This window comes from Chiroxiphia lanceolata, chromosome 33 (genome assembly GCF_009829145.1).
Source record: "Chiroxiphia lanceolata isolate bChiLan1 chromosome 33, bChiLan1.pri, whole genome shotgun sequence".
In the NCBI taxonomy this organism is placed as follows: Eukaryota; Metazoa; Chordata; class Aves; order Passeriformes; family Pipridae; genus Chiroxiphia; species Chiroxiphia lanceolata.
In genome coordinates, this window is record NC_045669.1 from 5,324 (window position 1) to 127,219 (window position 121,896).

A 121,896-nucleotide genomic window follows, 5' to 3' on the forward strand; every position below is an offset into this window, starting at 1 on the left:
AGAGGGGGGGTCCCCCGGAGTTGGTTCTGACCCCCAACGTGTCCCCCCTTTGTCCCCTCTGTGTCCCCTTTTTGTCCTCCCCGAGTGACCCTTTTTCATTCGGGGGGGGCCCTGGGGGGTGTCCCCTGATTTGTCCCCCCATTTACCCCCTCGGGGGTCCCCCCCATGTCCCCCTTTGTGTCCCCTCTGTGTCCCTCTTTTGTCCCCCCTTTGCCCCCAGAGGGGGGGGTCCCTTTTGTCCCCCCCAGCCTTGGTTCTGACTCCTGGGGTGCCCCCCCTTTGTCCCCCCCCACACCCCGTTTGTCCCCAGAGGGGGGGTCCCTGTTGTCCCCCCCCGCCGTGGTTCTGCCCCCCAACGTGTCCCCCATTTGTCCCCACATTGTCCCCTTTGTGTCCCCCCCATGTCCCTCCTTTGTCCCCCCCGACACCCCCCTTTGTCCCCAGAGGGGGGGGTCCCCCGGAGCCCCCCCCGGCCGTGGTTCTGACCCCCAACATGTCCCCACATTGTCCCCGTTTGGCCCCAGAGGGGGGGTCCCCTGTGTCCCCCCTTTGTCCCCAACGTGTCCCCCGTTTGTCCCCAGAGGGGGGGTCCCCTCTGTCCCCCCTGGCCATGGTTCTGACCCCCAACATGTCCCCCTTTATCCCCAGAGGGGGGGTCCCCTCTGTCCCCCCTGGCCATGGTTCTGACCCCCAACATGTCCCCCTTTATCCCCAGAGGGGGGGTCCCCTCTGTCCCCCCTGGCCATGGTTCTGATCCCCAACATGTCCCCCTTTATCCCCAGAGGGGGGGTCCCCTCTGTCCCCCCCGGCCGTGGTTCTGACCCCCAACATGTCCCCACGTTGTCCCCAACATGTCCCCCTTTATCCCCAGAGGGGGGTCCCCTGTCTCCCCCCCAGCCGTGGTTCTGGCCCCCAACGTGTCCCCCGTTTGGCCCCAGAGGGGGGGTCCCCCGTGTCCTCCCTTTGTCCCCACATTGTCCCCGTTTGGCCCCAGAGGGGGGTCTCCTCTGTCCCCCCCGGCCGTGGTTCTGACCCCCCTTTGTCCCCCGTTTGTCCCCAGAGGGGGGGTCCTCTCTGTCCCCCCTGGCCATGGTTCTGACCCCCAACATGTCCCCCCTTTGTCCCCAACATGTCCCCCTTTATCCCCAGAGGGGGGTTCCCCCGGGCCCCCCCCGGCCGTGGTTCTGGCCCCCAACGTGTCCCTCGTTTGTCCCCAGGGGGGATCCCCTCTGTCCCCCCCAGCCGTGGTTCTGACCCCCCCCGTGTCCCCTGTTTGTCCCCGAAGAGGGGGTCCCCCGTGTCCCCCCCGGCCGTGGTTCTGACCCCCCTTTGTCCCTGTTTGTCCCCAGAGGGGGGGTCCCCAGGAGCCCCCCCGGCCGTGGTTCTGACCCCCAACACCTCGGGCCGGTTCGAGTCTCGGTTCGTGACGGTTCGGGTGGAACCGGGACCCGCCCTGATGCTGCGGGGGATGGAGGGCAGCACCCTGGGGGTCTGGGTGGCACACGGGGAAGGTACTGGGGGGCACTGGGAGGGACTGGGAGGGGATTGGGAGCAGTGGGAGGGCACTGGGGGGACTGGGAGGGGATTGGGAGGGACTGGGAGGGGATTGGGAGGGACTGGGAGGGGACTGGGAGGGGATTGGGAGGGACTGGGAGGGACTGGGAGGGGACTGGGAGGGGATTGGGAGGGACTGGGAGGGGACTGGAAGGGGATTGGGAGGGACTGGAGGGGATTGGGAGGGACTGGGAGGGGATTGAGAGGAACTGGAGGGGATTGGGAGCAGTGGGAGGGGACTGGGAGGCACTGGGAGGGCACTGGGAGGGACTGGGAGGGGATTGGGAGGGACTGGGGGGGTCACTGGTGTAACTGGGAGGTCACTGGGCTGTCTATAACTGGTCTAACTGGTCTCTAACTGGTCTCTCACTGGTCCCAGGCCGGTTGCAGTTCCGTCCCCCCCCCACTCTTTGCACACTGAGAGAACTGGGGGGTCACTGGGCTGTAACTGGTGTAACTGGGGTATCTCTGGGCTGTCTATAACTGATATAATTGGTCTCTAACTGGTGTCACTGGTCCCTAACTGGTCCCAGGCCGGTTCCAGTTCCACCCCCCCCACTCTTTGCACACTGAGAGAACTGGGGGGTCACTGGGCTGTAACTGGGGTATCTCGGGGGTATCTCTGGGCTGTCTATAACTGGTATAATTGGTCTCTAACTGGTCTCTAACTGGTCCCTAACTGGTCTCTCACTGGTCTCTAACTGGTGTAACTGGTCCCTAACTGGTCTCTCACTGGTCCCAGGCCGGTTCCAGTTCCACCCCCCCACTCTTTGCACACTGAGAGAACTGGGGGGTCACTGGGCTGTAACTGGTATAACTGGGGTATCTCTGGGGTATCTCTGGGCTGTCTCTAACTGGTGTAACTGGTCTCTAACTGGTGTCACTGGTCCCTAACTGGTGTCACTGGTTCCAGGCAGGTTCCAGTTCCACCCCCCCATTCTTTGCACACTGAGAGAACTGGGGGGTCACTGGTGTAACTGGGCTGTAACTGGGGTATCTCTGGGCTGTCTCTAACTGATATAATTGGTTTATAACTGGTGTAACTGGTCTCTAACTGGTCTCTCACTGGTCCCAGGCCGATTCCAGTTCCGCCCCCCCCTCTTTGCACACTGAGAGAACTGGGGGGTCACTGGGCTGTAACTGGTATAACTGGGGTATCTCTGGGGTATGTCTGGGCTGTCTCTAACTGGTGTAACTGGTCTCTAACTGGTCTCTAACTGGTCTCTAACTGGTGTCACTGGTCTCTAACTGGTCTCTAACTGGTGTCACTGGTCCCTAACTGGTCTCTTAACTGGTCTCTCACTGGTCCCTAACTGGTCTCTAACTGGTGTCACTGGTCCCTAACTGGTGTCACTGGTCCCTAACTGGTCTCTCACTGGTCCCAGGCCGGTTCCAGTTCCACCCCCCCACTCTTTGCACACTGAGAGAACTGGGGGGTCACTGGGCTGTAACTGGTGTAACTGGGGTATCTCTGGGGTATCTCTGGGCTGTCTCTAACTGGTGTAACTGGTCTCTAACTGGTGTAACTGGTCCCTAACTGGTCTCTTAACTGGTCTCTCACTGGTCCCTAACTGGTCTCTAACTGGTGTCACTGGTCCCTAACTGGTCTCTTAACTGGTCTCTCACTGGTCCCTAACTGGTCTCTAACTGGTGTCACTGGTCCCTAACTGGTCTCTCACTGGTCCCAGGCCGGTTCCAGTTCCACCCCCCCACTCTTTGCACACTGAGAGAACTGGGGGGTCACTGGGCTGTAACTGGTGTAACTGGGGTATCTCTGGGGTATGTCTGGGCTGTCTCTAACTGGTGTCACTGGTCTCTATCTGGTCTCTCACTGATCTCTAACTGGTATAATTGGTCTCTAACTGGTGTAACTGGTCCCTAACTGGTCTCTCACTGGTCCCAGGCCGGTTCCAGTTCCGCCCCCCCCTCTTTGCACACTGAGAGAACTGGGGGGTCACTGGGCTGTAACTGGTGTAACTGGGGTATCTCTGGGGTATCTCTGGGCTGTCTCTAACTGGTGTAACTGGTCCCTAACTGGTGTCACTGGTCCCTAACTGGTCTCTCACTGGTCCCTAACTGGTCTCTAACTGGTGTCACTGGTCTCTAACTGGTGTAACTGGTCTCTAACTGGTCTCTAACTGGTCTCTAACTGGTATAATTGGTCTCTAACTGGTGTCACTGGTCCCTAACTGGTCTCTAACTGGTGTCACTGGTCCCTAACTGGTGTCACTGGTCCCTAACTGGTCTCTAACTGGTGTCACTGGTCCCTAACTGGTGTCACTGGTCCCTAACTGGTCTCTCACTGGTCCCAGGCCGGTTCCAGTTCCGCCCCCCCCACTCTTTGCACACGGCCCTCTCCTCGGCGCTGGTGCCGCTGCGCTACGCGGACGACAGGGGGCGCCCCACGCAGCGCTACCCGCTCAACCCCAACGGCTCCGCGGGGGGCGTGGCCGCGCTCGTCTCGCCGTGCGGGCGCCACCTGGCGGCCATGCCGCACCCCGAGCGGGCCGTGCGCAGCTGGCAGTGCCCCTGGCGCCCCCCGGCGGCCGCGCCCGGGCCCGACGGGCCGTGGCTGCGAATGTTCCGGAACGCGTGTGAGTGGTGCCTGAGGTGGCCCGATGGGGAGGAGTGACCCCCCCTGGATCATGGACACCCCCCGGGATCATGGACACCCCCCTGACATCCCCTGACATCCCCCCTGGATCATGGACACCCCCCCAACGCGTGTGAGTGGTGCCTGAGGTGGCCCGATGGGGAGGAGTGACCCCCCTCCGGGACATGGACACCCCCCCTGGATCATGGACACCCCCCTGACATCCCCCCTGAATGATGGACCATCCCCTGAATGATGGACACCCCCCCCAACGCGTGTGAGTGGTGCCTGAGGTGGCCCGATGGGGAGGAGTGACCCCCCTCCGAGACATGGACACCCCCCTGATATCCCCTGACATCCCCCCTGGATCATGGACACCCCCCCTGGATCATGAACACCCCCTCTGGATCATGGACACCCCCCTGACATCCCCTGACATCCCCCCTGAATGATGGACACCCCCCCAACGCGTGTGAGTGGTGCCTGAGGTGGCCCGATGGGGAGGAGTGACCCCCCCTCCGGGACATGGACACCCCCCCTGGGTCATGGACACCCCCCTGACATCCCCCCTGAATGATGGACCCCCCCAGTGACCCCCCCCGATCATGGACACCCCCCCTGGATCCCCCCTGAATGATGGACCCCCCCAGTGACCCCCCCCCGATCATGGACACCCCCCCTGGATCCCCCCTGAATGATGGACCCCCCCAGTGACCCCCCCCGATCATGGACACCCCCCCTGGATCCCCCCTGAATGATGGACCCCCCCCTTGGAATGATGGACCCCCCCAGTGACCGCCCTCCGGGACATGGACACCCCCCCTGGATCATGGACACCCCCCTTGGATCCCCCCTGAATGATGGACCCCCCCAGTGACCCCCCCCCCCCCCGATCATGGACACCCCCCTTGGATCCCCCCTGAATGATGGACCCCCCCAGTGACCCCCCCCCGATCATGGACACCCCCCTTGGATCCCCCCTGAATGATGGACCCCCCCAGTGACCCCCCCCGATCATGGACACCCCCCCTTGGATCCCCCCTCGGACCCCCCCCCACTGACACACGGCCCCCCCTCAGATCCAGAGACATCCCCCCCACTGACCCCCCCCCGCACACTGATCCCCCCCCCAGATCCACAGACCCCCCCCTGGGCCCCCCCCTCTGAATTCCTGACCCCCCTCCAGACCCCCTGATGCCCCCTGGACCCCCCACTGACCCTCCCTGGACCCCCTGACCCCCCCCAGACCCCCCAGCTGACCCCAAACTTGGGTCTACACTGACACCCCCCCCCCCCCCATGATGGACCCCCCCTGACCCCCCCTGGGCCCCCCAACTGACCCCAACCCTGGGTCCACACTGACCCCCCCCATGGACCCCTCACTGACCCCCCAACTGACCCCCTGACCCCCCCAGACCCCCCAACTGACCCCAAACCTGGGTCCACACTGACCACCCCCCCCATGATGGACCCCCCATGGACCCCCTGACCCCCCATGGACCCCTCACTGACCCCCCCGGACCCCCCAACTGACCCCAAACCTACCCCCAGACTGACCCCCCCCTGGACCCCCCGTGACCCCGTGACCCCCCCCTGGACCCCCCCAACTGACCCCAAACCTGCCCCCAGACTGACCCCCCCCCGGACCCCCCCTGACCCCTCACTGACCCTCTGACCCCCCCTGGACCCCCCACTGACCCCAACCCTGGGTCCACACTGACCACCCCCCCCCCGAAAGAGGGGGCGGGGCCTGTACTAAAGTGCTCTTAATTAATTAAATAAATCATTAATTCGTTAATTAACTTGGCCACGAATCTTTAAGGGGAGGGGGGGCACCCAGAGACCCCTTTTTTGGGGGTGGGGGCACCCAGAGACCATTTTTGGGGGGGTTTTGGGACCCCCGGGGTGGGTGGGGACCACCTAGAGACCCCTTTTTGGGGGTTGGGGGGGCACCCAGAGACCCCTTTTGGGGGGGGGAACCAAGGACCCCTTTTTGGGGGGGGGGGGCACCCAGAGACCCCTTTTGGGGGGGGGAACCAAGGACCCCTTTTTTGGGGGGGGGGCACCCAGAGACCCCTTTTGGGGGGTTTTGGGACCCCCAGGGTGGGTGGGGCCACCCAGAGACCATTTTTTTGGGGGGTGGGGCCACCCAGAGACCCCCTTTGGGGGGGGGACACCCAGAGACCCCTTTTTTGGGGGGGTGGGGGCACCCAGAGACCCTTTTTGGGGGTTTTTGGGGGGTGTTTGAGACGCCCATTTGTGACCATTTGGGCCCCTCCCCCCCCCAGGTGAGGAGGGGGTGGGGGGAGGGGTCGCGTTTCCTGCCTCCCGCCCCTCCCCCCTCCCCCAGCCCCAAATTCGCAGGAAATGGGCCCAAAAGTTGCCCCCTGGGGGGGGGGGAGGGGAGAAAGGGGGGGAGGGGCCGCCCCTCCCCCACCCCCCAGCGTGGGAAAACGGCCCCACGCGGGTTCCCACGGGGGGGGGAGGGGAAGGGAAGGGGGAGGGGAAGGGGGGGAGACCCCCCGCCCCTCCCCCCCCGGCGGGTGCGGGACACGCGCGGGATCAAAGGGGCCGCCGGGGGGGGAGGGGCGGCGGCTCGTGCCGGACCAGTGCTCCCAGTAACCCCCCAGTGACCACCCCAGTGACTCCCCCAGCGCTCCCAGTGACCCCCCCAGTGCTCCCAGTGCTCCCAGTAACCCCCCAGTAAACCCCCCAGTGACCACCCCAGTGACCCCCCAGTGCTCCCAGTGCTCCCAGTAACCCCCCAGTGACCACCCCACTGACCCCCCAGCGCTCCCAGTGACCCCCCCAGTGCTCCCAGTGCTCCCAGTGACCCCCCAGTGACCACCCCAGTGACCCCCCCAGTGCTCCCAGTAACCCCCCAGTGACCACCCCACTGACCACCCCAGTGACCCCCCAGTGTTCCCAGTGACCCCTCCCAGTGCTCCCAGTGACCCTCCCCAGTGACCACCCCAGTGACCCCCCAGTGCTCCCAGTGACCCCCCAGTGCTCCCAGTGACCCCCCCAGTGTTCCCAGTTTTCCCAGTGACCCCCCAGTGCTCCCAGTGACCCCCCCGTGCTCCCAGTGACCCCCCCAGTGCTCCCAGTTTTCCCAGTGACCCCCCAGTGCTCCCAGTGACCCCCCCAGTGACCCCCCAGTGCTCCCAGTGACCCCCCGTGTTCCCAGTAACCCCCCAGTAACCCCCCAGTGCTCCCAATAACCCCCCTCAGTGTTCTCAGTAACCCCCCCCAGTGCTCCCAGTGGCCCCCAGTTCCCCTCTCCCCAGTGCTCCCAGTGACCCCCCCACTGTTCCCAGTGCCCCCAGTGCCCCCCCAGTTTCCCCCATTCCACCCAGTCCGCCTTCCCCCAGTTCTTCCCAGTTCCCCCCATTCCCCCCAGTGCCCCCCAGTTCCCCTCCCCCCAGCGCTCCCAGTAACCCCCCCACTGTTCCCACTGTTCCCAGTTCCCCCAGTCCCCCTCCCCCAGCGCTCCCAGTGCTCCCAGTCCCCGCCCCCCAGTGCTCCCAGTTCCCCCCAGTTCCCCCCAGTTCCCCCAGTCCCCCTCCCCCAGCGCTCCCAGTGCTCCCAGTCCCCGCCCCCTCCCCTCCCATAAAGGCGCCGCCGGGACCCCCCGGGTCAGACCCGGCCCCGCCATGAGCGGAGACACCCGCACCCCCCCCCGGAAGGTACCGACACCCCCCGGGACCCCCCAAAACCCCCCGGGACCCCCAAAACCCCCCCCGGTCAGACCCGGCCCCGCCGTGAGCGGCGACACCCGCACCCCCCCCAGGAAGGTACCGACACCCCCCAAATCCCCCCCGGGACACCCCAACCCCCCCCGAGACCCCCAACCCCCCCCGAGACCCCCCAAATCCCCCGGGACCCCCCAAAACCCCCCCGGGACCCCCCGGGCCAGACCCGGCCCCGCCACGAGCAGCGACACCCGCACCCCCCCCCGGAAGGTACCGACACCCCCCGGGACCCCCAAAACACCCCCGGGACCCCCCAAATCCCCCAGGACCCCCCAAAAACCACCCGGGAACCCCCAAATCCTCCCGGGACCCCCAAAAACCATCCGGGACCCTCCAAATCCCCTCCGGGACCCCCAAAACCCCCCCGGGACCCCCCGGGCCAGACCCGGCCCCGCCATGAGCAGCGACACCCGCACCCCCCCAGGAAGGTACCGACACCCCCCAAATGCCCCCCGGGACCCCCCAAATCCCCCGGGACCCCCAAAAACCACCCGGGAACCTCCAAAACCCCCCCCGGAACCCCCCGGGACCCCCGAACTCCTCCCGGACCCCCTGGAATCCCCCCGGACCCTCCAAATCTCCCTGGACACCCCAAACCCTCCGGGACCCCCCAAAACCCCCCGGGACCCTCCTGAACCCTCCCAGTGCCCCCCAGTCCATCCCAGTGCCCCCCAGTCCATCCCAGTTTGTCCCAGTCTGTCCCAACCTCTTCCAGCCCCTCCCAGTCAGTCCCAGTTCCCCCCAGTCCCCCCCAGTCCATCTCGCTTTGCCCCAGTGGGTCCCAGTCCCCCCCAGTCTGTCCCAGTCCGTCCCAGTTCCCCCCAGTTCCCGCTGTCCCCCCAGTCCCTCCCAGTCCCTCCCAGTTCCCCCCAGTACCCCCCAGTCCCTCCCAGTCCCTCCCAGTTCCCTCCCAGTCCCTCCCAGTCCCTCCCAGTTCCCCCCAGTTCCCCCCAGTCCCTCCCAGTCCCTCCCAGTTCCCCCCAGTTCCCCCCAGTCCCTCCCAGTTCCCCCCAGTCCCTCCCAGTCCCTCCCAGTTCCCTCCCAGTTCCCTCCCAGTTCCCCCCAGTCCCTCCCAGTCCCTCCCAGTCCCCCCCAGTCCCTCCCAGTTCCCTCCCAGTTCCCCCCAATCCCCTCTCAGTCCCCCCCGTCCCTCCCAGTTCCCTCCCAGTCCCTCCCAGTTCCCCCCAGTTCCCCCCAGTTCCCCCCCAGTTCCCCCCCAGTTCCCCCCAGTCCCTCCCAGTCCCCCCCAGTCCCCCCCAGTTCCCCCCAGTCCCTCCCAGTCCCCCCCAATCCCCTCCCAGTCCCCCCCAATCCCCTCCCAATCCCCTCCCAGTCCCCCCCAATCCCCCCCCAGTCCCTCCCAGTCCCCCCCAAATCCCCTCCCAGTCCCCCCCAATCCCCTCCCAGTCCCCCCCAGTTCCCTCCCAATCCCCTCCCAGTCCCCCCCAATCCCCCCCCAGTCCCTCCCAGTCCCCCCAGTCCATCCCAGTGTCCCCCCAGTTGCTGAAGCCGCTGCAGGAGAAGCTCCGCCGGCAGCGCCTCAACCGGAGCCTGGAGAGACTGAGGCGGCTGCTGCTGGGGGGGACCCACGACAGCGTGAGTCACTGTCGCGACAGTGGGGCCATATCGCGATAGGGGGCGGGGCTGCGGCTGCTGGGGGGGACCCACGACAGCGTGAGTCACTGTCGCGACAGTGGGGCTCTATCGCGATAGGGGGCGGGGCTCTATCGCGATAGGGGGCGGGGCTGCAGCTGCTACTGCTGCAGGGAACTCACGACGCGGTGAGGGGCTGTCACGATATTGGGGCTCTATCACGATAGAGGGGTGTCTGTCGTGATAGGGGGCAGGGCTGCTGCTGCTGGGGGGGACAGACGACAGCGTGAGTCACTGTCACGATACTGGGGCTCTATCGTGATAAGGGGTGTCTGTCGTGACATTGGGGCTCTGTCAGGATGGGGGCGGGGCTCTGTCACAATAGGGGGCAGGGCACTGTCGCGATAGGGGGCGGGGCACTGTCACGATAGGGGACGGGGCACTGTCGCGATAGGGGGCGGGGCTCTGTCACGATAGGGGGCGGGGCACTGTCGCGATAGGGGGCCGCTGCCGCGACATGGGGGCTCTCTTGGGGCTCTCCCGTGACCCCCAGGACACAACGGGGGCTCTATCGCGACTGTCGTGACGACAGCGCAGCTCTGGCACAGTTCTCAGGGCTCTGTCGGGGCTCTGTCGCGACATTATTGCGACACTATCACAACTCTATCGTGGCACTATCGCGACACTATTGCAGCACTATCGCGACACTATCATGGCATTGTCATGACACTATCACAGCACTATCGTGACACTTCTGGGAGCTCTATCGCGACACTATTGCGACACTATTGCAGCACTATCATGCCACTATCATGGCACTATCACGACACTGCTGGGAGCTCTATCGCGACACTGTCGCAGCACTGTCACGACAGTATTGTGATGCTATCACAGCACTATCGTGACACTATCGCGACACTATCGCAGCACTATCGTGACACTATCGGGACACTCCTGGGAGCTCTATCGCGACACTATCATGACACTATCGTGGCACTATCGCGAAACTATTGTAACACTGTTACAGCACTATCACGACATTATCGTGACACTATCACGACACTATCACGACACTATCATGGCACTATCACGACACTATCGCAGCACTATTGTAACACTATCACGACACTATCGTGACACTATCATGGCACTATCGCGACACTGCTGGGAGCTGTATCGAGGCACTATCGCGACACTATCGCAGCACTATCGCAACATTATTGCTGAACTATTGCAGCTCTATCGCAGCACTATCGTGACACTATCATGGCACTATCACGACACTGCTGGGAGCTCTATCGAGGCACTATCACGACACTATCGCGGCACTATCGTGAAACTATTGCAACGCTGTTGCAGCACTATTGCGACACTGTGGCAGCACTATCACGACACTACTATGGCACTATTGGGACACTATAGCTCCACTATTGCAGCACTATCACGACACTATCACGACACTATCGTGGCACTATCGCGACACTATCCTGGCACTGTTGGGACACTGCTGGGAGCTCTATCGCAACACTATCGTGACACTATCACGACACTATCGTGGCACTATTGTGACACTATTGTGACACTCTCATGGCACTATCACGACACTGCTGGGAGCTCTATCGCGGCACTATCGCAGCACTATCAAGGCACTATCGTGACACTATCACGGCACTATCGCGACGCTATCGGGGCACTATCGGGACACTGCTGGGAGCTCTATCACGATGCTATCACGACACTATCGCGGCACTATCGCGACACTATCCTGGCACTATCGTGACACTGCTGGGAGCTCTATCGCGACACTATCGCGACACTATTGCAGCGCTATCGCAACACTAGTGCGGCACTATCGCGAAACTATTGCAACGCTATCACAGCACTATTGTGACACTATCACGACACCATCGTGACACTATCGCGGCACTGTCATGACACTGCTGGGAGCTCTATCATGACACTATCGCGACACTATCGCGGCACTATCGCGATGCCACGTGACCCCGTCCTGTCCCCCCCCCGTCGCAGCGGCTGCGGAACCCGAAGGTGGCGAAGGCCGAGATCCTGCGGCAGACGGTGCAGTTCCTGCGGGCCCAGCCCCCACCAGGTCCGGGACACCCCCTCCCCCCCTCCCATGGCACCCCCCAAAACTCCCCGGGACCCCCCCAGACCCTCCCAGTGCCTCTCCCAGTCCTCCCAGTGACCCCTTCCCCTGGACCTCCCTCGGGAACCCCCAAACTCCCCTGGGACCCCCCCAAACCCCCCAGGACCCGCTGGGACCCCCCAAACCACCCGGGACCCCCCCAAACCCACCCAACCCCCCCCGGGACCCCCCCAAACCACCCAGGACCCCGTAAACCCACCCAAACCCCCCTGGGATCCCCCAAAAGCCCCCTCTGGGACCTCCCGAACCCTCCCAGTGCCCCCCGGGACCCCCCAAACCCTCCAGGACTCCCCAGGACGCCCCAAAACAACTCGGGACCCCCCAAACCCACCAAAACGCCCCAGGGACCCCCCAAAACCCCCCCGGGACCCCCCCAAACTCTCCCAGGACTCCCCGGGACCCCCCAAACCCCCCAGGACCCGCTGAGACCCCCCAAACCACCTGGGACCCCCCCAAACCCACCAAAACGCCCCAGGGATCCCCCCAAAACCCCCCCTGGGACCCCCCCCAACCCACCCAGGAACCCCTAAACCCACCCAAACCCCCCAGGGACCCCCCAAAACCCCCCCGGGATCCCCTGAACCCTCCCAGTGCCCCCTGGGACCCCCCCAAACCCTCCAGGACTCCCCAGGACCCCCCAAAACAACCTGGGACCCCCCAAACCCCCCAAAACCCCCCTGGGACCCCCCAAACACCCTGGAAGCCTCCAAAACCACTCAGGACCCCCTAAAACTCCCCCTGGGACTCCCCAAAAACACCTGGGACCCCCCAAACCCACCAACCCCCCCCTCGGGACCCCCTAAAACCCCCCTGGAACCCCCCAAGCCCCCCAGGACCCCCCAAACCCTTTCAGTGTCCCCCAGGACCCCCCAAAATTCTCCCGGGACCCCCCACAAAACCCCCCCCGGGACCCCCCAAAACCCCATCAGGACCTCCCGGAACTCCCCAGGACCCCCCAAAACGCCCCAGGAACCCCCAAAACCCTCCATGACCCCTCCCAAAACCCCCCCCCGGACCCCCCAAAACCCCCTGAGACCCCCCAAAACAACCCGGGACCCCACAACACCCCCCCAGGACCCCTCAAACCCCGCCAGGACCCCCCAAAACCCCCTGAGACCACCCCAAAACCACCCGGGACCCCACAACACCCCCCCAGGACCCCTCAAACCCCGCCAGGACCCCCCAAAACCCCCTAAGACCCCCCCAAAACCACCCGGGACCCCCCCAAAACCACCCAGGACCCCCCCAAAACCCCCTGAGACCCCCCAAAACCCCCCCCGGACCCCCCAAAACCACCCGGGACCCCTAAAACCCCCCCAGGACCTTCCAACCCCCCCCCCCGGACTCCTTCAGGACCCCCCAAAACCCCTTGAAACCTCCCAAAACCCATCTGGGACCCCCCAAACCCCCCCGACCGTGGTTTCTCTCCGGCACAGCCGCGCCGGCGCCGGCGGAGGAGCTGCGGGAGCTGTTCCAGCGGCACTACCGCAGCGGGTACCAGGCGTGCCTGGCCCGCGCCGCCACCTTCCTCAGGGACGTCGCCAACGCCGCCAACGCCAACGTCACCAACGCGGCCCCCCAGCACGACCACGAGGGTCCCGGGCACCCCCAGCACGGCCACGAGGGTCCCGGGCACCCCCGGCATCAGTCCAGGGTGTTGGGTGACAATGGGAGTGCTCCAGGCGCCCGGTGTGACCCCAGCAGGGGCACCGGTTGTGTCACCGGTCATGGCCTTGGGCGTGGCCTCAGCGGTGACACCATTTGTGTCCTGGGTTGTGTCCTGGGTCATGGCCTTGGGCGTGGCCCCACTGGTGACCTCGGTCTTGGTGTTGGTCGTGGCCTCAATGGTGACCTCAGTCATGGCCTTGGTCATGTCCCCAGTGGTGACCCTGGTTGTGTCATGGGTCGTGTCCTGGGTCATGGCCTTGGGCGTGTCCCCAGTGGTGACTCTGGTCTTGACCTTGGTCATGGTCTCAGCAGTGACTCTGGTCATGTCCTTGGTCATGTCCCCAGTGGTGACCTCGGTTGTGTCCTGGGTCGTGTCCCCAATGGTGACCTCAGTCATGTCCTGGGTCGTGTCCCCAGTGGTGACCTCAGTCATGTCCTGGGTCGTGTCCCCAGTGGTGACCTCGGTTGTGTCCTTGGTCATGTCCCCAATGGTGACCCCAGTCACGTCCTCAGTCACGTCCCTGGTCATGGCCTTGGCCGTGTCCCCAATGGTGACCCCAATCATGGCCTTGGCTGTGTCTCCATCAATGACCCCAATCATGGCCTTGGCCGTGTCCCCATCAATGACCCCAATCATGGCCTTGGCCGTGTCCCCAATGGTGACCCCAATCATGGCCTTGGCCGCGTCCCCATCAATGACCCCAATCATGGCCTTGGCTGTGTCTCCATCAATGACCCCAATCATGGCCTTGGCCGTGTCCCCATCAATGACCCCAATCATGGCCTTGGCTGTGTCTCCATCAATGACCCCAATCATGGCCTTGGCCGTGTCCCCATCAATGACCCCAATCATGGCCTTGGCCGTGTCCCCATCAATGACCCCAGTCATGGCCTTGGCCGCGTCCCCATTGATGACCCCAATCATGGCCTTGGCCGTGTCTCCATCGATGACCCCAATCATGGCCTTGGCCGCGTCCCCATTGATGACCCCAATCATGGCCTTGGCCGCGTCCCCATTGATGACCCCAATCATGGCCTTGGCCGTGTCCCCATCAATGACCCCAATCATGGCCTTGGCCGTGTCTCCATCGATGACCCCAATCATGGCCTTGGCCGTGTCCCCATCAATGACCCCAATCATGGCCTTGGCCGTGTCTCCATCGATGACCCCAATCATGACCTTGGCCGTGTCCCCATCAATGACCCCAATCATGGCCTTGGCTGCGTCCCCATTGATGACCCCAATCATGGCCTTGGCCGTGTCCCCATTGATGACCTCAATCATGGCCTTGGCCGCGTCCCCATCAATGACCCCGGTCATGGCCTTGGCCATGGCCTTGATCATGTCACTGGTGGCCACCCCAGTTGTGTCCCAGGTCACGGCCTTGGCCATGCCCTCACTGGTGACCTGAGGGATGTCCCAGCTCATGGTCTTGGCTGTGTCCTCGACCCTGTCCCCACTGGTGACCCCAATGATGTCCCCAGTGATGTCCTTGGCTGTGTCCTGGGCCATGTCCCCGCTGGTGACCCCAATGATGTCCCCAGTGATGCCCTTGGCCGTGTCCTTGACCATGACCCCAGTGATGTCCTTGGCCGTGTCCTTGGCTGTGTCCCCACTGGTGACCCCAATGACATCCCCGCCAATGCCCCTGGCCACGCCCTTGGCCCCACCCCCCGTTGTGTCCCCGTTGTCCCCCCCGTTGTCCCCGAGGCCTCGCACCAGCCCCGCCCCAAGGGGGAGGAGCTCCGGGGGCCGCCCGAGCCCCCCCAGAGCATCTGGAGACCCTGGCCCTGAGTCACTGGGGAGCACTGGGAGGCACTGGGGGGCACTGGGAGGAGGATTGGGGATGGACTGGGAGCACTGGGAGGCACTGGGAGCACTGGGAGGGCACTGGGGAGCACTGGGAGGAGGGTTGGGGATGGACTGGGGAGCACTGGGAGGGCAGTGGGGGGCACTGGGAGGGCACTGGGGGGCACGGGGAGGAGGGTTGGGGGTAGACTGGGAGGATGGGAGTGAACTGGTTTGCTGGGGGTGAGGCTGGGTTTTAACTGGTGGACTGGGAGGAAGGTGGGGTTTAACTGGTAAGGTTGGGTTTAACTGGTAAGGTCGGGTTTAACTGGTAAGGTCGGGTTTAACTGGTAAGGTCGGGTTTAACTGGTAAGGTCAGGTTTAACTGGTAAGGTCGGGTTTAACTGGTGAGGTCAGGTTTAACTGGGGTCGGGTTTAACTGGTAAGGTTGGGTTTAACTGGTAAGGTTGGGTTTAACTGGTAAGGTCGAGTTTAACTGGTAAGGTTGGGTTTAACTGGTAAGGTCGAGTTTAACTGGTAAGGTCGGGTTTAACTGGTGAGGTCGGGTTTAACTGGTGAGGTCAGGTTTAACTGGGGTCGGGTTTAACTGGTAAGGTTGGGTTTAACTGGTAAGGTTGGGTTTAACTGGTAAGGTCGAGTTTAACTGGTAAGGTTGGGTTTAACTGGTAAGGTCGAGTTTAACTGGTAAGGTCGGGTTTAACTGGTGAGGTCGGGTTTAACTGGTAAGGTCGGGTTTAACTGGTAAGGTCGGGTTTAACTGGTAAGGTCGAGTTTAACTGGTAAGGTCGGGTTTAACTGGTGAGGTCGGGTTTAACTGGTAAGGTCGGGTTTAACTGGTGAGGTCGGGTTTAACTGGTAAGGTTGGGTTTAACTGGTAAGGTCGAGTTTAACTGGTAAGGTCGGGTTTAACTGGTGAGGTCGGGTTTAACTGGTAAGGTCGGGTTTAACTGGTGAGGTCGGGTTTAACTGGTAAGGTCGGGTTTAACTGGTAAGGTTGGGTTTAACTGGTGAGGTCGGGTTTAACTGGTAAGGTCGGGTTTAACTGGTAAGGTTGGGTTTAACTGGTGAGGTCAGGTTTAACTGGTGAGGTCGGGTTTAACTGGTAAGGTTGGGTTTAACTGGTAAGGTCGAGTTTAACTGGTAAGGTCGGGTTTAACTGGTGAGGTCGGGTTTAACTGGTAAGGTCGGGTTTAACTGGTGAGGTCGGGTTTAACTGGTGAGGTCAGGTTTAACTGGTGAGGTCGGGTTTAACTGGTAAGGTCGAGTTTAACTGGTAAGGTTGGGTTTAACTGGTAAGGTCGAGTTTTAATGGGTGGACTGGGAGGCCGAGGATCCTCCCAGCAGAGCTGGAGCTGCCCAGTTTCCCCCAGTTCTCCCAGTTCCCCCCAGTTCTCCCAGTTCTCCCAGTTCCTCCCAGTTCCCCCCAGTTCTCCCAGTTCTCCCAGTTCCTCCCAGTCCCCCCCAGTTCTCCCAGTTCCTCCCAGTTCTCCCGATTCCTCCCAGTCCTCCCCAGAAACTGGGAATACTGGGAACACCTCTGGGAGGGGCCTCGCGGCTCCCGGGGCTGATTTCGGGGCAAAAACCGGTGGGTTTGGAGTCCAGATCCCAGATTTTGGGGTCCAAATCCAGGATTTTGGGGGCCTGATCCCGGATTTTGGGGTCCCAAACCTGGATTTTGGGGTCCCAATCCCAGATTTTGGGGTCCGGATCCAGGATTTTGGAGTCCAGATCCCAGATTTTGGGGTCCAGATCCTGGATTCTGAGGTCCTGATCCTGGAGTTTGGGGTCCTGATCCCGGATTTTGGGGTCCTGATCCCGGATTTTGGAGTCCCGATCCCGGATTTTGGGGTCCAGATCCTGGATTTTGGGGTCCTGATCCTGGATTTTGGGGTCCCAAACCTGGATTCTGGGATCCTGATCCCAAATTTTGGGGTCCTGATCCCGGATTTTGGAGTCCCGATCCCAGATGTTGGGGTCCAGATCCAGGATTTTGGGGTCCCAAACCTGGATCTTGGGGTCCTGATCCCAGATTTTGAGTTCCAGATCCTGGATTTTGGGGTCCAGATCCCGGATTTTGTTGGGGTTGGAGGGGGAGGAATTTTTGGGGGAGGGGGTTGGATTTGGGGGGGTGGTGAAAATTCCCTTTTTTTGTGTGAGACCCTTTCTTCCCCTTTCTGGGCCCAGTTCGAGCCCCTCCCCTCCCCCCCCGCGTTTTCCTGGATTTTTTGGGGGAATAAAAATCCGATTCCAGCCCGGAATGTGCCATGGGGGGGGGGGGGAGGGGCACTGGGGACCCCCCTGGGGGTGGTTTTGGAGGGAGGGGGTCCCTATAGGGGGTAGGGGTCCTATAGGGGGTGGGGGGGTCCCTATGGGGGTGGGGGGTCCTATAGGGGGTGAGGGGTCCCTATGGGGGATGGGGGTCCCTAAGTGGTGAACGGGGGTCCTTATAGGGGGTGGGGGTCCTGTAAGGGGTGAAGGGGGTCCCTATAGGGACTGGAGGGTCCTTATAGGGGGCTGGGGAGGTCTCTAAGGGTTAAGGGGTCCCTATGGGGGTGAAAGGGGGTCCCTGTAGAGGGTGGGGGGTCTCTAAGGGGTGGAGGGTCCTATGGGGCTGGGGGTCCTACAGAGAGGTCCCTATAGGGGGTGGGGGGTCTCTATGGGGGCTGGGGGGTCCTATAGGGGTTGAAGGGGGGTCCCTATGGGGACTGTGGGGATGTTATAGGAGGCTGGGGGGTCTCTAAGGGGTGGGGGGGTCCTATAGGGGATGGGGGGTCCTTTTAGGGGGTGGGGGTCCTACGGGGAGGTCCCTATAGGGGCTGGGGGAGTCCTTACAGTGGGTGGAGTCCTATAGAGGGTGGGGGTCCTATAATGGGTGAAGGGGGGTCCCTATAGGGGCTGTGGGGACCTTTTAGGGGGCTGGAGGGTCTCTAAGGGGTGGGGGATTCCTATGGGGGTGTGGGGGGTCCCTATGGGGGCTGGGGGGTCCCTACAGGGGGTGAAGGGTCCCTATGGAGTATGGGGATCCTACAGGGGGTCCCTATAGGGGGTGGGGGGGTCCTTATAGGGGACTGGGGGGGTCTGTAAGGGGGTGGACCCTATAGGGGCTGGGGGGTCTGTCAGGGTTTGAGATTCAATTCCCAAAAATCCAATTCCCTAGTCTAAACCCCCTCCCCCGTCTCAGCCCAACGTGAGATGGGTTTTTTCCAGACGAAACACGCCAGACTCAGAATGGGGGAAAGGGAATATATTACAATGACTGTAGAAATAAATATTAGAACACATTATACACACGATCACAACTATCTCTACCATAAGTATTTACAATGGATCCGATCTCTTCTCCCCTCCAAATAAAAGTCCAGGAGGGAAGAAGGACAGATCCCTTCCAGTCTCAAAGCAGGAGTATCTTCTAAGGCAGCAGGTTCTCCTCATCTGTCTTCCATGCAGCAGTTGCAACTGGGTTGTTGTAGCTGGATCTCTTTTCAATACACACAAGGGGGTCTCCAAGCCCCTCGGCTCTCCTTCGGTCCAAGCGAAGGCCTCACCTGTGGACTGCCAGCAGGGACAAAACTCGCTTCACCACGGACATATCACAAAGTGCAGGGACATCTTCGTGAAAGTCCCTTCCTCAGGGGTTCACCCCTCAGTCAGAACATCTTGGGCAGCTTTCAGTTGAGAGTCTTTGCCTCAAGAGTTGTATCAGAGCTCCTGTGCTCTGTCTCAACTGCCAACATGGCTGCAGCAGCGGGGAGAAGCAAGGTCACCCCCTCTGCATTCCATCTGGCCCTCCCGGTCCAGCTCTGGGACGTCTTTTGAGCTTCTTAGCTCCTCTCTCTCTCTGGTACTGCTGTACTCCAAGACTCCTCTCAAATAGGAGTCCATCTACTCCTCCTTTCTTGGAGGTCTCAAAGGAGTTTTGGGGGGTCTGGTTCAGTTCTTACCCCCAAAACTCTGTAACTCTGCTGCTGACTCTCTTTTTCTCGGCTCTCCTTCCAGGAGTCCTCTCTACGGTGCTGCATGCTTCTGTTGCTTCGTCTTGTCTCTTCTGGCCCTGTGCCACCATTTCTCCGGTCAGTGCTGGTCTGTCGCTGCTCCTGCCGCTGCCCACAGTGGAGAAAACATCTCCTGGCATAACTACAGGCACCTAACCCAGCTTTATGCTGTTCCAGGTCCCTGCAGCTCCCCCAGCCCGGGGCTGGGGGACCCCAAAGGCCCCAAGGGCTCCGAGCCCCTTTCCTCGTGGTGTCACAACATGGCTACCACTTCTATCAACCAAACAACAACTAACCTTCCCTTCCGTTTGCTTGTGGTATGTTTACATTTTGCAGGAGCTCAGATTGGACAAAACTTCAAAACTTCCAGGGGTTACCACCCTTTGGGGTTTTACCATTTTTCTTAGCCTCTGGGGGAAAACCTAGTTCAAACCACTACATTAGGTCATGTAGAAAAAAAATTAGAGAGACAAAGGCACAACTTGAACTGAATCTCGCCACCTCTGCGAAGGATAACAAAAAGTCCTTCTCCAGGTACATCAATAGCAAAAGGAGGGGCAAGGAAAACCTCCATTCTTTACTGGCCATGGGCGGGAATATAGTTATCAAAGATGAGGAAAAGGCTGAGGTATTTAACACCTTCTTTGTCTCCGTTTTCAACAGTAAGACAGGTTGTCCTGAGGACAGCTGGCTTCTGGAGCTTGTAGAAAGAGACAAGAACCTGAACAGCCCCCCTGTAATCCAGAAGGAAACAGTCAGTGACCTACTGAGCTGCTTGGATCCCCACAAGTCTATGGGACCAGAGGGGATCCACCCAAGGGTGATGAGGGAGCTGGTGGAAGAGCTCGCCAAGCCTCTCTCCATCATCTACCAACAGTCCTGGCTCACTGCGGAGGTCCCAGATGATTGGAAGTTGGCAAATGTCACGCCAATCCACCAAAAGGGCCAGAAGGAGGACCCAGGAAACTCCAGGCCCGTCAGCCTGACCTCAGTGCCTGGCAAGGTTATGGAGCAGATCATCCTCAGTGCAATCACACAGCACCTACAGGATGGACAAGGGATCAGACCCAGCCAGCACGGGTTTAGGAGGGGCAGGTTCTGTCTGACCAACCTGATCTCCTTTTATGATCAAGTGACTCGCCTGGTGGGTGAGGGGAAGGCTGTGGATGTGTCTGTCTGGACTTCAGCAAGGCCTTGGACACCGTCTCCCGCAGCATTCTCCTGGAAAAGCTGCAGTCACAGCTTGGACAGGGGTACTCTGTGCTGGGTTAGGAACTGGCTGGAGGGCCGGGCCCAGAGAGTGCTGGGGATGGAGCTGCATCCAGTTGGGATACGGTCACTAGTGGTGTCCCCAGGGATCAGTGTCGGGCCCAGTTCTGTTTAATATCTTTATTGATGATTTAGATGAGGGGATGGGCGCAGGCCCGGGCCGGCCCCAGGCGCGTGCGTGACGGCGCGGCCCAGCCTCGGGCGCTGGGGCCTGGCCCCAGCACGCAGAAAGGAGAGAGAGAATGGGAGCTTCACCTGTGTGGACAGTGCCATCGTGGGAGATGAGAGGGGAGCCCCGGAACACACAGAAGAGAAGGACAACTCTAAATCCGGGCAGATGGAGCTCATTCAGCCCTGTAAGGCCATCTGTCTAAGAGAAGGTCACTCTAAACAAACCTGCGTCCTGGGGACCTCGCTGCCACCGTCCAAGCTACCTCGGCCCCAGCAGATGAACCTTAGGATTAAAGGGTGGGCTCAGTTCAGTGCACACTGTGTCTCACCTAAAATATCCATTGTGCAGGCTCGAAGGCCTTACCCACATTTGCAAAGCCCTGTATCACCAGTGCGCTTGTAACAAATGTGGGTGGAGACCTTTCCCAAATCTTCGTTCGTGAAGATTGGCCATGATGAGATGAGGGGATTGAGTCCATCATCAGCACGTTTGCAGATGACACCAAGCTGGGGGGGAGTGTCGATCAGCTGGAAGGCAGGAGGGCTCTGCAGAGGGACCTGGACAGGTTGGAGAGTTGGGCTGATTCCAACGGGATGAGGTTCAACAAGGTCAAGTGCCGGGTCCTGCCCTTTGGCCACAACAACCCCCTGCAGCTCCAGGCTGGGGACAGAGTGGCTGGAGAGCAGCCAGACAGAGAGGGACCTGGAGGTTTAGATTGACAGGAAGCTGAACATGAGCCAGAGTGTGCCCAGGTGGCCAAGAAGGCCAATGGCATCCTGGCCTGTATCAAGAACAGCATGGTCAGCAGGTCCAAGGAAGTGATTCTTCCCCTGGAAGAGACTCAAGCACAAGTCCTATGAGGAGAGGCTGAGGGAGCTGGGGCTGTTCAGCCTGGAGAAGAGGAGGCTCAGGGGAGACCTCCTCACTCTCTACAACTCCCTGACAGGAGGTTGTAGCCAGGTGGGGGTTGGTCTCTTTTCCCAGGCAACCATCAGCAAAACAAGAGGGCTCAGTCTTCAGCTGTGCCAGGGGAGGTTTAGGTTGGATATTATAAAGAATTTCTTTACAAAGAGGGTAATCAGCCATTGGAATGGGCTGCCCAGGGAAGTGGTGGATTCTCCATCCCTGGAGGTTTTTGAGACTGGATGTGGCACTTAGGGCCATGGTCTAGTAACCACAGCGGTAGTGGATCAGGGGTTGGACTTGATGATCGCTGAGGTCCCTTCCAACCCAGCTGATTCTATGATTCTATGGGAACACACACATGGAGATGGGAACACACACATGGAGACAGGAACACACACACGGAGATGGGAACACACCCAGGGAGATGGGAACACACACACGGAGATGGGAACACACACGTGGAGATGGGAACACACACACAGAGATGGGAACACACACATGGAGATGGGAACACAGACACGGAGATGGGAACACACACGTGGAGATGGGAACACAAACATGGAGATGGGAACACACACATGGAGATGGGAACACACACATGGAGATGGGAACACACCCAGGGAGATGGGAACACAGACACGGAGATGGGAACACACACGTGGAGATGGGAACACACACGTGGAGATGGGAACACACACACACAAGATCAAGCAGAGTAGTTTTGCTGAAGGGATTTATTGATCATTCAGGGGAAATGCCCCTGGGCTCTGAGGGAAATCAGCGGGTCCTCCAGGGATGATCATCTCCTCATGGTGCTGGAGGGGGACAGGACACGGGTGTCACCACCAGTCCTGAAAGACAGAGCCCAAAATGTCACCCCCAAAGTCCACTGAAACACAAGAGGGGCCTTGTCCTGACCCCTCTCCCTGCAGGCACTGCTCACCTCAGACATCCAGGGATGCAGCCACATCTCACCAACAGGACCCACCACCTTCTCCACCACAGGGGGCTGGGGACAAAGCAGAGTTAGAGACACACTGGGTGCAGTGGGATGTATTGGGAGCCTGGGGGAAGAAATGGGATCCTTGGGGAAGGTGCACTGGGGTATACTGGGGCAGACTGGGATGGCCGGGAGTGTCATGGCCATGTGAGGGGAGGACCCGACTCAGGCAGAACTCCTGGTACCCACCTGAGCCGTCTTCAGGATCCCAACGTCCACTAAATGCAGCTGGAGAGAGACCAGGAGCCCTGGCTGGTCACTGGGATGTCCCCGGTGCCAGCGAGGGATGGGGGGACCAAAGTGTCCCCCAGTTCCCAGACTGGATGCCCTCCAGTCCCCCCGGCCCACTCACCTCCCGCAGATCATTTTGGGTTCCTGCCAAGAGTGCCTGGGGAAGGAGAGCAAAAGGTTGCTCAGGACTGGCCCCTGTGGGGCTGGGGGAGGGACACGGGTGTCCCCAGCCCTCCCAGCCCATGGCTGCCCCCGTCTGAGGGGGAAAATCCCTTCTGCTCCCCCCGCTCCCACTGCACCCAGTTTCATCTCCAACCCCTGTGCCTGCAGGGCCCAGGGTGGGGATGGAGACAAGGAGAGCCAGGGGAATTCAGGGCCTGCAGGGAGGGTGGGGGGAGGTTGGGGGGGACCCAAAGATGCTGAACTGGGGGGAACTGGGGAGCCCACGGGACTGGGATTGGGGTGTTGAAGGGGCCCTGTGTGGGATGCAGGGGAGGGGAAAGGAATTCAGGTGTAGGGATATGGGGACTGCAAGGGAGAGGCTTGGTGGGGACAGGAGGAGGAGGATGGAGGAGGACAAAAACGAGGGGACTGGGAGATGGTTGGGAGTGGAGAGGGAGTCAAGGAATGGTCTTGGGAGGTACCGGGGCAGTGGCCTGGGTGAAAGGCAAAGGACTGAGGGGAAGGATGAGAGAAAAGCTTTGGGAATGATCAGTGGGAGGATGTTTGGGGACCCTGGGTAGGACACAGAGCAGATGCTGGGGAGGAGATGCCTGAGGGGACCAAAAAGGATGGGATGGGAGGCCCAAGGGGTGGGATTTGGGAGCACCATTAAAAGAAACAGGTGGGGGCCCTCCCAGCAATTGACAGTGGACCTCCCTTGTCAGGGATTGCTGAATGGTTTCCTCCTGTTGCATCTTTCATTTCTGATAAAAATCACCCAAATAGTTTTCAAACAGTGCCTGCCAATGGAGCTTGAAGGCACTCGTTCCATCAAAGCCATATCTGTAATTCAGAGGCATAAATAGAGAATGTAGATTTGTCTCTTAAGGTGCTGTCTCATTTCTACTAGAGGTCAATTAGTATCATGTAAAACATGATCATTAAAATTAAAACCTCTTACCCTTCTATTTCCCTTTGAAAAATAATTCTGGTGGTAAAACACTCACTTCTGTTTGATTTTTTCAAATCAAAATAAATGTGTGTACTAGTGGACACAGACAGGGCTCCCTGACAGAGAAGCCCATGAAGTATGGGTTGGATGAGCAGACAGCAGGCTGGTGGAAATCTGCTGGCCGGGGTGGTGATCAGGAGTGCAACATCCAGCTGGAGGCCAGGGATTAGCAATTCCTGGTGAACATCTTCACTGATGACCTGGATGATGGGATATAGTGCTGAAGTTTAATGGAGTTCATGAGTTTACATTCTGACTGCAAGGAACATGTTTTCACATCTGAATCAGGGGATGGGAAACCAGAGACTCACTGTGAACACCGAATGATTTCCAGAGCCTTTCCATAGCCTTTCATTCAAATCCAGGAGTTTTGGATTAAAAAATCCCGGTGCTCCTCCATTACTCTGGAAAGGGGACCCTGGTCTGTCGGGAGTGAGGACATTGCTGAATCTGAAAGCTGGAGAAGTCAACAAGAAATGTGTGACCCTCCAGAGGATGAAAACCCTGGATGAAGTTGTCAAGAAGTTCAGACCCAATGCCTTTCGAGTTTTACGGTTGTGTCTTAACATTTATTGTAGTTTTCCCCTTGTTTGTCCCCTGAAATTGTTTGATGAAAAATCCCCTTGATGTCTGTATCCTTAGACCCCACTCCCCGATTGGCCAAAGTTTGCTGCATTGCAGTATTTCCTTTTTTGGTCACCCTTTCCCTAAAATGGAGAAACCCTACCCCCTTTTTCCCTTATCTAGTTTCACTTTGCATGCTGGGGTCCCATCTGGGGGGCCAAGAAGAGCTGTGCTTTGGTACCAATTACCTCTGAAGCTGCTCGTATGCCTTCATAGGCTGCTAAGATTTCCTTCTCCACAGGGGTGGAATTGGCCTCAGAACCTCTGTAGCTTTGGCTCCAGAAACCCAGTGGTCACCCTCACGTCTCACCAGGCACCTTTTGCCAGAGGCTCCAGGAGGGACCTTTATCTCCAGCTGCAGAGTAGAGTACATTCTTTACATCTGGTCCTGTCCTGACTGGTCCAAGAGCCACGACATGTGCAATCTCTTGCTTGATCTGCCTGAAAGGTGGTTGTTGTTCAGGACCCCGCTGGAAATTGTTCTTTTTACGGGTCACAAAGTACAGAGGGCTCACAATCTGGCTGTACTCTGGGATGTGCATCCTCCAGAAGCCAGTGGCTCCCAGAAAAGCTTGGGTTTCTTTCTTGTTTGTGGGTGGAGCCCTTGCTACAATCTGTTGATGACATCTGTTGGTATCTGCTGTCGTCCATTTGCCATTTCACCCCTAGGAACTGGATCTCTTGGGCAGGTCCCTTGACCTTACTCTTCTTGATGGCAAAACCGGCCTCGAGGAGAATCTGGATGATCTTCTGTCCTTTCTCAAAAACTTCTTCTGCTGTGTCCCCCCACACAATGATGTCATCGATGTACTGGATGTGTTCGGGAGCCTTACCCTTCTCTAGTGTGGCCTGAATCAGTCCATGGCAGATGGTTGGACTGTGCTTCCACCCTGGGGCAGTCGATTCCAGGTGTACTGAACGCCCCTCCAGGTGAAAGCAAACTGGGGCCTGCACTCTGCCGCTGAGGGAATGGAGAAAAACGCGTTGGCAATGTCCATGGTGACGTACCACTTTGCTGTTTTGGACTCCAGCTCGTCCTGGAGCTCCAACATGTCTGGCACAGCGGCACTCAACGCGGTGTGACTTCATTTAAGCCACGACAGTCCACAGTCAGTCTCCATTCTCCATCGGACTTACAGCCCGACGGGGCTGTTGAAGGGTGAGTGTGTTCTGCTGACCACCCCTTGGCTCTCCAACTTCCGGATCATCTTATGGATGGGGGTCACAGCATCTCGGTTCGTCCGATCCTGTTGCCTGTGTACAGTTGTCGTGGCTGTTGGCACTTCTTGTTCCCAAAGCTCCAGTGATTCCTTTCGTACAACAAGGGCACCAATGCAGCACCACCTCTCCAATTTTAAGTAGCTTTTTCGCTGCCTTCACCACTAGGATCATTGTCGCTGAACAATGTAGGGATGGGTTAGAGCTGATCTTAGGAGTCTTTGCTACCAAACCTTGAAGGCCACCATTAAGGAAACTGGCTCAGAGGCTGTGGATGTCGAAATTAAGGAAAGGAAGCAATTTGTTCCATCCATCTGAACGGTCCCTCACACCATGTCCTAGGACAGGCACAAAAACAGTAAGAATCAGGAAAAAAATTAGTAAAAAGGCCAATGTTATTACTTTTCTTTCTCCTTGTTCCTAAACAAAGCTATGTTTAGATAAACACAATCCTTCTTGGCAGCTCTCCTGGTAGTGTCCCAAAACAATGGGGGATGTTTACAAAACAAACCTGCTCTTGGCAGCTTTCCCAGACAATGTTCCCACAACAAAACCAAAGGAACCAAAACAATCCCACTTCTGACACCAAAACAATCTGTAGCCGGTTGGAGTTGGCTTCCTGCCAAACCCCACAGACTACAGAAGATTACTAGGTGTAAATTTAGGGTAGAACTTAGGTGGGAGGTTCCTGTGCACAGTGCTCTTTCCCACAGTTTCTCTTGTCAAAGAGTGGAGTTCCACAGCTCATTGCTTCCATTTCAATCTTTTTTGGTCTTTGACCACTCTGGAAAATCTGTACCAACCTGATGAGCAGAAGTCTTGGGCTTTACCACAGGTGTCTGGGTGCTGTTCTGAGACCCAGACTTCTGCTCAGTCCCAAACTGATGCCAAGATGTCCCAGGCCAGGTGAATCCAGAAGTGGACTTGCAGCCAGGTGTCCGCTGACAGCGCTGCTTGGGACTGCAGATTTGCTTCTGTGGCGCTCCAAAAAGAGCTTGGTGTTGGCCTCTGCAAGTCTCTCATTAGCTCTGAAACATTCACAAGCACACACAGAGTCATCCTTGGCAGGAAGGTTTTTGCAAAGTTACCCTCCACAGCCTTGGCTACTACTCGACTTCTAAAAGCCAAGGGCATGAAGAGCATCCAAAACCAGCACATCCTTTGATCTGAGCTTGTTCACAGGGCCTGTTCCTAAGAAATCACACCAAGTGCAAGGAGCAGCCAGTGTCACCTCCAGAAGAACTCTGGGCTACCCTGGCCCTCTCAAGGAAAGCTCAGCCCTCAGACCCACTGCCAAAACAGAAGCCAAGAAAGAGCTGCCTCATTTTGGATTCACAGAATCCAACTCTCTTCTCCCAGAGGCCTCTCCTTAGTCAAACAGGAAAGGGCACACGATTCATCTTCTCTGTCACCCACGGGATGAGGAGAGTAGAGACTGGCAAAAAGACTGCCTGCTAAAACAACCTCAACTTGAAAAGACACCAATAATGCCATAGTGGTGCTGCTGTGGGGTTACTGCTGGAACTCTAAAGAGAAAGGAAGACAGGTCTGAGGAAGGGAAGGGTCTGAAGGAACATTCCCCACAAAGATGCCATGTTCTGCTTTCACACCTGACGCTGGCCAGATGTAGAAAAGGGATTTCCAAGGAAAATGCAGCAGGAAAAAGGAGTCTGTTCTTACCAATCCAAAAAAGCAAGGACTTACCTTTCCAGTTTCTTGGTGAGGCTTTTTCTGGTTTTGGCTTCCACCAGATACAGCTCTTTGTACTTGTCCACTTCTGCCTGGGTGGATTCCTTTTGAAAAGGTCTTTCTGGTTGGTTGCTTTTTCTCCTTCCCAGTGCACGTTCCAGATCTCTAATTCTGTCTTCTAACTGGTTTTTCAGGGAGTCCACATGACTGGTTCTGATTTCTTCTAATGTGTCCTGGTAGGCCGCCTGTGCCTGAAGGAGACAGTGCACCTTCAACCACCACAAGAAAAAGAGAGCTCTGCCCAGCACAAAATTGCACACACCCAGTTCCAAGGGCCCAGTCTTACTCAGAGAGGTGGCTGTGCCTCCTCACTCCCAGCAGCAATCAAGGCACAACCCAGGAGCTACCAGGGCAAACAATTCTTTTCATTGGGAAAGAAGCCCAGATTAGCACTCTGCTTCAAAGCTACTAATGAAGAGACACTGGGTCTGTAGGACAGGGCATGTCCAAAAGGATTCTTCAAAGACAAGAAGAGCATCCCCCACCTCCACCCCCTCACCCACCCCTGGAATTTCAGCGACTCCTTTTCTGAGCACTTTCACCCCCTACAGGGACAAAGCAGCACCTGTAGGTCTGGCCATGACAGCTGCAAGTTGCCAAACCCATTCAAGGATGAGCAGTGAGAAGCAGAGCAGCACACAGAGATCCCCCCAAGCACTGCAAAGTGGGAATCTACCTTGGGCAGCCTTTGGATTCAGGGACCTGCCGCCACATTCCACACCCATGACAGCACTCCTGCCCAACCAGATTGCCTTGTGCCACTGCCTTCAGCAAAGACTGAAGCTAACCCACAGAATACAGGAGCAAAAGAAAAAGACCAAACACCATGGCCACAAGAGAAGTTTACGTAGCACCTGTGGACACTGGGGAGAAATTCACTTACTTGCAAAAACTCATTGACTTCCTGGAGTTTTTGTCTTATTTCCTGGTCTGCTTGTTCTTCCACCTCTCTTTTACACTGTTCTAGTTGGCTGCGATCCACCACATTGGTCTCCAAATGATGCTGCAGTTTTGCCAGCTCTTCTTGCAGCTGGCATTTGTCCATCGCCAGGTTCTCGCACTTCCCACGCAGGGTAGACAGCTCTTCTTGCAAAGCCTGATTTTTGGCCTCCAGCTGCGTGCACTGTTCACGTTCCCTGTCCAGCTGCTGGGAAAGTTCAGCAACCTGCAGACAGAAAATAAAAAAAAGAACTCAGCATGGTGTAAAGGCAGTGAATTCTGGGCAAACACCAAAATGGGGTGCCCAGGGAGACTTTATTCATCATCTGCTGGCTCAGGACTAGACACAAAGTGCAACCAGGCTTTTCTTTTCCAGCAAGAACAGCTTTCCCATCATTTGCCATAGGATTCCTCAGCTTCCCAGCCTTTTGGAGTTCCTCATGCAAAAATGCTCCAAGCTTCTGGACTCCAGAGGAATCACTGCAAAGGCAGGAAGCCATTCTACAGGGATGCCTTCAAACCCAAGCGTGACTCTGACAGACGCCGCTTCAGCAACGGATCCGAGTGACAAGTGGAGAGGGGATGAGAGGTTCTGTGCCACTGCTGCACAGGCAGAGCAGCCTCAAAAGCACAGCTGGGAACAGTCCTTCTGGCTCCCCATGACAAGATGGGCTGAAACAGCTCCCCGTGAGCAATAAGTGACAGATTTTCCCCTGGGAGGCCCCTGTCCTCCTTGGGCCCTGGGCAGCAACAACACTGTGGAGAAAAGCAAAACCTCAAGTGCCTCCTGCTCAGCTCATGCCTGAGACAGGGCTCAGGGGCTGATGGTGCCCTGCCAGTGACAGCGCTGTTCCTCCCCTCTCTCCCAGGGCAGCAATTCATCTGTCACACCCAGAGGACGCTGTCACAGCCTCCCTCCAGCTGCAGCCAGGCCTGAGCTGGGCCCCACTGCTCTCAGCCCATGCACGTGATGTCCTGCCAGGACGGCAGACCTGCCCATCCCTAAGGCCCAGTCGGGGGAGCTGCACTCTTGGCTGACCCCGCTCACTGTCAGGGCACCTGTTCTGCTCTTCCTGCTCAGGGTCTGTGGGACGGTTCCCTGGCCCGGGAGCTCACGCACCCTGCCAGGCTGGCTGCCACTCCTGGCTTGCCCCTCCTCTGCAGGACAGCCTGGCCTCCATCAGCCCTTACACCTACTGCTTTGCCCTCAACATTGCATCTTTCCCCAGAAGGAGAACTACCTCCAGATTAGTTCGAGTCATCTCCCACTGGAACAGCAGGAGGAGCATTAAGAAAAGCCCATCACATCCCAAATGCAGCCAAGGGAAAAAAAACATCCACATGACAAGAAATAGAGGGAAAGCATCTCCCAGCTTTCAAAAGAAGGAACACCACAACCAAAGAGCCCCACCCAGAGTGCAGCTCACCTCTCTTTGGAATCCATCAACTTCCTTGACCTTTTCAGAATATCTCTTCTTCATTTCTTCCAGCTGGGACTGACTTTCTTTCTCTTCATTAACCCAGAGTTTCCTCCTCTCTATCCTCAGAAGCTTTTCCAGCCTGCACAGCAAATTAGTGAAGAAAACCACAAAACCCAGGAAGAACCAGCCTTTCCCCCACGGTCTCACAGAAACAGCACAGACAGCATCCAAGCCTAGAATGGCTTGGCTTGGCAGGGACCTTAAAGATCATCCAGTTCCAAGCCTCCTGCTGTGGGCAGGGACACCTTCCACCAGACCAGCTTCTTCACAACCCCATCCAACCTGGCCTTGAACACTTCCAGCCATGGGGCATCCACAGCTTCTCTGGGCAACCTGTTGCAGTTCCTCATCACCCTCACAGCAACCAATTTCTTCCCAGGATCAAATCTAAACCTACTCTCTTTCCATTTGAAGCCATTCCCCCTTGTCCTCTCACTACCTGCTCTTTTCAATGCACTCTCTTCATCCTTCTTGTGGGTTCCCTTCACACCCCAAAAGGCCCCAATTAGGTCACCCCAAAGCCTTCTCTTTTCCAGGCTGAAGTGTTGCAGTTGTCCCAGTCTTTCCTCCCAGCAGAGGTGCTCCATCTTTCTGAGCACCTTGGTGGCCTCCTCTGGACTCAGTTCAACAGCTGGAGGTCCTTGCTGTGCTGAGGAGTCCAGAGCTGGAGGCAGCACTCCAGCTGGGCTCTCCCAAGGGCAGAGCAGAGAGGGAGAATGCCCTCCCTCCACCCGCTGGCCACGCTGCCTTGGACGCAGCCCAGGACACAATTGGCTTTCTGGGCTGCGAGCGCACATCGCCGGCTCATGTCCGGCCTCTCCTCCAGCCCAAGTGCTTCTCAGCAGGGCTGCTCTGCCCCTCTTCATCCCCCAGCCTGCACTGATACAGGGGCTGCCCTCAGCCACAGCCAGCATCTTGCACTGGCTCTTGGTAAACCATCAGCAGATTGCCATGGGCCCACTTCTCCAGCTTGTCCAGGGCCCTCTGGATGGCATCAGCTGTGTCAAACACACCCCTCAGCTCGGGGTCAGCTGCAAATTTGCTGAGGGTACACTCCATCCCTTCCTCTGGATCATTAGTGAAGAGATTAAAGAACACTGGGCCCAATCCAGACCCCTGAGGGACACCACTTGGCACTGATGGCCCTCAGCACTCTGAGCCATTGATCACCACCTCTGCATGGGACTGTTCACCCAATTTCTTATCCATCAAACAGTCCACGCATCCAATCCATCTCTCTCCACTTTGGAGAGAAGGATGTTGTGGGGGACTGTGTCAAAGGCTTTCCATGGGTAGCCCTTGTCCACCGAGGCAGTCACTCCATCTTAGAAGGCCACCAGGTCGGTCAAGCAGGACTTGCCCTTGGCGAAGCTGTGCTGCTGCTTCCAATCACCTCCCTGTCATCCACGTGCCTTGACAGAGCTTCTAGAAGGATCTTTTCCATCACCTCCCCAGGCACAGAGGGCAGGCTGACAGGTTGGCAGTTCCCAGGGCCCTCCTTTCTACCCCTTTCAAAGATGGGCACAGTGGGTTTCCCTTTTTCCCCTCACCTGGGACTTCCCCTGACTGCCACGACTTTTCAAATATCAAGGAGAGTGTCTTGGCAACTCCATCAGACCCTGCTGGCCAATGGAGGGCAATAATGCTGGCCAGATGTAGAAGATGGATTTCCAAGGAAAATGCAGCAGGAAAAAGGAGTCTGTTCTTAGCAGTCCAAACAAGCATGGACTTACCTTTCCAGTTTCTTGGCCAGGCATCTTCTGGTTTTCACTTCCTCCACATACAGCTCTTTGTACCTTTCCATCTCTCCCTGCGTTGTTTCTTTACGAGAAGCACTCTCTTTTTGGGTTTTTTTGACCCTCTCCAATTCACTTTCCAGATTTCTAATTCTTTCTTCCAACCGGATTCGCATGGAATCACAATGACTGTCTCTGGTTTGTCCTAGTGGGGCCTGGTGGGCTGCCTGTGCCTGCAGGAGACAGTGCACCTTCAACCACCACAAGAAAAAGAGAGCTCTGCCCAGCACAAAATTGCACACACCCAGTTCCAAGGGCCCAGCCTTACTCAGAGAGGCGGCTGTGCCTCCTCACTCCCAGCAGCAATCAAGGCACAACCCAGGAGCTACCAGGGCAAACAATTCTTTTCACTGGCAAAGAAGCCCAAATTAGCCCTCTTCTTCAAAACTACTAATGAAGAGCCTGTGGACACTGGGGAGAAATTCACTTACTTGCAAAACGAGGCTGACATCTTGTAGCTTTGGACTTCTTTCCTGGTCAGCTCGTTCTGCCACCTCTCTTTTACATTGTTCTCTTTGGCTGCCATCCAGCACCAAAGTCTCCAAATGATGGTGGAGTTTTGTCACCTCTTCTTGCAGCTGACATTTGCTCTTCTCCAGTTGTTCACACTTCCCAAGCAGAGTGGACAGCTCTTCTGGCAAAGCCTGGTTTGGGGCCTCGAGCTGCATGCCTGTTCTAGGCTCCGTGTCCAGCTGCTGGGAAAGTTCACCACCCTGGACACAGAAAATCAAAAAAAGAAAGGGAAACTCAGCATAGTCTAAAGGCAGTGAATTCTGGGAAAACCTCTCAAGGGGGTGGCCATGGCAACTGTATTTATCATCTACTGGAAACCAGCCTAGAAAACACTTGAAAGATTCCCCGACAGAAAGAAAAAACTTTAGACCTACTTAAGAATTTGAGAGACACTTCTGGCAACAATACTTCTGGGTCCCTTGGAGCTCATGATGAAACTCGTAATTTAGAATCTAAGAATTCCTCCAGTGTCCAGCACAGCAAATACCCTCAGGGCTTTTGTAGCAGCTGGGGAAAGGACCAGGCTGTTTTCTGAGCAGCCTCTGCTGCGGAGAAGGCAGAAACTGAGCTCCCCAGGCTCTCCAGGAAAACTTCTTCTGACAATCTCCCCACAGAAATAGGTAACTAGGCTCAAGAGTCACAAAAAGGCAAATTTAGGACCAGCTTACTGAGGCAGAGGCTTGCAGGGCTCTCGGAAGGGCTTCAACGCCATTGCTTGGCTGCTGGACAGTGGCTTCCAATCTGCTGTTCTCACTTGCAAAGCTTAAGAAGAAATACAACTCTTATTACCAGAAAATCCAATGCCAGACAAACTGTGCTAAGGAACAGAAGCCACAGCAGAAGTGTCCTTCAAAATCCCACTGACTCTCCCCCTGTTTCCACCCAATCCCCCAAAGCCACAGACCCCTCGCTTCACTGGGTTACTCTCTTACTGTTGTGCATCTTCTTCCAGTTGGTTTACAGTCGGATTGGTCTCACAAGATGCCAACAGGAGGTCCTGAAGTTTCTGGGAGGAAGTTATTGCCTCTCTTTCCTTGTCATCCAAGACAGTCTTCAAGTCAGGAACACAATGCTCAGACTGAAGATGCTTTTCTTCCTCCTCCTGCAGCTGTAAAATCACGGGAAGAATGCACAGTTGTCAGGGGAGCTTTTCCAGAGAGGAGCCAGTTGCTGCTGAAGAACTCAGGCGCTGCATGTCTGTGTGCATCCCCTTTGCCCAAAGAACTGCAATCCATTCAAGTCCCTTCAAAGCTTCACTTCTACTCCCCAATGAACACAATGAACACTGTTTTGTCTGTTTTCAGGATGGATAGGAAGCAACAGGCACCCCCAGGTTTCTCCCTGTGGGGACAGGCTTTCCATACCTCCACGTCAGCCCTGTCCAGCTCCTCCTGCAAGCGCAGATTATCTTCCTCCAGGTGAGCCTCATGGCTTCCAGGAACCACAAGAGCACTCCTAAAGCATGCAAAATTTCATCAGAAACGTCTGATCCTGCATCAGTTTTCCCCTGCTGGCTCCCAAAACAGCTCTTCCCCCCTTTCCTACAAGCTCCGGGAAAGCAAAGCCAAGTCCATGGAAGCATTGGAGAATTTCTCTTACAAGGGGTCTCCCTAAAGCAGCCTCAGCTACCAGCTCAGGCCATGCTGTTCAGGGCTCCTTGCACTGCTCTTCAAAGTCCCCCCAGATGCAGCTGCACAAACTCCCAGGGCAAACCCTTCGACCCCCTGACCATCTCCATGGCAGGAAGTTTTCCCCTTCTGTGCTCTCAGAGCCCCTCGTGTCCCCTGGGACAGTGTTGCTTCTCTTTCCCCCAACGCTTCCCTTCAGAGCACTTAACGCACCAACTCTGCCTTGCCTTAAACCCCCCTGGCCTGCAGAGCAGCCACGCTGCTGAGCTACTGGCAAGTTTCCCCGTGGCTCTGGCTCTGTGTGGGGGGAGGGCACCACAGACGAGACTTTCTTGCAGACCTCAGAGGGCAAAGGACGAGAGCCCCTGAGGTACGAGAGCAGCCAAGTGCAGACCTGCATTTACCAGTCCCACGGGGAACTGCTTCCACAGGGATCCTCCTTCTTTTTCCCAGCTCATTGCCACACCCCTCGTCTGGGGCACACTTGCAGACTACCCAGAACACCCGGGTGCTGTTTTGACAAAGCCCTCACCTTTCCCCCTGGCCTTGAGCAGGCCTGTCAGCTGCTTTGTTCACAAGGCACTCCAGAATCTCCTCATGCTGTTGCAAGGCTGCAAGTTGGAAGGGGGTAAATCCCCACTAAAAGGAGAAAGAATCCCCATTAGAAAGACACAGACAAGCTCTGCAGCTGTTGGAAAGAGCAGCTTTAGCCACATGCCAAGGTTACCTGGTTCTGAGCATCACTCTTGGCATGATGCTCCAGTAACAGCCCTGCTACAGCTGTGTTTTTAGACAGGACAGCCAGGTGAAGGGCAGTGTTGCCGTCAGCGTCTGCCAGATTGGGGTCGGCACCGTGTTCCAGCAGAACAGCAACACATTCCTCCTGCTCCTGCTGGACTGCCTGGCAACAACACACCAAAAGGGAAAGACTTCCAACTTTTCCATCCCCCTCTGTCACAACTCCCTCAGCTCCTGAGTGCTGGCATAGAAGACCATCTTCAAAGATGAGCTAACAGAGGCTATGCCGTGCCCATTGCAATAGGCGTGTTTCTATGGCCCTGCCCTGCAAGGAATCCTGCCAGACACCTCCCCTTTAACACACCAGCACTAAGCCCCACCTCCAAGCTCAGAAGGCATTCCACACACCTTCATCAGTGGTGTTCTCTTGAAGCTGTCAGCGAGGTTGGGCTGGCTGTTCTTTCTTAGCAGATATCTCACGACATCTGCATGGCCATTGGCTGAAGCCAGATGCAGAGGTGTCCTAAAAATTAAACAGACGCTCTTAACCCAGCCAGACAAAGGACGAGCCCAAGCTGTGTCTCTACCCAGCACCCTGGGGAGCCTGCCCGGACTCTGCTCCTGCTGCTGCTGCTGCTGCTGCAACCCTGCCCTGATCAGCCAGAGGGCAGAAGAGAACAGGTGAGGGCTGAGCAGTTGCAGAACAGCCCTGCAGAGAGACCACGGCCAAGCGGCAGGTGGGCAACACGCGTTTGCAACAGCGCTGGAGCCCGGCCGGCAGCTCCGAGCAGTGAAAAGCTCAAGAGTTCCCTCTCCCAGCTGACAGGGCAAATGTCACTTTTCAAGCCTTGTCCCTAAGAGAGGGCTGCCGAGGACTGCTGCAGCTTGGCTCAGGAGCAGCCAAGGTGTGCCATCAGCGTGGCCCAGAACTCACCGCATCTCCTGGTCTGGCCTGTCGATGCCGACTACCTTGACGTACCAGCGCCAGCGCCTCAGCCAGCCCAGGTCGCCGCGGGCGGCCGCGCGGTGCAGCCTGCCCAACCCCTGCTCCCGGAGCTGGGAGGCACTGCTGGAGCTGGTGGCAGCCCAGGGCTGCCCACTGGGGCTGCTGGAGGGCGACTGCCGTCGCTTCTTGCTCAGAAGCCACGGCATGGCCCTGCTTGGAGCTCCCAGCAGCAGGAAGGGCAAGAAGCCCTTGGCGGGCTGCTGGGAGCCAAGTGGGGATGAGGAATGGGACGAGGGCGAGGTTTAGGGGGAGGGTGACAAAGGGGACAAGGATGAGAATAAGGACGGGCACAGGGTAGAAAGCACAAGGTAGACGAGGTCGCCCCGCGCAGTGGTCGTGGCCTGCAGCTGCCAAGACGGCGATGCAGGCGCGCAATGCTCCCCGAGCGGGATGTGCTGCTGCTCCCCGAGAGGCTACAGCAGCTCTGAGCGCCGGCTGCGGGCACCAACAAAGCCGTGCCCGACTGGCGCCTGTGGCATCACAATGGCTGGTGGAAGGCTCAGCACGTCAGCGTGGGGTGTGACAGAGGCCACGGTGCAGGGTGGGGCCGGGCGGGACAGGGCAGGGCGGGGCAGGTGTGAGGGCGGCCCTGCTGGGCCTTGTGGGAAGGAGGCGGCCTGGGCCTTGTGAGGGCGGCCGGCAGGAGGGGCACTGCCCCGCCTCAGGGCGCCCCGGGGCAGGGCCCGGGACGCTCCCACCGGGCCAGAGGCTGCGGTAGGCGCTGGAGCAGCTCCCGCATCACCCGCTCTGGCTTTTTGCTTCAGCCTGGAGCCAGGCTGCCTCTGGACACACTGCCATCAAATGAGGCTCAGGAGGAAGTGGCATCCCAGCCCAAGCAGGCGGGGGCCACCACAGCTCTCAAGAAATGCCCACCCAGCGCTCCAAACCCGCCATGCCAGAGTTTCAGGACAATTCCCCAACTCCTTTGTCTTGTCTCTCTTAAAAAGCAGACACCTCAACCCCCCTCCCCCCCTCACAACTGCTCTCACCTGCTGCTTTGCCAGATGCCAACAGTGAATTTGTGCTCTGCTGCTCCACCAGCCAACGGGGAGCACACAGCAGGGCAGGAAGAAACTTTTAAACACATCTTGTCCCACTTTGTCCTAGTGACAACACCAAGTGAAGGCCCAGAGGTTCTGCACCAGCTTTCTCAGAGGAGGGACGCTACAGTGGACTGCAAGCAGGCTGAAGAAATTTCCCTTTTTTCTGTGGGCTACAAACCGGTCTGCTTCCCACAGGATCAGGGATTTGCCTGTGTTTATGGCTACCAGAAGCTCACCCACTATCTTCTGCCCAGAACACAAAGAGGAGGGTTCTAAAGCACTGGAAGATTCTGGCAACTGCATCGTAGCAATAGCTCACCTGGAGGCCAGGATCTTAACACCACTGTGCTTCAAGCCTTCCCGGAGGAAGGGCACACATTTGCCTGGCCTCTGGGACAGGCTGAAGATGCAGCTGTGAGCAGAGCTGAAGGGAGCAGAGGACAGCTCTGGCTCGGCCTTCAGGCCTGGCTTCTCTTTCAGCCTTGAAGATGTCTGCCACACTGATTTCCACTCATACCAAGGGCAGAGAGAGAAGTCTTAACTCCCGGCCCGGGAAGAAAGCCTTAAGAAGCCTTCAAAAATATGACTCTCCTCATCCCTCCCACCTAGGCCCAAAGAGCTCCAATTCTGTCACCAAACGCAGCAGTTCTCCTCAAATGTCGGGACAGTTCTGGCAGCTGTGCCCTTTCTGCCAAAGTTGGACAGGTCCCCACCTGCCCCAGAGGCAAGTAGAGGGAAGAAGAGGGGACAGCCTTGGGATGGGGGAATGGGAGAAGCAAAGCCGGCAGGGGGAACAGAAGAAAACGAGGACACATCCTGGAGTCTTAATGGCGACTGCCGTTGGTTCTGGCGGAGGAGCCCCTCTGTGCTTTGTGTGCTTTTGCACAGGCTGCACTGTGGGTGTGGCCCTGCTCTGCTGGTGGCCACTGCTCACCTTCTGCACATAATCATGGAAAGACTAAGGTGCTCTAGTCCAAGGCCTGTTTTGGAACAGGGTTTCCTAGAGTCAGTTGTCCCGATCCCTGAAGGTTGGAAAAGCCTGGAAAGACGTAGGCAAAGAAGACATTCAGTATTTCTGTTGTTTTCCTGTCCTGTGGAACAAGCTCCCCCATCTTGTTGAGGGATGGGCCCACATTTTCCCTGCTTTTCCTTTTGTCACCTACAGACTTAAAGAAGTCCTTCCTGTTGTCTCTGACATCACTGGCCTGATTCAGTTCCTTTTGGGCTTTAGCTTTACCAACTTCATCCCTGCATGCCCAGACAACATTTCTGTTTTCTTTCTTTGCGTCCAGTCTCTGTAGAGATGGGGGGAAATACATTGGGGGATTTGTTCCCCAGTGTCACGGGTTTACTTGTTCTAAAAAACTGAATGGGAATCTTCTTTCCCCTGCTGCCTGTGGGGGAGGGATGTTGGATGGGGAGGACAGTTTTCTGCCTTGGGTGATTACCTACCCAAAGGAGCTGGCTGGCAGAGCTACATTCCAGCCTGACAGCTCTCTCTGGGGCTGGGGCTGGGGCGTGAGGAGTTTTTTCTCCCCTCCTCTCCTTGGAAAGTGGCACTTCACTTTTTGCCTTAACGGAGGCAAGGGGGGTGTGTGTTGGAAAAAGCTCTGAGGCCGTTTTGCTCTCAACCTGGTCATCTGGCTGCTCTCCAGCCTCGGCTTGCCTGCACGCTGCTCTGTCTCCAGCCCCAATCTGCTCAGATTCCATCGGAGAGTTTTGTGCTCACCGACGAAAAAAGGGGAGTCCTGAGCACAGCCAGTCACAGACAGCGTGAGTTTAGTGGGAAAGAAACCGCCCTTCTTTCCCCTTTTCCCCTTCCCCTCCTCGGTGGGGGAAAATCTCCATTTTCGGCTTTTCCTGCGATCCGGGGCCCAACAGCGCCCCCTGCCGGCCAACACCGAGCACTGCAGGCCCCGCCCCTCCAGGGATCCAACAGCGCCCCCTGCCGGCCAACACCGAGCACTGCAGGCCCCGCCCCTCCAGGGATCCAACAGCGCCCCCTGCCGGCCAACACCGAGCACTGCAGGCCCCGCCCCTCCAGGGATCCAACAGCGCCCCCTGCCGGCCAACACCGAGCACTGCAGGCCCCGCCCCTCCAGGGATCCAACAGCTCCTGCCAACCGGGATTGGAATTGCGACAGAGCACAGGGAAGTATCAAACTGTTTCCTTTGTTTGAAGGGGACTTTTTGGGTACAGGATTATTGTTTAGTTGGTTTGGTGTTCTTTTGCTGGTTTTGCCAATACACATGTATCCTTTAATAAAGGGTTGGTATCTCTTCCTTTTTTCCATACTTCCTCGATTGGAGCCTCTTAATTTTGGATTTACAATTGCTGAGAGAGAGGAGTTTGGTCTACTTCATAACTCGTCCTCCTTAGCAAAACATTCCAGTCTCTTTAAACTCAGACAGGAGGGTAGTGCAGTGGTTTCAACAGGCCCCTGGCATCTGGCCAGGGTTAAACCACGACACAAGGGGAACCAGGAGGATGTGGAGACCCCGTCACGGGAGAGTGGAAGGCTCAGACAAAGTTTTAAAAAGCAAAGTCTTGCCAGAGAGTCTGGAGGTGCAGGAAGGACTCCCTGGCTTTCTGAACTCCTTCCCAGGGAAGGGTTTGGGTGGGGCTGAATCCTCTCTTAGCCCTGGACTGTGTTCATGGTTTAAATTTAAAGGAATTACAGAGCTCTTAAACCACTTTTTCCCGCAGGTTTTCATGATGGCAAAACAAGAATATTTATATAAAATGAATAATGTACTTTATACAAATGATCAGACAAAAACCTTAATCAGAACTATTTACTGCACAACAGAAACACTAAAACAATATAAACACTAAAAATCTACTAGTAGAATCTAATATAGCATAAAGCAGTACAGGGCACTATAACAAAGCATTTATTGAAGAAGTTCTACTAAAGCTGGCAAAAAGAAATAATTATTAAGTAGAGATCTGATGTAACTCACACAGACCAAAGTTTGTGGGGAGATCTCTTTCTCTCAGCCTTGAGGAGTGACCTTGGAGGGCGTCCCCAGCCAAGGGAGGAATCTCCACACACCCCCCAGGGAGGGTTTTGTCAGAAAGAACACAACTGCATGAGAGGGGACTGGACTTTTTATAAGATAAAGTGATTGAGTGCCAGGCCTGCCTTTCCAGGCCAGCTCTCAGCTTATCTGTCAACTCAGACTTCAACCAGCAGGGTGTGTGGTCAACGTTAGACCAACCAGGATGGTTTGAGCAGAGTTAACACCGAGACAACACCCCGGCTCCAGCAGTTGATCTTTTGCGACAGCTTGATTATGAGCTTGATTGGACCTTGGGTCTGGCCAGGCTGGGACTATCCTGCCACAGTCCACCAGCCAGGGGTCTTCCCAAGGTGGGTCACTGGGAATGTGGGTCACCAAGCCTGTTCTCAATGTGGGTCACTGGGAATGTGGGTCACCAAGCCTGTTCCCAAGGTGGGTCCTCCAACAGGTGATGGAGTTGGAGCAGCAGATGAAGCTCTTCCCACAGTCAAGGCTTCCCTTACTGGTGGGTCCGTTGGTGTGTGGTCAAGGCAGAGCTGTGGGTGAAGCTCTTCCCACACTCCCCACACTTGTAGGGCCTCTCCCCGCTGTGGATGCGCCGGTGGTTGACGAGGGTGTAGTTGCGTTTGAAGCCCTTCCCACAGTCGGTGCAGCGGAAGGGCCTCTCATCCGTGTGTGTCCGCTGGTGCTTGAGGAGATCTGAGCTGCTCCGAGACCTCTTCCCACACTCGAGACATTGGTAGGGCCATTCCCCCGTGTGGGTCTTCTGGTGCTGGGTCAGGTTAGATTTGACGCTGAAGCTCTTCCCACACTCTCCACACTTGTAGGGCTTCTCCCCTGTGTGCACACGCTGGTGGGCAATGAGGCCGGAGCTGTCTCTAAAGCTTTTCTTGCATTCCCCACATATGTAGGGCTGCTGCCCCCTGATCCGCCACCAGCAGATCCCAGATATGTGGATCTGCTGGTGGCGGATCAGGCGGGAGCTGACACTGAAGCCCTTCCCGCATTCCAAGCACTTGTAGGGCCGTTCCCCCGTGTGCACCCGGCGGTGGGTGAAGAGGTGGGAGCCATAGATGAAGGTCTTCCCACACTCCGCACACTCGTAGGGCCGTTCCCCAGTGTGGACACGCTGGTGGGCAAGGAGGTTGGAGCTGTTGCAGAAGCTCTTCCCACAGCTGGGGCACTTGTAGGTCTTCTCCACGGCACTGACGCGCTCCTGCACCACCAGCTTGGAGCTCTGGCTCAAGCTCCGGCCGCCTTCCCGGCACAGGCTGGGTCTTTCCTCCTCAGAGCACCCTAGGCTGGCTTTGGAGCCCCTCCTCCTGAGGGATCTCCGGGCCTTTTCCTCCCCGCTGCCTTCCTGTGCCGTGGAGCCCTTCAAAACAGCCTCTCCCACCAGGCTCTGCCGGGGGGATTTGTCCTCCGTGCCCTCCGTCCTCAGCTCGGGGCCTGGGGCAGGAAGGAAGGACAGGGAGGGGATTTGCCTCCGGCCCAGAGGGAAGGGGGAGGAGAAGGAAGATGGAGAGGAAGGAGGGTAGAGAAGGAAAAAGGAGAGGAAGGAATATGAAGGGAAAGAACAAGAAGAAAAAGCAACAAGGAGAGGAAGGAAGAAGAAGGAAGGAAGAAGGAAGGAAGGAGAAGGCCCAGAACTGGACACAGCACTTGAGGTGTGGCCTCACCAGTGCCAAGTACAGGGGAAGAACCACTGCCCTGGTCCTGCTGGCCACGCTGGTCCTGAGAGAAGGAAGGAGCAAGGAGACAAGGAATGATGGAAAGGAAGGAGAAGACAGAACAAAGAAAAAGGAGAAAGGAGAGAAAGGAAGGAGAAGGAAGAAGGAGAGAAAGGAAAAAACATAAGGAAGAAGGAGAGGGAGGAACAAGGAGCAGGAAGAAGGAAGGAAAATGAACAAGGAGTGGAAGGAAGAAGGACAGGGAGGGGATTTGCCTCCGGCCCAGAGGGAAGGCCAAGGACATCCCCCCAAATCCGGCCCCGGCAGGACGGCGGCGGCAGCGGGGTTGTCCTGCAGCCGGGGGCGATGCTGGGCTGGGAGATACAGGACAAGACAGGGCAAAGGGCCACTGACTTCCTCCTCACCTGCCTGGGGGGCCCGCGGCATCTTCCTCTTCCTCGCAGCCTCCTTCATCTGGTCAAGCTTTGGGAAGGAGAAATCCTGACTGGGGGGGGGGGGAAACAAGGGTTGAGCGCGTTGGGTTGGGGGTTCCTCCTGCCAAAGTCAATCTCTAGAAGTCACTGAGCACCTCGTGTCCGTAAAAACCTCCTAAACACCAAGTTTCAGCCAAAGTCCCCCCAGAACTCCAAGGTTCGGACCAAAAAAACCCTTCCAGGAGTTCCCCCTCTCAGGTCTCTCCACTTTGGGGTTCTGGGGGTCCCCCCTCTTTGGGCTGCTGAGGGTCCCAGGAATCCCAGGGGTCTTCCCACTTTGCTATTCTGGGGGATCCCCTTCTCTGAGCTGCTGGGGGTCCTGCAGTTCCCCCCTCTCCACGGTCCCCCTGCTTAGGGATGAGGGGGGTTTTGGAGGCCCCAGGGGTCTCTTCTTCCCTGAATCCTTGCTTTGGGGTGCTGGGGCTCTCAGGGATCCCACCTCTCTGGGGTCTCCCCCTCTCCACACTGTTGTGGGTCCCAGAAATCCCAGGGGTCCTTTTCTCGGGGCTCCCCCTGGCTGGGCTGACGGGGGTCCCAGCACTCCCCCTTCTCTGGGCTCCCCACTTCAGTGTCCCAGGGTTCCCAAGGGTACCCCCTCTCCAGGGCCCCAGTTCAGGGTTCCTGCACTCCCAACCCTCCCCTCTCTGCAGGTTCCCCCCTCCTTCCAGGCTGATGGGGGTCCCACAGTGCCGGGATCGCCCCTCTCCACTCTCCCCACTCCGGGGGTCTCAGCAGCCCCCACCGCCTGTTCCTCCTCCTCTTCCTGCTCCTCCGGGCCTGGGGCCCCCCTGCCTGGCCAGACCCAGTTTTCCAGACCCCACACCCCTCTTTCTTTGACTCCAGGACCCCCCTGCCCCCACTTTCCTCACCATCCCACCTCTTTCTGATGCCAAATTTGTGCCCCAAAAGGCACAGAGGAACTGCTCAGAGACAAGGTTTAGTCTTTAAGCAGTGAGCTAATTATTTTATGCAACGCTGGGGAACTCCCAGCTGGCAGGAGTTTCTGATGTTTGGCAGGAGTTTCTGGACTCTGGCCCTTCTCTTTCCCCTTATCTCCCTGTGTTCCTTCCCTATGTCTATTTCTGTGTGTGTTAGCATTTTTGGTGCTCTTACTTTCTGTTCTCTCTGTGTCAGTGTGTCAGATTTACGTATGTGTTATGTTCCACTAGTCCTTGAAACTTAGTTCTTTGTTTCTTTGCTCAGAGTATGCATTCTAAGTTAACTCTTCAGGTCTTGCTTTGTTTCATCCCAGTCTCTCCATCCCCCTCTTTCCTTCCCCCTAGGGACCCCTGGCCCCCCATTCCTGGCCATCCCACCTCTCCTCACCCTCAGACCCCCTTTTCCTTCACCCCAGGACCCCCTGGAGCCCCTTCCCAGTTCTCACAGCTCTCCCTGTTTCTCCCTTTCCTTGACCCTGGGACCACCCTGACCCCCAAATCTCCCTGTCTCCCCACTTCCCCACTCCTGCCTTATCCTGCAGGGTGCTCCTGGAGTGGCCCAGGGACCCCCTGAATGCCTCATTCCTGGACACCAGATCCCCCCTGCACCCCCTTATCCAGACCACCACCCCCCGCACCCACTTCCCCAGCTACAGGACCCCCTGCACCCCCTTTCCCGGCCATCCCACCTCTCCCAGACTCCCTTTTCCTTTACCCTGGTACTCCCTGGACCCCCATTCCTGCCCATCAGGACCCCCCTGCACCTCCTCTCCAACACTGGCACTCTCACCCCCTTCCTCAGCTCCAGGACCCCCCTGCACCCCCTTTCCCAGCCATCCCACCTCTCCAAGTCCCCACACCCTCCCTTCTCCTTCACCCTGCCACCCCCTCCACCCCCACTCCTGCCTTTCCCACTCCCCAACCCCTCCTTTCCTCAACACCCGGCACCCCCTGAACTGCCCTTCCTGCACATCCCGGCTCTCCCCACCCACTGAACCCCCTTTCCCTCACACTGGAGGCCCCTGCACCCTCCTTTCCTGGACACAAGGACCCCAGAGACCCCCTGGGCCTCCTCTCCCAGTCTCTACAGCCCCCCTTTTTCCTTCCCTCTGGGACACCCCCAAACCCCCATTCCTGGCCACAGGAACCCCCTGGCACCCCCTTATTCTGCACTAAGACCCCCCTGCAACCTCCTTGCCCGCCCAGCCCGCCTCTCCCAGCCCCCAGGCCCTGCTTTCCCTTCACGCTGCTACCCCCTGCACCCCCAGGCCTGCCTTTGCCACAACCCACAGGACCCTTTTCTTTGGAACACGGGGGACCCCCTGAACCCCGGGTTCTGGCCATTCTCCCGACCCCCAGGACCTCCCTTTCCCCCACACCGCCGACCCCTGGCCAGGGGATCTCCCCGGACCCCCCATCCCACCTCTCCAGAGCCCCGCACTCCCCTTTCCTCGGCCCTGGCATCCCCCAAAACCCCCTTCCCCAGCACTCTGCCCCCCGACAGCCCCAACACTCACCCAAAAAACACTCCCAGCCTTCCCCCCTCTCCCATCTCCCCCCTTTGGGGGGGCGGCAATTGGGGAACTCCCGCCACTGTTGGGGACAATCAAAGAGTTCCCGACGCGTGGCCGGGGCCTTTGTTCGGCCTGCCGGGAATTCCCAACAAACATCCCGGCCCCCACCAGCCGCTGGGGCCCGGGGGTCCCTCCTCTCCAGGGATCGAGCTGTGGGGACACGAAGGGACCCCCACGGGAAGCCCTTTGCCGCTCTCCCACCTCCCCTTCTTCCCCTCTCCCACCCTTTGCCCGTCGCCCCCCCGCTGCTTTGGGCAGTGACCCACCCCCTCTCTCGCTCACTCTGGGGGTCCCAGCCCCTCTTTTCCTTCCCCTCTGCCCCTTTGCCATCGGGGCCCCCCCAACTCACCGGCGAGCTCCTGGCTCGGGGGATGGAGCGGGGGCAGGAGGAGCGGGCAGAGGCAAAGGAGGAGGAAGAGGAGGAGCATCGCCCCCCTGAGTGGGCGGGGAGGGGGAGCTCGGCTGCGATGGGTTGGGGGGTGCGGGGGGTTTTTGGGGGGGATGTTGGGGCTGAGCCGCAAATGGCCCTCGGGGGGAGCTCGGGGGGTCCCCGGGAGGTGGTTTGGTTTTGTTGGGGGGGATCCCGGGGTGGGTTCCCGGCAGAGGCGGGAGGTGGGCGGGGGGATGCGGGGACCCCCCCGCGGTGGGGGTCGGTGTTGCGGGGTCAGGCCCCGCCGCCCCCATTGTCAGCCCGGTGCCGGCGGGGGGGGACGCGACGAGCCCCTTTTTTAGGGCCCCCGGAGTGGGGAGAGCAGAGAGGGGCGACAGCGGAGCTGGGGGACCCCCGGCAGCCTGGGGGGGGCGGGAGGGGAAGCGCGGAGAGGGGGAGCCCAGAGGGGTGGGGGGACCGGGGACCCCCGGCCCCTGAAAGAGGGGCTCCGAGAGGGGGGACCCCTGGGATTCCCGGCATCTGCAGCAGCCCGGAAAAGGCAGAACCCCGGGGAGGGGGCCCCCAAAACACGAGGGACCTGCAACAGCCTGAACGGGGGGACCCCCAGAACCCCAAAGTGCAGAGAGCAGAGGGAGTGAACTTCGGGGAGGGTTTTTTAGAGCCTTTTCCACGGGCCTGTCTCCCCTGGCTGTGGTCTCCCTGTTTGTCAGCACTGTCAGGTTTGCCCACCTGAAGCCCCCCTCCATCTCCTCCCGCTGCTGGAACTTGCTGAGGTCAGTTCTGGACTCGGTGGTGCCAGTTTTCCCATGGGATCATCCCCTTGGGCATAGGATCCACAATTCCCAAAATCGTCCCTGAATCCCACCCCAAAGCCTCCCATTCCCGACCGCCTGGATCCCGGTGTTCCCCTGGGAGTTTGCAGCCAGGCAGCCATTCCTGCGGGCTCTTGGAGCGGGAAGTGGTCGCCGCTTTTCTTAATATTGTTAATATTTTTTTCTTAATATTGTTATTCAGGGTTGTAGCAAATCATGCGGTTGGTGGATGAAAATTGAAACATTTGGAGGAGCCCAGAGGGTGCAATCCCGGACTTGGCGATGCCACGAGGGGATTCAGGTGTTTACGGGATTCAGGTGTTTACGGGAGGGGAAAAATCAGGGAAAAGGGGGAAAAAAACTCGGGCAAAGCCGAAAAACTTCGCTGGAGGACTGACGATAGAGTTGGTGCGGGCAGAGCGGCGCGGCGTGCGCGCCTCCGTCTCGGTGGTCACTTCCGGCGCCGCCATGTTGGGGAGGTCGGCGGGGCGACTGTCGGGGGTCGTGGTGCTGGTCACGGGTGGGTTTTGGGGGGGATTTGGGGGAGTTTTGGGGTGTTTTGGGGGCGAGAGGGAAGGGGAGACCCCCAGGGGAGGAGTGAGGGGGGACTTAGGGCGGGGAGACCCCCGGGAGGGACGCTGGGAGGGGTTAAAGGTGACACTGGTGATACTAGGAGGGTCACTGGTGATACTGGGATGGTCACAGACCCCTCTGGTGACACTGAGGGAGGTCACTGGTGACAGTAGACCCCACTGGTGACACTGGGAGGAAGCATCGAGGACATCCCAAAGGCGAAACCAGTCCCGCCAGCAACGTCGGACCCCAAATTAATGCAGCCAATCTAGAAGTTGCCGTGACAGGAGTCGTGTGGCAGCGCCAAGTGCTGGAAGATGCACCCCCAGCCAGGAAGCATCAAGGACATCACACACGTGAAACTGGTTCTGTCAGCAACATATCAAATCCCTTTATCAAATCCCTTCAATAAATGTATAGGATTGCTTTTTAAAATATTTTTGCGCATTTGCAAAATAAGGCAAGTGGTACTTTGGATGTTGTAGAGTTTAGTAGATTGTTTCATCCTAATGTTTCACCTGACACATTGGAGGCTAATTGCAAAGCCCAAGGCTTAGCAGTATCTTTGCGCAGGTTTTCCTTTCATCCCCCTTGGCTTTTGGCACAGCTTTCCTTTCCTTCCTATTCTGTGGTTTCCCCTTGGTGTTGCAAGGGAGACGTTTGGAATGTTTTGCAATCCAGCGGTGCCACCGCCTTGATGCACTGAAGGCAGGGAAGCACTGGCGGGGTGTTGGCAGCCCCGTCCTGTCCCTGCTGCCGGCGGCCCGGGGGCAGGAGCGCCCCGGCGGTGCCATGGCGGGGTTCCCCTCAGGTGTGGGCAGCCGCAGCCCGGCCGTGCGGGGCGGCCCCGGCGGTGCCATGGCGGGGTTCCCCTCAGGTGTGGGCAGCCGCAGCCCGGCCGTGCGGGGCGGCCCCGGCGGTGCCATGGCGGGGTTCCCCTCAGGGCGGCCCCCGCTGCCCGCGCACGGCGGTGTTGCCGGGGCAGCCTCTTCCCCAGGCACATCTGTGCGCTGTGACCCAGCGGCGACCACTTCCCGCTCCAAGAGCCCGCAGGAATGGCTGCCTGGCTGCAAACTCCCAGGGGAACACCGGGATCCAGGCGGTCGGGAATGGGAGGCTTTGGGGTGGGATTCAGGGACGATTTTGGGAATTGTGGATCCTATGCCCAAGGGGATGATCCCATGGGAAAACTGGCACCACCGAGTCCAGAACTGACCTCAGCAAGTTCCAGCAGCGGGAGGAGATGGAGGGGGGCTTCAGGTGGGCAAACCTGACAGTGCTGACAAACAGGGAGACCACAGCCAGGGGAGACAGGCCCGTGGAAAAGGCTCTAAAAAACCCTCCCCGAAGTTCACTCCCTCTGCTCTCTGCACTTTGGGGTTCTGGGGGTCCCCCCGTTCAGGCTGTTGCAGGTCCCTCGTGTTTTGGGGGCCCCTCCCCGGGGTTCTGCCTTTTCCGGGCTGCTGCAGATGCCGGGAATCCCAGGGGTCCCCCCTCTCGGAGCCCCTCTTTCAGGGGCCGGGGGTCCCCGGTCCCCCCACCCCTCTGGGCTCCCCCTCTCTGCGCTTCCCCTCCCGCCCCCCCAGGCTGCCGGGGGTCCCCCAGCTCCGCTGTCGCCCCTCTCTGCTCTCCCCACTCCGGGGGCCCTAAAAAAGGGGCTCGTCGCGTCCCCCCCCGCCGGCACCGGGCTGACAATGGGGGCGGCGGGGCCTGACCCCGCAACACCGACCCCCACCGCGGGGGGGTCCCCGCATCCCCCCGCCCACCTCCCGCCTCTGCCGGGAACCCACCCCGGGATCCCCCCCAACAAAACCAAACCACCTCCCGGGGACCCCCCGAGCTCCCCCCGAGGGCCATTTGCGGCTCAGCCCCAAACATCCCCCCCAAAAACCCCCCGCACCCCCCAACCCATCGCAGCCGAGCTCCCCCTCCCCGCCCACTCAGGGGGGCGATGCTCCTCCTCTTCCTCCTCCTTTGCCTCTGCCCGCTCCTCCTGCCCCCGCTCCATCCCCCGAGCCAGGAGCTCGCCGGTGAGTTGGGGGGGCCCCGATGGCAAAGGGGCAGAGGGGAAGGAAAAGAGGGGCTGGGACCCCCAGAGTGAGCGAGAGAGGGGGTGGGTCACTGCCAAAGCAGCGGGGGGGCGACGGGCAAAGGGTGGGAGAGGGGAAGAAGGGGAGGTGGGAGAGCGGCAAAGGGCTTCCCGTGGGGGTCCCTTCGTGTCCCCACAGCTCGATCCTGGAGAGGAGGGACCCCCGGGCCCCAGCGGCTGGTGGGGGCCGGGATGTTTGTTGGGAATTCCCGGCAGGCCGAACAAAGGCCCCGGCCACGCGTCGGGAACTCTTTGATTGTCCCCAACAGTGGCGGGAGTTCCCCAATTGCCGCCCCCCCAAAGGGGGGAGATGGGAGAGGGGGGAAGGCTGGGAGTGTTTTTTGGGGTGAGTGTTGGGGCTGTCGGGGGGCAGAGTGCTGGGGAAGGGGGTTTTGGGGGATGCCAGGGCCGAGGAAAGGGGAGTGCGGGGCTCTGGAGAGGTGGGATGGGGGGTCCGGGGAGATCCCCTGGCCAGGGGTCGGCGGTGTGTGGGGGAAAGGGAGGTCCTGGGGGTCGGGAGAATGGCCAGAACCCGGGGTTCAGGGGGTCCCCCGTGTTCCAAAGAAAAGGGTCCTGTGGGTTGTGGCAAAGGCAGGCCTGGGGGTGCAGGGGGTAGCAGCGTGAAGGGAAAGCAGGGCCTGGGGGCTGGGAGAGGCGGGCTGGGCGGGCAAGGAGGTTGCAGGGGGGTCTTAGTGCAGAATAAGGGGGTGCCAGGGGGTTCCTGTGGCCAGGAATGGGGGTTTGGGGGTGTCCCAGAGGGAAGGAAAAAGGGGGGCTGTAGAGACTGGGAGAGGAGGCCCAGGGGGTCTCTGGGGTCCTTGTGTCCAGGAAAGGAGGGTGCAGGGGCCTCCAGTGTGAGGGAAAGGGGGTTCAGTGGGTGGGGAGAGCCGGGATGTGCAGGAAGGGCAGTTCAGGGGGTGCCGGGTGTTGAGGAAAGGAGGGGTTGGGGAGTGGGAAAGGCAGGAGTGGGGGTGGAGGGGGTGGCAGGGTGAAGGAGAAGGGAGGGTGTGGGGACTTGGAGAGGTGGGATGGCTGGGAGAGGGGGTGCAGGGGATCCTGGAGCTGGGGAAGGGGGTGAGAGTGCCAGTGTTGGAGAGGAGGTGCAGGGGGGTCCTGATGGGCAGGACTGGGGGTCCAGGGAGTGCCAGGGTGAAGGAAAAGGGAGTCTGGGAGAGGTGGGATGGCCGGGAAAGGGGGTGCAGGGGGTTCTGTAGCTGGGGAAGTGGGTGCGGGGGGCGGTGGTCTGGATAAGGGGGTGCAGGGGGGATCTGGTGTCCAGGAATGAGGCATTCAGGGGGTCCCTGAGCCACTCCAGGAGCACCCTGCAGGATAAGGCAGGAATGGGGAAGTGGGGAGACAGGGAGATTTGGGGGTCAGGGTGGTCAAGGAAAGGGAGAAACGGGGAGAGCTGTGAGAACTGGGAAGGGGCTCCAGGGGGGCCCAGGGTCAAGGGAAAGGGGACCTGGGGGTGAGGTGGGGTGGGATGGCCAGGAATGGGGGGCCAGTGGTCTCCATGGTGAAGGAAATAGGGGGATGGAGGGACTGGGAGAGGTGGGATGGTGAGGAAAGTGGGGGCAGGGGGGTCCTGGAGTCAAAGAAAGAGGGGTGTGGGGTCTGGAAAACTGGGTCTGGCCAGGCAGGGGGGGCCCAGGCCCAGAGGAGCAGGAAGAGGAGGAGGAACAGGCGGTGGGGGCTGCTGAGACCCCCGGAGTGGGGAGAGTGGAGAGGGGTGATCCCGGCACCGCGGGACCCCCGTCAGCCTGGAAGGAGGGGGGAACCTGCAGAGAGGGGAGGGTTGGGAGTGCAGGAACCCTGAACTGGGGCCCTGGAGAGGGGGTACCCTTGGGAGCCCTGGGACACTGAAGTGGGGAGCCCAGAGAAGGGGGAGTGCTGGGACCCCCGTCAGCCCAGCCAGGGGGAGCCCCAGAGAAAGGGGAACACGGGGGAACGGCCCTACAAGTGCTTGGAATGCGGGAAGGGCTTCAGTGTCAGCTCCCGCCTGATCCGCCACCAGCAGATCCACATTGAGGAACAGGGGCAGCAGCCCTACAAATGTGGGGAATGCAAGAAAAGCTTTAGAGACAGCTCCGGCCTCATTGCCCACCAGCGTGTGCACACAGGGGAGAAGCCCTACAAGTGTGGAGAGTGTGGGAAGAGCTTCAGCGTCAAATCCCACCTGACCCAGCACCAGAAGACCCACACGGGGGAATGGCCCTACCAATGTCTCGAGTGTGGGAAGAGGTCTCGGAGCAGCTCAGATCTCCTCAAGCACCAGCGGACACACACGGATGAGAGGCCCTTCCGCTGCACCGACTGTGGGAAGGGCTTCAAACGCAACTACACCCTCGTCAACCACCGGCGCATCCACAGCGGGGAGAGGCCCTACAAGTGTGGGGAGTGTGGGAAGAGCTTCACCCACAGCTCTGCCTTGACCACACACCAACGGACCCACCAGTAAGGGAAGCCCTGCGAGTGCTTCAACTGCATGAAGAGCTTCATCTGCTGCTCCAACTCCATCACCTGTTGGAGGACCAACCTTGGGAACAGTCTTGGTGACTCACATTCCCAGTGACCCACATTGGGAACAGCTGACCCACATTCCCAGTGACTCACATTGGGAACAGGCTTGGTGACCCACGTTCCCAGTGACCCACGTTGGGAAGCCCCCTGGCTGGTGGACTGTGGCAGGATAGTCCCATGTGTTATTTGTGTGGGCACGGACCCCAGTTACACACAAGACACGCAGCTGAATCAAATTTATTAAGAACAGCATGAGCTGATATAGACAGTCCAAACTGTGACACGTCATGATGTGACCTCTCAACCAGTGACATTTGAGCACTGCCTTGTGCATGTGCAGCAGAGTACAGAAGGAACTACAAGTCCCAGAGTGCCTTGTGGCACTTCCTGTAATATAAATCGCTACATTTCCACTTTATTATAATTAGAACGAGTTACAGAACAATTTTTAAACCTTTTTCGTAAACATTTCTTAACATAAACAAACTTATCTTAAGCATTTATAAAAACCAGGGCCTAATGCAGTAAGGCCTTTATTAAAACTGGTCATAACCTTATTAACTGTGTAACTTTCAATTACTCAGGGTTTGTAAATATGGTTTGTGTAAGACTTTTTCTCTGAGAGTATTTGTGTAACTGGGTGAGAAGCATCAGTTTTATGTCAAGGGGAAGTGTGTCAGGTTATGGATGTTGTGTTCAATTGTATTTGCTGGGGTTGAGGTAGTGTTGTTGTATGAGTGTATTTTATTTAAGGCATCTCTGGCATAAAGTGGTTTTGAATTCACTCTCATACGTACGTCCACACAACTTTTCTCATTCATACGTAGGTGGCCACTTCTCAGTCTCTCCTCACACATGCACACTTAAGCCTTTTATTATGTCTCTGTATTTCAATGATGTAGTTTGGGTCTGGTAGTGGTCATTAGTTATGTGTTTCTTCGATTCCAGTTTCTTCATTTGTCACTTCTGTTGATTGCTCTTGCTCTGAAGAAGGGCTGATATAAGGCCTGACACATCTGGAAGGAATCCATTGTAGTTTAGTACCTGTGGATACACAGGCATATCCCCTCCCCCACGTTACCAGGTCCACTGGTCCTGACCGTTGCCCTGATATTAAATATTTATCATGACTGGTGGTTTGGGAGAGGAAAGTACCTGAGATTCGTGTTGACACTCGTTACCTACTGTGATCTGTGTCATCACAGTTTAAGAAATTTAGGACATAGGACGCTTTCCACAGGTGTTCCTGGGACTGTAGATAGATTCCCCCCTTTTTTGTTTTTGCAGCATTCCCCTCAATGTGCAGTGTGCTCTCTCCACCACAGCTTGTCCCATGGTGAGTGTGGTCTGCCTGTGGAATGAAATATCTCCAACCCGTGAGAAATGTTTTGACCTTTGAAGAGCAATAGGCAGGAGCATTGTCTGTCTTTATGGTTTTTGGAATTCCCAAAGTTGCAAAGCAACTAAGCCAGTGTCTGATCACATCCCTTGCCTTTTCCCCAGGGTGTGCAGTGGCATTTATGTGTTTAGAATGTGTGTCTGCTGTGACATGGACGTACTTTAGCCGACCGAGTTCAGCTACATGAGTAACGTCTGTTTGCCAAATTCCATCGGCTGTTGTGCCTCGGGGATCAACCCCTTCCTTAGATGGCACTGGGGCCATTTGCTGCCAGTCAGGACATGACATGCTGATAGCTCGAGCTTGATTCCCTGTGAGTTGGAACTGCCTCTTTAACGAGCGTGCATTTTGCTGAAAGGATAGGTGGGAGAGTTTGGCCCGCTCGAGAGTTTTGGGAACTGCAGCAATCACAGCGGCAGCATCTGCTCTTTGATTGCCCTCCGCTCTGGGTCCTGGTAGTTCTGTGTGGGAACGGGCATGCATTATGTAAGAGTCAAATTTTCTGTGGTTGACAGGGGACCATATAGTACATATCTCTGCGAACAAATAAGGATTAGTGACATCTCAAAGGAAAGAGGCTTCGAGACGTGAAACCAACCCCGCAGCATAACACGAATCAGTAATGATATTCAGTGGCTGCTCACTAAACAACTCAAAGGCTATGCAGATAGCAGCAAGCTCTAAAACCTGTACAGAGCCTTGGTCTATGGTCTGCACTTGATTGTCCCAGCATCCTGTGACAGGATTTATCTGTGTCACTGCGACCTTTTTTGACCGTCCAGACACGTCAGTGATGCCTGATACGGGTTGTGGTCTGCAGCGACGTGTGGCCATTAGAGGTAGATTCCCCATTTGTGTCCTGGAGAGACCTGCAACCCTGCTCCTCGAACAGCATTAGTTAAGGCAGTCAAAATAGATTGGAATTCAGTCTCTTGGGCAGCAGCCACCAAAGTGTCTCCATGTAGTGGTAAATGTGGGCTGAAGGGTAGAGCTCCCGGACAGGGTGTATGGCATTAGCTACCGCTGTCTGGCAAACAGTCGGACTGTTACACACACCTTGAGGCAAAACAGCCCAGTGGTACCTCTGCACGGGCTCTGCAGGATTGAAGGCCGGAATTGAGAAGGTGAAGGGAGGAGCATCATCTGGATGTAGAAAGAGAGTAAAAGAACAGTCCTTCAGGTCAGTTCCTGTCTAGGCCTCTGCACACCTCCTACCCCCGAAGTGGGGAAGATTGTGGGCCAATCAGAAGGGCATTCTGTGTCTTTTACAATAGAACTGTCAGCACCAGTGTCTACCAAGCCTTTAAACCTGCGCCATCTGTGACAAGTCAGCATAGGCTGAGAAGCAGAGAGAGTCTTTGCCTAAAATATTTGTGGCTCACCTGTGCTCCCAAAAGGCCCAGAGCCTCTCTTTCTCTTCCCAGGGGCTGAGGCGCTGTAAAAAGGGATTAGCTGAGCAAACTGCTGCCCTTCAGGGATAGAGCAGGGTGGTGCAGGTGTCCGGGGAACGGGGGCCCCAGCCCTACAAATGTGGGGAATACAAGAAAAGCTTCCCATACAGTTCTCAACTCGTCACCTACCAGGGTGGGTGTACAGGGGGGAGAAGCCCTACGAGTGTGAGGAGTGTGGGAAGAGGTTTTGGAGCAGCTCACATCTTCTCCAGCACCAGCGGATGCACATGGGGGAGAGGCCCTTCCACTGCACCGACTGTGGGAAGGCTTCAAACAGAACCCTTTCCCATCCCTCCCAGAGCACAGGGGAGGTCCAGGTGCTCCAGGGGCTGCCCCGTGTGCCCCTTGCCTGTCCCAGCCCCCAGGAGGGACATTCCAGGACATTCCCAACCTGCACTGCTCAGGATGCACATGGAGGGGGTGAAGGGGATCTCGTGTGCAGAGACCCCCAGGAGCCCCCTGAGCCTCTCTGCTCATGGCAGGGGTGCGGCCAGAGAGGCACCAGGTGTGCAGGGGCTGGAGAAGGAGGGGACAGGGACACGGGAACGCAGGTACAGAGATGGGAACACACACATGGAGATGGGAACACACACATGGAGACGGGAACACACACATGGAGATGGGAACACACACATGGAGATGGGAACACACACATAGAGATGGGAACACACACATGGAGATGGGAACACACACATGGAGGTGGGAACACACACTTGGAGGTGGGAACAGACACTTGGAGATGGGAACACACACATATGAAGATGGGAACACACACATGGAGATGGGAACACACACATGGAGATGGGAACACACACATGGACATGGGAACACACACATGGACATGGGAACACACACGTGGAGATGGGAACACACACACACAGGATCAAGCAGAGTAACTTTGCTGAAGGGATTTATTGATCATTCAGGGGAAATGCCCCTGGGCTCTGAGGGAAATCAGCACGTCTTCCAGGGATGATCATCTCCTCATGGTGCTGGAGGGGGACAGGGCATGGGTGTCACCACCAGTCCTGAAAGACAGAGCCCAAAATGTCACCCCCAAAGTCCACTGAAACACAAGAGGGGCCTTGTCCTGACCCCTCTCCCTGCAGGCACTGCTCACCTCAGACATCCAGGGATGCAGCCACATCTCACCAACAGGACCCACCACCTTCTCCACCACAGGGGGCTGGGGACAAAGCAGAGTTAGAGACACACTGGGTGCAGTGGGATGTATTGGGAGCCTGGGGGAAGAAATGGGATCCTTGGGGAAGGTGCACTGGGGTATATTGGGGCAGACTGGGATGGCCGGGAGTGTCATGGCCATGTGAGGGGAGGACCCGACTCAGGCAGAACTCCTGGTACCCACCTGAACCGTCTTCAGGATCCCAACGTCCACTAAATGCAGCTGGAGAGAGACCAGGAGCCCTGACTGGTCACTGGGATGTCCCCGGTGCCAGCGAGGGATGGGGGGACCAAAGTGTCCCCCAGTTCCCAGACTGGATGCCCTCCAGTCCCCCTGGCCCACTCACCTCCCGCAGATCATTTTGGGTTCCTGCCAAGAGTGCCTGGGGAAGGAGAGCAAAGGGTTGCTCAGGACTGGCCCCTGTGGGGCTGGGGGAGGGACACGGGTGTCCCCAGCCCCCCCAGCCCATGGCTGCCCTGTCTGAGGGGGAAAATCCCTTCTGCTCCCCCCGCTCCCACTGCACCCAGTTTCACCTGCAAGCCCTGTGCCTGCAGGGCCCAGGGTGGGGATGGAGACAAGGAGAGCCAGGGGAATTCAGGGCCTGCAGGGAGGGTGGGAGGAGGTTGGGGGGGACCCAAAGATGCTGAACTGGGGGGAACTGGGGAGCCCACGGGACTGGGATTGGGGTGTTGAAGGGGCCCTGTGTGGGATGCAGGGGAGGGGAAAGGAATTCAGGTGTAGGGATATGGGGACTGCAAGGGAGAGGCTTGGTGGGGACAGGAGGAGGAGGATGGAGGAGGACAAAAACAAGGGGACTGGGAGATGGTTGGGAGTGGAGAGGGAGTCAAGGAATGGTCTTGGGAGGTACCGGGGCAGTGGCCTGGGTGAAAGGCAAAGGACTGAGGGGAAGGATGAGAGAAAAGCTTTGGGAATGATCAATGGGAGGATGTTTGGGGACCCTGGGTAGGACACAGAGCAGATGCTGGGGAGGAGATGCCTGAGGGGACCAAAAAGGATGGGATGGGAGGCCCAAGGGGTGGGATTTGGGAGCACCATTAAAAGCGCTGGAGTGGCGGCGCTCGGGCACGAGGGAGAGCCCGGGAAAAGCGTCGGGAACATTCTGGCACTGAGGGGAGCGCGGGCTCGGAACTTGGGCATCAAAATGATCGTGGGCCCGAGCGGGGGAGGGTCCTGGGCAACGCAGCGCAGGAGAGGGCGGCGAGCGGCGAGTGCCACAGGTTGGGCTTCACTGCCCTGGAGGCAAAAACTGCCCCGTGCACCATCCAGAGATTTCCCATCGACCTTTCCCCAAACCTGCCGAGTGGGACAGGACATCAGAGCTGCGCTCTGCCCAGACCCCAGGAAAGAAACCCCATCCCTTCCAACCAGCTCAGGGAAAAACATCCGGCTCCCAGCAGCTGCACAGAGGCTCCAGCACAGGAGCCTTGTCCCCCAGGCACATCTGTGGACTGTGCCCTGCCCAGAGCCCTGGGGCTGCCTGTGGAAGCCCCGAGGCTGTGGGATTTGCAAGGGGTGGCCTTTAAAGGGCTCTCCCAACCCCAAGCCTTCTACCCTTCTACGGCTCTAATCTGCGCTGCAGTGTGGTACTTACACAAGGGGCAGCTATGTCCTGTGCTGGTTTAAAATCTGCCTGCCAGCCTGAATTCAGGCAGCGAGACAAAGACCCAGCTACCGGATTTTTTTGCTATTTACTAGGTGCCTCTGTGCTCAACGCTTGAACCTGCCCAGGACTCGCTGGACGGCAGCAGAGCCTTGTGGTGCCTCAGCCACTCCTCCCAGTCCCATACCATCAGCAAACGTGCTGAGGGTGCTCTCCATCCCTTCTGCCAGGCCACTGGGCAACCGGTCAAACAAGGCTGGCCCCAGCACTGAGCCCCGCGCTCACAACCCTCTGAGCTCTGCCATTCAGCCAGGTCTCAACCCCCTTAGTGTCCACTCATCTAAGCCACACTTCCTGAACTGCCTGTGAGGGTCTTCTGGGAGGCAGGGTCAAAAGCCTTGCTGAAGTCACGGCAGACAACAGGCACTGCTCTCCCCTCATCTAGCCAGCCAATTGCTCCAGCCCAGAAGGCTAGGAGACTGGTCAAGCATGATTTTCCCTTCCTTTTATTCCACAGGCTTAGAGATGACATGCAGCATGAGCTGTTCTGTCCCCTTTCTGGGGATGGAGGTGACCGTATTGGGCCTGTCATTTCCTGGGTCCCTCTTGCTGCCCTTTTTGAAGACTGGAGTGATGTCGGCTTTCCTGCAGTCCTCAGGTTCCTCTACTGGGGAATCTGCATCCCTGATGTGCTGGCAGTGTTCCCTGTGCCAGGGGCAGGAGCAGAGATTTGCCTTGGCCAGGGCCAGAGCCCTGGAGTGGCACTGCCTGAACAGCACTTTTCGTGCAGCAGTGGCTGCCCAACAGTCCTCGGTGGCTGCCCCAGGGCCTGGCATCTGACCCTGCGCTTGCTGCAGCAGCAGCCGCCCCGGCTCTGTGGTTACCGAGGGCTCGGGACCCGCTGCGGAACCTCGGTTGCCAAGGGGCTGCCTCACACTGGGTGGTGGGGGCTGGGGCCATCCCTGCCCGTATTTCAGGTGCAGGGTGCTGATGTCACAGTGGCCACTGTGACCCGTGGGGCCAAGGGCACAAAACGGGACTCTGGGCTCGGGCCCAGTATCAGTGTTACCTGACAACGAGAGGAGAAGGAAGAGGAGGGACAGCGCTGCCCAGGGAGAGCCTCAGAGCTTGGGGCTCTTGGCCTGTGCTGCAGCTACAGCCACCTCGCCCTTCTCAGACTACAGTGAAGGAGCATTTCGACAAGACTACAGTGGATAGGAAAAAAGGAGGAGAAGGCGGACAGAGACAGGAGTCAGGGGCAGTAGGGGGGCCCTAACCCCCCGGGCTCTGCCCCTCTGTTGCAAACGCCTCTCGCTTCTTTTGCACAGACAGTGGAGGAGCACCTGGAGGAGACCTCGGTGTTCCAAGGACAGGGACTCCCTGCTGACCGTCACCATGTCACACAGGGAGGAGGAGGCCCCCAGAGGGAGGGAGCCAGGTGAGAGCAAAGTGCCCCCCTCTCAGCCTGGCAGAGGGGCTGTCGGGGCGGGCAGCACAGGTGCCATGCCCAGGGCCATTGTCTCTCTCCCCTCCAGCATGCCTGCTGTGTCAGCAATCAGAGGCTGACCTGGACATCTGTGGGGAAAAACTCTTCATACATGGGCTCTGTGCCCACGAGTTCTGCCTGGTGAGTTGCTCCATGGGTTCCCTCCACTTTTTGACAGGCAGTCCCTGCCACTCTCTCCTCATCAGTGAGTGTCATTTTCCTGCAGTTTTTTGCCACCAACTTTCCTGACCGCCCGGTTCATCGAGGAGGACTCTGGTGTCTTCCCTCATGGGAGATCCGAGCTGTAGTCTCCCTGGCGGCTCAGCAGGTGAGACCCTGACTAGAGTAGGGAGATTTGTGCCAGGCAGGGTTTGCTGGAGCTTAGCCCAAAACCCAAGCAAGAAAGCCCAGCCCTTCCAAGCAGCTCTGGGAGAAGGAGGAGGCCCTGAGGCTGCTGCTGATGGGGCTGCTCTGCTCTTTCCAGAGCTGCTGCATCTGTGGCCAGAGAGGGGCCACCATTTCCTGCTGTAGAAGAAACTGTGACCTGAGCTTCCACCTGCCCTGTGCCAAGCAGGGAGGCTGTGTCACCCAGTTCTGCAGACCATTCAGGTACCTGCTGTCCCTTCCTCACCACCACCAGGGAAGGGCCCAGCACTTCTCTCCTCACCCACCCCTTTTCCCCCCAGGGCCTTCTGCCCCACACACAGCCCAGAGCAGGCAGTGGAGGCGACACCAGAGCCAGGCACCCAATGCCTCATCTGCATGGAGCCTGTGGAGGACAGAAAGACCTTCAACACCCTGGTGTGCCCAGCCTGCAAAACCGCCTGGTTCCACAGGGACTGCATCCAAGTAGGAGTGGTTCTGTCACCCTGAGGGGCACAGCAGGGGCTCAGCAGCACCAGGGCCTCACTCTTGCTGCTTGTGTTTCTCCTGCAGGGACAGGCTCTGCATGCTGGTCGTTTCTCCTTCCAGTGCCCCCTCTGCAGAAATGATGAGGCATTTATAAGAGATATGTTCACCATGGGGATCCAAATCCCCTTGAGGTTGGTGTCCTTCTGCCTGGCTCACAACACAGGGGGTGCAAGTGCTGTGCTGTGCCAGGGCCTGCCCCAGCAGTCCTGGCCCTGCCCTGGTCCCTGAGTCCCGGGTTCAGCTTCCCACAGGAGCTGGAAATGGCACAGGGGGAAGGGCAGGGACACCCTGCACCTGCCCAATGTTGGGGCAGAGGGAGCTCATCAGTTTTCCTTTTCCCATCAGACCACCATCATGGGAGGGCTTTAATGCATTCAATGAGATGGGAGACAGACACAGGCGCTGCGATGCCAGTGAGTGCCTTTTTCCAGGAGGCAGGCACGAGGCAGAGGAGGAGGGGTAAGTTGCCAAAGCTGCATCCTGGGGCTCTGCAGGGCTTGAAGCAGAAGGACCCAGGAGAAGAGCTCAACCAGATAATCCCACGCTTTGGACACTTTGTCCTCACCTCCATGAACCCGTTTGCTTCCCCAGGCCCTGGCAATTGCTCCTGTGCTCCTCCTGTGCTGCCGAGGGCACTCACAGATGCTGCTCTGGCCTGAGGAACAGCATAACCAGCTGGGAATGTGATGGCTGTGCTGGTCTGAGGAGAGGTAACAGGCAAAGCACCCTGGTGACCGTGGGTCAGGCAGTGGGTGCCCTGGGTGGGTTTGGCGGAGCCTGTCTGCTCCAGGAGGGCTGGAGGCACTGCTCTGGCCTATCCTGCCCCAGGTCTGAGGTGGCCTTGACATTCCTGCTTCCCCTCACAGGCTCCCGAGATGAGTCAGAGCTTGCTGGTGTCAGCGTGGCCAGACAGTCAGGATTGGAGCCTTCTGATGGCTCCAGGGAACCCGAGACCGTCAGCCCCAACACAGGCAGCCTGGTGCTATCAGGGCTGTCTCCCAGTTCTGCACCACTGGAGACCATCAGCCCCAGCCCCAGCGTCCAGGTGCCATCCCCTGGATCTTCAGCAGCACAGACCAGCAACCACCGTACCAACCCCCAGGCAACATCGGAGCAGTCTCTGCAATCTCCCTCACAGGAGACGAGCAGCTCCAGCCCTGACAGTCAGGCAACATCAGGGTCATCCCAGAGCAGCTTCCCAGCAACTGAGGACAGCAGCTGCTCCAGGAGTCAGGGGCCTGACCGCCGGCAAAACCACCCCCGTCGGCAACGTCGGGCCCAAAATCCACACCTTCGGTCCAGAAGTCCCCTGGACAGGACTCATGTGCCAGCACCAAGTCCTGGGAGGCGCAGGCCCTGGCAGAGACCATCAGGGACATCCCGCAGGCGAAACCGCTCCCGCCTGCAACGTCCGACCCCAAATCCATCCAGCCGGTCCAGAAGCCGCCGTGACAGGAGCCACGTGAGAGCACCCAGTGCTGGGAGGAGCAGCCGCAGCCATGAAACATCAAGAACATCCCACACCCAAAATCGCTCCCGCCAACAACATCAGGCCCCAGATCCATCCCGCCGGTCCAGAAGTCACCCTGACAGAAACTGTGTGAGAGCACCAAGTGCTGGGAGCCGCATCCCCAGCCAGGAAGCATCAGGGACATCCCGCAGGCGAAACCGCTCCCGCCTGCAACGTCCCACCCCAAATCCATCCGGCCGGTCCAGAAGTCCCCATGGCAGGAACTGCACACCAGCACCAAGTACTGGGAGGCGAAACCCAAGGGAGACAGCTGCCAGGACTTCCCAAAGGCAACACCACTCCCGCCAGCAGCGTCGGACACCGAACTCATCCAGCAGATCCAGAAGTCGCCACGACAGGAGCCGTGTTAGAGCACCAGGTGCTGCCAGGCGCACTCACCGGTGGGACGGTGAGACAGGGACCCACCGCTGACACGTCCCATGTCACACAGGGAGGAGCAGGCCCCCAAAGGGAGAGAGCCAGGTGAGAGCAAAGTGCCCCCCTCTCAACCTGGCAGAGGGGCTGTCGGGGCGGGCAGCACAGGTGCCATGCCCGGGGCCATTGTCTCTCTCCCCTCCAGCATGCCTGCTGTGTCAGCGATCAGAGGCTGACCTGGACATCTGTGGGGAGAAAAACTTCAGATAAATGGGCTCTGTGTCCACGAGTTCTGCCTGGTGAGTTGCTCCGTGGGCTCCCTCCATTTTTTGACAGGCAGTCCCTGCCACTCTCTCCTCATCAGTGAGTCTCATTTTTTCTACAGTTTTTTTCCACCACCTTCCTCAGCACAATGATGGTCAAGTAGGACTCTGGCTTTCTCCCAAGGGATATCCTAGATGGAGTTTCCTGGGTGGCACAGAAGGTGAGAGAGCCTGACAAGAGCAGGGAGATTTGTGCCAGGCAGGGTTTGCTGGAGTTTAACCCAGACCCCAAGCAAGAAAGCCCAGCCCTTCCAAGCAGCTCTGGGAGAAGGAGGAGGCCCTGAGGCTGCTGCTGATGGGGCTGCTCTGCTCTTTCCAGAGCTGCTGCATCTGTGGCCAGAGAGGGGCCACCATTTCCTGCTGTGAAACAGACTGTGACCTGCAGGGAAGGGCAGGGACACCCTGCACCTGCCCGATGCCGGGGCAGAGGGAGCTCATCAGTTTTCCTTTTCCCATCAGACCACCATCATGGGAGGGCTTTAATGCATTCGATGAGCTGGGAGACAGACACAGGCACTGTGATGCCAGTGAGTGCCTTTTTCCAGGAGGCAGGCACGAGGCAGAGGAGGAGGGGTAAGTTGCCAAAGCTGCACCCCAAGGCTCTGCAGGGCTTGAAGCAGAAGCACCCAGGAGAAGAGCTCAGACAGATAATCCCACGCTTTGGACACTTTGTCCTCACCTCCATGAACCCGTTTGCTTCCCCAGGCCCTGGCAATTGCTCCTGTGCTCCTCCTGTGTTGCCAAGGGCACCCACAAACACTGCTGTGGCCTGAGGAACAGCATAACCAGCTGGGAATGTGATGGCTGTGCTGGTCTGGGCACAGGTAAAAGGCAAAGCACCCTGGTGACCCTGGGTCTGGTGCCCCTGGGCCTGGCAACGGGTGTCCAGGGTTGGCTTGGCTGAGCTTGTCTGCTCCAGGAGGACTGGAGACACTGCTCTGGCCTATCTTGTCCCAGGCCTGGAGTGATTTTGGGGTCCCAAGCCAGGAATTGCGGATCCCATTCCCGGCGGGACGCTCCCACCAGAATACTGGGATGCTCCCACGGGAACACCAGGATCCAGAGGGTCAGGAAGGAGGGATTTTCCCGGGATTCCCCCCTACTCGTGGTGGGCGATGAGCAGCATCATGGCCATGCCTGCCAGCAGCTGCAGCAGCGCCGGCCCCGGGCCGGAATTCCGCAGGATCTCGGGAATGACGGACACGGTGCCAGGGAGATGAAGCCGCCGGCAGTGAAGGGAAGGATCCCGGACACGGCGGCCGCCCCGGAGCCCTCGGCCAGCAGGGAACAGGTGGCACCGGCAACCGCGGCCAGGGCGGTGACCAACTGCAGACACGTGGCCTGGGACATGGATAAGGGGGTCGCTGGGAGCACTGGGAGGGACTGGGAGGGGGTTAGAGGGGTAAGAGATGGATTGGGAAGGATTGGGAGGGACTGGGAGCAGGGAACAGGCAGCGTCGGCAACTGCGGCCAGGGCCGTCACCAGCTGGAGACACATCACCTGCGAGGGGATAACGGGGTCACTGGGAGCACTGGGAGCACTGGGAGCACTGGGAGAGGGATAATGGGTTACAGGGAGGGACTGGGAGGGGGTTACAGGGATAAGAGATGGATTGGGAAGGACTGGGAGCACTGGGATCCCTCAGGCAGCAGGGAACAGATGACACCAGCGCCATCACCAGCTGGAGACACATCAGCTGGGACAGGGATAATGGGGTCACTGGGAGCACTGGGAGGGACTGGGAGAGACTGGGAGGGGAATGGGGGACACTGGGAGGGACCGGGAAGGAGTTGGAGGGAAGTGGAAGGGACTGGGAAGGGAAGGGAGTGGGAGGCACTGGAGGGACTGGGAGACACTGGGAGCAGAGTGGGAGCTCTGGGAGGGACTGGGGGGACTGGGAGGGGGTTACAGGGATAAGAGATGGATTGGGAAGGACTGGGAGCACTGGGAGGCACTGGGAGCACTGGGAGGGACTTGGGGCACTGGGAGGGAGTTACAGGGATAAGAGGTGGATTGGGAAGGAGTGGGAGGGACTGGTGGGACTGGGAGCAGGGAACAGGCGGCGCCAGCAACCACGGCCAGAGAGGTGACCAAGTGGAGACACATCAGCTGGGAGGGGATAACGGGGTCACTGGGAGGGACTGGGAGGGGGTTACAGGGATAAGAGATGGATTGGGAAGGACTGGGAGGGACTGGGAGCACTGGGATCCCTCAGCCAGCAGGGAACAGGTGGTGCCTGTGCATTGGTTTGGTTTAGAGGTTGTGCTTTGCTTTGCTTTAACAACAATTTTGACATTGTTCAAAATGTGTTTTTGCAGCAAGACCCTGTCCCTGACCCCCACGAACCTTTAACCTGTGCCAATTTGTATTAATAAAGAGTGTTATTCCTCAGACTGTTGGAGGGAGTCCTTTATAAAGGTGCTGCCAGTTTTGTCAATGCCGGAGTAACTGGTGGAAATATCCACTGAGGGGTTTTCCTTTGGCTGTGAAGTGTGAGTCCCCAAAAAAGGGCCCTGGAATTCCCCCCACCTCATTGTGGATCTGTTTGGTGGAGGGTTCCTGGGTGGAATATGGGACAGACTAGATGGGACTGACAGGGTTTTGTTTTTGCCTGGGGCACCACCAGACAAACAAATCTCCAAGAGTCGGGTGAATTCCCCTTCCCCCCGTTTCCCGACACACACGGGAATCTGCTGAGGTTGGACAAGACCAAGGTGGTGCAGCCGGGTCAGGGCAGCCCCTGGGATCGGTGCAGGCTGGGGGAGGAAGGGATGGAAGAACCTGGTGGGAGAGGGCTCTGGGGGTGCTGGTGGGTGACAAATGGGACACGAGCCAGCCCGGAAACCCCCCGTGTGCGGGGCTCATGCCGGGGGCAGGGGAGGAGGGGAATGTGCCCCTCTGCTGCCCTCAGGTGACATCCCAGAGCTGGAGGCAGCACTGCAGGTGGGGTCTCAGCTGAGTGGAGCAGAGGGGCAGAACCCCCCTCCCCTGCTGCCCACACTGTGGGATGAGCCCAGGACACGGGGGGTTGTGGGCTGTGAGCTCCCATTGCTGGCTCCCATCCTGCTTTTCATCCCCCACTATCCCCATGGCCTTGGATGCAGGGCTGCTCTCCATCCCTTCAGCCCCGAGCCTGTCCCTTGAGATCTGGGGGCATTTGACACCCACTGGCTCCTTTGATCCCCTTTCCCATCCCTCCCAGAGCCCAGGGAAGGACTGAAGGGCCTTGGCTGATTGTCCCTGGCCCTCCCCTGCCCCGACACCAAGCTGTGCTCCTTGGGGACGGTGCTTGGACAGCCCCAGTCAGACCCTGTTTCCCACTGTGCCCCCAAACCACCGGGTGCCCCAGGGGACGTGGGAACACACATGGCCACGGGAACGCAGCCGTGGATGTGGGAACACAGACACACAGACAGACACAGAGCATTTGTTTTGCTGCAGGGGTTTATTGATTATTGCAGGGAAATTGCCAGGGCACCCAGGGGATCAGGGGGGTCCTCCAGGGATGATCATCTCCTCATGCCGCTGGAGGGGGACAGGACACGGGTGTCACCACCACTTCCAGTCCTGAAAGACAGAGCCCCAAACGTCACCCCCAGTGTCCACTGGGACATGGGAGGGGCCTTGTCCCCACCCCGTCTGTCTGCAGGGAGCTGGGGCAGGAGAAGGGAATTGGATCCTGAGATCCATGTGGCCCCCAGAGCCCCTGAGCCCGGGATGCTCTGACACCTCCCCGAGCCCCTCCCTGCCCTCCCGCTGACCCTGGGGGTCTACAGAGCCCCCAGTGCAAGGCAAGGCTTGGGGGCAGCTCTGTCCAGCTGCCCCAGGACACGGAGCAGGGACAGCCCCCTGCGTGTCCCTCTGCTGTCCCCAAGCTCTGCCCACTGCAGAGGGCTCAGGGACCCCCCAGGGCCCTGCCAGGCTCCTTTGGGGGGCTGAGGACCCTCCCATATTTCTCACCTGGACATGCAGAGAGGCAACCGAGCGTCACTGGCGCTGCAGCTCCACCTGGTCAGCCACAGGGGGCTGGGGACAAAGGCAGGGTTAGAGACACACTGGGGTGAACTGGGGTAAACTGGGATGTACTGGGACACACTGGGCTGGACTGGGACACACTGGGCTGGACTGGGACACACTGGGATGCCGGGGAGGGTTGTGACCATGAGAGGGAAGGGTCTGGGATCAGCAGAACTCGGGGTACCCACCTCAGACCTCTTCACTCGATGGACATCCATGCCTCCCTGGAGAGAGAGCGTGAGGTGTCACTGGTCACTGGGGTGTCCCAAGGTCCAGGAGGGATGGGGGGACTACATTTCCCCCCATTTCCCACACTGGGGACATCCCAGCTCCAGGACTTACCCCGACACATCCACCTCCTCCTTGTCCCGCAAGTGGCTGGGGAAGGAGAGTAAAGGTTTAAGCAGGATTGGCCCCTGTGAGGCTGCGGGAGGGACACGGGTGTCCCCAGCCCCCCCAGCCCATGGTTGGCCCCAGTCTGAGGGGGAAAATCCCTTCTGCTCCCCCCAGCCCCACTGCACCCAGTTTCCCCTGGGATCCCTGTTCCTGCAGGGCCCAGGGTGGGGATGGAGACAAGGAGAGCCAGGGGAATTCAGGGCCTGCAGGGAGGGGGGAGGGAGGAGGAGGGGACCCAAAGAGGGTGAAGTGGGGGGAATTGGGGATCCCAGAGGATGGGCATTGGGGTGTGGAAGGGATGGGACTGTGGGGGATGTGGGGGAGGAGGAAGGGATTCCAGTGGAGGGGACCCAGGGAATGAAGCAGGGCTGGGGGTGGGGCAGGAGAAATGGGGAAGGGGAGAAAACTGGAAGGGACTGGGAGGGGGTTTGGGACTGAGGGGTCAAGGAAGGGGATTTCTGGACACGAGTGTCGTGGGTAATTTGACAGGGGAAGGATTAGAGGAGAAAGAAGGGAAGAAATGGTGTGGGAATGATGCCCTGTGTGTGTGTGGTGGGGTGGACTGGGGTGTGTGGGAATAGAGTGGGGGCCCTGAGGAAGGGGCCTCCCCGGTGCACACTGGGGTGGACTGGGGAGCACTGGGATGCCCTGGAGGGTGGTGGCCACCAGAGGGGAGGGTCTGGGCCCAGCACAAGCCCTGGTACCCACCGGGCCGCCGATCACGCCTGCCTGTAGAGAGACAAGGAGACGTCACTGGTCACTGGGGTGTCCCCAGTGCCAGGAAGGGATGGGGGCCCAAAGTGTCCCCCAGTTCCCACACTGGGTGCCCCCCAACTCCCGGACTTACCTCCCCACATTGGACGCCGCCGGCCTGAACGGGCTGCAGGAGGAGAGCAAAGGCTTGGTTGGGGTTGGCCTTGTGGGGCTGGGGGGACACGGGTGTCCCCACCCCCTCCAGCCCCGGCTGCCCCCCGGTCTGAGCGAGGCTCTGTGGGATTGCGGCTCCCAGGCAAGTTGGGGACACCAGTGCAGGGGGAAAGGCAAGGGATCAAGGGCAAAGCCTGGAGGAAAGGCCCTGGGAATGGGCCATGGCAGGGCATTTCCCAGTTGGTGCCACTTCAGCCTGGCCAGGCCTTGTCCCACTTGAGCCCAGTGTGGAGCTTGGGCCTGTTTGTCCTCCTTGGACTCCAGTGGGGCTTGGCCCAGTTCCACCCAGTTTGGGTTGGGCCTTTGCCTTGGCTGGGAAAGAGAGGAGATGGTGGGGAGATGCCCCAGGGGTCCAAGAGGATGGGATGGGGAGGCCCAAAAAGGTGGGATTTGGGGTCAGAAAGAGCAGGAAGGATTGGGACTGTGCCAGGAGGGAGCCGGGTGCAAGCATCCCGTGAGGAAGCGGAGCTGCAGCAGCAGGAGTTGAATTGTGGGAAGGGGAAGGGGAGAGGGAATTGTGACCGGAAGAAAGTGGCCTGGCCCGGGGCTGGGGGTGCTGGGGAGTGCTGGGGGAGCCCCTGGATTGGGAAGGGGCCCATCCCTGAGCCCATGGCCGTGGCATGGGGGCCTCACCTTGGCATCTGCCGGGGGGCTCAGCAGGATGGTGAAGAGCAGGGCCACGCTGAGCACAGCGACCTTCATCTTCCTCTGGGCCTGGGCAGCGCTGGCTGAGGCTGCACAAGGGCAGGAGCACATTTATCCCTGCCGGGACTCCTCCCTGCCCCCTCCCCGAGAGCCCCCGGGGCAAAGCCCGGCTGGGCACAGCCCCCAGCCCTGGCCACAAGCCCAGCCCTGGCACAGAGTCCATCCCGCCTGCGACACCCATCCAGCCACCTTCCCCGGCATCCCTCCAGCTTCCTACATGGGGCAGCTGCCCCTGGAAGGGCCCAGGCACCTGCGGGTGCCAAGGGGGTGGGCAGGGAGCTGAAAGCAGCTGCATACCCTGTGGGGACAATCCCACAACAACACAATCCATCCTCCAACGACCCCCAAAGCCTGATCCCCCCATGTCCTCCTGCCCATCCCTTCCCAGAGCTTTCCCTCTGGGACACCCCAGAGCTCAGCCCAGCCCCAAACCCGGTGTGTCTGAGCACAACTGTCCCTGTTCCCACTCCAGCCCCTTGGTTGAATGCAGGGCTGGCACTGACCCCCTTCTTGGGACACCAGGATCCCGGGATCGGGGAAACAGGGAACTGGGAGATAAAGGGGCTGACGGGCAATGGGCACAGCTGGGTGACTGGGATCTCCAGTCTGGGCAGGCACTGGGGAACACTGGGCAATGCTGGCCCTGGCAGACAAGGACTGGACCCAGGGAAGTGCTGGGGTGGTGGCAGTGCCCGGTTCCAGCCCATTTGCGGGCACTGCAGCCCCCAAGTGGTGCAGGCCCAGCCACGCCCTCCCCGAGCAGAGCCCAGAGGGGCAGATGCCCTTTGCTGGTCCTGCCCCTGTCCCAGCTGGGCACACCGTGTCCTCCCGCATCAGCCGGGTCCCGCTCTGCTGAGCTGGCCCAGGCAGGGGGGGCCAGGGACTGGCAGCCCAGCAGGGCTCTGGCTCCACACTGGGCTGGCCCTGGGACACAGCTGCCCCAGTGCCCCCCTCCCCAGGGATGGCCCTGCCCTGCCCTGGACCCAGTGCTGGCCCTCAGCAGGATGGCACCTTCCCGCCCCACTCTCCCTCCCTCCCCACCCGCCTCAGAGACCCCTCTGTGCTGGGACCCCCGTGGGCAGAGATCAAGGACAGGCACTGAGCGGGGGCTCCCGGCACCTGACACAGCCTCAATTCTCCACTCACCTTTGGCCACATTTCCGCAACACCTTCCATCCTTACGGGCCCCTGACCAGACACAAGAGACCATTGTGGGGCAGCTGGGAAAACATCTCAGGTCAATGACTTGAATATTTGCCTTGGATTTTCCCCAGGAGCCGGCAGTGACCTGGAAGATTTTCCTTGTGCCCCTTTCTGCTTCATGCCTCGTTTGTTGGATAATTGAGGAACGTTGACAGAGGAGGGGCCCAGGGGAGGTGAAGTCCCTCGGGGGAGCATTTACAGCCCCTGCATCCCAAGGGGATGTGATTGCCTCCACCACAGGGAATTCCATCTCATCCTGGACACCCCTTGCAATAGCAGTTTGCAAGATCTTTCTCAAAGCGATTCCTGTCCTTCCCTCTCTGCAGGAGACACCTCCAGAGGCTGAGGACTGCTGCCCCCTTCCCAATCCCGCTGTCCGTGACCTTATCCCCAGCAAGGAATCCCCAGCTGGACTCCACACCCTCCAATTCCTCACTCCTGACCCCAATATCCGACATCTTCCTTAGTGATGGAGGCGAAGGCGTGGAGGGCACCCTGAGCCCATGACACTGAGCTGAGCAGGGCAGGTGACACACCTGAGGGGCAGGATGACATCCAGGGGGACCTGGACAAGCCAGAGAAATGGTCCCAGAGTGTGGGGAGAGAGATAAGACTAAAAGTTAACATAGAGGAGGAATTAAAGAGGAAAACCAGCTGCTGCTTCCCGGACAGCAAAGAGACTCCAGCTGCCTCTTCCCAGCTGGGATAAGGTCACGATGTCCCACAAAGCTCCCCAGGCACCCAGAAACAATTGTAGCACTTCTCAGTAGAAACCCTCAAACTCCTCCTGAACCTAAAGAAAGAGCATAAAAGAGGGTTGGAAATGGGGAAAGAGTTGGAGGGACATTTCCACTGAAACTTCTGGGATCAACGGAGGGGTTGAACCTGCCTTCCTCCCCCTCAGGGACGCCTGTGCTGGGTGGGAAGTGCCAGCTTTGCATGTTAGTCACTGCGTGGAAGGACTAGAGCTGACTTTTGGTTCCTAATGTATTTGTGGACTGGTTTGGTTTAGAGGTTCTGCTTTGCTTTGCTTTAACAACAATTTGGACATTGTTTGAAGTGTGTTTTTGCAGCCAGACCCTGTCCCTGACCACCACGAACCTTTAACCTGTGCCAATTTGTATTAATAAAGAGTGTTATTCCCCAGACTGTTGGAGGGAGTCCTTTATAAAGGTGCTGCCAGTTTTGTCAATGCCGGAGTAACTGGTGGAAATATCCACTGAGGGGTTTTCCTTTGGCTGTGACGTGTCAATCCCTGAAAAAGGGCCCTGGAATTCCCCCACCTCATTGTGGATCTGTTTGGTGGAGGGTTCCTGGGTGGAATATGGGACAGACTAGATGGGACTGACAGGGTTTTGTTTTTTGCCTGGGGCACCACCAGACAAACAATCTCCAAGAGTCGGGTGAATTCCCCTTCCCCCCGTTTCCCGGCACACACGGGAATCTGCTGAGGTTGGACAAGACCAAGGTGGTGCAGTCAGGTCAGGGCAACCCCCGGGATCGGTGCAGGCTGGGGGAGGAAGGGATGGAAGAACCTGGTGGGAGAGGGCTCTGGGGGTGCTGGTGGGTGACAAATGGGACACGAGCCAGCCCAGAAACCCCCCGTGTGCGGGGTTCATCCCGGGGGCAGGGGAGGAGGGGAATGTGCCCCTCTGCTGCCCTCAGGTGAGACCCCACCTGCAGTGCTGCCTCCAGCTTGGGGGGGGCCCAGATCAGGAGGAATGGACCTGTTGGAGTGGATCCAGAGGAGGCCACAAAGGTGCTCTGAGGGCTGGAGCCCCTCTACTCTGGGGACAGGTTGGGACAATTGGGATTGTTCAACCTGGAGAAGAGAAGGCACCAGAGAGGCCTTAGAGCCCCTTCCAGTGACTCGAGGGGCTCCCAGAGATCTGCCGAGGGATTTTGGACAAGGACCTGTAGTGATGGGAGAAGGGGGAATGGCTTCCCACTGACAGAGGGCAGGCTTAGGGGGATATTGGGAAGAAAGTTTTCCCTGTGAGGGGGGAGGCCCTGGCACAGGTTGCCCTGAGAAGCTGTGGTTGCCCCATCCCTGGAAGTGTCCAAGGCCAGACTGGACGGGGCTTTGAGTAACCTGGGCTAGTGGAAGGTGTCCCTGCCCACAGCAGGGGGTGACACGGGATGACATTTAAGGTCCCTTCCCACTCAAACTAGTCCATGATTCCATGATTCTGTGCTGAGACAAGTCTCTGTTGTGGGCGGGACTGTCAACCAGTCCATTATCCCAGTGAAAAACCAGGACAACAGGACAGAGACCTCCTGCTGAGTTTCATTCCCTCCAACCTCATGTAGCTACTGAGGGACTCTGGGAAGTCGAGGACATGAGGATGTCACAGAGAAGGATGTGATGTCACAGGGATGATGTGACGTCAGAGAGGAGGATGAGATGTCACAGACAGGATGTGATGTCCCCAGGGAGAATGTATTCTCATGGAGGATGTGATGTCACAGAAAGGATGTGAAGGATGTGAAGTCACAGAGGAGGATGTGATGTCATAGAGGATGGATGTGATCTCACAAGATGAATGTGATGTCACTTGAAAAATGTGATGTCTCAGAGGAGAATGTGATGTCTCAGAGGAGGATGTGATGTCACAGATGAGGATGTGATGTCACTGAAGAGGACGTGATGTCACAGCAAGAATGTGAAGGATGTGATGTCACAGGGAGGATATAAAGGATGTGATGTCACAGAGGAGAACGTGATGTCACAGTGGAGGTTGTGATGTCACAGGGACAATGTGATGTCAGAGAGAGGATGTGATGTATCGGATGATGATTTGATGTCACAGGAAGGATATGAAGGATGTGATGTCACAGAGGAGGATGTGAGCACAGCAGACATGGGATGTCATATGCCAGATGTTACGTCATATAGGACCCTTGATGTCACAAGAGGAGCTGTGATGTCTTGGGGAGGATGTGATGTCACAGGGGAGATGTGATGTCACAGGAAGGATGTGATGTCATAGAGGAAGAGTTGATGTCACTGGGATAATGTGATGTCATAGGAAGGATGTGAATGATGTGATGTCAGAGAAGAGGATGTGATGTCACGGGGAGGAGGTGATGTCACGGGTAGGAGGAGATGTCACAGAGGAGGATGTGATGTCGCAGGAAGGATATGAAGGATGTGATGTCACGGGGAGAACGTGATGTCACAGTGGAGGATGTGATGTCACAGTAAGGATGTGAAGGATGTGATGTCACAGGAAAAATGTCATAGAACAGATGTTTTGTCATTGGGGACCCTTGATGTCACAAGAGAAGCTGTGATGTCTTGGGGAGGATGTGATGTCACAGGGGAGATGTGATGACACAGGATGGATGTGATGTCATAGAGGAGGATGTGATGTCACAGGGAATATGTGATTTCATGGGAAGGATGAGAATGATGTGATGTCACAGAGGAGGATGTGATGTCGCAGGAAGGTTGTGAAGGATGTGATGTCACAGAGCAAGACGTGATGACAAAGGGGAGCTGGGATGTCATAGCAGATATATGTTGTCACAAGGACAATGTGATGTCACAGGAAGTATGTGATGTCGCAGAGGAGGATGTGATGTCATGGGGAGGATGTGATATCCCAAAGGAATATGTGATGTCACAGGGAGGATGTGATGGCCCAGAGGAGGATGTGATGGTGCAGGAAGGTTGTCAAGGATGTCATGTCACACTGGAGGATGTGATGTCACAGGAAGGATGTTAAAGATGGGATGTCACAGGGAGGATGTGATGTCACAGGGGAGGATGTCATGTCACACTGGAGGATGTGATGTCGCAGGAAGGATGTTAAAGATGGGATGTCACAGGGGAGCTGGGACGTCATAGGAGATATATGTGATGTCACAGAAAGTATGTGATGTCACAGGAGGATGTGAAGTCATGGGGAGGATGGGATATCCCAGGGAGGATGTGATGTCACAGAGGAGAATGTGATGTCACAGGAAGAATGTGAAGGATGTCGTCATAAAGGAGGATGTGATATCACAGGAAGGATGAGATGTCCCAGGGAGAACGTGAAGGCACAGGGGAGGATGTGATGTCACTGGAACGATGTGATGTCCCAGAGGAGGATGTTATGTCACAGGAAGGATGTAAAGGATGTGATTTCAGATGAAGGTTGTGATGCCAAAGCGTGGATGTGATGTCACTGAGAAGGATGTGAGGTCACAGGAAGATTGTGATGTCGCAGTGGAGGCTGTGATGTCACAGAGGCCTATGTGATGTCACAGGGAGAATATGAAGGATGTGATGTCACAGGGAGGATGTGATGTCACAGTGGAGGATTTGATGTCACAGGGAGGATGTGATGTCACAGTGGAGGATTTGATGTCACAGGGAGGATGTGATGTCAAAAGGGAAGATGTGAGGTCCCGTTGAGGATGTGAGGTCACAGAGGAGGATGTGATGCCACAGAAGGGGATGTGAAGGATGTGATGTAACAGAGAAAAAAGTGATGTCACGGGTAGGATGTCATATGATAGATGTTACGTCATCGCGGACCCTTGATGTCACAAGAGGCTTTGTGATGTTATGGGGAGGTTGAAATGTCACAGGAGAGATGCGATGTCACAGGAAGGATGTGATGCCACAGGGATGATGTGATATCATAGGAAGGATGAGAATGATGTGATGTCTGAGAGGAGGATGTGATGTCACAGGAAGGATGTGATGTCACAGAGGAGGATGTGTCATAACAGGGAGGATATGATGTCACAGGGAGGATATGAAGGATGTGATATCAAAGGGAGGATGTGATGTCACAGAGGCGGATGTGATGTCACAAGGAGACATGAAGGATGTGATGTCAGCAGAAGGATGTGATGTCACATGAAGGATATGATGTCACAGGGGAGGATGTGTTATCACAGAAGAGGATGTGATGTAAAAGGGAGGATATGATGTCACAGGGAGGATATGAAGGATGTGATGTCACAGAAAGGATGTGATGCCAAATAGAAGGACGTGACATCACAGAGAAGGACTTGATGTCACTGGGAGGACGGTACGTCACAGGGGAGGATAAGACTGACAGAAAGGATGTGATTTCCGAAACGAAGATGTGATGTCAAAGTAAGGATGTGATGTCACAGAAGAGTATGTGATGACACAGAGAAGGATGAGATGACAGAGGAGGATAGGATTTCAGAGGAAGGCTGTGATGTCACAGAGGAGGACGTGATGTCACAGGGATGATGTGATGTCAGAGAGGAGGATGAGATGTCTCAGAGAGGATGTGATGTCACAGCAAGAATGTGAAGGATGAGATGTCACAGAGGAGGATGTGATGTCGCAGGAAGGTTGTGAAGGATGTGATGTCACAGAGCAAGACGTGATGTCAAAGGGGAGCTGGGATGTCATAGCAGATGCATGTTGCCACAGGGACAATGTGATGTCACAGGAAGTATGTGAGGTCGCAGAGGAGGATGTGATGTCATGGGGAGAATGTGTCATCCCAAAGGAATATGTGATGTCACAGGGAGGATGTGATGTCACAGAGGAGGATGTGATGTCACAAAGGAGAATGTGATGTCACGGGGAGGATGTGAAGGATGTCGTCACAAAGGAGGATGTGATATCACAGGAAGGATGAGATGTAACAGGGAGAATATGACGTCACAGGGGAGGATGTGATGTCACAGGAAGGATGTAAAGGATGTGATTTCAGACAAAGGTTGTGATGCCAAAACGTGGATGTGATGTCACTGAGAAGGATGTGATGACACAGGAAGATTGTGATGTCAGAGTGGAGGTTGTGATGTCACAGAGGCCTATGTGATGTCACAGGGAGAATATGAAGGATGTGATGTCACAGGGAGGATGTGATGTCACAGAGGAGGATGTGATGTCACCAGAAGGATGTGAAGGGTTTGATGTCACAAAGAAGGATGTGAGGTCATCGAGGAGGATGTGAAAGATGTGATGTCACGGAGGAGGATGTGATATCACAGGGAGGATATGATGTCACAGGGAGGATATGAAGGATGTGATATCAAAGAGAGGATGTGATGTCACAGAGGAGGATAAGATGCCACAAGGAGACATGACGGATGTGATGTCACCGGAAGGAAGTGAAGTCACAGAGAAGATGTGATGTCACAGGGGAGGATGTGACATCACAGAGGAGGATGTGATGTAACAGGGAGGACATGATGCCACAGGGAGGATCTGAAGGATGTGATATTAAAGGGAGGATGTGATGTCACAATGGAGGATGGGATGCCACAGAAAGGATGTGATGTCAAATGGAAGGACGTGACATCACAGAAAAGGATGTGATGTCACTGGGAGGACGGTACATCACATGGGAGGACCAGATTGACAGGAAGGATGTGATTTCAGAAATGAGGATGTGATGTCAAAGGAAGGATGTGATGACACAGAGGAGGATGAGATGACAGAGGAGGATGTGATGTCACAGGAAGGCTGTCATGTCACAGAGGAAGATGTGATGTCACAGGGACGATGGGACATCAGAGAGGAGGATGAGATGTCACAGAGAGGATGTGATGTCACAGAGGAGGACATGATGTCACAGGGATGATGGGATGTCGCAGAAGAGGGTGGGATGTCAGAGGGACGATGTGAGGTCACAGAGGAGGATGTGATGTCACATGGAGGATGTGATGTCACAGAGGAGAACGTGATGTCACAGGGGAGACTGTGATGTCACAGGAAGCATATGAAGGATGTGATGTCACATGGAAAAAGGGAGCTGGGACATAAAGGGGCTCACGAGCAATAGGCACAGCTGGGTGACTGGGATCTCCAGTCTGGGCAGGCACTGGGGAGCACTGGGCAATGCTGGCCCTGGCACACAAGGACTGGACCCAGGGAAGTGCTGAGGTGGTGGCAGTGCCCGGTTCCAGCCCATTTGCGGGCACTGCAGCCCCCAAGTGGTGCAGGCCCAGCCACGCCCTCCCCGAGCAGAACCCAGAGGGGCAGATCCCATTTGCTGGCCCTGCCCCTGTCTCAGCTGGGCACACCGTGTCCTCCCGCATCAGCCGGGTCCCGCTCTGCTGAGCTGGCCCAGGCAGGGGGGGCCAGGGACTGGCAGCCCAGCAGGGCTCTGGCTCCACACTGGACTGACCCTGGGACACAGCTGCCCCAGTGCCCCTGTCCCCAGGGATGGCCCTGCCCTGCCCTGGGCCCAGCGCTGGCCCTCAGCAGGATGGCACCTTCCCGCCCCACTCTCCCTCCCTCCCCACCCGCCTCAGAGGCCCCTCTGTGCTTTGACCCCCGTGGGCAGAGATCAAGGACAGGCACAGAGCGGGGGCTCCCGGCACCTGACACAGCCTCAATTCTCCACTCACCTTTGGCCACATTTCCGCAACACCTTCCATCCTTACGGGCCCCTGACCAGACACAAGAGACCATTGTGGGGCAGCTGGGAAAACATCTCAGGTCAATGACTTGACTCTTTGCCTTGGATTTTCCCCAGGAACCGGCAGTGACCTGGAAGATTTCCCTTGTGCCCCTTTCTGCTTGGTGCCTCGTTTGTTGGATAATTGAGGAACGTTGACTGAGGAGGGGCCCAGGGGAGGTGAAGCCGCTCAAGAAGGAGACATTTACAGCCCCTCAACACCAATGATCCCACTCTGCACCATCCAAATTGTGGGAGTAGCAGCTCATTGGAAGAGGGGAATGTCCCCAGTTTGGTGTTTGAGAGAGAGATGGACGAGAGACGTGAGCAGGGTGCCTGAGGTGCAGCTGATGCCCCCTGGACTGTCTCCTTCCTCCCCCCTGAGCAGGGTTGGGAGCCCCTGGGGAAATTCCTCTTGTTCCTGCAGTCCCTTCTGTGGAATTTTTCCCACCCTCTGGTTCCAAACGGATTTGGGGCCTGGTCGTTCTCCTCAGGGAGGTGTTGTGGTGACTCACAGAGGGAAAGGGAAGGAGAAAAGGGGGCCCTGTCCTCCCCACATTTATGTCTCCCTTCCCAAGTTCCCGGTGCCCTCGGCTTCCCAGAGTCCCTCAGTAGCTGCACGAGGGGGGAACAGGACCAGACTCAGCAGGAGGTCTCTGTCCTGTTGTCCTGGTTTTGACTGGGATAATGGACTGGTTTACAGCCACTGCCCACAACAGGGACTTGTCTCAGCACAGAATCATGGAATCATGGACTGGTTTGGGTGGGAAGGGACCTTAAAGCTCATCCCGTGCCACCCCCTGCCATGGGCAGGGACACCTTCCACTAGCCCAGGTTGCTCCAAGCCCCGTCCATCCTGACCTTGGACACTTCCAGGGATCCAGGGGCAGCCACAGCTTCTCAGGGTAACCTGTGCCAGGGCCTCCCCCCTCACAGGGAAAACTTTCTTCCCAATATCCCCCTAAACCTGCCCTCTGTCAGTGGGAAGCCATTCCCACTTCTCCCATCACTACAGGTCCTTGTCCAAAATCCCTCTGCAGCTCTCTGGGAGCCCCTCTAGGCACTGGAAGGGGCTCTAAGGTCTCTCTGGAGCCTTCTCTTCTCCAGGTTGAACAATCCCAATTGTCCCAACCTGTCCCCAGAGCAGAGGGGTTCCAGCCCTCAGAGCATCTTTGTGGCCTCCTCTGGATCCACTCCAACAGGTCCATTCCTCCTGATCTGGGTCCCCTGAGCTGGAGGCAGCACTGCAGGTGGGGTCTCACCTGAGGGCAGCAGAGGGGCACATTCCCATCCAGTCTGTCCCATATTCCACCCAGGAACCCTCCACCAAACAGATCCACAATGAGGTGGGGGGAATTCCAGGGCCCTTTTTCAGGGATTGACACGTCACAGCCAAAGGAAAACCCCTCAGTGGATATTTCCACCAGTTACTCCGGCATTGACAAAACTGGCAGCACCTTTATAAAGGACTCCCTCCAACAGTCTGGGGAATAACACTCTTTATTAATACAAATTGGCACAGGTTAAAGGTTCGTGGTGGTCAGGGACAGGGTCTGGCTGCAAAAACACACTTCAAACAATGTCCAAATTGTTGTTAAAGCAAAGCAAAGCACAACCTCTAAACCAAACCAATCCACAAATACATTAGGAAGCAAAAGTCAGCTCTAGTCCTTCCACGCAGTGACTAACATGCAGAGCTGACACTTCCCACCCAGCACAGGTGTCCCTGAGGGGGAGGAAGGCAGGTTCAACCCCTCCGTTGATCCCAGAAGTTTCAGTGGAAATGTCCCTCCAATTCTTTCCCCATTTCCAACTCTCTTTTAAGCTCTTTCTTTAGGTTCAGGAGGAGTTTGAGGGTTTCTACTGAGAAGTGCTACAATTGTTTCTGGGTGCCTGGGGAGCTTTGTGGGACATCGTGACCTTATCCCAGCTGGGAAGTGACAGCTGGAGTCTCTTTGCTGTCCGGGAAGCAGCAGCTGGTTTTCCTCTCTAATTCCTATTCTATGTTAACTTTTAGCCTTATCTCTCTCTCCACACTCTGGGACCATTTCTCTGGCTTATCCAGGTCCCCCTGGATGCCATCCTGTCCCCCAGGTGTGTCACCTGCCCCGCTCAGCTCAGTGTCACTGGCTCAGGGTGCCCTCCATGCCTTGGCCTCCAACATTAAGGAAGATGTCGGATATTGGGGTCAGGAGTGAGGAATTGGAGGGTGTGGAGTCCAGCTGGTAATTCCTTGACAGGGATATGGGCAGGGACAGCGGGATTGGGAAGGGGGCAGCAGTCCTCAGCCTCTGGAGGTGTCTCCTGCAGAGAGGGAAGGACAGGAATGGCTTTGAGAAAGATCTTGCAAACTGCTATTGCAAGAGGTGTCCAGGATGAGATGGAATTCCCTGTGGGGGAGGCAATCACATCCCCTTGGGGTGCAGGGGCTGTAAATGCTCCCCCTGAGCGGCTTCACCTCCCCTGGACCCCTCCTCTGTCAACGTTCCTCAATTATCCAACAAACGAGGCACCAAGCAGAAAGGGGCACAAGGAAAATCTTCCAGGTCACTGCCGGCTCCTGGGGAAAATCCAAGGCAAAGAGTCAAGTCATTGACCTGAGATGTTTTCCCAGCTACCCCACAATGGTCTCTTGTGTCTGGTCAGGGGCCCGTAAGGATGGAAGGTGTTGCGGAAATGTGGCCAAAGGTGAGTGGAGAATTGAGGCTGTGTCAGGTGCCGGGAGCCCCCGCTCAGTGCCTGTCCTTGATCTCTGCCCATATGTCATATGAGGGATATGGCATCATAGAGGAACTGTGATGTCACAGAAGAGGAGGCGATGTCACAGAGGAGGATGTGATGTCATAGGAGAGATGTGGTGTCACAGAAGAGGATGTGATGTCAGAGGAAGGATCTGATGTCACAGAGGAGGTTTTGATGTCATATCATGGATGTTATGCCACAGAGGAGGATGTGATGTCACAGTGGAGGATGTGATGTCATAGGAGAGATATGATGTCCTACGATGGATGCGACGTCATAGAGGAGCTGTGATGTCACCGGAAGGATGTGATGCACAGAGGAGGATGCGATGTCATAGAGGAGGATATGATTCCACAGAGGAGTTTGTGATGTCACAGCACGGATGTGATGTCACATTGGAGGATGTGACGTCACAGGAGAGATATGATGTCATCTGATGGATACGACATCATATCCTGTGACGTCACATCCTCCACTGTCGCATCAAAGAGGACATCATAGAGGAGCTGTAGTATCACAGAGAGGATATGATTTCACAGAGGAAGGACGAGATGCCACGTGGGAGGATGTGATGTCACAGAAAGGATGTGATGTCATAGAGGAAGATGTGACGTCACAGGAGAGATATGATGTCATATGATGGATGAGACTTCATAGAGGAGCTGTGATGTCACAGGGAGGATGTGATGTCACAGAGGCAGGATGAGATGTCACGGGGGATGCTGGAGTAACTCACGGAAATATCCACTGAGGGGTTTTCCTTTGGGTGTGTTGTGTCAGTCCCCGAAAAAGGGCCCTGGAATTCCCCCCACCTCATTGTGGATCTGTTTGGTGGAGGGTTCCTGATGGGGATATGAGACAGACTCGATGGGACTGACAGGGTTTTGTTTTTCCCTGGGGAACGACCAGAGAAACAAATCTCCAAGAGTCGGGTGAATTCCCCTTCCCCCCGTTTCCCAGCACACACGGGAATCTGCTGAGGTTGGACAACACCAAGGTGGTACAGACCTGTAGTGATGGGAGAAGGGGGAATGGCTTCCCACAGACAGAGGGCAGGTTTAGGGGGATATTGGGAAGAAAGTTTTCCCTGTGAGGGGGGAGGCCCTGGCACAGGTTGCCCTGAGAAACTGTGGCTGCCCCATCCCTGGAAGTGCCCAAGGCCAGGCCGGACGGGGCTTGGAGCAACCTGGGCTAGTGGAAGGTGTCCCTGCCCATGGCAGGGGGTGGCACAGGATGAGCTTTAAGGTCCCTTCCCACCCAAACCAGTCCATGATTCCATGATTCATTGACCTGAGATGTTTTCCCAGCTGCCCCACAATGGTCTCTTGTGTCTGGTCAGGGGCCCGTAAGGATGGAAGGTGTTGCGGAAATGTGGCCAAAGGTCAGTGGAGAATTGAGGCTGTGTCAGGTGCCGGGAGCCCCTGCTCAGTGCCTGTCCTTGATCTCTGCCCACGGGGGTCCCAGCACAGAGGGGCCTCTGAGGCGGGTGGGGAGGGAGGGAGAGTGGGGCGGGAAGGTGCCATCCTGCTGAGGGGCAGCGCTGGGCCCAGAGATATGATATCATATGAGGGATGTGATGTCACAGAGGAGGATGTGATGGCACAGGAATGATGTGATGTAACTGATGCCTTAAGCCCCTTTATAGTTTTTGTTTTTCTAATTTTTATAAGCTTTAGAAGTTTTATAAGTAGTAGAAGTAGATTTTAAAAGCAGCATCCTTCACTCCCTTTTCCTGTATTACAAGTACTTTACACATTCCTTAACCCTCTTACCTCATTCTATGCTCCCCATATCAAATCTACCCCTGAATTCAGTGGCAATATTTAGTCTCTTGTCAAGGCAAGGCCTAGGCTGTTTAGAGAACAGCCATATCAGGGCCTGAACAACAAAAGGGAGTCAAGAACTAGGTGACTATATACCCTCTGTGCTCTGCAGATGATGAGACTGATGAAGAGGTGGTCCCGAAATACACCCCAGACTCAATTCTCAGGGGGTGGACCCGGGGTGGACCAGAGCAAAGGCTACGGGGTGGACACACTTGGGATTGGACAGACAATATTATAAAATGGACCATCTGGAGCACAGCGGCGCGTGTCTTTTAACATCCATTGCCTTGGCACAATTAAACCCTTTCCTTTTCTCACCCCTAATTAACTGCTCCGGACTTATTTCTTTAGCACCAACATTCCACAGCATCACACAGAAGAGGAGGTGATGTCACAGAGGAGGATGTGATGTCACAGGAAAGATGTGATGTCACAGGAAAGATGTGATGTCATATGACAGATGTGATAACATAGAGGAGGCGTGATGTCACAGGAGAGATATGATGTCATATGAGGGATGCGACATCATATAGGAGCTGTGATGTCACAGAAGAGGAGGTGATGTCACAGGACATATGCGATGTCACAGAGGAGGATGTGATGTCATAGGAGAGATGGGGTGTCACAGAAGAGGATGTGATGTCAGAGGAAGGATCTGATGTCACAGAGGAGGTTTTGATGTCATATCATGGATGTTATGCCACAGAGGAGGATGTGATGTCACAGTGGAGGATGTGATGTCATAGGAGAGATACGATGTCCTACGATGGATGCGACGTCATAGAGGAGCTGTGATGACACCAGAAGGATGTGATGTCACAGAGGAGGATGCGATGTCATAGAGGAGGATAAGATGCCACAGAGGAGTTTGTGATGTCACAGCACGGATGTGATGTCACATTGGAGGATGTGACATCACAGGAGAGTTATGATGTCAACTGATGGATACGACATCATATCCTGTGACGTCACATCCTCCACTGTGACATCATAGAGGACATCATAGAGGAGCTGTAGTATCACAGAGAGGATATGATTTCACAAAGGAAGGACGAGATGCCACGCAGGAGGATGTGATGTCACAGAAAGGATGTGATGTCACAGATGAGGATTGTATGTTGTACAATGGATGTGATGTCACAGAGGAGGATGCGATGTCACAGGAAGGGTGTGATGTCATAGAGGAAGATGTGACGTCACAGGAGAGATATAATGTCATATGTCCTTCATAGAAGAGCTGTGATGTCACAGGGAGGATGTGACGTCACAGAGGTAGGATGAGATGTCATGGGGGATGCCGGAGTAACTGGTGGAAATATCCACTGAGGGGTTTTCCTTTGGGTGTGTTGTGTCAGTGCCCGAAAAAGGGCCCTGGAATTCCCCCCACCTCATTGTGGATCTGTTTGGTGGAGGGTTCCTGGGTGGAATATGGGACAGACTGGATGGGACTGACAGGGTTTTGTTTTTGCCTGGGGCACCACCAGACAAACAAATCTCCAAGAGTCGGGTGAATTCCCCTTCCCCCCGTTTCCCGACACACACGGGAATCTGCTGAGGTTGGACAAGACCAAGGTGGTGCAGCCGGGTCAGGGCAGCCCCCGGGATCGGTGCAGGCTGGGGGAGGAAGGGATGGAAGTCCCTGCTGGGAGAGGGCTCTGGGGGTGCTGGTGGGTGACAAATGGGACACGAGCCAGCCTGGAAACCCCCCGTGTGCGGGGCTCATCCCGGGGGCAGGGGAGGAGGGGAATGTGCCCCTGTGCTGCCCTCAGGTGAGACCCCACCTGCAGTGCTGCCTCCAGCTTGGGGGGCCCAGATCAGGAGGAATGGACCTGTTGGAGTGGATCCAGAGGAGGCCACAAAGGTGCTCTGAGGGCTGGAACCCCTCTGCTCTGGGGACAGGTTGGGACAATTGGGATTGTTCAACCTGGAGAAGAGAAGGCACCGGAGAGGCCTTAGAGCCCCTGCCAGTGACTCGAGGGGCTCCCGGAGAGCTGCCAAGGGATTTTGGACAAGGACCTGTAGTGATGGGAGAAGGGGGAATGGCTTCCCACTGACAGAGGGCAGGTTTAGGGGGATACTGGGAAGAAAGTTTTCCCTGTGAGGGGGGAGGCCCTGGCACAGGTTGCTCTGAGAAGCTGTGGTTGTCCCTGGATCCCTGGAAGTGTCCAAGGTCAGACTGGACGAGGCTTGGAGTAACCTGGGCTAGTGGAAGGTGTCCCTGCCCATGGCAGGGGGTGGCACAGGATGAGCTTTACGGTCCCTTCCCACTCAAATTAGTCGATGATTCCCGGATTCTGTGCTGAGACAAGTCCCTGTTGTGGGCAGTGACTGTAAACCAGTCCATTATCCCAGTCAAAACCAGGACAACAGGACAGAGACCTCCTGCTGAGTCTGGTCCTGTCCCCCCCTCGTGCAGCTAATGAGGGACTCTGGGAAGCCAAGGGCATCAGGAACTTGGGAAGGGAGACATAAATGTGGGGAGAACAGGGTCCCCTTTTCTCCTTCCCTTTCCCTCTGTGAGTCACCACACCACCTCCCTGTGGGTCACGACCTGAGGAGAACGGCCAGGCCCCAAATCCATTTGGAACCAGAGGGTGGGAAAAATGCCACAGGAGGGACTGCAGGAACAAGACGAATTTCCCCAGGGGCTCCCAACCCTGCTCAGGGGGAAGGAAGGAGACAGTCCAGGGAGGATCAGCTGCACCTCAGGCACCCTGCTCAGGTCTCTCGTCCATCTCTCTCTCAAACACCAAACTGAGGACATTTCCCTCTTCCAATGAGCTGCTACTCCCACAATTTGGATGGTGCAGAGTGGGATCATTGGTATTGAGGGGCTGTAAATGTCTCTTTCTTGAGCGTCTTCACCTCCCCTGGGCCCCTCCTCAGTCAACGTTCCTCAATTATCCAACAAACGAGGCACCAAGCAGAAAGGAGCAAAAGGAAAATCTTCCAGGTCACTGCCGGCTCCTGGGGAAAATCCAAGGCAAAGAGTCAAGTCATTGACCTGAGATGTTTTCCCAGCTGCCCCACAATGGTCTCTTGTGTCTGGTCAGGGGTCCGTAAGGATGGAAGGTGTTGCGGAAATGTGGCCAAAGGTGAGTGGAGAATTGAGGTTGTGTCAGGTGCCGGGAGCCCCCGCTCAGTGCCTGTCCTTGATCTCTGCCCACGGGGTCCCAGCACAGAGGGGCCTCTGAGGCGGGTGGGGAGGGAGGGAGAGTGGGGCGGGAAGGTGCCATCCTGCTGAGGGCCAGCGCTGGGCCCAGGGCAGGGCAGGGCCATCCCTGGGGACAGGGGCACTGGGGCAGCTGTGTCCCAGGGTCAGTCCAGTGTGGAGCCAGAGCCCTGCTGGGCTGCCAGTCCCTGGCCCCCCCTGCCTGGGCCAGCTCAGCAGAGCGGGGCCCGGCTGATGCGGGAGGACACGGTGTGCCCAGCTGGGACAGGGGCAGGGCCAGCAAAGGGCATCTGCCCCTCTGGGCTCTGCTCGGGGAGGGCGTGGCTGGGTCTGCACCACTTGGGGGCTGCAGTGCCCGCAAATGGGCTGGAGCCGGGCACTGCCACCACCCCAGCACTTCCCTGGGCCCAGCCCTTGTGTGCCAGGGCCAGCATTGCCCAGTGCTACCCCCAGTGCCTGCCCAGACTGGAGATCCCAGTCACTCGGCTGTGCCCATTGCCCGTCAGCCCCTTTATCTCCCAGCTCCCTGTTACCATGTGACATCACATCCTTCATATCCTTCCTGTGACATCACAGTCTTCCCTGTGACATCATGTTCTCCTCTGTGACCTCACATCGTCCCTCTGACATCCCACCCTCTTCTGCAACATCACATCCTCCCCTGTGACATCATGTCCTCCTCTGTGACATCACATCCTCTCTGTGACATCTCATCTTCCTCTCTGACGTCCCATCATCTCTGTGTCATCACGTCCTCCTCTGTGACATCACAGCCTTCCTGTGACATCACATCCTCCTCTGTGACATCACATCTTTCACATCCTCCTCTATGACCTCACATCCTCCTTTGTGACATCAAATCCTTCACATCCTTCCTGTGACATCACATCCTCCTCTGTGACATCACATCCTTCGTATCCTCCCTGTGACAAAAAATCCTCCTTGGTGACATCACGTCATCCTCTGTGACATCACATCCGTCCTGTGACATCAAAACTCTCCAGCGTCATCACATGCTCCTCTGTGACATCACATCCTTCACATTCTTGATATGACATCACATCCTCCTCTGTGATGTCGCGTCCTCTCCGTGACATCACATCCTCCTCTCTGACATCACATCATTCTCATCCTTCCTATGATCTCACATTGTCCCTGTGACATCACGTCCTCCTCTGTGCCATCACATCCGTCCTGTGACATTTCAACCTCCCCATAACATCACAGATCCTCTTGTGACATCAAGGGTCCTCGATGACGTAACGTCTATCATATGACATCCTACCCGTGACATCACTTTTTCTCTGTCACATCACATCCTTCACATCCCCTTCTGTGGCATCATATCCTCCTCTGTGACGTCAGATCCTCCCCATGAATTCACATCTTCCCTTTGGACATCAGATTCTTCCTGTGACATCAGATCCTCCACTGTGACATCACATCCTCCCTGTGAAATCACATCCTTCATATTCTCCCTGTGACATCACATAGGCCTCTGTGACATCACAACCTCCACTGTGACATCACAATCTTCCTGTGACATCACATCCTTCTCAGTGACATCACATCCACGCTTTGGCATCACAACCTTCATCTGAAATCACATCCTTTACATCCTTCCTGTGACATAACATCCTCCTCTGGGACATCACATCGTTCCAGTGACATCACATCCTCCCCTGTGCCTTCACGTTCTCCCCGTGACATCTCATCCTTCCTGTGATATCACATCCTCCTTTATGACGACATCCTTCACATTCTTCCTGTGACATCACATTCTCCTCTGTGACATCACATCCTCCCCTGTGATATCCCATCCTCCCCATGACTTCACATCCTCCTGTGACATAATATACTTTCTGTGACATCACATATATCTCCTATGACGTCCCAGCTCCCCTGTGACATCCCATCTTTAACATCCTTCCTGCGACATCACATCCTCTGGTGTGACATCACATTCTGGTTTTCCTCTCTAATTCCTATTCTATGTTAACTTTTAGCCTTATCTCTGTCACTGGCTCAGGGTGCCCTCCATCCATTGGCCTCCATCATTAAGGAAGATGCCGGATACTGGGGCCAGGAGTGAGGAATTGGAGGGGGTGGAGTCCAACTGGGGATTCCTTGCTGGGGATAAGGGCACGGACAGCGGGATTGGGAAGGGGGCAGCAGTCCCCAACCTCTGCAGGTGTCTCCTGCAGAGAGGGAAGGACAGGAATGGCTTTGAGAAAGATCTTGCAAACTGCCATTGGAAGAGGTGCCCAGGATGAGATGGAATTCCCTGTGGGGGAGGCAATCACATCCCCTTGGGGTGCAGGGGCTGTAAATGCTCCCCCTGAGCGTCTTCACCTCCCCTGGGCCCCTCCTCAGTCAACGTTCCTCAATTATCCAACAAACGAGGCACAAAGCAGAAAGGGGCAAAAGGAAAATCTTCCAGGTCACTGCCGGCTCCTGGGGAAAATCCAAGGCAAAGAGTCAAGTCATTGACCTGAGATGTTTTCCCAGCTGCCCCACAATGGTCTCTTGTGTCTGGTCAGGGGCCCGTAAGGATGGAAGGTGTTGCGGAAATGTGGCCAAAGGTGAGTGGAGAATTGAGGTTGTGTCAGGTGTCGGGAGCCCCCGCTCAGTGCCTGTCCTTGATCTCTGCCCACGGGGGTCCCAGCACAGAGGGGCCTCTGAGGCGGGTGGGGAAGGAGGGAGAGTGGGGCGGGAAGGTGCCATCCTGCTGAGGGCCAGCGCTGGGCCCAGGGCAGGGCAGGGCCAACCCTGGGGACAGGGGCACTGGGGCAGCTGTGTCCCAGGGCCAGCCCAGTGTGGAGCCAGAGCCCTGCTGGGCTGCCAGTCCCTGGTCCCCCCTGCCTGGGCCAGCTCAGCAGAGCGGGGCCCGGCTGATGCGGGAGGACACGGTGTGCCCAGCTGGGACAGGGGCAGGGCCAGCAAAGGGCATCTGCCCCTCTGGGCTCTGCTCGGGGAGGGCGTGGCTGGGTCTGCACCACTTGGGGGCTGCAGTGCCCGCAAATGGGCTGGAGCCGGGCACTGCCACCACCCCAGCACTGCCCTGGGCCCAGCCCTTGTGTGCCAGGGCCAGCATTGCCCAGTGCTCCCCAGTGCCTGCCCAGACTGGAGATCCCAGTCACCCAGCTGTGCCCATTGCCCGTCAGCCCCTTTATCTCCCAGTTCCCTGTTTCCCTGACCCCGGGGTCCTGGTGCCCCAAGAAGGGGGTCAGTGCCAGCCCTGCGTTCAGTCAAGGGGCTGGAGTGGGAACAGGGACAGTTGTGCTCAGACACACCGGGTTTGGGGCTGGACTGAGCTTGGGGTGTCCCAAAGGGAAAGCTCTGGGAAGGGATGGGCAGGAGGACATGGGGGGATCAGGCTTTGGGGGCCGTTGGAGGATGGATTGTGTTGTGTGGGATTGTCCCCACAGGGTATGCAGCTGCTTTCAGCTCTCTGCCCACCCTCTTGGCACCCGCAGGTGCCTGGGCCCTTCCAGGGGCAGCTGCCCCGTGCAGGAAGCTGGAGGGATGCTGGGGAAGGTGACTGGATGGGTGCTGCAGGCGGGATGGACTCTGTGCCAGGGCTGGGCTTGTGGCCAGGGCTGGGGGCTGTGCCCAGCCGGGCTTTGCCCCGGGGGCTCTCGGGGAGGGGGCAGGGAGGAGTCCCGGCAGGGATAAATGTGCTCCTGCCCTTGTGCAGCCTCAGCCAGCGCTGCCCAGGCCCAGAGGAAGATGAAGGTCGCTGTGCTCAGCGTGGCCCTGCTCTTCACCATCCTGCTGAGCCCCCCGGCAGATGCCAAGGTGAGGCCCCCATGCCACGGCCATGGACTCAGGGATGGGCCCCTTCCCAATCCAGGGGCTCCCCCAGCACTCCCCAGCACCCCCAGACCTGGGCCAGGCCACTTTCTTCCGGCCACAATTCCCTCTCTCCTTCCCCTTCCCACAATTCACCTCCTGCAGCTGCAGCTCCGCTTCCTCACGGGATGCTTGCACCCGGCTCCATCCTGGCACAGTCCCAATCCTTCCTGCTCTTTCTGACCCCAAATCCCACCTTTTTGGGCCTCCCCATCCCATCCTCTTGGTCCCCTGGGGCATCTCCCCACCATCTCCTCTCTTTCCCAGCCAAGGCAAAGGCCCAACCCAAACTGGGCAGAACTGGGCCAAGCCCCACTGGAGTCCAAGGAGGACAACCAGGCCCAAGCTCCACACTGGGCTCAAGTGGGACAAGGCCTGGCCAGGCTGAAGTGGCACCAACTGGGAAATGCCCTGCCATGGTCCATTCCCAGGGTCTTTCCTCCAGACTTTGCCCTCAATGCCTTGCCTTTCCCCCTGCACTGCTGTCCCCAACTTGCCTGGGAGCCACAATCCCACAGAGCCCCGCTCAGACCGGGGGGCAGCCGGGGCTGGAGGGGGTGGGGACACCCGTGTCCCCCCAGCCCCACAAGGCCAATCCCAACCAAGCCTTTGCTCTCCTCCTGCAGCCCGTTCAGGCCGGCGGCGTCCAATGTGGGGAGGTAAGTCCGGGAATTGGGGGGCACCCAGTGTGGGAACTGGGGGACACTTTGGGCCCCCATCCCTTCCTGGCACTGGGGACACCCCAGTGACCAGTGACGTCTCCTTGTCTCTCTACAGGCAGGCGTGATCGGCGGCCCGGTGGGTACCAGGGCTTGTGCTGGGCCCAGACCCTCCCCTCTGGTGGCCACCACCCTCCAGGGCATCCCAGCGCTCCCCAGTCCACCCCAGTGTGCACCGGGGAGGCCCTTCCTCAGGGACCCCACTCTATTCCCACACACCCCAGTCCACCCCACCACACACACACAGGGCATCATTCCCACACCATTTCTTCCCTTCTTTCTCCTCTAATCCTTTCCCTTTCAAATTGCCCACAACACTCGTGTCCAGAAATCCCCTTCCTTGACCCCTCAGTCCCAAACCCCCTCCCAGTCCCTTCCAGTTTTCTCCCCTTCCCCATTTCTCCTGCCCCACCCCTGCCCTGCTTCATTCCCTGGGTCCCCTCCACTGGAATCCCTTCCTCCTCCCCCACATTCCCCACAGTCCCATCCCTTCCACACCCCAATGCCCATCCTGTGGGATGCCCAATTCCCCCCACTTCACTGTCTTTGGGTCCCCTCCTCCTCCCCCCTCCACCCTCCCTGCAGGCCCTGAATTCCCCTGGCTCTCCTTGTCTCCATCCCCACCCTGGGCCCTGCAGGAACAGGGATCCCAGGGGAAACTGGGTGCAGTGGGGCTGGGGGGAGCAGAAGGGATTTTCCCCCTCAGACCGGGGCCAACCATGGGCTGGGGGGGCTGGAGACACCCGTGTCCCTCCCCCAGCCCCACAGGGGCCAATCCTGCTTAAACCTTTGCTCTCCTTCCCCAGCCACTTGCGGGACAAGGAGGAGGTGGATGTGTCGGGGTAAGTCCTGGAGTTGGGATGTCCCCAGTGTGGGAAATGGAGGGAAATGTAGTCCCCCCATCCCTCCTGGGCCTGGGGACACCCCAGTGACCAGTGACACCTCACGCTCTCTCTCCAGGGAGGCATGGATGTCCATCGAGTGAAGAGGTCTGAGGTGGGTACCCCGAGTTCTGCTGGGCTCAGACCCTTCCCTCTCATGGTCACAACCCTCCCCGGCATCTCAGCGTGTCCCAGTCCAGCCCAGTGTGTCCCAGTACATCCCAGTTTACCCCAGTTCACCCCAGTGTGTCTCTAACCCTGCCTTTGTCCCCAGCCCCCCGTGGCTGACCAGGTGGAGCTGCAGCGCCAGTGATGCTCGGTTGCCTCTCTGCATGTCCAGGTGAGAAATATCGGAGGGTCCTCAGCCCCCCAGAGGAGCCTGGCAGGGCCCTGGGGGGTCCCTGAGCCCTCTGCAGTGGGCAGAGCTTGGGGACAGCAGAGGGACATGGAGGGGGCTGTCCCTGCTCCGTGTTCCAGGGCAGCTGGACAGAGCTGCCCCCAAGCCTTGCCTTGCACTGGGGGCTCTGCAGACCCCCAGGGTCAGCGGGAGGGCAGGGAGGGGCTCGGGGAGGTGTCAGAGCATCCCGGGCTCAGGGGCTCTGGGAGCCACATGGATCACAGCATCCAATTCCCTTCTCCTGCCCCAGCTCCCTGCAGACAGACGGGGTGGGGACAAGGCCCCTCCCATGTCCCTGTGGACACCGGGGGTGAGGTTTGGGGCTCTGTCTTTCAGGACTGGAAGTGGTGGTGACACCCGTGTCCTGTCCCCCTCCAGCGGCATGAGGAGATGATCATCCCTGGAGGACCCCCCTGATCCCCTGGGTGCCCTGGCAATTTCCCTGCAATAATCAATAAACCCCTGCAGCAAAACAAATGCTCTGTGTCTGTCTGTGTGTCTGTGTTCCCACATCCACGGGTGCCTTCCCGTGGCCATGTGTGTTCCCACGTCCCCTGGGGCACCCGGTGGTTTGGGGGCACAGCGGGAAACAGGGTCTGACTGGGGCTGTCCAAGCACCGTCCCCAAGGAGCACAGCTTGGTGTCGGGGCAGGGGAGGGTCAGGGACAATCGGCCAAGGTCCCTCAGTCCTTCCCTGTGCTCTGGGAGGGATGGAAAAGGGGACCAAAGGAGCCAGTGGGTGCCAAATGCCCCCAGATCTCAAGGGACAGGCTCGGGGCTGAAGGGATGGAGAGCAGCCCTGCATCCAAGGCCATGGGGATAGTGGGGGATGAAAAGCAGGATGGGAGCCAGCAATGGGAACTCATAGTCCACAACCCCCCGTGTCCTGGGCTCATCCCACAGCGTGGGCAGCAGGGGAGGGGGGTTCTGCCCCTCTGCTCTGCTCAGCTGAGACCCCTCCTGCAGTGCTGCCTCCAGCTCTGGGCTCCTCTGGCTGTCTGCAACGCACCCACCTGCAATGGCAATGTATGATGGATTAGTGGGATGGGGGAGACCTCCAGGCCTTAGGCTGCTAACCCCATTACCTGCGCGGTGAATGCCCTTCCCCCTGCCCCAGCACGTGGCCGGCGACCCCGCAAGGAGCACACAGACCACTAGGGAGGGACGGACGAAAGAGAAAGTTTACTGGGGGGAAGGGGTTTCTAAAGTTTTTAGGAGGGTCAAAAGGGGGCCAATCACAAGTTCAGGGGCACAGAAAAAACCAATCAGGTAAGGGGTCAACAGCCAACAGGAAGGGGTTAACAGGGACCAATAAGAAACACCTCAGAACACTTTCCCAGGACACCTTCTATGAAAGACAAGTACCTCACAGGGGGTGTCGGGAAGAAGAAACAGTAACCTTGCAGAAAATACAAAAAGCCATTTTGAAACCTGTTTAAACCACGTTAAAAACTTCTGTTTCTATAACATTTGAGCTGTTTTCCTCTTTCTCCTCACCAGTCCATCTCTGACAGGACTTCTTCCATCCTGCATATGGCAAATCCATTGCCACAGCAATGGCTTGGGGGGATTCCCCTGCCAGCCCTGGCATCTCCTGCAGCTCCATGGGCTCCTCAGCACAGCAAAGACACGCACCTCTTGGGGCACTTCCAGAGGAGGCCACCCAGGGGATCCCAGGGCTGCAGCACCTCTCGGATGGAGACAGGCTGAGAGAGTGGGGGCTCTTCAGCCTGCAGAAGAAAAGGCTGTGGGGAGACCTCCTTGGGGCCTTCCAGTACTTCAGGGCAGCTTCTTACAAACATGTGGGCAAAGGGTTCAGTAGGACAGGGGGTGAGGGAGTTAAACCAAAAGAGGGGAGGTTCAAACTAGAGAGAGGGAAGAAACATTTGATGATGAGAATGAAACACAGGAAGACATTTGCAGGGAGGTGGTGGATGCCCCATCCCTGCAAACATTCAAGGCCAGCTTGGATGGGGCTCTGAGCAAGGTGATCTAGGAAAGATGTCTCTGCTCCCCCTCCAGGGGATCCCCCGCCCTGTGCTCTTGGCTACCGGAGCGATGGGCAGCTCTCAAAGGATGCAAGTGCCCAGAGAGCAGAGGGAACACACAGGACCTTTGTTAGCAGGGACATCTTCAGGTGAGATGGGAATAGTTTGGATCAACATGCTCAGGCTCCACTGTTTTGCCTCTCTGTGGTTGCACAGAACTGTCAGAAGAGACCGATAACCACGAGGTGCCCCAGTGTCACAGGGTGCCTTTGGGTCCCTGAGGCCCTGCATTGTCACGGGCTCCTCCTTGCCATCCAGAGACCAGGAAGTGTCAGAGGTGCCCCAGGGTACCAGGAGGTCCCGCAGGGTCAAGGGATAGCCTTGATTCCATGTGTCCCTGGAGTGTCACAATGTCCCCGTGGCTCCAGGAGGCCCCGCTGTGCCACAGAGGAGCAGCATTGGGGGTGGTGGGAAGGGGCAGAGGCAGCAGAGCCCAGCACAAAGCGAGTGGCTCCAGGCACGGTTTCTCCCACCCGCCGGGAGAGCGCAGGGGCAGGAGCCCTTTGCTGGGTCTGGCTCCCGGCGCTGCCAGTGCTCGGCGGCTTTGGGGTCTGACAGGAGGAATTATTGCTGTGGTGGTGGGTGGCAGAGGGGCTGTCACCAGGTCCAGTCACAGGGCACAGACAGCAGGTGTAGTGGGTTGGCCCTGCCTGGATTCATGAGGCAAGAGCTGGCAGAGGTCACTTCCTGATCACCTTCACAGGCAAAACAGACTCCAAGGGGGGATATGAACTGATGCCGAAAAACCTTGGAATGACAGAACTGCTCAGAGACTTGGCATCTTTAAGCAGCAAGGCATTTGTTTCTTCAGCGTTGGGAGTAAGGCAGCTCCCTGACCTTCCTGGCCTTGTGGAAGACCCCCCTCCTCTGCAGGATCCAGTCTGGGGGTGGGGGGGCTTGGGGGTCCCTGGTGGATGTTGGGGGTCCCAGGGGGGTCGGGTTAGTTTGGGGTCCAAGGGGTGGTTTGGGGCACATGGGGGGGGTTCAGGGGGTGTTTTTGATGGTCCCCCTGACCTTCCTGGCATTGTGTAAGACCCCCTCTCCTCTGCAGGATCCAGTATGGGGGTGGAGGAGGTTGGGGGTCCCTGGTGGATGTTGGGGGTCCTGGGGGGGTTGGGGGTCCCAGGAGAGGTTTGGAGATGCCAGGGGTGGTTTGGGGGTCCCGGGGGGGGGAGGTCTGGGGGGATATTTTGTGGGTTCCCTGACCATTCCAGACCAGGTGCTTGAGACCATGGCGCAGGCGGGGAGGGGGGAGGGCCCAGGGGGGTCCCCGTGACCCCCAGGGCCAGCGAGGAGCTCCACTGCGGGTTCAGGGTGTCGATCTGCACCTGGGTGATGTCACCGTGACGTCACCGCAACACCATCGACAGCCGCGGTGATGTCATCGACAGCCGCGGTGATGTCATCGACACACAGAGTGATGTCATCACACAGCTACCCCCAAACGTCAGTGAGTTCCCCTGTGATGTCACTATGTTCCCCTATGACATCAGCACACTCCCTATGACATGAGCACATTCTCCTGTGACATCATTGCGTTCCCCTATGATACCACCGTGTTCTCCCATGACATCATCACATTCCCCTGTGACATCACCACGTTTCCTATGACATCCGCACACTCCTCTATGACATCACCACATTCCCCTATGACATCACCATGCTCCCCTATGACATCGCCACCTTCCCTATGACATCACCCTGCCCTCTATGACATCACCACATTCCCCATGACATCACCATCTTCCCTATGACATCACCATGCTCCCTGTGACATCACCATGTTCCTCTCAGACATCACCACGTTCTCCTATGACATCCCCATGCTCCCCCATGACATCACCATGGTCCCCTGTGACATCACTGTGCCTGCTATGGCATCACCACATTCCCCTATGACATCACCACATTCCCTATGACATCACCACATTCCCTATGACATCACCATGTTCCCCTATGATATCCCCATGCCCCCATGACCTCACGATGCCCCCATGACATCACCACATCCCCTAATCCAGTCCCCCCCAGTTCCCCCTAGTCTCACCCAGTCTCTTCCAGTCACTTCCCCATCCCTCTCAATCCCTCCCAGTCCCCCCAGTCCCCCCCAGTCACTCTCAGTGTCCCCCAGTCCCCCACAGTCCCCACAGTGATGAATGTGATGTCACAGGGGAGCTTTGATGTCACAGGGGAGCTTTGATGTCACAGGGGAGATGTGATGTCACGGGAAGGGTGTGACGTCACAGGAGAGAACTGATATCACAGAAAGGATGTGATGTCATATGATGAATGTGATGTCACAGGGAGGATGTGATGTCACAGGGAGGATGTGATATCAAAGAGGAGGATTTGATGTCACAGGGGAACTGTGATGTCACAGGGGAGGTGTGATGTAACATGATGGATGCAACATCACAGAGAAGGTGTGATGTCACAGGGAGGACATCATGTCACAGGAAGGATGTGATGTCACAAGGGAACTGTGATGTCACAGAGGAGATGTGATGTCACTGAGGAGGAGGTGACATCACAGGAAAGCTGTGATGTCACAGGGGAGCTGTCATGTCATAGCGGAGATGTGATGTCACAGAAAGGATATGACGTCCCAGAGGAGGATGTGATGTCACGGGGAACTGTGATGTCACAGGAAGGATGTGATGTCACAGCAAGAATGTGAAGGATGTGATGTCACTGTGGTTTTCCCCCTGGAGTTTAAAAAATGGTAACCCCCGAGGGGGTGGTGTCTCTCTTGGTGTTGACCCAATCAGCACTCCTGCAAAATTAAACATATCACATCAGACTGGGAAAGGAGGATGATGCAGTTGTTGGAGAAGAAGTGACTATGTTCTGAAGCCATGAGGAGAGGGGGCAGGAGCCCCACTGGGGGGCCACGGCCCCCCAGCCCCCGACTGGGGTCATAGAAACTATGGCAGAAAGCCAAGGAGATCAGAAACAAGCATGCAATTAAGCAGAGAGACAGAGAGATGTCTGAAGGAGAGAGAGAGCCGGCAACAGAGCAAGACTAAGCTCTCCAGAGACAGAGTTTGGGGTAAGAACTGAATCCAAAATTCCCCAAAACCCCTCTGAGACCTCCCAGAGAGGAGGAGGCGGTGGACTCCCACTTGAGGGGAGTCTTGGAATGCAGCAGCACCGGAGAGAGAGGAGCTGAGAGCTCGGAGACATCCCGGAGCTGGACTGGGACAGGCAGAAGGAATGCGGAGGAGGGCCTCGCCCCCCCGCTGCTGCCCAGCTGGCAGCCTGAGACAGAGCACAGGAGCTCTGATGGACCGCTTGAGGCAAAGACTTTCAACTGAAAGCTGCCCTAACGTTCTGACTCAGGGGAGCTTGAATCCCCTGAGGAAAGGGACCGTCACAAAGCCCCTGGCACTTCCTGATATCACATGGTGAGGCGAGGACTGTTCCTGCTATTGCAACCCACGAAGAGAGAGAGAGACCTTCGATTGGAGTCGAAGAGCCGAGAGGGGTGAGAGGAGACCCCTCTGGTGTCTATTGGAAAGGGATCCAGCTACAACAATCCAGCTACAGCTGCGGTATGGGAAGAAGAGAGACACTGCTGCTCATGAGTGGAAAGGATCTTTTGTTTCTTCCTTCTGAACGTTTATTGGAGAGAGAAGAGATTGATCCAATGTAAATACTGATTTCTCATAGGAGAGATAGTTAGGATTATGTATATGATGTATTATAATAGTTATTTGTGTAGTGATTGTGATATAATTCCCTTGATCCCATATTGAGTCTTGCGTTGTGTCTGGGAAAACCATCTCACACTGGGGTGAGATGTGGGAGGGGTGCTTGGATCCGGGAATTGGATTCTAGGGGTCTCAAAACACGACAGTCATAGAGGAGGATGTGATGTCACAGGGAGGACGTGATGTCACAGGGGAGTTGTGATTTCACAGGAAAGATGTGATGTCACAGAAGAGGATGTGATGTCACAGGGAGGATGTGATGGAACAGGAAAGATGTGAAGAGTGTGATGTGACAGAAAAGGATGTGATGTCACAGGGACGATGTGATGTCACAGAGAAGGATGTGATGTCAAAGGAAGTATGTGAAGGATGTGATGTAACAGAGGAGGATGTGATGTCACAGGAAGGATATGATGTCACTGAGGAGGATGTGATGTCACAGGTAGGATGTGATGCCACAGGAGGATGTGATGTCACAGAGGAGGATGTGATGTCACAGGGACGATGTGATGTCACGGGTAGGATGTGATGTCACAAAGGAGGATGTGATGTCACAGGCAGTCTGTGAACAATGTGCTGTCACAGAGGAGGATGTGATGCCACAGGGGAGGATGTGATGTCACAGTGAAGGATCTGATATCACAGGAAGGATGTGATGTCACAGGAAGCTGTGATGTCACAGGAAAGATGTGATGTCACAGATGAGGATCTGATGTCAAAGGATGTGAAGGATGTGATTCACAGAGGAGGATGTGATGTCACAGCAGAAGATGTGATGTCACCGGGACAATGTGATGTCTCATGTAGTACGTGATGTCACAGAGGAGGATGCTCCCCAGTCTCTGCGGGCAAGGCTGGCACTGACCCCCTTCTTGGGGCACCAGGACCCCGGGGTCAGGGAAACAGGGAGCTGGGAGATAAAGGGGCTGACAGGCAATGGGCACAGCCAGGTGACTGGGATCTCCAGTCTGGGCAGGCACTGGGGAGCACTGGGCAATGCTGGCCCTGGCACACAAGGACTGGACCCAGGGAAGGGCTGGGGTGGTGGCAGTGCCCGGCTCCAGCCCATTTGCGGGCACTGCAGCCCCCAAGTGGTGCAGGTCCAGCCACGCCCTCCCCGAGCAGAGCCCAGAGGGGCAGATGCCCTTTGCTGGCCCTGCCCCTGTCCCAGTTGGGCACACCGTGTCCTCCCGCATCAGCCGGGCCCCGCTCTGCTGAGCTGGCCCAGGCAGGGGGGGCCAGGGACTGGCAACCCAGCAGGGCTCTGGCTCCACACTGGGCTGGCCCTGGGACACAGCTGCCCCAGTGCCCCCGTCCCCAGGGATGACCCTGCCCTGCCCTGAGCCCAGTGCTGGCCATCTGTCTAAGAGAAGGTCACTCTAAACAAACCTGCGTCCTGAGGACCTCGCTGCCACCGTCCAAGCTACCTCGGCCCCAGCAGATGAACCTTAGGATTAAAGGGTGGGCTCAGTTCAGTGCACACTGTGTCTCACCTAAAATATCCATTGTGCAGGCTCGAAGGCCTTACCCACATTTGCAAAGCCCTGTATCACCAGTGCGCTTGTAACAAATGTGGGTGGAGACCTTTCCCAAGTCTTCGTTCGCGAAGATTGGCCATGATGAGATGAGGGGATTGAGTCCATCATCAGCACGTTTGCAGATGACACCAAGCTGGGGGGGGAGTGTCGATCAGCTGGAAGGCAGGAGGGCTCTGCAGAGGGACCTGGATAGGTTGGAGAGTTGGGCTGATTCCAACGGGATGAGGTTCAACAAGGTCAAGTACCGGGTCCTGCCCTTCGGCCACAACAACCCCCTGCAGCTCCAGGCTGGGGTCAGAGGGGCTGGAGAGCAACCAGACAGAGAGGGACCTGGAGGTTTAGATTGACAGGAAGCTGAACAAGAGCCAGAGTGTGCCCAGGTGGCCAAGAAGGCCAATGGCATCCTGGCCTGTATCAAGAACAGCATGGTCAGCAGGTCCAAGGAAGTGATTCTTCCCCTGGACTCAGTGCTGGTGAGGCCACAGCTGGAGTGCTGTGTCCAGTTCTGGGCCCCTCAGATCAGGAAGGACATTGAGGGGCTGGAGCAGGTCCAGAGGAGAGCAACGAGGCTGGGATAGGGACTCAAGCACAAGTCCTATGAGGAGAGGCTGAGGGAGCTGGGGCTGTTCAGCCTGGAGAAGAGGAGGCTCAGGGGAGACCTCCTCACTCTCTACAACTCCCTGACAGGAGGTTGTAGCCAGGTGGGGGTTGGTCTCTTTTCCCAGGCAACCATCAGCAAAACAAGAGGGCTCGGTCTTCAGCTGTGCCAGGGGAGGTTTAGGTTGGATATTATAAAGAATTTCTTTACAAAGAGGGCAATCAGCCATTGGAATGGGCTGCCCAGGGAAGTGGTGGATTCTCCGTCCCTGGAGGTTTTTGAGACTGGATGTGGCACTTAGGGCCATGGTCTAGTAACCACAGCGGTAGTGGATCAGGGGTTGGACTTGATGATCTCTGAGGTCCCTTCCAACCCAGCTGATTCCGTGATTCTATGGGAACACACACATGGAGATGGGAACACACACATGGAGACGGGAATACACACATGGAGACGGGAACACACACATGGAGATGGGAACACACACATGGAGATGGGAACACACACGTGGAGATGGGAACACACCCATGGAGATGGGAACACACACATGGAGATGGGAACACACACATGGAGATGGGAACACACACGTGGAGATGGGAACACACACATGGAGATGGGAACACACAAATGGAGATGGGAACACACCCATGGAGATGGGAACACACACACAGGATCAAGCAGAGTAACTTTGCTGAAGGGATTTATTGATCATTCAGGGGAAATGCCCCTGGGCTCTGAGGGAAATCAGGGAGTTCTTCCAGGGATGATCATCTCCTCATGGTGCTGGAGGGGGACAGGACACAGGTGTCACCACCAGTCCTGAAAGACAGAGCCCAAAATGTCACCCCCAAAGTCCCTGCAACACGGAGAGGGGCCTTGTCCTGACCCCTCTCCCTGCAGGCACTGCTCACCTCAGACATCCAGGGATGCAGCCACATCTCACCAACAGGACCCACCACCTTCTCCACCACAGGGGGCTGGGGACAAAGGCAGGGTTAGAGACACACTGGGTGCAGTGGGATGCATTGGGAGCCTGGGGGAAGAAATGGGATCCTTGGGGAAGGTGCACTGGGGTATATTGGGGCAGACTGGGATGGCCGGGAGTGTCATGGCCATGTGAGGGGAGGACCCGACTCAGCAGAACTCCGTGTACCACCTGAGCCGTCTTCAGGATCCCAACTGCCACTAAATGCAGCTGGAGAGAGACCAGGAGCCCTGGCTGGTCACTGGGATGTCCCCGGTGCCAGCGAGGGATGGGGGGACCAAAGTGTCCCCCAGTTCCCAGACTGGATGCCCTCCAGTCCCCCTGGCCCACTCACCTCCCGCAGATCATTTTGGGTTCCTGCCAAGAGGTGCCTGGGGAAGGAGAGCAAAAGGTTGCTCAGGACGGCCCCTGTGGGGCTTGGGGGAGGGCACACGGGGTGTCCCCCAGCCCTCCCAGCCCATGGCTGCCCCGTCTGAGGGGGAAAAATCCCTTCTGCTCCCCCCGCTCCCACTGCACCCAGTTTCAATCTCCAACCCCTGTGCCTGCAGGGCCAGGGTGGGGATGAGACAGGAGAGCCAGGGGAATTCAGGGCCTGCAGGGAGGGTGGGGGGAGGTTGGGGGGACCCAAAGATGCTGAACTGGGGGGAACTGGGGGAGCCACGGACGGGATTGGGGGTGTTGAAGGGGCCCTGTGTGGGATGCAGGGGAGGGGAAAGGAATTCAGGTGTAGGGACATGGGGAATGCAAGGGAGAGGCTTGGTGGGGACAGGAGGAGGAGGATGGAGAGGACAAAAACAAGGGGACTGGGAGATGGTTGGGAGTGGAAAGTGAGCAAGGAATGGTCTTGGAGGTACCAGGGCAGTGGCCTGGGTGAAATGACAAAGGTCTGAGGGAGGATGGAGAGAAAAGCTTTGGGAATGATCAATGGGAGGATGTTTGGGGACCCTTGGGTAGGACAGAGAGCGATGCTGGGGAGAGATGCCTGAGGGGACCAAAAGGATGGGATGGGAGCCCAAGGGTGGGATTTTGGGAGCACCATTAAAAGCGCTGGAGTGGCGGCGCTCGGGCACGAGGGAGAGCCCGGGAAAGCTTCGGGAACATTCTGGCACTGAGGGGAGCGCGGGCTCGGAACTTGGGCACCGAAATGATCGTTGGGCCCGAGCGGGGGAGGGTCCCGGCAACGGAGCGCAGGAGAGGGCGGCGAGCGGCGAGTGCCACGGGTTGGGCTTCACTGCCCTGGAGGCAAAACTGCCCCGTGCACCATCCAAGATTTCCCATCGACCTTTCCCCAACCTCCGAGTGGGACAGGACATCAGAGCTGCGCTCTGCCCAGACCCCAGGAAAGAAACCCCATCCCTTCCAACCAGCTCAGGGAAAAACATCCGGCTCCCAGCAGCTGCACAGATGCTCCAGCACAGGAGCCTTGTCCCCCAGGCACATCTGTGGACTGTGCCCTGCCCAGAGCCCTGGGGCTTGCTGTGGAAGCCCCGAGGCTGTGGGATTGCAAGGGGTTGGCCTTTAAAGGGCTCTCCCAACCCCAAGCCTTCTAACCCTTCTACGGGCTCTAATCTGCGCTGCAGTGTGGTACTTACACAAGGGGCAGCTATGTCCCTGTGCTGGTTAAAATCTGCCTGCCAGCCTGAATTTCAGCAGCGAGACAAAGACCCAGCTACCGGATTTTTTGCTATTTACTAGGTGCCTCGTGTGCTCAACGCTTGAACCTGCCCAGACTCGCTGGACGGCAGCAGAGCCTGTGGTGCCTGCAGCCACTCCTCCCAGTCCCATACCATCAGCAAACGTGCTGAGGGTGCTCTCCGTCCCTTCTTGCCAGGCCACTGGGCAACCGGTCAAACAAGGCTGGCCGCCAGCACTGAGCCCCGCGCTCACAACCCTCTGAGCTCTGCCATTCAGCCAGGTCTCAACCCCCTCAGTGTCCACTCATCTAAGCCACACTTCCTGAACTGCCTGTGAGGGTCTTCTGGGAGGCAGGGTCAAAAGCCTTGCTGAAGTCACGGCAGACAACAGGCACTGCTCTCCCCTCATCTAGCCAGCCAATTGCTCCAGCCCAGAAGGCTAGGAGACTGGTCAAGCATGATTTTCCCTTCCTTTTATTCCACAGGCTTAGAGATGACATGCAGCATGAGCTGTTCTGTCCCCTTTCTGGGGATGGAGGTGACTGTATTGGGCCTGTCACTTCCTGGGTCCCTCTTGCTGCCCTTTTTGAAGACTGGAGTGATGTCGGCTTTCCTGCAGTCCTCAGGTTCCTCTACTGGGGAATCAGCATCCCTGATGTGCTGGCAGTGTTCCCTGTGCCAGGGGCAGGAGCAGAGATTTGCCTTGGCCAGGGCCAGAGCCCTGGAGTGGCACTGCCTGAACAGCACTTTTCGTGCAGCAGTGGCTGCCCAACAGTCCTCGGTGGCTGCCCCAGGGCCTGGCATCTGACCCTGCGCTTGCTGCAGCAGCAGCCGCCCCGGCTCTGTGGTTACCGAGGGCTCGGGATCCGCTGCGGAACCTCGGTTGCCAAGGGGCTGCCTCACACTGGGTGGTGGGGGCTGGGGCCATCCCTGCCCGTATTTCAGGGGCAGGGTGCTGATGTCACAGTGGCCACTGTGACCCGTGGGGCCAAGGGCACAAAACGGGACTCTGGGCTCGGGCCCAGTGTCAGTGTTACCTGACAACGAGAGGAGAAGGAAGAGGAGGGACAGCGCTGCCCAGGGAGAGCCTCAGAGCTTGGGGCTCTTGGCCTGTGCTGCAGCTACAGCCACCTCGCCCTTCTCAGACTCAGTGAAGGAGCATTTTGACGAGGCTACAGTGGATAGGAAAAAAGGAGGAGAAGGCGGACAGAGACAGGAGTCAGGGGCAGTAGGGGGGCCCTAACCCCCCGGGCTCTGCCCCTCTGTTGCAAACGCCTCTCGCTTCTTTTGCACAGACAGTGGAGGAGCACCTGGAGGAGACCTCGGTGTTCCAAGGACAGGGACTCCCTGCTGACAGTCACCATGTCACACAGGGAGGAGGAGGCCCCCAGAGGGAGGGAGCCAGGTGAGAGCAAAGTGCCCCCCTCTCAGCCTGGCAGAGGGGCTGTCGGGGCGGGCAGCACAGGTGCCATGCCCAGGGCCATTGTCTCTCTCCCCTCCAGCATGCCTGCTGTGTCAGCGATCAGAGGCTGACCTGGACATCTGTGGGGAAAAACTCTTCATACATGGGCTCTGTGCCCACGAGTTCTGCCTGGTGAGTTGCTCCATGGGTTCCCTCCACTTTTTGACAGGCAGTCCCTGCCACTCTCTCCTCATCAGTGAGTGTCATTTTCCTGCAGTTTTTTGCCACCAACTTTCCTGACCACCCGGTTCATCGAGGAGGACTCTGGTGTCTTCCCTCATGGGAGATCCGAGCTGTAGTCTCCCTGGCGGCTCAGCAGGTGAGACCCTGACTAGAGTAGGGAGATTTGTGCCAGGCAGGGTTTGCTGGAGCTTAGCCCAAAACCCAAGCAAGAAAGTCCAGCCCTTCCAAGCAGCTCTGGGAGAAGGAGGAGGCCCTGAGGCTGCTGCTGATGGGGCTACTCTGCTCTTTCCAGAGCTGCTGCATCTGTGGCCAGAGAGGGGCCACCATTTCCTGCTGTAGAAGAAACTGTGACCTGAGCTTCCACCTGCCCTGTGCCAAGCAGGGAGGCTGTGTCACCCAGTTCTGCAGACCATTCAGGTACCTGCTGTCCCTTCCTCACCACCACCAGGGAAGGGCCCAGCACTTCTCTCCTCACCCACCCCTTTTCCCCCCAGGGCCTTCTGCCCCGCACACAGCCCAGAGCAGGCAGTGGAGGCGACTCCAGAGCCGGGCACCCAATGCCTCATCTGCATGGAGCCTGTGGAGGACAGAAAGACCTTCAACACCCTGGTGTGCCCAGCCTGCAAAACCGCCTGGTTCCACAGGGCCTGCATCCAAGTAGGAGTGGTTCTGTCACCCTGAGGGGCACAGCAGGGGCTCAGCAGCACCAGGGCCTCACTCTTGCTGCTTGTGTTTCTCCTGTAGGGACAGGCTCTGCATGCTGGTTGTTTCTCCTTCCAGTGCCCCCTCTGCAGAAATGATGAGGCATTTATAAGAGATATGTTCACCATGGGGATCCAAATCCCCTTGAGGTTGGTATCCTTCTGCCTGGTTCACAACACAGGGGGTGCAAGTGCTGTGCCGTGCCAGGGCCTGCCCCAGCAGTCCTGGCCCTGCCCTGGTCCCTGAGTCCCGGGTTCAGCTTCCCGCAGGAGCTGGAAATGGCACAGGGGGAAGGGCAGGGACACCCTGCACCTGCCCAATGTTGGGGCAGAGGGAGCTCATCAGTTTTCCTTTTCCCATCAGACCACCATCATGGGAGGGCTTTAATGCATTCGATGAGATGGGAGACAGACACAGGCGCTGCGATGCCAGTGAGTGCCTTTTTCCAGGAGGCAGGCACGAGGCAGAGGAGGAGGGGTAAGTTGCCAAAGCTGCATCCCAGGGCTCTGCAGGACTTGAAGCAGAAGGACCCAGGAGAAGAGTTCAGCCAGATAATCCCATGCTTTGGACACTTTGTCCTCACCTCCATGAACCCGTTTGCTTCCCCAGGCCCTGGCAATTGCTCCTGTGCTCCTCCTGTGCTGCCGAGGGCACTCACAGACGCTGCTCTGGCCTGAGGAACAGCATAACCAGATGGGAATGTGATGGCTGTGCTGGTCTGGGCACAGGTAACAGGCAAAGCACCCTGGTGACCGTGGGCACGGCAGTGGGTGCCCTGGGTGGGTTTGGCAGAGCCTGTCCGCTCCAGGAGGGCTGGAGGCACTGCTCTGGCCTATCCTGCCCCAGGTCTGGGGTGGCCTTGACATTCCTGCTTCCCCTCACAGGCTCCCGAGATGAGTCAGAGCTTGCTGGTGTCAGCGTGGCCAGACAGTCAGGATTGGAGCCTTCTGATGGCTCCAGGGAACCCGAGACCGTCAGCCCCAACACAGGTAGCCTGGTGCTATCAGGGTTGTCTCCCAGTTCTGCACCACTGGAGACCATCAGCCCCAGCCCCAGCGTCCAGGTACCATCCCCTGGATCTTCAGCACCACAGACCAGCAACCACCGTACCAACCTCCAGGCAACATCGGAGCAGTCTCTGCAATCTCCCTCACAAGAGACGAGCAGCTCCAGCCCTGACAGTCAGGCAACATCGGGGTCATCCCAGAGCAGCTTCCCAGCAACTGAGGACAGCAGCTGCTCCAGCAGTCAGGGGCCTGACCGCCGGCAAAACCATCCCCGTCGGCAACGTCGGGCCCAAAATCCACACCTTCGGTCCAGAAGTCCCCTGGACAGGACTCATGTGCCAGCACCAAGTCCTGGGAGGCGCAGGCCCTGGCAGAGACCATCAGGGACATCCCGCAGGCGAAACCGCTCCCGCCTGCAACGTCCGACCCCAAATCCATCCAGCCGGTCCAGAAGCCGCCGTGACAGGAGCCACGTGAGAGCACCCAGTGCTGGGAGGAGCAGCCGCAGCCACGAAACATCAAGAACATCCCACACCCAAAATCGCTCCCGCCAACAACATCAGGCCCCAGATCCATCCCGCCGGTCCAGAAGTCGCCGTGACATAAACTGTGTGAGAGCACCAAGTGCTGGGAGCCGCATCCCCAGCCAGGAAGCATCAGGGACATCCCGCAGGCGAAACCGCTCCCGCCTGCAACGTCCCACCCCAAATCCATCCGGCCGGTCCAGAAGTCCCCATGGCAGGAACTGCACACCAGCACCAAGTACTGTGAGGCGAAACCCAAGGGAGACAGCAGTCAGGACTTCCCAAAGGCAACACCACTCCCGCCAGCAGCGTCGGACACCGAACTCATCCAGCAGATCCAGAAGTCGCCACGACAGGAGCCGTGTTAGAGCACCAGGTGCTGCCAGGCGCACTCACCGGTGGGACGGTGAGACAGGGACCCACCGCTGACACGTCCCATGTCACACAGGGAGGAGCAGGTCCCCAAAGGGAGAGAGCCAGGTGAAAGCAAAGTGCCCCTCCCGCAGCCTGGCAGAGGGGTTGTCGGGGCGGGCAGCACAGGTGCCATGCCCGGGGCCATTGTCTCTCTCCCCTCCAGCATGCCTGCTGTGTCAGCGATCAGAGGCCGACCTGGACATCTGTGGGGAGAAAAACTTCAGACAAACGGGCTCTGCAGGGCTTGAAGCAGAAGGACCCAGGAGAAGAGCTCAGCTCCTCCATGAACCCGTTTGCTTCCCCAGGCCCTGGGAACTGCTCCTGTGCTCCTCCTGTGCTGCCGAGGGCACCCACAAACACTGCTGTGGACTGAGGAACAACATAACCAGCTGGGAATGTGATGGCTGTGCTGGTCTGGGCACAGGTAAAAGGCAAAGCACCCTGGTGACCCTGGGCCTGGTGCCCCTGGGCCTGGCAACGGGTGTCCAGGGTTGGCTTGGCTGAGCTTGTCTGCTCCAGGAGGACTGGAGACACTGCTCTGGCCTATCTTGTCCCAGACCTGGAGTGATTTTGGGGTCCCAAGCCAGGAATTGCGGATCCCATTCCCAGCGGGACACTCCCACCAGAATACTGGGACGCTCCCACGGAAACACCAGGATCCAGAGGGTTGGGAAGGAGGGATTTTCCCGGGATTCCCCCCTACTCGTGGTGGGCCATGAGCAGCATCATGGCCATGCCTGCCAGCAGCTGCAGCAGCGCCGGCCCCGGGCCGGAATTCCGCAGGATCTTGGGAATGACGGACACGGTGCCCAGGGAGATGAAGCCGCCGGCGGTGAAGGGAAGGATCCCGGAGCCCTCGGCCGCCCCGGAGCCCTCGGCCAGCAGGGAACAGGCGGCACCGGCAACCGCGGCCAGGACCATCACCAGCTGGAGATACATCACCTGGGGTGGAGAAACAGGGGAACTGGGAGCACTGGGAGGGACTGGGAGAGGGTAATAGGGTCACTGGGAGCACTGGGAGGGATTGGGAAGGGAATGAGGGACACTGGAGGAAGTGGGAGGGACTGGGAAGAGAAGGGAATGGGAGGCACTGGAGGGACTGGGACCACTGGGAGGGACTGGGGGGACTGGGAGCCCTCGGTCAGCAGGGAACGGGTGGCACCGGCAACCGCGGCCAGGGTGGTGACAAGCTGCAGACACATGGCCTGGGACACGGATAATGGGGTCACTGGGAGCACTGGGAGGGACTGGGAGGGGGTTAGAGGGGTAAGAGATGGATTGGGAAGGACTGGGAGGGACTGGGAGCAGGGAACAGGTGGCGCCGGCAACTGCGGCCAGGGCCGTCACCAGCTGGAGACACATCACCTGCGAGGGGATAACGGGGTCACTGGGAGCACTGGGAGCACTGGGAGCACTGGGAGAGGGATAATGGGTTACAGGGAGGGACTGGGAGGGGATTAAAGGGATAAGAGATGGATTGGGAAGGACTGGGAGCACTGGGAGGCATTGGGAGGGACTTGGGGCACTGGGAGGGGGTTACAGGGATAAGAGATGGATTGGGAAGGAGTGGGAGGGACTGGTGGGACTGGGAGCAGGGAACAGGCGGTGCCAGCAACCACGGCCAGAGAGGTGACCAAGTGGAGACACATCAGCTGGGAGGGGATAACGGGGTCACTGGGAGGGACTGGGAGGGGGTTACAGGGATAAGAGATGGATTGGGAAGGACTGGGAGGGACTGGGAACACTGGGATCCCTCGGCCAGCAAGGAACAGGTAGCGCCTGTTTGGTTTGGTTTAGAATTTGTGCTTTACTTTACTTTAACAATTCTGACGTTGTTCAAAGTGTGTTTTTGCAGCCAGACCCTGTCCCTGAGCACCAGGAACCTTTAACCTGTGCCAATTTGTATCAATAAAGAGTGTTATTCCACAGACTGTTGGAGGGAGTCCTTTATAAAGGTGCTGCCAGTTTTGTCAATGCCGGAGTAACTGGTGGAAATATCCACTGAGGGGTTTTCCTTTGGCTGTGACGTGTCAGTGCCCAAAAAGGGCCCTGGAATTCCCCCCACCTCATTGTGGATCTGTTTGGTGGAGGGTTCCTGGATGGAATATGGGACAGACTAGATGGGACTGACAGGGTTTTGTTTTTGCCTGGGGCACCACCAGACAAACAAATCTCCAAGAGTCGGGTGAATTCCCCTTCCCCCCGTTTCCCGACACACACGGGAATCTGCTGAGGTTGGACAAGACCAAGGTGGTGCAGCCGGGTCAGAGCACCCCGGGGATCGGTGCAGGCTGGGGGAGGAAGGGATGGAAGTCCCTGCTGGGAGAGGGCTCTGGGGGGCTGGTGGGTGACAAATGGGACACGAGCCAGCCCGGAAACCCCCCGTGTGCGGGGCTCATCCCGGGGGCAGGGGAGGAGGGGAATGTGCCCCTCTGCTGCCCTCAGGTGAGACCCCAGAGCTGGAGGCAGCACTGCAGGTGGGGTCTCAGCTGAGTGGAGCAGAGGGGCAGAACCCCCCTCCCCTGCTGCCCACGCTGTGGATGAGCCCAGGACACGGGGGGGGTTGTGGGCTGTGAGCTCCCATTGCTGCCTCCCAGCCTGCTTTTCATCCCCCACTATCCCCATGCCTTGGATGCAGGGCTGCGCTCCATCCCTTCAGCCCCGAGCCTGTCCCTTGAGATCTGGGGCATTTGACACCACTTGCTCCTTGATCCCTTTCCCATCCCTCCCAGGCACAGGGAAGGACTGAGGGGCCTTGGCTGATTGTCCCTGACCCTCCCTGCCCCGACCACCAAGCTGTGCTCCTTGGGGACGGTGCTTGGACAGCCCCAGTCAGACCCTGTTTCCCGCTGTGCCACCAAACTGTGCCAGCAGTGCCAGGGCCTGTCCCTGCCTTGTGATCCCAGCACAGACACGCAGCAGGACTGTGACCAAGCTGCCGGAGCACTCAGGCCTTGCACCCAACAGCAGGGCTGGCAAGGGGAGTGGGGAGCTGCAAAGAGCAGCTGTGGAAAGAGCAGGTACCCTTGGCCCTGGCCCTTGCTGCTGGGCTGGGAATCTCTTCCCTCCTCCTCTGCACAAGGCACTGGCCCTGCAGCTCCACAGAAGGGCTGAGGAAGCATCTTGGACACACAGGTCACTGCAGGGCACTTGATTTTCTTGAAATACACAGTGATCGTGGCACCTCAGTGTGTCTGTGCACAGCAGTGGTAGGTACTGGTGTAGCAATAGAAGACTAATGACATTCCTTTATGGAAACAGGTAGCACAGGGTGAAAAAAAAAAAGGAATGCAAATAGAAAATACACCAATACAACAACAAGAAAATGGACACGTGGTACAAAGCAGGCTGACATCCTGGATGCTGTGAAGAAGAAAAAAAGGCACTTCAGTGCTTCTGAAAGCATCCAGTCTTTCCTCCAGGTATCCTGAGGTCCTGGTTCCTCCTGGGGAGTTCAGTGCTGGAAGGCACCACCGAGTCCAGAACTGACCTCAGCAGTTCCAGCAGCAGGGAGGAGATGGAGGGGGGCTTCAGTGGGCAAACCTGACAGTGCTGACAAACAGGGAGACCACAGCCACGGTGAGGGAGGCCCGTGAAAGGCTCTAAAAACCCTCCCCGAAGGTTCACTCCCTCTGCTCTCTGCACTTTGGGGTTCTGGGGGTCCCCCCGTTCAGGCTGTTGGCAGGTCCCTCGTTTTTGGGGGCCCCCTCTCCGGGGTTCTGCCTTTTCCTGGCTGCTGCAGATGCCGGGAATCCCAGGGGTCCCCCCCTCTCGGAGCCCCTCTTCAGGGCCGGGGGTCCCCGGCCCCCCCACCCTCTGTGCTCCCCCTCTCCGCGCTTCCCCTCTCCCCGCCCCCCCCAGGCTGCCGGGGGTCCCCAGCTCCGCGGTCGCCCCTCTCTGCTCTCCCCACTCCGGGGCCCTGAAAAGGGGCCTCGTCGCGTCCCCCCCCGCCGGCACCGGCTGACAATGGGGCGCGGGGCCTGACCCCGCAACACCGACCCCCACCGCGGGGGGTCCCCGCATCCCCCGCCCACCATCCCGCTCTGCCGGGAACCACCCCGGATCCCCCCCAACAAAACCAAACCACCTCCCGGGGACCCCCCGAGCTCCCCCCGAGGGCCATTTGCGGCTCAGCCCAAACATCCCCCCCAAACACCCCCGCACACCCCCCAACCCATCGCAGCCGAGCTCCCCCTCCCCGCCCACTCAGGGGGGCGATGCTCCTCCTCTTCCTCCTCCTTTGCCTCTGCCCGCTCCTCCTCCCCCCGCTCCATCCCCCGAGCCAGGAGCTCGCCGGTGAGTTGGGGGGGCCCCGATGGCAAAGGGGCAGAGGGGAAGGAAAAGAGGGGCTGGGACCCCCAGAGTGAGCGAGAGAGGGGGTGGGTCACTGCCAAAGCAGCGGGGGGGCGACGGGCAAAGGGTGGGAGAGGGGAAGAAGGGGAGGTGGGAGAGCGGCAAAGGGCTTCCCGTGGGGGTCCCTTCGTGTCCCCACAGCTCGATCCCTGGAGAGGAGGGACCCCCGGACCCCAGCGGCTGGTGGGGGCCGGGATGTTTGTTGGGAATTCCCGGCAGGCCGAACAAAGGCCCCGGCCACGCGTCGGGAACTCTTTGATTGTCCCCAACAGTGGCGGGAGTTCCCCAATTGCCGCCCCCCCAAAGGGGGGAGATGGGAGAGGGGGGAAGGCTGGGAGTGTTTTTTGGGGTGAGTGTTGGGGCTGTCGGGGGGCAGAGTGCTGGGGAAGGGGGTTTTGGGGGATGCCAGGGCCGAGGAAAGGGGAGTGCGGGGCTCTGGAGAGGTGGGATGGGGGGTCCGGGGAGATCCCCTGGCCAGGGGTCGGCGGTGTGGGGGAAAGGGAGGTCCTGGGGGTTGGGAGAATGGCCAGAAACCGGCGTTCAGGGGGTCCCCCGTGTTCCAAAGAAAAGGGTCCTGTGGGTTGTGGCAAAGGCAGGCCTGGGGGTGCAGGGGGTAGCAGCGTGAAGGGAAAGCAGGGCCTGGGGGCTGGGAGAGGCGGGCTGGGCGGGCAAGGAGGTTGCAGGGGGGTCTTAGTGCAGAATAAGGGGGTGCCAGGGGGTTCCTGTGGCCAGGAATGGGGGTTTGGGGGTGTCCCAGAGGGAAGGAAAAGGGTGGATGTAGAGACTGGGAGAGGGGGCCCAGGGGGTCTCTGGGGTCCTTGTGTCCAGGAAAGGAGGGTGCAGGGGCCTCCAGTGTGAGGGAAAGGGGGTTCAGTGGGTGGGGAGAGCCGGGATGTGCAGGAAGGGCAGTTCAGGGGGTGCCGGGTGTTGAGGAAAGGAGGGGTTGGGGAGTGGGAAAGGCAGGAGTGGGGGTGGAGGGGGTTGCAGGGTGAAGGAGAAGGGAGGGTGTGGGGACTTGGAGAGGTGGGATGGCTGGGAAAGGGGTTGCAGGGGATCCTGGAGCTGGGGAAGGGGGTGAGAGTGCCAGTGTTGGAGAGGAGGTGCAGGGGGGTCCTGATGGGCAGGACTGGGGGTCCAGGGAGTGCCAGGGTGAAGGAAAAGGGAGTCTGGGAGAGGTGGGATGGCCGGGAAAGGGGGTGCAGGGGGTCCTGGAGCTGGGGAAGTGGGTGCAGGGGGTGGTGGTCTGGATAAGGGGGTGCAGGGGGGATCTGGTGTCCAGGAATGAGGCATTCAGGGGGTCCCTGAGCCACTCCAGGAGCACCCTGCAGGATAAGGCAGGAGTGGGGGAAGTGGGGAGACAGGGAGATTTGGGGGTCAGGGGTGGTCCCAGGGTCCAAGGAAAGGGAGAAAACGGGGAGAGCTGTGGAGAACCTGGGAAGGGGCTCCAGGGGGGCCCAGGGTCAGGGAAAGGGGACCTGGGGGTGAGGTGGGGTGGGATGGCCAGGAATGGGGGGCCAGTGGTCTCCCAGGGTGAAGGAAATAGGGGGATGGAGGGCACTGGGAGATGGTGGGATGGTGAGGAAAGTGGGGACAGGGGGGGATCCTGGAGTCAAAGAAAGAGGGGTTGGGGGTCTGGAAAAACTGGGACTGGCCAGGCAAGGGGGGGGCCCAGGCCTGGAGGAGCAGGAAGAGGAGGAGGGAACAGGTGGTGGGGGCTGCTGAGACCCCCGGAGTGGGGAGAGCGGAGAGGGGCGATCCCGGCACCGCGGGACCCCCGTCAGCCTGGAAGGAGGGGGGAACCTGCAGAGAGGGGAGGGTTGGGAGTGCAGGAACCCTGAACTGGGGCCCTGGAGAGGGGGTACCCTTGGGAGCCCTGGACACGAAGTGGGGAGCCCAGAGAAGGGGGAGTGCTGGGACCCCGTCAGCCCAGCCAGGGGGACCCCAGAGAAAGGGAGCCCGAGAAGGGGACCCCCCGGGATTTCTGGGACCCACAGCAGTGTGGAGAGGGGGAACCCCAGAGAGGTGGATCCCTGAGAGCCCCAGCACCCAAAGCAAGGATTCAGGGGAGAAGGACACCTGGGGCCTCCAAAACCGCCTCATCCTAAGCAGGGGGACCGTGGAGAGGGGGGGAACTGCAGGACCCCAGCAGCCCAGAGAAGGGGTCCCCCAGAATACAAGTTGAGAAGACCCCTGGGATTCCTGGACCCTCAGCAAGCCAGATAGGGGGGACCCCCCAATACATGTGGGACCCCCAGCAGCCCAAAGAGGGGGGACCCCCAGAACCCAAAGTGGAAGAGACTGAGAGGGGGAACTCCTGGAGGGTTTTTGGTCGAACCTTGGAGTCTGGGGGACTTTGACTGAAACTTGGTGTTTAGGAGGTTTTTATGGACACGAGGTGCTCAGTGACTTCTAGAGATTGACTTGGCAGGGGAACCCCCACCCAACGCGCTCAACCCTTGTTTTCCCCCACCCCCCAGTCAGGATTCTCCTTCCCAAAGCTTGACCAGATGAAGGAGGCTGCGAGGAAGAGGAAGATGCCGCGGGCCCCCCAGGCAGGTGAGGAGGAAGTCAGTGGCCCTTTGCCCTGTCTTGTCCTGTATCTCCCAGCCCAGCATCGCCCCCGGCTGCAGGACAACCCCGCTGCCGCCGCCGTCCTGCCGGGCCGATTTGGGGGGATGTCCTTGGCCTTCCCTCTGGGCCGGAGGCAAATCCCCTCCCGGTCCTTCTTCCTTCCACTGCTTGTTCATTTTCCTTCACTTCTTCTGCTCCTTGTCCTCCCTCTCCTTCTCCTTATGTTTTTTCCTTTCTCTCCTTCTTCCTTCTCCTTCCTTTCTCTCCTTTCTCCTTTTTCTTTGTTCTGTCTTCTCCTTCCTTTCCATCATTCCTTGTCTCCTTGCTCCTTCCTTCTCTCAGGGCCAGCATGGCCAGCAGGACCAGGGCAGTGGTTCTTCCCCTGTACTTGGCACTGTTGAGGCCACACCTCGAGTGCTGTGTCCAGTTCTGGGCCTTCTCCTTCCTTCCTTCTTCTTCCTTCCTTCTTCTTCCTTCCTCTCCTTGTTGCTTTTTCTTCTTGTTCTTTCCCTTCAAATTCCTTCCTCTCCTTTTTCCTTCTCTACCCTCCTTCCTCTCCATCTTCCTTCTCCTCCCCCTTCCCTCTGGGCCCGAGGCAAATCCCCTCCCTGTCCTTCCTTCCTGCCCCAGGCCCCGAGCTGAGGACGGAGGGCACGGAGGACAAATCCTCCTGGCAGACCCTGGTGGGAGAGGCTGTTTTGAAGGGCTCCACGGCACAGGAAGGCAGCGGGGAGGAAAAGGCCCGGAGATCCTATCAGGAGGGAGGGGCTCCAAAGCCAGCCCAGGGTTCTCTGAGGAGAAAGACCCAGCCTGTGCCGGGAGGCCGGGCCGGAGCTTGAGCCAGAGCTCCAAGCTGGTGGTGCAGGAGCAGCTTCACACCAGAGAGAAACCCAACAAGTGCTTGGAATCTGGGAAGAGCTTGAGCCAGAGCTCCAAGCTGGTGGTGCAGGAGCGCGTCAGTGCCGTGGAGAAGACCTACAAGTGCCCCAGCTGTGGGAAGAGCTTCTGCAACAGCTCCAACCTCCTTGCCCACCAGCGTGGTCCACACTGGGGAACGGCCCTACGAGGTGTGCGGAGTGTGGGAAGACCTCATCTATGGCTCCCACCTCTTCACCCACCGCCGGGGTGCACACGGGGGAACGGCCCTACAAGTGCTTGGAATGCGGGAAGGGCTTCAGGTCAGCTCCCGCCTGATCCGCCACCAGCAGATCCACATTGAGGAACAGGGGCCCAGCCCTACAAATGTGGGGAAGCAAGAAAAGCTTTAGAGACAGCTCCGGCCCCATTGCCCACCAGCGTGTTGCACACAGGGGAGAAGTCCCTACACGTGTGGAGAGTGTGGGAAGAGCTCAGGTCAAATCTAACCTGACCCAGCACCAGAAGACCCACACGGGGGAATGGCCCCTACCAATGTCTCGAGTGTGGGAAGAGGTCTCGGAGCAGCTCAGATCTCCTCAAGCACCAAGCGGACACCCACGGATGAGAGGCCCTTCCGCTGCACCGACTGTGGGAAGGGCTTCAACGCAACTACACCCTCGTCACCACCGGCGCATCCACACTGGGGAGAGGCCCTACAAGTGTGGGAGTGTGGGAAGAGCTTCACCCACAGCTCTGCCCTGACCCACACACCAACGGACCCACCAGTAAGGGAAGCCCTGCGAGTGCTCAACGCAATGAAGAGCTTCATCTGCTGCTCCAACTCCATCACCTGTTGGAGGACCAAACCTTGGGAAACAGACTTGGTGACTCACATTCCAAGTGACCCACATTGGGAACAGCTGACCCACATTCCCAGTGACTCACATTGGGAACAGGCTTGGGACCCACGTTCCCAGTGACCCACGTTGGGAAGCACCCTGGCTGGTGGACTGTGGCAGGATGTCCCATGTGTTATTTGTGTGGGCACGGACCCAGTTACACACAAGACACACGGCTGAATCAAATTTATTAAGAACAACATGAGCTGATATAGACAGTCCAAACTGTGACACGTCATGACGTGACCTCTCAACCAGTGACATTCGAGCACTGCCTTGTGCATGTGCAGCAGAGTACAGAAGGCACTTCCTGTAATATAAATCACTACATTTCCACTTTATTATAATTAGAACGAGTTACAGAACAATTTTTAAACCTTTTTCGTAAACATTTCTTAACATAAACAAACTTATCTTAAGCATTTATAAAAACCAGGGCCTAATGCAGTAAGGCCTTTATTAAAACTGGTCATAACCTTATTAACTGTGTAACTTTCAATTATTCAGGGTTTGTAAATACGGTTTGTGTAAGACTTTTTCTCTGAGGGTATTTGTGTAACTGGGTGAGAAGCATCAGTTTTATGTCAAGGGGAAGTGTGTCAGGTTATGGATGTTGTGTTCAATTGTATTTGCTGGGGTTGAGGTAGTGTTGTTGTATGAGTGTATTTTATTTAAGGCATCTCTGGCATAAAGTGGTTTTGAATTCACTCTCATACGTACGTCCACACAACTTTTCTCATTCATACGTAGGTGGCCACTTCTCAGTCTCTCCTCACACATGCACACTTAAGCCTTTTATTATGTCTCTGTATTTCAATGATGTAGTTTGGGTCTGGTAGTGGTCATTAGTTATGTGTTTCTTCGATTCCAGTTTCTTCATTTGTCACTTCTGTTGATTGCTCTTGCTCTGAAGAAGGGCTGATATAAGGCCTGACACATCTGGAAGGAATCCATTGTAGTTTAGTACCTGTGGATACACAGGCATATCCCCTCCCCCACGTTACCAGGTCCACTGGTCCTGACCATTGCCCTGATATTAAATATTTATCATGACTGGTGGTTTGGGAGAGGAAAGTACCTGAGATTCGTGTTGACACTCGTTACCTGCTGTGATCTGTGTCATCACAGTTTAAGAAATTTAGGACATAGGACGCTTTCCACAGGTGTTCCTGGGACTGTAGATAGATTCCCCCCTTTTTTGTTTTTGCAGCATTCCCCTCAATGTGCAGTGTGCTCTCTCCACCGCAGCTTGTCCCATGGTGAGTGTGGTCTGCCTGTGGAATGAAATATCCCCAACCCATGAGAAATGTTTTGACCTTTGAAGAGCAATAGGCAGGAGCATTGTCTGTCTTTATGGTTTTTGGAATTCCCAAAGTTGCAAAGCAACTAAACCAGTGTCTGATCACATCCCTTGCCTTTTCCCCAGGGTGTGCAGTGGCATTTATGTGTTTAGAATGTGTGTCTGCTGTGACATGGACGTACTTTAGCCGACCGAGTTCAGCTACATGAGTAACGTCCGTTTGCCAAATTCCATCGGCTGTTGTGCCTCGGGGATCAACCCCTTCCTTAGATGGCACTGGGGCCATTTGCTGCCAGTCAGGTCATGACATGCTGATAGCTCGAGCTTGATTCCCTGTGAGTTGGAACTGCCTCTTTAACGAGCGTGCATTTTGCTGAAAGGATAGGTGGGAGAGTTTGGCCCGCTCGAGAGTTTTGGGAACTGCAGCAATCACAGCGGCAGCATCTGCTCTTTGATTGCCCTCCGCTCTGGGTCCTGGTAGTTCTGTGTGGGAACGGGCATGCATTATGTAAGAGTCAAATTTTCTGTGGTTGACAGGGGACCATATAGTACATATCTCTGCGAACAAATAAGGATTAGTGACATCTCAAAGGAAAGAGGCTTCGAGACGTGAAACCAACCCCGCAGCATAACACGAATCAGTAATGATATTCAGTGGCTGCTCACTAAACAACTCAAAGGCTATGCAGATAGCAGCAAGCTCTAAAACCTGTACAGAGCCTTGGTCTATGGTCTGCACTTGATTGTCCCAGCGTCCTGTGACAGGATTTATCTGTGTCACTGCGACCTTTTTTGACCGTCCAGACACGTCAGTGATGCCTGATACGGGTTGTGGTCTGCAGCGACGTGTGGCCATTAGAGGTAGATTCCCCATTTGTGTCCTGGAGAGACCTGCAACCCTGCTCCTCGAACAGCATTAGTTAAGGCAGTCAAAATAGATTGGAATTCAGTCTCTTGGGCAGCAGCCACCAAAGTGTCTCCATGTAGTGGTAAATGTGGGCTGAAGGGTAGAGCTCCCGGACAGGGTGTATGGCATTAGCTACCGCTGTCTGGCAAACAGTCGGACTGTTACACACACCTTGAGGCAAAACAGCCCAGTGGTACCTCTGCACGGGCTCTGCAGGATTGAAGGCCGGAATTGAGAAGGCGAAGGGAGGAGTATCATCTGGATGTAGAAAGAGAGTAAAAGAACAGTCCTTCAGGTCAGTTCCTGTCTAGGCCTCTGCACACCTCCTACCCCCGAAGTGGGGAAGATTGTGGGCCAATCAGAAGGGCATTCTGTGTCTTTTACAATAGAACTGTCAGCACCAGTGTCTACCAAGCCTTTAAACCTGCGCCATCTGTGACAAGTCAGCATAGGCTGAGAAGCAGAGAGAGTCTTTGCCTAAAATATTTGTGGCTCACCTGTGCTCCCAAAAGGCCCAGAGCCTCTCTTTCTCTTCCCAGGGGCTGAGGCGCTGTAAAAAGGGATTAGCTGAGCAAGCTGCTGCCCTTCAGGGATAGAGCAGGGTGGTGCAGGTGTCCGGGGAACGGGGGCCCCAGCCCTACAAATGTGGGGAATACAAGAAAAGCTTCCCATACAGTTCTCAACTCGTCACCTACCAGGGTGGGTGTACAGGGGGGAGAAGCCCTACGAGTGTGAGGAGTGTGGGAAGAGGTTTTGGAGCAGCTCACATCTTCTCCAGCACCAGCGGATGCACACGGGGGAGACGGCCTTCCACTGCACCGACTGTGGGAAGGCTTCAAACAGAACCCTTTCCCATCCCTCCCAGAGCACAGGGGAGGTCCAGGTGCTCCAGGGGCTGCCCCGTGTGCCCCTTGCCTGTCCCAGCCCCCAGGAGGGACATTCCAGGACATTCCCAACCTGCACTGCTCAGGATGCACATGGAGGGGGTGAAGGGGATCTCGTGTGCAGAGACCCCCAGGAACCCCCTGAGCCTCTCTGCTCATGGCAGGGGTGCGGCCAGAGAGGCACCAGGTGTGCAGGGGCTGGAGAAGGAGGGGACAGGGACACGGGAATGCAGGTACAGAGATGGGAACACACACATGGAAATGGGAACACACACACATGGAGATGGGAACACACACATGGAGATGGGAACACACACATATGGAGATGGGAACACACACATGGAGATGGGAACACACACATGGAGATGGGAACACACACGTGGAGATGGGAACACAAACATATGGAGATGGGAACACACACATGGAGATGGGAACACACACATGGAGATGGGAACACACACGTGGAGATGGGAACACACACATGGAGATGGGAACACACAAATGGAGATGGGAACACACCCATGGAGATGGGAACACACACACAGGATCAAGCAGAGTAACTTTGCTGAAGGGATTTATTGATCATTCAGGGGAAATGCCCCTGGGCTCTGAGGGAAATCAGCGGGTCCTCCAGGGATGATCATCTCCTCATGGTGCTGGAGGGGGACAGGGCATGGGTGTCACCACCAGTCCTGAAAGACAGAGCCCAAAATGTCACCCTCAAAGTCCACTGAAACACGAGAGGGGCCTTGTCCTGACCCCTCTCCCTGCAGGCACTGCTCACCTCAGACATCCAGGGATGCAGCCACATCTCACCAACAGGACCCACCACCTTCTCCACCACAGGGGGCTGGGGACAAAGCAGAGTTAGAGACACACTGGGTGCAGTGGGATGTATTGGGAGCCTGGGGGAAGAAATGGGATCCTTGGGGAAGGTGCACTGGGGTATATTGGGGCAGACTGGGATGGCCGGGAGTGTCATGGCCATGTGAGGGGAGGACCCGACTCAGGCAGAACTCCTGGTACCCACCTGAGCCATCTTCAGGATCCCAACGTCCACTAAATGCAGCTGGAGAGAGACCAGGAGCCCTGGCTGGTCACTGGGATGTCCCTGGTGGCAGCGAGGGATGGGGGGACCAAAGTGTCCCCCAGTTCCCAGACTGGATGCCCTCCAGTCCCCCCGGCCCACTCACCTCCCGCAGATCATTTTGGGTTCCTGCCAAGAGTGCCTGGGGAAGGAGAGCAAAAGGTTGCTCAGGACTGGCCCCTGTGGGGCTGGGGGAGGGACACGGGTGTCCCCAGCCCCCCCAGCCCATGGCTGCCCCCGTCTGAGGGGGAAAATCCCTTCTACTCCCCCAGCCCCACTGCACCCAGTTTCACCTCCAAGCCCTGTGCCTGCAGGGCCCAGGGTGGGGATGGAGACAAGGAGAGCCAGGGGAATTCAGGGCCTGCAGGGAGGGTGGGAGGAGGTTGGGGGGGACCCAAAGATGCTGAACTGGGGGGAACTGGGGAGCCCACGGGACTGGGATTGGGGTGTTGAAGGGGCCCTGTGTGGGATGCAGGGGAGGGGAAAGGAATTCAGGTGTAGGGACGTGGGGACTGCAAGGGAGAGGCTTGGTGGGGACAGGAGGAGGAGGATGGAGGAGGACAAAAATGAGGAGACTGGGAGATGGTTGGGAGTGGAAAGTGAGGCAAGGAATGGTCTTGGGAGGTACCGGGGCAGTGACCTGGGTGAAAGGCAAAGGTCTGAGGGGAAGGATGGAAAGAAAAGCTTTGGGAATGATCAATGGGAGGATGTTTGGGGACCCTGGGTAGGACAGAGAGCAGATGCTGGGGAGGAGATGCCTGAGGGGACCAAAAAGGATGGGATGGGAGGCCCAAGGGGTGGGATTTGGGAGCACCATTAAAAGCGCTGGAGTGGCGGCGCTCGGGCACGAGGGAGAGCCCGGGAAAAGCGTCGGGAACATTCTGGCACTGAGGGGAGCGCGGGCTCGGAACTTGGGCACCGAAATGATCGTGGGCCCGAGCGGGGGAGGGTCCCGGGCAACGGAGCGCAGGAGAGGGCGGCGAGCGGCGAGTGCCACGGGTTGGGCTTCACTGCCCTGGAGGCAAAAACTGCCCCGTGCACCATCCAGAGATTTCCCATCGACCTTTCCCCAAACCTGCCGAGTGGGACAGGACATCAGAGCTGCGCTCTGCCCAGACCCCAGGAAAGAAACCCCATCCCTTCCAACCAGCTCAGGGAAAAACATCCGGCTCCCAGCAGCTGCACAGAGGCTCCAGCACAGGAGCCTTGTCCCCCAGGCACATCTGTGGACTGTGCCCTGCCCAGAGCCCTGGGGCTGCCTGTGGAAGCCCCGAGGCTGCGGGATTTGCGAGGGGTGGCCTTTAAAGGGCTCTCCCAACCCCAAGCCTTCTACCCTTCTACGGCTCTAATCTGCACTGCAGTGTGGTACTTACACAAGGGGCAGCTATTTCCTGTGCTGGTTTAAAATCTGCCTGCCAGCCTGAATTCAGGCAGCGAGACAAAGACCCAGCTACCGGATTTTTTTGCTATTTACTAGGTGCCTCTGTGCCCAACGCTTGAACCTGCCCAGGACTCGCTGGACAGCAGCAGAGCCTTGTGGTGCCTCAGCCACTCCTCCCAGTCCCATACCATCAGCAAACGTGCTGAGGGTGCTCTCCGTCCCTTCTGCCAGGTCACTGGGCAACCGGTCAAACAAGGCTGGCCCCAGCACTGAGCCCCGCGCTCACAACCCTCTGAGCTCTGCCATTCAGCCAGGTCTCAACCCCCTCAGTGTCCACTCATCTAAGCCACACTTCCTGAACTGCCTGTGAGGGTCTTCTGGGAGGCAGGGTCAAAAGCCTTGCTGAAGTCACGGCAGACAACAGGCACTGCTCTCCCCTCATCTAGCCAGCCAATCGCTCCAGCCCAGAAGGCTAGGAGACTGGTCAAGCATGATTTTCCCTTCCTTTTATTCCACAGGCTTAGAGATGACATGCAGCATGAGCTGTTCTGTCCCCTTTCTGGGGATGGAGGTGACCGTATTGGGCCTGTCATTTCCTGGGTCCCTCTTGCTGCCCTTTTTGAAGACTGGAGTGATGTCGGCTTTCCTGCAGTCCTCAGGCTCCTCTACTGGGGAATCAGCATCCCTGATGTGCTGGCAGTGTTCCCTGTGCCAGGGGCAGGAGCAGAGATTTGCCTTGACCAGGGCCAGAGCCCTGGAGTGGCACTGCCTGAACAGCACTTTTCGTGCAGCAGTGGCTGCCCAACAGTCCTCGGTGGCTGCCCCAGGGCCTGGCATCTGACCCTGCGCTTGCTGCAGCAGCAGCCGCCCCGGCTCTGTGGTTACCGAGGGCTCGGGACCCGCTGCGGAACCTCGGTTGCCAAGGGGCCGCCTCACACTGGGTGGTGGGGGCTGGGGCCATCCCTGCCCGTATTTCAGGTGCAGGGTGCTGAGGTCACAGTGGCCACTGTGACCCGTGGGGCCAAGGGCACAAAACGGGACTCTGGGCTCGGGCCCAGTGTCAGTGTTACCTGACAACGAGAGGAGAAGGAAGAGGAGGGACAGCGCTGCCCAGGGAGAGCCTCAGAGCTTGGGGCTCTTGGCCTGTGCTGCAGCTACAGCCACCTCGCCCTTCTCAGACTACAGTGAAGGAGCATTTTGACGAGGCTACAGTGGATAGGAAAAAAGGAGGAGAAGGCGGACAGAGACAGGAGTCAGGGGCAGTAGGGGGGCCCTAACCCCCCGGGCTCTGCCCCTCTGTTGCAAACGCCTCTCGCTTCTTTTGCCCAGACAGTGGAGGAGCACCTGGAGGAGACCTCGGTGTTCCAAGGACAGGGACTCCCTGCTGACCGTCACCATGTCACACAGGGAGGAGGAGGCCCCCAGAGGGAGGGAGCCAGGTGAGAGCAAAGTGCCCCCCTCTCAGCCTGGCAGAGGGGCTGTCGGGGCGGGCAGCACAGGTGCCATGCCCAGGGCCATTGTCTCTCTCCCCTCCAGCATGCCTGCTGTGTCAGCGATCAGAGGCTGACCTGGACATCTGTGGGGAAAAACTCTTCATACATGGGCTCTGTGCCCACGAGTTCTGCCTGGTGAGTTGCTCCATGGGTTCCCTCCACTTTTTGACAGGCAGTCCCTGCCACTCTCTCCTCATCAGTGAGTGTCATTTTCCTGCAGTTTTTTGCCACCAACTTTCCTGACCGCCCGGTTCATCGAGGAGGACTCTGGTGTCTTCCCTCATGGGAGATCCGAGCTGTAGTCTCCCTGGCGGCTCAGCAGGTGAGACCCTGACTAGAGTAGGGAGATTTGTGCCAGGCAGGGTTTGCTGGAACTTAGCCCAAAACCTGAGCAAGAAAGTCCAGCCCTTCCAAGCAGCTCTGGGAGAAGGAGGAGGCCCTGAGGCTGCTGCTGATGGGGCTACTCTGCTCTTTCCAGATCTGCTGCATCTGTGGCCAGAGAGGGGCCACCATTTCCTGCTGTAGAAGACACTGTGACCTGAGCTTCCACCTGCCCTGTGCCAAGCAGGGAGGCTGTGTCACCCAGTTCTGCAGACCATTCAGGTACCTGCTGTCCCTTCCTCACCACCACCAGGGAAGGGCCCAGCACTTCTCTCCTCACCCACCCCTTTTCCCCCCAGGGCCTTCTGCCCCGCACACAGCCCAGAGCAGGCAGTGGAGGCGACTCCAGAGCCGGGCACCCAATGCCTCATCTGCATGGAGCCTGTGGAGGACAGAAAGACCTTCAACACCCTGGTGTGCCCAGCCTGCAAAACCGCCTGGTTCCACAGGGCCTGCATCCAAGTAGGAGTGGTTCTGTCACCCTGAGGGGCACAGCAGGGGCTCAGCAGCACCAGGGCCTCACTCTTGCTGCTTGTGTTTCTCCTGCAGGGACAGGCTCTGCATGCTGGTCGTTTCTCCTTCCAGTGCCCCCTCTGCAGAAATGATGAGGCATTTATAAGAGATATGTTCACCGTGGGGATCCAAATCCCCTTGAGGTTGGTGTCCTTCTGCCTGGCTCACAACACAGGGGGTGCAAGTGCTGTGCCGTGCCAGGGCCTGCCCCAGCAGTCCTGGCCCTGCCCTGGTCCCTGAGTCCCGGGTTCAGCTTCCCACAGGAGCTGGAAATGGCACAGGGGGAAGGGGGAACACCCTGCACCTGCCTGATGCCAGGGCAGAGAGAGTTCATCAGTTTTCCTTTTCCCATCAGACCACCATCATGGGAGGGCTTTAATGCATTCAATGAGATGGGAGACAGACACAGGCGCTGCGATGCCAGTGAGTGCCTTTTTCCAGGAGGTAGGCAGGAGGCAGAGGAGGAGGGGTAAGTTGCCAAAGCTGCTCCTCCTGTGCTGCCAAGGGCACCCACAAACACTGCTGTGGCCTGAGGAACAGCATAACCAGCTGGGAATGTGATGGCTGTGCTGGTCTGGGCACAGGTAAAAGGCAAAGCACCCTGGTGACCCTGGGCCTGGTGCCCCTGGGCCTGGCAACGGGTGTCCAGGGTTGGCTTGGCTGAGCTTGTCTGCTCCAGGAGGACTGGAGGCACTGCTCTGGCCTATCTTGTCCCAGGCCTGGGGCAATTTTGGGGTCCCAAGCCAGGAATTGCGGATCCCATTCCCGGCGGGACACTCCCACCAGAATACTGGGACGCTCCCACGGAAACACCAGGATCCAGAGGGTCAGGAAGGAGGGATTTTCCTGGGATTCCCCCCTACTCGTGGTGGGCGATGAGCAGCATCATGGCCATGCCTGCCAGCAGCTGCAGCAGCGCCGGCCCCGAGCCAGAATTCCGCAGGATCTCGGGAATGACGGACACGGTGCCAGGGAGATGAAGCCGCCGGCGGTGAAGGGAAGGATCCCGGAGCCCGCGGCCGCCCCGGAGCCCTCGGCCAGCAGGGAACAGGCGACACCGGCAACCGCGGCCAGGACCATCACCAGCTGGAGATACATCACCTGGGGTGGAGAAACAGGGGAACTGGGAGCACTGGGAGGGACTGGGAGGGACTGGGAGAGGGTAATAGGGTCACTGGGAGCACTGGGAGGGATTGGGAAGGGAATGAGGGACACTGGAGGAAGTGGGAGGGACTGGGAAGAGAAGGGAATGGGAGGCACTGGAGGGACTGGGACCACTGGGA

At 57.9% G+C, this 121,896-nt stretch overlaps 5 protein-coding genes and 1 long non-coding RNA gene across 8 annotated transcripts; 3 read left to right on the top strand and 3 right to left on the bottom strand.

The window, feature by feature from the left end:
• Positions 1–25,718: 25,718 nt before the first annotated feature.
• Positions 25,719–36,196, bottom strand: LOC116779936 (ankyrin repeat domain-containing protein 26-like). Of its 2 annotated transcripts, none has more exons than XM_032674455.1 (14): positions 35,499–36,196; positions 34,973–35,087; positions 34,554–34,727; positions 34,359–34,465; positions 33,563–33,653; positions 33,131–33,300; positions 32,867–32,960; positions 32,117–32,398; positions 31,623–31,858; positions 29,836–29,968; positions 28,353–28,634; positions 27,425–27,660; positions 26,524–26,748; positions 25,719–26,058 (listed from the first exon to the last, which is right to left on the bottom strand). In XM_032674455.1, the coding sequence occupies exons 1-13, from the start codon at positions 35,714–35,716 to the stop codon at positions 26,547–26,549; spliced, it is 2,340 nt and encodes a 779-aa protein (XP_032530346.1). In that variant the 5' UTR covers positions 35,717–36,196; the 3' UTR covers positions 25,719–26,058; positions 26,524–26,546. The 2 variants fall into 2 exon arrangements, with proteins under 2 accessions (XP_032530346.1, XP_032530345.1); XM_032674454.1 differs by having other exon boundaries at positions 33,131–33,306.
• A 3,903-nt stretch (positions 36,197–40,099) lies between these two features.
• Positions 40,100–44,741, bottom strand: LOC116779923 (zinc finger protein 239-like). The gene is made up of 2 exons (XM_032674435.1): positions 44,663–44,741; positions 40,100–41,086 (listed from the first exon to the last, which is right to left on the bottom strand). Exons 1-2 carry the CDS (start codon positions 44,739–44,741, stop codon positions 40,137–40,139), a joined length of 1,029 nt encoding a protein of 342 aa, XP_032530326.1. The 3' UTR covers positions 40,100–40,136.
• A 13,006-nt stretch (positions 44,742–57,747) lies between these two features.
• On the top strand, positions 57,748–61,001 carry LOC116779924 (PHD finger protein 7-like). The gene is made up of 9 exons (XM_032674436.1): positions 57,748–57,790; positions 57,888–57,979; positions 58,065–58,166; positions 58,323–58,447; positions 58,525–58,687; positions 58,775–58,881; positions 59,096–59,163; positions 59,617–60,743; positions 60,841–61,001. Exons 1-8 carry the CDS (start codon positions 57,748–57,750, stop codon positions 60,690–60,692), a joined length of 1,776 nt encoding a protein of 591 aa, XP_032530327.1. The 3' UTR covers positions 60,693–60,743; positions 60,841–61,001.
• On the top strand, positions 60,701–103,511 carry LOC116779925 (PHD finger protein 7-like). The gene is made up of 10 exons (XM_032674437.1): positions 60,701–60,743; positions 60,891–60,934; positions 101,374–101,475; positions 101,632–101,756; positions 101,834–101,996; positions 102,084–102,190; positions 102,405–102,518; positions 102,651–102,789; positions 102,926–103,030; positions 103,362–103,511. The coding sequence occupies exons 1-10, from the start codon at positions 60,701–60,703 to the stop codon at positions 103,509–103,511; spliced, it is 1,092 nt and encodes a 363-aa protein (XP_032530328.1).
• LOC116779948 lies at positions 97,762–98,427 on the bottom strand. Of its 2 annotated transcripts, XR_004354259.1 has the most exons (4): positions 98,395–98,427; positions 98,232–98,270; positions 97,987–98,052; positions 97,762–97,894 (listed from the first exon to the last, which is right to left on the bottom strand). It is a non-coding gene; the product is annotated as an uncharacterized LOC116779948 (long non-coding RNA). The 2 variants fall into 2 exon arrangements; XR_004354258.1 differs by lacking the exon at positions 98,395–98,427 and having other exon boundaries at positions 97,987–98,108; positions 98,232–98,376.
• LOC116779926 (PHD finger protein 7-like) lies at positions 103,324–121,593 on the top strand. Its single transcript, XM_032674438.1, is given in 10 exon segments — positions 103,324–104,052; positions 119,763–119,854; positions 119,940–120,041; positions 120,198–120,322; positions 120,400–120,562; positions 120,650–120,756; positions 120,969–121,081; positions 121,084–121,197; positions 121,331–121,439; positions 121,521–121,593. Coding segments are annotated over 10 exon segments (1,041 nt in total). The 5' UTR covers positions 103,324–104,009.
• The last annotated feature ends 303 nt before the right edge of the window (positions 121,594–121,896 follow it).

Excerpts from the sequence above, each read along its gene's own strand:
- LOC116779936 (XM_032674454.1), bottom strand. The coding sequence starts at position 35,716 with ATGCCGTGGCTTCTGAGCAAGAAGCGACGGCAGTCGCCCTCCAGCAGC. Across the intron at positions 33,307-33,562 it reads TGGACAGGGCTGACGTGGAG|CTGCAGGAGGAGGAAGAAAA; the intron begins GTATGGAAAGCC and ends GTGATTTTACAG. Across the intron at positions 28,635-29,835 it reads TTGATGGATTCCAAAGAGAG|GTTGCTGAACTTTCCCAGCA; the intron begins GTGAGCTGCACT and ends TTCTGTCTGCAG.
- LOC116779923 (XM_032674435.1), bottom strand. The coding sequence starts at position 44,741 with ATGCTCCTCCTCTTCCTCCTCCTTTGCCTCTGCCCGCTCCTCCTGCCC. Across the intron at positions 41,087-44,662 it reads CCCGAGCCAGGAGCTCGCCG|GCCCCGAGCTGAGGACGGAG; the intron begins GTGAGTTGGGGG and ends TTCCTGCCCCAG.
- LOC116779924 (XM_032674436.1), top strand. The coding sequence starts at position 57,748 with ATGTCACACAGGGAGGAGGAGGCCCCCAGAGGGAGGGAGCCAG. Across the intron at positions 57,980-58,064 it reads GTGCCCACGAGTTCTGCCTG|TTTTTTGCCACCAACTTTCC; the intron begins GTGAGTTGCTCC and ends ATTTTCCTGCAG. Across the intron at positions 58,688-58,774 it reads TCCACAGGGACTGCATCCAA|GGACAGGCTCTGCATGCTGG; the intron begins GTAGGAGTGGTT and ends TTTCTCCTGCAG.
- LOC116779925 (XM_032674437.1), top strand. The coding sequence starts at position 60,701 with ATGTCACACAGGGAGGAGCAGGCCCCCAAAGGGAGAGAGCCAG. Across the intron at positions 101,757-101,833 it reads CAGTTCTGCAGACCATTCAG|GGCCTTCTGCCCCGCACACA; the intron begins GTACCTGCTGTC and ends TTTTCCCCCCAG. Across the intron at positions 102,519-102,650 it reads CACGAGGCAGAGGAGGAGGG|GCCCTGGCAATTGCTCCTGT; the intron begins GTAAGTTGCCAA and ends TTGCTTCCCCAG.